This window comes from Aristolochia californica, unplaced genomic scaffold (genome assembly GCF_029961685.1).
Source record: "Aristolochia californica isolate CCGP_79_NKW_82.1479 unplaced genomic scaffold, dmAriCali1.0.hap1 SCAF_2, whole genome shotgun sequence".
In the NCBI taxonomy this organism is placed as follows: domain Eukaryota; kingdom Viridiplantae; phylum Streptophyta; class Magnoliopsida; order Piperales; family Aristolochiaceae; genus Aristolochia; species Aristolochia californica.
Window position 1 is genome coordinate 2,835,609 of NW_027181881.1, and position 116,808 is coordinate 2,952,416.

At 38.3% G+C, this 116,808-nt stretch overlaps 12 protein-coding genes across 15 annotated transcripts; 4 read left to right on the top strand and 8 right to left on the bottom strand.

The window, feature by feature from the left end:
• The first annotated feature begins 2,137 nt into the window (after nt 1-2,137).
• LOC137955844 (AMSH-like ubiquitin thioesterase 3) lies at nt 2,138-15,649 on the top strand. Its single transcript, XM_068803013.1, has 14 exons — nt 2,138-2,466; nt 3,661-3,725; nt 3,889-3,964; nt 4,076-4,261; nt 4,550-4,638; nt 9,628-9,733; nt 9,812-9,858; nt 10,618-10,939; nt 11,056-11,145; nt 11,224-11,286; nt 12,612-12,686; nt 13,071-13,133; nt 15,024-15,076; nt 15,330-15,649. Exons 1-14 carry the CDS (start codon nt 2,344-2,346, stop codon nt 15,502-15,504), a joined length of 1,533 nt encoding a protein of 510 aa, XP_068659114.1. The 5' UTR covers nt 2,138-2,343; the 3' UTR covers nt 15,505-15,649.
• A 27,596-nt stretch (nt 15,650-43,245) lies between these two features.
• LOC137956258 (protein disulfide-isomerase like 2-1-like) lies at nt 43,246-52,704 on the top strand. Its single transcript, XM_068803665.1, has 11 exons — nt 43,246-43,447; nt 44,128-44,212; nt 44,414-44,511; nt 44,635-44,690; nt 45,772-45,889; nt 46,043-46,070; nt 46,179-46,270; nt 51,647-51,803; nt 51,886-52,010; nt 52,168-52,267; nt 52,347-52,704. Exons 1-11 carry the CDS (start codon nt 43,296-43,298, stop codon nt 52,419-52,421), a joined length of 1,086 nt encoding a protein of 361 aa, XP_068659766.1. The 5' UTR covers nt 43,246-43,295; the 3' UTR covers nt 52,422-52,704.
• A 791-nt stretch (nt 52,705-53,495) lies between these two features.
• Nucleotides 53,496-56,564, bottom strand: LOC137956259 (uncharacterized). Of its 2 annotated transcripts, none has more exons than XM_068803666.1 (3): nt 56,279-56,564; nt 55,823-55,920; nt 53,496-54,192 (listed from the first exon to the last, which is right to left on the bottom strand). In XM_068803666.1, exons 1-3 carry the CDS (start codon nt 56,390-56,392, stop codon nt 53,562-53,564), a joined length of 843 nt encoding a protein of 280 aa, XP_068659767.1. In that variant the 5' UTR covers nt 56,393-56,564; the 3' UTR covers nt 53,496-53,561. The 2 variants fall into 2 exon arrangements, with proteins under 2 accessions (XP_068659767.1, XP_068659768.1); XM_068803667.1 differs by having other exon boundaries at nt 56,292-56,563.
• An 8,457-nt stretch (nt 56,565-65,021) lies between these two features.
• LOC137956378 (uncharacterized) lies at nt 65,022-66,392 on the bottom strand. The gene has a single exon (XM_068803854.1). The coding sequence runs from the start codon at nt 66,384-66,386 to the stop codon at nt 65,211-65,213; it is 1,176 nt and encodes a 391-aa protein (XP_068659955.1). The 5' UTR covers nt 66,387-66,392; the 3' UTR covers nt 65,022-65,210.
• Nucleotides 66,393-67,661: 1,269 nt separating this feature from the next.
• LOC137956614 (uncharacterized) lies at nt 67,662-73,644 on the bottom strand. The gene is made up of 6 exons (XM_068804172.1): nt 73,389-73,644; nt 72,615-72,824; nt 72,448-72,506; nt 70,549-72,336; nt 68,617-68,764; nt 67,662-68,502 (listed from the first exon to the last, which is right to left on the bottom strand). Exons 2-6 carry the CDS (start codon nt 72,721-72,723, stop codon nt 67,829-67,831), a joined length of 2,778 nt encoding a protein of 925 aa, XP_068660273.1. The 5' UTR covers nt 72,724-72,824; nt 73,389-73,644; the 3' UTR covers nt 67,662-67,828.
• Nucleotides 73,645-75,723: 2,079 nt separating this feature from the next.
• On the bottom strand, nt 75,724-77,602 carry LOC137956726 (uncharacterized). The gene is made up of 2 exons (XM_068804320.1): nt 77,325-77,602; nt 75,724-76,571 (listed from the first exon to the last, which is right to left on the bottom strand). Exons 1-2 carry the CDS (start codon nt 77,519-77,521, stop codon nt 75,845-75,847), a joined length of 924 nt encoding a protein of 307 aa, XP_068660421.1. The 5' UTR covers nt 77,522-77,602; the 3' UTR covers nt 75,724-75,844.
• Nucleotides 77,603-78,333: 731 nt separating this feature from the next.
• On the top strand, nt 78,334-85,706 carry LOC137955435 (uncharacterized). Of its 2 annotated transcripts, none has more exons than XM_068802371.1 (22): nt 78,334-78,940; nt 79,891-79,970; nt 80,054-80,140; nt 80,510-80,560; nt 80,666-80,783; nt 81,077-81,133; nt 81,231-81,295; nt 81,439-81,522; nt 82,418-82,468; nt 82,571-82,633; nt 82,737-82,783; nt 82,886-82,955; nt 83,076-83,138; nt 83,248-83,337; nt 83,428-83,466; nt 83,929-84,078; nt 84,262-84,339; nt 84,425-84,510; nt 84,884-84,932; nt 85,023-85,103; nt 85,192-85,285; nt 85,378-85,706. In XM_068802371.1, exons 1-22 carry the CDS (start codon nt 78,823-78,825, stop codon nt 85,461-85,463), a joined length of 1,707 nt encoding a protein of 568 aa, XP_068658472.1. In that variant the 5' UTR covers nt 78,334-78,822; the 3' UTR covers nt 85,464-85,706. The 2 variants fall into 2 exon arrangements, with proteins under 2 accessions (XP_068658472.1, XP_068658473.1); XM_068802372.1 differs by lacking the exon at nt 78,334-78,940 and adding an exon at nt 79,124-79,136.
• A 1,149-nt stretch (nt 85,707-86,855) lies between these two features.
• Nucleotides 86,856-87,514, bottom strand: LOC137956848 (uncharacterized). The gene is made up of 2 exons (XM_068804493.1): nt 87,041-87,514; nt 86,856-86,948 (listed from the first exon to the last, which is right to left on the bottom strand). Exons 1-2 carry the CDS (start codon nt 87,512-87,514, stop codon nt 86,856-86,858), a joined length of 567 nt encoding a protein of 188 aa, XP_068660594.1.
• Nucleotides 87,515-89,664: 2,150 nt separating this feature from the next.
• LOC137956855 (uncharacterized) lies at nt 89,665-90,240 on the top strand. Its single transcript, XM_068804505.1, has one exon. It carries the CDS (start codon nt 89,665-89,667, stop codon nt 90,238-90,240), a length of 576 nt encoding a protein of 191 aa, XP_068660606.1.
• Nucleotides 90,241-95,315: 5,075 nt separating this feature from the next.
• On the bottom strand, nt 95,316-95,657 carry LOC137956856 (uncharacterized). Its single transcript, XM_068804506.1, has one exon. The coding sequence runs from the start codon at nt 95,655-95,657 to the stop codon at nt 95,316-95,318; it is 342 nt and encodes a 113-aa protein (XP_068660607.1).
• Nucleotides 95,658-97,116: 1,459 nt separating this feature from the next.
• Nucleotides 97,117-104,118, bottom strand: LOC137956873 (uncharacterized). 2 transcript variants are annotated; one of them, XM_068804528.1, is made up of 11 exons: nt 103,881-104,118; nt 102,343-102,508; nt 101,577-102,264; nt 101,401-101,485; nt 100,731-100,818; nt 100,322-100,509; nt 98,737-98,869; nt 98,097-98,233; nt 97,878-97,952; nt 97,523-97,639; nt 97,117-97,441 (listed from the first exon to the last, which is right to left on the bottom strand). In XM_068804528.1, the coding sequence occupies exons 2-11, from the start codon at nt 102,482-102,484 to the stop codon at nt 97,373-97,375; spliced, it is 1,722 nt and encodes a 573-aa protein (XP_068660629.1). In that variant the 5' UTR covers nt 102,485-102,508; nt 103,881-104,118; the 3' UTR covers nt 97,117-97,372. The 2 variants fall into 2 exon arrangements, with proteins under 2 accessions (XP_068660629.1, XP_068660628.1); XM_068804527.1 differs by having other exon boundaries at nt 103,841-104,118.
• Nucleotides 104,119-105,926: 1,808 nt separating this feature from the next.
• On the bottom strand, nt 105,927-106,689 carry LOC137957279 (zinc finger protein GIS3-like). Its single transcript, XM_068805035.1, has one exon. The coding sequence runs from the start codon at nt 106,642-106,644 to the stop codon at nt 106,054-106,056; it is 591 nt and encodes a 196-aa protein (XP_068661136.1). The 5' UTR covers nt 106,645-106,689; the 3' UTR covers nt 105,927-106,053.
• Nucleotides 106,690-116,808: the final 10,119 nt, after the last annotated feature.

Sequence of the window (116,808 nt, forward strand, 5' to 3'; positions counted from 1 at the left end):
AAAACTCTAAAATAAAAATTTCAATTTAAAATTTTTATATCAATAATAAAAGTATTAAATAGGTAAGAATAAATTATTTTATTTAATTAATAGGAAATTTTATGCTTTGTTATTATAAAAAAAGGTTGAATATTTGTACCAAAAAATAAGAATTTTAAACTAAATATTGTATTAAATTAAATGATATCTTAAAGTAAAATAGCTTTATTAAGGTATTAAGTAAAATAAAGTATTAATTATATTAAAAATTTTTTTTGAAATAATTAACAATCAAATTTATATTTTTTATTATATTAAAGTAAAAGTAATGAAATGAAATGTCGAATAATTTTTAAAACCAGAAATTAATATTTCTTAAAATAATTACTAAATAACCTAAATCAATCATGAAAATAAAATGGGAAAAAAGGGTAAAAAAAATGGAGGGTTTATGTGGAATTCAATGATTTGGTGGATGTGGAGGATGATGTGGCTTCTCAATGACACAACGGTTTACGTGGCATGAGACTCTTAAGATACTGATGTGGCATGATGGGTATTTGTACAAATAAATTAAAAAAATAGTTATTTAGATTATTATGTTAAAAAATTGGGTAATATCCTCAAATCTCCGTGGTTCTTTGTTGGCAGAGGGAAAGGCCTCCGGACACTAACCAATCTTTATCTGTTGTTTTCGCTCCAAAACTCTCGATCGGTAGAGGTGAAAGGTGCAGGGTTCGTGGCGAGAGGCTTGACGTTTGAGAACAGCGCTGACCCGCAAAAGGGATTAGCGGCAGCAGTTGTTAACGAAGCCACGGACTCCGTGTTCTATAGATGCAAGTCCTGATCAAGTCGCCCACATCATGGTGATTAAGAGCATAAGCGGAGGCACTCAACAAGTAATCGGAGAAAGGCCAGCCGCAGAGAACCCCAAGGAGAACGAGAAGAAGTAAGCGGAGGCACACAACAGGAACGAAGCTCATTATTCCTATCGCATAATGTTTTAATTTTTTTGTCAATTAAAAGTATCTTTTATAATGAAATATTTTTTTTGCTAAAACCTTTTTTTAATTAAAAAATGGATATGAGAAAAATTGATCTTTTTGTAATGCACTTGCCACTTGTTCTAGGCTGTGTTTGGAACACAAAAAGTGGAGAGAATAAAATAAAATCATCGATATTTTAAATTTTTTATGTTTAAAATTTTTTCTCGAGTTTCCATTTTTTTTTTCTCCCCAAATTACATAATTTTGTGAAAGAAAGTGATTTTCTCTCTTATTTTTTTTTCTCTCAATGATTCTCTATTAACAAACAACATAAAATAACTTTATTTTTTTCTGTGGGCTCCAAGCACGCCCCTAGTGTCTTTGCAAGTTGACCCTCAGTGTGAGCTCATCTTTGGTCTATGCACACATACCCTTGGTCTCCTGGAGCTCCAGTTTTATTATATCAAGCCTTTATAAGCTTCAACTCGAGGGCATTGGTTAGATGATGATACAAATTAAAGTGGCTTAAGAAGGCATTCGATGCTTTAGTTGTGTCCATTTCTACTCATATTTCTTCCTATAAATCTTAAGGGATAATCAATATTTCCTAAGACACCATGTGTTACCTTTCGTGCCTCTTATTGTTTATGTGGTGTTATCTTTTTATTTGATCTTGGTTGTGGCCTCGCACAATCGGCTTCATCTTGATCTATGTAATCGATTTCAATTTTGACCGGATATTTGATTTTGATAATTGATCAACCATTTGATTAAATCTCTCTACTTTAACATTTGAGTAATGTAAGGATCAAGTTCTTTTAATCTTGACCATTAGTCGATGTCGACGATCTAGAACATTGATCGATGTATATATATACATATATCTTACTTTTCCGATGGATATTTAATAGGTAGATGTAGTCTTTCCATTATTTAGAGGTAATAGAATTATTTAAATAATATGTAAATCGATAACATTACTCTTTAGAATTTTCTATAAAATAATAGTTTATAAAAATGACAAATTATTTTCCTTTTTTTTTAATGTCTATTTTGTTATACAGATCAAAATTTACGGCCCTTACCAAACCTGCGGGGTTGAACGTATGTATTTGGAAGTCTAACTCTGCTTCGTTTGACGACCCCGCTGCGCCGTGGGCACCTTCCTGACTTTCTTACCGACGTCCCCGGCTGCCAAACAGCTCTTTTACGAAGAAGCAGTGAGGAACATTCTAAAACGATTTTGCCTTGCCATACTAGACGTTCTCAATCTGTGGGAAAGACGTGATCGATTACGAAAGTACAGATTTCGAATTGCTTAAAACGATCGAATTTGTCAGAAAATAAGTTCCTGGTACAGGGACTCGAGGTCGAGCAGATGGAGACGACGAGGCCGATGGGCCGGATGATCGATATCAACGCCTTTGCTCAGAAAATCGAGGTTGATAATCGAATTCCTCTTCATTTCTACTACAGAATTGCCGCGAATCTTCTTAAACAGGTGCGGTTCCCTCTTCATCAAATCCATTCTTTTCATTCTCTGCTTTTGTCTTCTTTGTAATTGACAGACCAGTTGTACAATAACTTCCGATAAAGGTTGTTGACTAAAGTTTTACTCACAAGCTAGGGGAAATTTCCTCAATTTTATGCTTTTTAAATTATCTGAATTCTGAGTTCATTTCCAATGAAATGCTGCATACTATCTTTCTCAAATGGATAACTAGTTCTAGGGGAAATTTCTCTCTCAACGAATACAAAGGATTTTAAAAAAAAATTGAGAAGAATTTCTTGTGTTTTCAGGTTGAATACTTATGTTGTTAAGTAAACTTGTTTTGATTAGTAAAACTAAGGCGGTAATGTGAGGAAAATTAAATTAACGCTAATACTGTGCTGCCTTAGTTTCTTTACGATGGCATTATGACATTCTATCACGGATACTGTCGGCAGAGAGTGGTGACTTCTGCCTGCAAGATATATTAAGTTGTTACAACAGTGTCCATACACATCCTACTATCATTTTTTCGGCCTTGAAAGGAAATTATAGAAGGCCTCTGGTTCATATTCTAAATTGGTTGCGTTAAGCAAGATGAATTGTCATATTTCACCTAAAATGTCGTGGGAGAATAAACTCCCCTGACTCTTATCTTTGCTTGTCTGCAATCTGGCTTTAGTTGCGGGGACAGATACTTTCTCTATTCCTTTAAAAGGGTTGACACCATTTTATGCATTTGCTTGAAGCAAACTGAACTAGTTCTGGTATTGAATCATGTTGCAAAAGAATGATAGTGTGCAGCTAATGGACTTATTAATGACTAATCTTCTTTTAATTTACTAACTATTATTGGAGTATACACTAGACATACAAAGTTGTTACACTATGCCACTGCTATGCATTGCCATTGCCGGTCAATGCTCTTTTTTGATTTAGGTATGGAGCATTGCATACAGGCTTTTGTCTATCCCTAGGTTTTAATAGTTCTTTGAATAAAAATCCCCTAGCAAATTCCATAACATGGGTCTATGAACTTAAGTTTTGGTAATCCTAGGTATCTTAGTGAAGCCATTTATTCACAGCTAATCTTGGATGTTGACTCTTTATTCTACTTGATAATGCCATTCTAATCAGCAACATACCTTATGGGTCTGTTCCTGGATTAATGTTTTCTAAGTGGTTTTGCTCATTTGCTATTTTCAGGCCAACATCTACAGAGAAGAGAAGAATCTCATAGATTTGTATATTATACTTCTAAGGTTTTCAAGGTGAGGGTAATGCCAGGATGCCCACTCTACCAGCCTTTTGTTTCATTATCTTCACCTTTATTGTGGCCAATTTTTCTTGTATTGTTTTTCAATAAAAAACTTGGAAATATTCGTGCTGAAATGAATAGTTTGGGTAATTTTTAATTTTTCTATATTCTCATAGTTTGGTGTCCGAGACCATACCATTCCATCGTGATTATCAGGTTTTGCTTCCAAAACAAAGAATCTCTCTCAAGAAAGTAAGTATAGAGTTGGAGTTTTTTTTTTAAAAAAATTCAATTAAATTTAGTTTTAGTACTCGTAATATCCATCGAGGGAGCATTATTTTGACATTCTGTATCTTACTGTAGAAACTCCTGGATGCTGTAAATGAGTTGGAACATTTGAAACCTGATGTTCAAAGGCAAGTAAATGATCTGAACAACAGAAACATGGTTGAGCTGGATAGGTGGGAAGGAATTTCCAGCAACTCTATCCATTCTTTAGAGTGGCCATCGGTTCAGAAACAAAGCTTCTCAGAACCTAATAAGAAACAGGTGCTACAATGTGGTCTAGAACATTATTTTGGAGTTATAGTGCACAAAATATACACAAATACACTTTCTTAAGTTCTTTTAACTTTTACAGCTAGGGTCTGGCTACTCGAATCATCATGTCTTCTTTTTAACAACTTGCGTCTTGATTTACTGATGATCTTTCTGTCTTTATGTTTAACTATTTATTACTTCTTCATCTGTGCGAAAACTTCTTTGATACTTTAATTTATGTTTCTTTTTGAGCTATTTTATTTATTTCTCTTCCAACTCCTTGGTCTGCCCCTCTAGTTATTGCCAGGTACCCGGGTAAGTGGGCCTCAAGATGCTAGAGCTTCAAGCTCAAGATCTCTACAAGTTGAGCAGCAGTTCCAGAAGCTGTAAGTGTGTCTTTTTTTTTTGGTTTCCATAAAGACTCTTTGAAACCCTGAACCTGATGAGCAATGCTACAGAGATGGGGTAATTGCTAAACTTAATTGGCCTAAAAATTGCTTGAGCAAACTGGTTTGGTTGTTCACTGAGAGTAAGATAAAAGTTTTAAAAAACATACCATAAATGAATTTTTTTTCCACATATGAGGGCTTCATGTTTCTGTTCAATCAGAAGAGGACTTAAGTATGGTCTACTTCTTCAAAATGCTAATGTTTCAAGTTCATTGAGGAATGGCATCCCTCAAAGCTGCCTTGAGTAAATTCTTAAAGAAAAAAAAAATATTACATGGAACATGGAATCATGAAGTTACCCCTTTTTTTTTAGATATTTTTTTTTTATAAAGATGTATTTATATTAACAAGAGAAATTACAAAAGTGGAGGGAGCAGATCCCTGGCAACAAGCGATTGTAGGGTAGCTCCCTGCGTGGCAAGCACATTTGTTACCGAATTTGCGGATCTCGGAATGTGAGACCAAATACAAGATAAAATTGAGGTTATTTCTAGAATCTCCCAAAAGATCTTTTCTTTTCTTTTTAGATATGGCAAAACTTCATTACCCTTATTTTAATTTCCGTTTTCAGAAAGGGCGCTTTTATTAAGCCAAGGCAAAACAGCAACAAACAACACTAGGGAGGTGGGACCCCTTATAGTGAGAGGTTTTGGGGCAACCCCATCTTTAGTGAGCAAGTTGTCCACACAATTGGCTGTTATCAAAACATGATTGCAAAGGTAAACACAATCAGAAGTTAGATCAGAATCTCAAAGAAAGTAAGACAAAGCCTCCACGAGGTATCTTTCTGCTCCTTGCACCAGCTAATGACGACCTTGAGTCACTTTTTACCACAAAAGGCTCCTGGAATTGGACTTCGCTTTTTTAAAGGAGAAGGCTATGCTTGAAAACTTGTAGATCAACAGCAGTAAAGTTGATGACCCCCAAAAGATTGATAAAAGAAGCATGAATCTTCCTGTTGCTGTTTCGGAGCACTCCTTTGAAGACGGTGATTGCCCTACAAGCACCCATCAAAACTGAGCTTGCTTCTATTGACATTGGGAGTCCATGTTCTTGGACTCTAAGCTGCTTAGGCCAAGAAAGACTGACCACCAACTTCTGTCTTTGATTGCCCACCCCTCAAATCTTGAATTTTTTTTGAAGTGATTACCCTTGTAGCAATCTTGCTTAGAGTGAGGATTGGAACATTTTGAAGTGATTACCCTTGTAGCAATCTTGCTTAGAGTGAGGATTGGAACATTCTCAGGGCGCCAAAACTTTCCATTGAAATGGTGATGATTCCTGTCCAGCCAGATGTTTCGAGGAATATAAGCACAGTAACCTTTGAGAAACACCATACCTAGTGTAGGAATAGGAGCAGCAGACCCCGAAAACGAAGTTGCTGAAAAAATCTGGGTACAGAGATGTGTTACGAACTTTCTTCAAAAGAAAGCCCAGATGCTCCAAGCAAATGGATAGTGGACAAGGATGTGATTGATTGACTCCTACTACCACAAAGAGTGCAGATGCTACCAGTAATGGTTATCTCTCCTTCTTAAGTTATCAAATGTGAGGATCCTACCATGTGGAGCACTCCAGATGAAAATATTCAGCTTTGGAGAGCTGGAGAAAGACCAAGCAGTTGAGGCATTATGTCTATTTGTGGTCTCTATGCTCATAAGCAGCTCACTGCAAGAGGCCACAGTGAAATCTTTTCCTGAGGAACATTCGTAGATGAATCAGTCCTACCGTCCTCTCTGGAGTTAGATATTTGCCAACTTTTCCAGCTTCAGTATCATCGAGGTTAAGGTGGAAGTTGAAGTTCCACCCAGAAAGCTTGCCACCATCAAAGATTATAGCATAAGAGACCTTCCCATTAGGATTCCTTGCCAAGAAGAACAGATTTGGAACTAGGATTTAAGCTGCCTTTTTGTAATTTTCAAAAAACCATGTTACCCATATTTTAGGATTTTACTTTTGAAATAACCAAAAAATCAATAGTTTTATATATATATACACACACAACTGATCCAATACAAAAAGTCATTTGGTGCGAAACAACGAAACGGCTATCTCAGTCGTCCGATCATGATAACAATGTGCTTTTATTCATTTAAACTGAGACCGTACGAGGCTACATTAGTAAATCACAACATAGAACGCAGATTTGCTCTTTATGAGCCAAAGAGGTAGAGGGTCCTGAAGGCAAGATTTTCCTCAGAAACTCTTGCTTTAGCAAGGCTATCTGATACAGGGTTTGCTGATCTAGGGCTCTGAATCATTAGTAAATTTTTAATCTTTGACGTTATCTGATGAGAACTTCCACTATAACTTGCAGTTATGTTTTATTTTAAAACTTCCATTATAAGTGTACTTATGCTTTTACTTTTTCAAAAAGAACAATTTTGCTTAGTTTAACAGACTTACCCTTTGCTTGGCTCTTAAACTTTGGCAGGATCTTGTATATGGTTAGAGTTTGTTTTCTTTTGAGAATGTCTTGGTTTGATCTTCTTTTGGATGTCATAAAAACTTGGAGATCTTATTGAAAAAACCACTGAATGAGAGTAGCAAATCTTTTGTTACTGTTAAAAAAAAATGTTATGACTTTCTCATTGTTTCCAAAGAATATGTTAACTTTTGAAATCTTTTGTATATGTCACAGCCCACATCCAATGTCTATCAGAATCTTGATTGGATTTGAGAAACAACAAGTGCTGTGTTTCTTGTTCCATTAGATCTTTTGAAGTCAATATCTTTACAAAATTCTGTCTTTAAAACAATGAGAAAAGAGATTTCATTAAAGAAGCTGCAAAAAAGGAGAAATTACATCAAAAGAGGAGGAAACTATCTGCAAAAACAAAAAAAAAACAAAAAACTGAAATACAATGGGGTGGGAAAGGTATTGCTAACAACGAGCTGTTGCCTAGAAGTACCCTCCCTCACCAAAGAGTCAGCCAGTCCATTAGAACTTCTTGGAGTGTGACACCAAGGTAATAGACATGGAACTAGATAAGTCAAACCATCATATTCTTACTTTTCTAATGTGTAACCATCATCTATATAGCTCGAAATTGCCTAAATCACCATTCTGAGGCGATGGGATCTTGATGGCGATCACCTGATCTCATAGGAAATTGCCTTTGTTATCTAAATTGCTACTCAGAGATAGTGCAGTTCTATTCTTTAATCCATGATAATGGAAAACGAAAAAAATGAAAGAGAATAATAGATTTCTTTTATTCATTTAATTATTAATAGGAAAAAAAGAGATGAGTCAAACAAATGTGATGAGAAGATATTATAAGGCCCCTATTCAATTTCTGTAGTCTTATCTAAGGAGAACAGCATATGCTTAATGTATTTGGTTTTTTGCTCTTTGGGTCATTGGCTATTTCTCCGGAGTTTTGGTTTTAATACCAATATTTAGCAACAAACCCAGTATATCTTTTCTAAAGAGGGTGGAAGTTGCTGATTTCAAGAATAGGATGGATGCAACCAGCTGCACTTTCTTCTTTGTGTACTAAATGGGAAAGAAAGGTGCACAAATTAAGAAGAAAGCAGATCTTTGTTGGTGGGCCAGGCTGCTAAAACTGGGTTGATATATATGCTAGATGCTTAACCTTTTTTAATGAAATTCTAGGTCTTGCTGATAATGTAATTTGTAAAAAAAATGGTGAGCTTTATTAAGCAAAAAGAACAAATTACAAACAATCAGGGATGGGATGCTGAAACAACAAGAGATTGAAGGAGAATCCCACTCCTAGCAAGAGCATCAGTCAAAGTATTGGCCCAACGCGGTACATTAGTTCATATACAAGAAAGACGAGAGGAGACATCCATGATGTCGCGAAAAGTAGTCAGGTGGCACCAAGGGGGCTTGCAGAATGAGGATGAGTACTAAGAAATCACTACCATAGAATCTCCTTCGATGTTAAGCGACCCTGACAGGTGATCACGAAAGAGAAAGTGTCCCTGGAGAAGGGCCATGAGCTCCACAGTAGTTGAGTCCGACATCCCAAGAGGTCCCAAAAAAGTGGGTAGGGTGGTACCATCTTAATTGCGGAAGGCACCAAAGTTGAGCTAGAGAGAGCCCGATGGCAGAGGGTTCCACTCGTGGACAGGTGGCCTGGGGAGGAGGCAAACATCTGTGCAATGAGACCCCAATTGGTGTGGATGGGAATGCTACCTAGATGACCAAACTCATGACCCTATACCAACAAATTTCATTATCTTTTCTAGGATAATTTAATGTTTTGCTCTCATGTTTTTGAGATTATCTAATGGTTTTGCTGATGCTTTTGCCACGAGGGGGTTTCCCTCCAGTCTTTCATTGTAAGGGATAAGTTGTTGTGCCTTCGGGCTCTTATTGAAAATTGCCCTCTTTTTTTTTTTTTAAAAAAAAGACTTTTACATTTGATTGTCAACTATAATAACCCAGGTGAGAAACCATATCTTGCTCAACTCTTACAACATCCGTATTTTTTAAACTTTTTTAACTATTTGGCTTCTGCAATTCTTAAGACATGATCATATGTCAATGACTTAGAAGAGTATTTTCATGTTCACAACTTTTTCTTTACCCTACAAACATGAAACTTTGTAGATAATGTCCTGCTACTAATAATTTCATCAATTTCATTGAAATGCTGTTATCTCAAAGTAGTTTTGGCATTTCTGACCTTTTTAAGTGGACATATAGGAAATGGGAATCTGTAGCTTAAGTCATCTTTTTGGGTTTTTTTAACTGTTACATATGTTTAAGTTCAGCAACTAAATTTTTATAATTTTTTTTTAAGTTCCTCATCTTATGGATCTTATGATACAAATGAAATATGTAGTTAGTGATTTTATGGATTTTCTTGAACTGTAATTTATCACTCTTGTATCTAGCATATCCGTGCTTTTGTCTAAAGACTCTAATCTTTATCCCTGGTAACATGTATGCAGATCACTTGGTCTTCCTCCCCCAAAGGATGAGACATTGTCGAGGCACTCAATTTTGGGCCCAAGTGGGCTTAGGGGTCAGTGGCTAGGACCCGTTTCTGGCACAAGGGTATGGATTGAAATTTCCTGACATTTTTATGCTGACAACTAGCCTGAAGTACATTCTCATTTCTATTGTGTAATGCAGGTAAATTACCCCAGTAATGTTGATGTATCTCCAACTGTAACTGCAAGGTTAGAAGCTTGAACACAACTTGCTACATGTTATTATTATAATGATAATTATATATAGTAACAATAACAGCAATAGTATTTATCACCATGATGGTAAAATAAGAAAATAATTTCACTTTGGTCCCCTACGTTTAACTATTTGTTGGTGACGCTTGGAAAAAGGGCCTCAGAATAATTTGGTCTTATCTGGGTCATTATTGGTGAATGGAGATGTAATATAGTTTCCTTCATCAAGTAGGTAGAATCTAATTCATCCATGAAAATGTATCATAACCCTATTAATATCACCAAATGGATAGATGATAAAACTTGAATTTGGCAGAAGTGACGCTGGGTAGAAGCTCACTCCTTTGCACCATTTTTCACTATCGTTGGTCCAAATCACACCTTGATATAGACCTTCCAGTATTGATGACTTCAACTGTAAAACAGAAAACACAATAACAATGCAAATAATTTTTCCCAAAAATTTATAGCAGATAATAATGCTTACATAGATCCATCAAAATAATGGATACTAAAGTTTGATTCAGCTCACTCGCATCATTTTTATAACAATTAGTGGCCTGAAGCGCACACAACTTAATATGAGGACCTTGTAGATAGCTAAATGAATAGAAAGTTGCCTATTGTTCTTCTTGTTCTTCTATTTGTGATGTTGTCATTCTTGTTGTTATTCATGTTATTAATGTTGCAATCCAATTTGTTTTAGAGTTGATCTTTGATATATTTGATGACATTTCTCCTGCTGGTAAATAGCCAGAATCAGGGAGAGCATTATGGTCCTTTGGCTGCAATAAATTGTGATTCAGGCGGTGACGGCTCTAGCATGGAGTCAGTTCTTTCTCTAGATGATGGCAGATGGTCCAGTCCAAGAAAAGATTCCAGTTCTTTCTCTCTGGATGTCACTAGAAATAATGCTCAGTTCAACATTGTGAGACAGCCTTCTCCTCCTCCTGTTCTTGCTCATGTACAGCAAGATGTTCTCCAAATACCACCATCAAGAGTTGCTGATCCCAGACCTGGACCTGCTCCCTCAGAGAATGGGCTTGACTCTAAAACATTTCAGCATTTACACATTGTAAGTCTCTCAAGGTTCACCAGATTAAGCATAGGAATTTCTTGTAGCAGTAGCTTAGTTTTTGTGCCAGAGTTATTATTGTTAACTGAATTATCATATGATTGTTTTGCTTTCAGACACCAAAGTTGATGGAGGATTTCTTGAGGTTGGCACAGACAAACACAGCAAAAAATCTAGAAACTTGTGGAGTTCTTGCTGGTGCACTTGTCAGTACCTCACCTTTTGACATTTAAATACACAGTTTGTGTGCTTAAACTTATCATCTTTGCCTGTTTCTGTTGCAGAAAAACAGGATTTTTTATGTAACCACATTAATAATTCCAAAGCAAGAATCTACTTCTGATTCGGTAAATAACTAATCTTTATCTTTTCTATAGTTAGCCCAGTCCATGTTTTGTAGGTCAGATTTTAAGGGAAAAAAAATTCATGGTTCATTTTTATTTCATAACCCACAATATGTTTGTTGGACTTGGTGAGACAATCTCATGTCTCAGCCAGTTGGCTCCTATTTAACCAATTTTGTGATGTGGCAGGGGTTCTAACTCTGATATGAAGCTACTCAGTTTAAAACTATATAGCTGTGAGATTTGTTGTGTTAAGTCCTGTTCCATCCTAAAATGGCAAGTCATTTAGGAGGCCTATTGCTCAACCTTATAGTCTATTGACTTTGCTTAGCGCTTTTCAATGTGGGACTTTTTCCCACTCAACAAGATTCATACTATTGGAGTTTTGTGCATTTTAGATTTTTTATTTCGCTTCATAAAATTTCTGTGATGCTATCATAACTTGTAATGCCTAAATAAACTAAAAATAAGTAAATTTTAAAAAATATAATATAAGTCAATTAGTACCATATATTCCATTCTGTTCGGCAAAAGTTAAAAAAAAAAGGTGATCAGAGGTGGTTGATCATTTAATTACAGCTGCAGTTAGATGGCAAGGTCTTGTTCCTTCTCTTGTTTTTGTTCTTTAGGCTGAATATCATGTAGGATTTCCAATACTCTGATATAGTTCATGAGACTGATTTGTGCAACCATGATCAATGAACTAAATTTTTTATAAATATTGTTAAGAAGAATCCACATAGATCTAGCATGAGAATGATCCTATGCGTATTACTGGGGAAAATCTTTCTTGTTTTGGTTAGTAACTCAAGATAGACTTGAACCCAATTTTAACATGGTACTGGAGTTGGTACTTCACGTACCATGCATAGGAGTCATAAAAAGGGCTCACAGGTGAGGATGAGTGTTAAAAATTGTTCTTCATTGATTTAGAATTAGAAAAATCTTGTGCTCATTAATTGGAAATTGGGATCCCAGCTTTAACTAGTCATTTTGGAATGAACTTGAATCAAATTTTATTTTAAAGAGCTATATTATTCCCTACGAAAGTGAAAAACGGTTCAACTATTGATTGGAGAAACTAAGATTGCGTTTACTCTGTGCTTGGATGAATTAGGAGTAATGAGCTTAATTGTCTCCTAAATTGAACATGAGAGAATATGGACTGGCTGAATTTTTAGTCCTGACCAGTAAAATCAAGCTTTGATTTCATTATGTCCCAAACTTAAACACAGAGAACTTCAGAGATCTACTTAAGTTTCAGAGTTCAGGTTCTTCTTGCGTATGGGTTGAACATTTTCATTTTGTGAAAACTATTGTTTGTGCAGTGTCAGACAACAAATGAAGAAGAAATATTTGATGTGCAAGATAAGCTTTCTCTTTTCCAAATTGGCTGGATACATGTAAGTGTTTTTTTTTTTTTTTTTAGACAATATTCAGTCGCAAGTAAATTTATGTTCCTTTCAGAATGATCTTATCTGTGCTGAAACATATTATATTAAGGAGAGCACTGCTCTTCTCTTATTTATATATTAAGTATAACAGCCGTTGATTATTACATTCATAAGAAACATTATTAAATTGCTTTTCTGTAACTACCAAAACAGACCTTTCCTTGGGACTTTATTTATCATACAGCTCTTCTGGGTGAAAATTTAGAAAACAATAACAACCTTCTCTTGAACTGTATCTGATATAAGCTAGACTGCTGCATAAGAGTATTATTGTTCAGTCCCTACCTTCCTTTTGGTTCCCTTTTAATTGTATTACACATTTTGGCTTGACAGACGCACCCAACACAGACTTGCTTCATGTCTTCAATTGACCTTCATACTCATTACTCATATCAGGTGAGAAATAATTTCCTATGTTTTACTTTGATGAAGGCAATGCTCCGGTTTCACATCTCCATATTGACTTTAAGCTTGTTAGAAAGTTTGCCCTTCTATTTGTCACTTGGTGACTTGTATTTCTACGTGCTTCTTGAAGTTCTAACAAGCGAGCCCAAGTATTTTTGCATTCTACCATGACCCTATAGATGATGTGAGACATTCAATATCATTGTTTCTGAAAGGTCAACATTGCAGAGAAGTTTGCTAAGAAATTGTAATGATCAATTGTTTTGGATTCTCCTGATAATCAAATTTTTAATATTGTTATTTACTCCACTAGGATGAATGACTCTGTTGTCATCAGTGTCGTTCTGGTTATCTTGGGAATCAATAGTCTAGCAGTTCAAAGCTTACATGTATGCTAGAATTCCCTCCCCGTCTCCGTTTATCACATTTGTTTTTCTTGTATATTTTAGCTGTAAACACATTTCTTTAAGAAAATGCTGATTTCAATCATTAGTCAACTAAATGAATGTACCTGCTATAGTATTAACCTGTTAATGTGCTAAAAAAGTATGAACCAGTAAATGCACCTGTAAAATATTGAAGAGAAGAGAGTTGAGAGTGAGAGGAGATGAGGAGAAGAAGAAGAGAGAATTTTGGAGAGGGTGAGCTCTGTATTAGGGGAAAAGCATGAGCCTCTAATCCCTCTTATTAACTTAAGTGAGTTAAGAGGAGAAGACCTCTCTACCCCTCATAAGTACACCTTATATCTCCATATATACATGTCCAAATATCATGAAAATTGAACCATAGACACTTATAGACTTCCTGAAACTATTAGTACTCTCCTTGATACAATCAAACTATGTGAAATATCCAATTTAACCTTTTTCAATATATTTAACAGGACCAGTTAAAGTAAAAAAAGAACATAGATATGAGCCAGTTAAAGTTTTCTATTTTGGGAACTGTGGTTTTCCTATAACAGCAGAAAAGAAAGGCAGCATAAGTTTGCTGTCTTACCCTTTTTTATACTGCCGGTAGAGTCAATGCCCTTCCTCTTAGGAGAAATTGTTTCTGCCTAAAATTGTCAAAACGAGCTGTTCATTGACATTGGTATAGTTTTATGATATCATGCATAAAAATAAAAACTCAGAAAAATGAAAATAACAAAATTAACCAACAAACCATGTGCCCAATGCCCCCTGCTGAACCCCTACTCCTGCACTGAGATGGAAGGGCCCTCTGCACTCTGAGGCACTGAAAACTAAGGGGTGAGCCTGTCAAGTTCATTGGTGTTTGTTTATCATAAAAGAAGAGTGGTTCTAGCTGAACCTTGATTAAACGGATCCAGTCTGGTTCTGACAAAACTGTTCTGTCTATTAGTAAGACACCACTACATCAGCAATAGCTGTTCAGTTGGCCGATGGTGCCAACATATTACCTGCAAGGGCTGCTTAGTTTTTCTCTTTCCTGCTAAAAGTGAGGCACTTGAAAAAGTAGATGGTCAAGAGCCATAAGCTCTAAAAACTTGGATGAAATTTTTGCCCATGGACCTAGGATTCTTTGGTTAGATCATAATTTAAAAACACCAAAGAAAATCCGCTAGTAGATTCTTTGCTAAAATTTCTTTTTCTTGAGAATGAATCTTATGGCTAGAAAGGAAAAGAAAGTCTGTCTTCAACACAGGGTACTGTTCTATTCTCTATTACTGCATCATCCTCATTGTATTCTCTCACTTTTTTTATTTTTTATTATTTACATATTTGTGTGGTCTGTAATCTTTTCTTAACACATCAACTGCTTACATGGTAGCAAATATGACCTCATGCGGCAAGACTTAGTTAAAGTAGATTTTCTGTGTTTTTTACATGGCTTCTGTGTGGTTGATGACTACTGTTTCAGGTTATGCTACCTGAAGCAATTGCCATTGTTATGGCTCCAACTGATACATCCAGGTATGTCTAACCTGAAGCATTACAAAGACTAAATTCTGTACATTACTTGATTTTTTTTTAGTGTAAACTCTGACATTGGAGCAAACATTGTGATGACTGATGATGATGATAGTTTCTAGAATGAGCGTATTTCGATTCTTAAGAACCAACCGTCAAATAGGCCCATTGATTGATCAATCTAGCAATTTTCTTTACTTCAGTAACCAGCCGTTTTCTTTCATTCACTAATGCTTTCTTATTAATTCTGTTATAGAACCCATGGCATATTCCACCTATCTGATCCTGGGGGCGTTTCTCTAATACGCAACTGTCAACAGCGTGGCTTCCACCCTCACGAAGAGCCTCTTGATGGTAGTCCAATCTATGAACACTGCTCTCACGTATTCATGAATACCAAATTGAAATTCGATGTTGTCGACCTTCGGTAGAATTGCACTCTTCTGGTTACAATTATGTAAATTGAATTTTTTTATAGTGGTTTATTTGACATAACTTGTCTGTAATTTTTTAGTAGTTCAAGAGACTCCTTGTTACCTATAATTCTGCCAACAGGTTCAAAATGAAGCAATGGGTTGATACGTAGAACAAATGTTGCATCGCTTCTGAATTCTGACGAAATGAAATCGCGAGCTCTTTACCTTGCACTGCATTGGCGATGGGAAGCTGACATTGCCTTCAGTCATCCATTAGAGGTTATCGAAAGAGAAGAAAGGAAGAAGAAAAAGGAGAAAGGAGCGTCGAAAGAGAACCCCAAGAGCTCTCATTAGGGTTCAGAATTTGACCCCGAATTCTTCTTATTCACTTAAGTGAGATTAATGGATAATTATATATTTCCCCCTCTTAATCTTAACTTCTTATAACTACCCATCTACAACTCAAACCAACATAAAAAATGGACCATAGGCACATATAAATATTCTGAATATGATAGTATTCACACTAAAATATAAAGACTATATAAAAGATCAAACTGTCCCTCATCTACTTTGACACTCACCCTCAAACTGGAACATAGATGTCTAGAATCCCCAACTTGTTATAAATTGTCCCAAATTCATGTTTACTTAGTGATTGAGTAAACATATCGCCAACTTGATGATTAGTCTAAACCTAGGTGGTAACAATTTTTCATATTACGGCATCTCGAATAAAGTGGTGGTCAACTTCTAAATGTTTGGTCCTTTCATAGAAAACTGGATTGCCATCAATGAAAATAGTTGTTTGCTTATCATAATACATGATTATAGGTTCAATGACCGACATGTTTAACTCTTGAAGAACTAACCTCACCTACATCAACTCATAGTATAAGCAACACATTTGTTGTCCTAAACCCTAAGCATACTTCCATTGAAATGACACGAGAGCATCTTGCATAAAAGAAGGAATGGTACAAGAAGACAAAGATAGAACAAATTGTTAGCATTGGGTAAACAGTGATTCAAATAACACATAATTGGACAACGAATGTCTAGTGGACATAGGTACACCCTTATGAATAGCAAGAGGAAGATGTACACCAATTACCTCAAGATTAGTAGGCGAAGAAGAATTTGGAATAGGCGAGAGAGGGAAATGTGGGTTGTTACTAAGTGGCATGCCTTTGTTGATATACCTATGTTGATTTATAGGGCCCTATTTACATAATAATAACAAGAGATTAAGAGAAGAGAGAAGAAGGAAAAGGAGAGGAGAGGAGAAGAGCTCTAGTTAGTGGAGAAACCAATAGAGAGAAAGAAGAAAGAAAAAGGAGAGAGAAGAGGGAGAACAAATTTGTGCTTAAGAGGATTAAGCTTAATTCTCAACCCTACTTTGAGGCTCTATTTATAGTTTTGATCGGTGTTTACAACGACGATAATTCCCTTAGGGTTGCATCCTTAAAAAACAAAGAGACATAAGAATATATACACCCAATTGTATTGTTACAACTCTATGTCATCTTTATTAAAGTTCTCCTTATTTACCATCAATACCACCACTCTCTATTTATTACAGTTTTTTAGTATGAAATTCATGACCGGGATGGTTTTTGTACTAGGAAAATAAATTAGAAGTTTTGGGATAATTAAAAGTTTTAACTATTTACATATTACAAATAGGGGTGTAACATTTTTACATGATTACCTACTCTACTATACATTATACACATCGGTTTAAAAAGCGGTGTGAAGCAAAAAAAATCACCATGTGAGAATTTACCTATTTACTTGAATAGTCCATTAAATGAATTATATGAGGTAAAATTTATTTCATATTCTATCACCTTGTTACTCAAATAAAGGGAAGGATAATTTTTGTAATTCACCCCTTCATAGTAAGTGTAAGAAAAAAGTACTCCTTTAATTTTTTTCATTACATGTATTATATATCTTTGCTATATTAGATTTTTTTTAGTAATTTTATTATATTTTATGCTTATTTTTTAATTTTTTTAATAACCTAATTTTATATAGTCATTTTCCCAGTTACACATGTAATTGGATAACTAAATAGATTATGCTTTTACCCATTCTGAATAAAGTAGATAATATAATAAAATTTGGGTAACTGTACCAGGTAAATGAAAAACACTTGCCCTGGTTTCTTACTCTGTTACTGCTCTAATTACATCTGCAAATATATTGCATGAAATTTACAAAATTAATTTGAGTTTCTTCATAATTCTAAGTCTAGCTAACTCGATTTTCAAGTAAAGAATGCCATTCAAGTAAATGAAGAAAAAGAAGTCTTGTACTAGGAAATTTAAACTGGCTAGGGCAATTTTTGCTCTATCATAATAACATAAGAAGTTTTGGGTTGATTAAAATTGTTAATTGTTCATTGCAACCTTATTGATCTCAAATTGGCCTTAATATATCAAACTCCAACTTCTTATGGAATGACAATATGTATTTAAAAAACATCAATACAAAAACACTCTCTTGGGAAGTAAATTGTGAACAGGTAAACCTTTGTTTTTTTCTTTCCCCAAGTAATGTACTTTCTTTGTTCGCTAACCCCCGAGAATTAAAATTATTACGATGATGACTTCTATCTAACTTAGTTTCATATGTACAAAATCTTTTAGAGTATAGAATTTAAAAGAGTTAATATGATTAATATTGGAATTACTTATCATAATTCAATAAATTAGAATTCTGTTGTTAGTGTAACAAATTGAAAGAATTGAAGAGTTTTTTAACTATTAATTTAGTAAAAATAATTTAATGTCACAATATTCATTTTGCTAATATCTTTATCATATGATATTTTTAAGAATACTAAATGAATTTTAAAAAAATTATAATTTATATGAATAATACTATGATAATCGATAAGTTAGGAATACGATGTTTTCTTTAAAAATAGTGATTTTAATATTTTCTAATCATCCATAGTAATTTAACTTAAAATAAATCAAAAACATTAGATTTAATATAAATGAGTACTAAATCTTGATTAAATTACATATAAAATATCAACCATTATAGAAAATCAACTATATATTAGTTTGTATCTATCCTAATAATGAGCATAAGAAATTATTAAATTAAATTAAATTATAATTATTTTACTCTTTGAAAGTAACCAATTAAACTTTCATTAGCATTAACCCCATTTTTCCATGTCTATTATGAGATAGCGGTTTGACTGAAACCAGTCTCATTCAATGACCGACCCAATAACAATATTTGTTTCATTTCCTTTTCTTTTTTCAATTAAGTGTTGGGTAGGTTCAAGAAAAGTAGCTCACCAAGAAAGGAGAAAAGGCAGAAGGTCCATTGGTATGTAAGGTGGGTGTGGAATGTAAGTCAAATAGTAGCCTTTACATTATTGGGTGGGTTAACAAATTATTGTCAAAGGTTTCACCAAATTTACTTCTAATGTCTCACTTGATCTCCATGATAAAAGACATGATTAGTTCTAATACCTTCTCAATAGCTCATGAATTCAATTTATTTGAAACTTAATTAAGTGAGGAACTATAGAAAAACACCATATTTTGGATTTTTATCCCCTCCCTCTTCTCCCCCAATTTTGTTTTATGTTACATATTGAACTGAACCACACCTTTACAATTGATTAAGGATGGTATTTATACAATTTAGAATAAAAAAGATAAGTTTTACATGAGAAGATAAATGCATCATGGGATAAAACTAATGGGATCTTATCTGATAACTGAATGGATTATACTTATACTTTATCATGCCCCCTCAAGATAGGTCACAATTTAGAGAGATCAATCTTGTCTCATAGCAATTGAAACTGTGAACTTGGCATTGTCTATATAAGGAGATTTATTTTGAGGGTTCTTGGAAGCAAAAGGACAAGAAGGGCAGCGGCATTGGTTGCAACTAGGAAAAGTAGCAGCACAGGTAGTGACTGGGGAGAGCAGTGGCATTGGTAGCGGCTGGGAAGAGCAGCGGCGGTAGTGGTTGTGGCAGACGGAATTGGAAAGAATGCATTGTCTGGCGAAAAGATGTGGAAGAGCAATGACATTGATAGCTGTTGGGAAGAGTAGTGGCAATGGTAGCGGTTGGTGCAGACGAAATCGGAGAGAACGTATCGTTTGGTGAAAAGATGTGGAAGAGCAACAACAATGGTAGTGGTTGGAAAGAGCAGCGACACTGGTCATGGCTGGGAAAGACCAGTGGTAGGGGCCAAGGAACAAAAGAGAGTGCATAGTTTGGATGGGGAGAAGAGAATCCGAAGTGAGGTTTTTTTTTTTTTTTTTTTGAGAGGTGAGAGTTGGTGGTTCAGCTTGAGTTGTGACAGGAGGCAAAGATTTCAAAAAAAAAAAAAAAATTGTAATAAGGTAGACGCAGTGAGTGAGTTATGGGTGCGATGGTAGATGAGAGTGAGGCGGACAGAATCGATAACGCATCGTTCGGGTGGTTAACTTGGGAGGGTGTGGCAGAGATGGAGTTACGGGTGGAGTGGCAGAGGAAGCGGGAAAAAATTTGGAGGATGGCAGATGCAGAAGATTGTTCTGCTCTGATATCATATTAGATATTGAATTGAAACACACCTTTACAATTGATTAATAGTGTATTTATACAATTTAGAATTAAAAAATAAGTTTTACATAGAGAAATAAATACAATATGGGATAAATCCAATGAGATCTTATCCAATAACTGAAGGGATTATGTTTATCCTTTATCACACTAAACGTTCTCTTGTTACTTTTGAGGGGAGAGGGGAGGGTGGTGAGGGAACTTTCTTCCTTGGATGAGATTAACCTTCTCCCCCCTTACAGTGAAGTCTATATCCCAACTTTTAAAAGTCATGCATCCAGTCTTTTTTTTTACTTGTTAATTAAGGGTGAGATACCTCAAGGCACGAAATGCTGAAGGACAGACGAAGAATGATCTTTGAAATGACAATGGCGGTTCCTCTCCCATGGTATATTCGGACACTACGTTATTCGTAAGGGATGGGTACCCAGCCATAAAATCGGCATGGTTGAGATCCCTCACAGTATGGTTGGACATACTGTAATGGGATCTGCTGGGTACCGAATCCTTTTACTCTGATAGCATGATGAGAAGAGATAGAAGTGGGGATTAAAGTAAATTAGGCAATACTGTAATGAGAAGGACTGTGATTGATTACATTCTGCAGGTATCACTGTCGTGCTTAATCGCCTCCACTTAGATAAGCTTTCTAATTTTTATATCCAATGCGTGTTAACACAATCTTCATATTCGAACAGATCTTTGACAACTCTTTTGCCAACATTTCTTAGACACTTGCGACCCACTTATCTTGCCTTATGTGTGCAAGAGGGAAGCTTTATGGGCTTCCCTTCATAGAATTTTTCTGACAAGGTTTTGTTGTCAATACCTTTGCCCTATAAAACTCTATTTACGAGAGCTTGAAGATGAAGCTCAAACTCTAATCAATGAAATATGCGGAAAAGTGATGGAAAACTAGATCCGATTACAGCTTTGTTTAGATATTGAATATTCTAACTTTACATCTTATAAAGAATTTCTATTTTATCGAAAGTAGATGCATGATAAGTGTTTGGAGAATATGCATGAATTGCCAGTCAGATGCCAAAGTTCTCGCCAGAACCCCATGAAAGACTTAATCTACTTTATCCAAAGGAGACACAGAAACTGGAACAAGTAAAGCTCCAAAGCATCTTGCTTGCTTAAATTAGGGAAAGCTAAAGAAGCAGACTCCAGCCTTTCCAGAAGAGAAAGAAACCAGAATCCAGGCCATTTATCTTTTGCTTGGACTCAGTTTACGTGCTTATCTAAAATCACGAAGAATATTAAGTTGATTGGCTAAGCATGATTGCCCAAGCTCATCGATTTCTTTTATCAGTTGATCATGAGCTTGCCAATTATTGCGTAGGCCTTTAGAAATCCAGCAATAATAAACTCGATTAGCTTCTTTTTGCATTAATAATCATCAAAAAGCTTCGTGCCACAATCATCTTCATTTTTATGCTAGCTTTGTTAGATTTCTTATGGCCTTTGAAATTACGATTTCAGGTGGTCCTGGCAATCGATCTTTGACGTAGCTGGCCTTGTTAAAAGCAGATTTTAAAGCTTTAGTGGTTGTTTATTATGGAAAACTTCACAACCAGTATGACTGTTGTATAGCTTTTAGCCAGGGTGGGCGGCATATTAGACTTTGGAAATCTAAATTTAAAAAAGAAATATATGTTTCCAGTTGAAAAAGAGATCGATAAAATAGAATACACTCTGCCGTATATCCTATCAACATCACCAAAGCAGAAATATGTGAAACGATACAGGAGACGCCTGAAGCAGAAATATGTGAACATCACCAAAGCTGCTTTCAGCAGACATAAAGCGAGTATAAGCAGAAGGGTACTAACCTTTAAGCCTTGTGAAAGTTCAGTAACATGTTGTTACTATAATTTAGATTGCCATCGATAGCGCTTTTCTCTTTATCTGCAGCATTCGAGTAATCACACTGAAACACATGCAAATACTTTTTCTCCTTCCTAAAAGCTTGTATGCACCTGTATGGAGGAAATTGCCTTTCGTAGTGTTCAAGGATCTTGACGGCAACTTGGTACAATAGTGAGGTCTTTGTTTGCTATGATTTATATGTTCCAGTCGAATCAAATCAGTGGGTCTATGTAATAATAAGTGAGGACGCTTTAGTAGTTGGCAAAAACATGGCTTGCTTGTTTCTGTTCGTTTCATTTATAACAACGCCTCTGAACACTTCTAATGACACTTACAGGGTTATTTTACCTGAATCAATGGGTCTTCTTTCATTTTCTTTTTACCTGTAATTTGGTAACGGAATGGACGACATGAAATGCATCTTACCTGATTGCCCGTGTCAATCCCTTTTCTCCGTTGTTGACATATCAAGTCCATGCTCGGCCGGAACCGTTCGTATATCAGTTGCCGCCTCACACTAAAAGCTTAACCTTTTAGCGTAATTAGTTTCAACATATTATCAGAGCAGGTTGGTTCCGGGTTCAAAGCCCCCGATGTTCATTCCGGGGTGTTCAATTAAATCGATTGTGCCTGATGTTCATTCCGGGCTCCGCACCTCCCGTAACGGGGAGTGTTGACATATAAAGATTTCAACATCCGTTCTACTTATTATTAGGGAGAAGAGGTTGTTTGGCCTTATACGAGCTCTCGTTCTACTTATTAATAGGGAGAAGAGGTTGTTTGGCCTTATATGAGCTCGGAGTTGAGGTCTTTATCCTCTCTCTAATAATTCTAGAATCGTGAATTAAATTTGATTAATCAAGTGAAAGGGATCCTAAACACGATGAAGCCTAGATACTCCCAACATGTGATTGGTTGGTTGCAGAGATGTCTTGTCGAGTAGTGCCAGCACCGAGCAAAGGACAGGCCATGTTCAGAGATTTCGTGGGCGTGGCCTGATACTCTGGCGGCATCGAGCAAGGCTTGTACACGCCCTCCTTTGTAAAGGGACCATCGACTGCCTTCTCGCTCGCACGTAGGGCCAGAATTCTCATTTCTGCGCTTGTTAGGCTGTTACTCTCGACAGAGCCACCACGCATCAAATTTTGTCCTCTATCCTCGGATACTTCTCTTTTCCAGGAATTTGGAGACGCACGCGGCACAGCAATAGACTTCACCCGAGCGCACTAAGGGCTTTGATGATTACGTTTGTGGGGCCACGGTTGGATGAACCAATGAACCAGAGTAGGGATAGCATCGCAGATTCCAGTAAGAAGGGACCAGTAATAATCAGTGACCGGCATGGACAGTGACGAGAACTTTCTTTCTTTTTGTTCTTGCGTCCTGTTTGTTTTCTTCTCATATAAAGGGGCATGTAGGTAAACCCTTTCAGAGCTTCAGTCCTTTTTTTCAGGCTTCAATCTTTACCAGGCATTCTACTCCAGGAGAAGTAACAAGCACCAATGGCTGGAGAGTGTTAAGTATTAGTCCAGTGTTTAAGGAGGTTAGATTGACGTGAAAGATCAGGAGTGCATACCGTACGCAATTGTAATGAACAGACTTGTCTTGCAGTCAGGTTTCTGTTAAAATTAATTAAAAATGGCGACTCGATGATCACACAAAGGATTTTCCTGTAAGATGCCCTTTCTGCGTCCTTGTGTTAATTTGTTTTTTACCTCGGGAGTTTTGATACCAGAAAGGTGTCCATGAGCAACCATGTCAGGCGGCCGGTATTCGCAGTATCGTCGGCATCACCAATTTGCACGCACAACTGCTCATTGTGCAATCACATTACCTCTGTCACCTGCATCCTGTTCTTCACCTCTTTCACAGAATTACCTTCACAGAATTACCCATATCCATCTTCTCTTTCTCTTTCCCTTGAGTCTGTGCCCCCTTCTAGAAACTGATCTCTCTCTCTCTCTCTCCCTCCCTGCCTCCGTACAGGGATCTGTCATAAATCCCAGGGACCCATCTAAAGAGTACTGCGACAGAGGCAACCTTCTAGAAGGACAAGGCCATTCTCTCTCACCCCTCTAGATTCTAGAATGGCGACGCCGTTTCTGCTGGTAACCCTTCTCTCTCCTCCTTCTAGAACGAAACTGCCCCTCCTCTCTCCTTCTCTGAGTGTGAAAGTAGACACGAAGAAACCAGATTGTCCACTGGCCTCTCTCCGTCAAAACAATAAGCGATTGCAGTGAATGTGATCGCCACCTCGTCCTTCTAGAACGACAATAACAAGGAGGCCTGTCAATTGCCTTTATCACCTCCATCTTTTCTCTCCCCAGACCACCATATTCGAAGGAAATCATTGTGGAGGTAGAGTGGCTTCACCTGCGGTCGAAACAACATTATCGAAGTAAGACCTTGTTACACAGCATCAAAACCATGAAGATCTCTGTCGAAGCTGGTTATTATGCATGAAAAATGAAAAATATGAGTGACCTGACAAAATACGTCAAATCCCCAAGTTGTGGAGTAGACCCCAGTTTGCATTTACCACTCAGATTTATCACGGGGATCCAGCTAAAGCTCTCCGCTTGAATTCATACAAAACGAATAAAATATAATATGCAGTTAATCGTTCCACTTCATGAGCTCGTGCAGAATTAGCCAATTATATAAAAAGGGGGTAAGAACTCATGAGATGGATCACTTTAGTATAACAGATGACGATCGGCAAAGATTCTTATTAGAGCTCCCAATAGGACTACGTCGTATTAAAATCAAACCCAGTTATCCCCAAAGAGGAGCAAAAAGATAAACTATAAATGGCTGCTGCTGCTGCTCCTCTCTTTCTCCCCACTTTTTCTCTTTTTTCTCAAGTTAACTACTGACAGAATCAGTGTATGTGTAAGCGTTTCACAATTACTTTTCTGATAATGTAACTTGTTTGATGTGGTGGGCAGCTAAAAATACTACACTCGGTTCCTACCTTACACAGCAAACCCATGTGCTACAAATATGTTGTACCACGTTGTCCGAAATTACATCAATTTGTTGAATCCTGCAACCACCCAAGCGCCTACAATATTATAGTATGAAAGGATATATTACTGGACTATGACACTGTAAGGTGGGCCGGCCTTTCTCTTCGCCATTATATAGCCCTTCTCCTATCTCATGAAATAACAGAAACTGCCTCTCTCCCCTCCACTTCTCCTTCTCTCTCTCTCTCTCTCACTCTCTCCTTGTCTTACTCATTCAGACGCACGGAAGAAGATGGGGAGGGCGCCCTGTTGCGAGAAAGTCGGGCTCAAGAAAGGACGATGGACAGCAGAAGAAGACGAGATTCTGACCAAGTATATTCAAACTAATGGAGAAGGGTCGTGGAGGTCTTTACCTACGAAAGCAGGTAGAGAGAAGGGGTTCGTTTTTGTCTTTCGTATCTGTGCACTCGAAACCAAAAAAAGGCTTTGGACCAAATTGTATTCACCTCACTTGCTTAAACTTTGTTTTTTTTCTTGTTTTCAAGGATTGCTGAGGTGCGGCAAGAGTTGCAGACTCAGGTGGATTAACTACCTTAGAGGTGACCTAAAGAGAGGAAACATTGTTCCTGACGAGGAGGAAGTAATCATAAAGTTGCACAGCTCGTATGGGAATAGGTGAGTCTGGGCTAGTAGCCAAAATAAGTACATCTTAATCACCTTTCATGTATTCATTCTTGGCCTCGCTGCCCTGCAGCTTTTTCCTTTCCTTTAATGCAGGCTATGTTGAGTAATTAGGGCAGCTTCGTTGTCTCATGATTATGGATTTAGATGTTAGAAGTACTACTCCTTTCTTATCTTAAATTGCAGCAAAGAAATGAAGAAAACATCTTCTTGCAATCCATGCTATTTCCTCTTTCTTTATAGGCGTTTCTGCTAGCTTGTCAGCATGCTGTAACCCTTGTTCTGTTTTGGAAACTGATACAGAAAAGAGTTAATGTTTTCACGGGTGTCTTTTGCATTTTATAGGTGGTCTTTGATAGCCGGCCATCTGCCAGGAAGAACTGACAATGAAATAAAGAACTATTGGAACTCGCATTTGAGTAGAAGAATTCACACCATCAGAAGGCTAAATCAAGACGGCGTGCCCGTGGTTTTGGACATTGGAAAGTTCGTAGGAGGGCCAAAGCAAAGAAGAGGAAGAACGAGAAGATCGACCTTGAAGAGTAACATCAACAACTTGCGGAGAGAAAAAATTCAAGAAGCTGCGAGTACCAAGCTGAACCCAGATCAGCAGAGGCAGAAAATCGGTTCAATTCCTAATCAGGATAATAATGTCATAGTTCTGAGTGACAAGAAAGATAGTGGCTTGTCAGGTTTAAGCCATGAAGACCTGGATGACGAGTTCTTCTGTTCTGATGTGATGGATGCTAGTGCATTTTGGGGTTCAAACGAACCGACAGACACTCACAATTTATCTCCTCCTCAAGGTCACAACCTAGTCCGGCGTGAAGAAAGACAAGCCGGTGCATCAAATTTAAGCTGCGATGTCTTTGACAATGGCGTCTTCAGTGCAAATGAGGTGTCCGACAGTAGATTCTTGAGTTCTTCCAATAAAGAGAGAGAAGATGACATTTTCACGTTCTGTCATGGCAATGACATGGTTCCGGGAGAGAAAGAAACTGGAATGTCGGGTTTCAGTTACGAAAACTTGAGCGATATCTTGTACCCTAACCAAGTGAACGAGAGTGGCTTCTGGGGTTCAGACGACGAAAATGGAAGCCACTTATTTACATCCCCACATAGCGACGGTGCGATACTGGACGAAGCCAGAGACAATAATATACCATCTTTGAGCTACGGTCTGTTAGAGAACGAGTTCTTTCGTCTTAATGAAGTCGCTGACAGTGTTTTTTGGAGCTCACATGAAGGTACAGAAGGTGATCTTAACACGGGTTTAGAATCTGGATTCTTGAGTTCAAGTGATGTAATGGGAAGCGGGACGATGCCTCCTGAAAATGAGCAAGAACCCTGTGAAGAAGTCGAAAATGGCAGGAGCAGTTTCACGCATCCAAACCAAGGGAAACAGAGCATGACCAGTATGTTGAAGAATGCAGATGATAAGAGAAATAACGAATGGTGCTCTTCTGGGTTGATGACGGGCGGCTTGGATTGGATCTGGGAAGGCTTTGAAGACGATCTTAGAGAGATGGAAGGTGGAGAAATGTGGTCATGGATCCAGGAAAATGACAATGGCGAAGGAGGATTAGGGTTTGATGATGAACTCAGCACGTCGTCTGCTGCCTGGCTCTTTTGCTGAAACAAATGTTAACCAGTAAAAAAAAATGTCGAAGAATAATCACAAAAGAGATCGGCAAAGTGCTCTCAGTAGTTTTGGGTCAATCCCCACTCATTTATCCAATAAAAGTGTATTTTTGTGCTCATTTCTTCCTTTGTGATTACTGGAATATTTCTCAAAAGAAGATCACATCAGCCTGATGATGTTCTTCTCCAGTTTGTTTCATGGTCGTTAGAGCTGAATCTCACTAAACTCCAGTATTTATCATATATATTCATGTTTTCAATGGCTGATTCACGTATCCTCTCATTACATATATATCGCAAGTATAAAATAAGATGAACGGCAAATTGTCAAGTGGCAGAAACCAACCAGTCTTGCAGGCTGATCAAGCTGATTTTTAGAAAGATCGGAATCTTTCGAAGAAGTAATTAATACTCTACATTTCTAAATATCTCATTCATCGTCTTCCCAGATTAATCCCTTCACTCATTCATTTTTCAATCTGCTCTTATTGCCATAAACACAAAATCTCTTCTTCCAAGCAGTTAATACTGGCTGCATATTCTTACTCGGAACAAATGGCAAATCAAGTACTCTTCAATTCTTCAAACAGATCATCAACTCCATTTGTACATTCTTTACATTGAATGCGTCATTGTCTGCGATTTCTTCATAAATATTAGCACCAGCTGCATCTTATTAAACTCTGCACGGTAGACTGAGGAGATAATTCTGAAGAGCATCGGTAGGAGTGAGAGGCCCCAGCAGATTCCACGGAACAGAAGTTGTTTATATTGCAGGAATAAAAAAGTAAATTCAATTTTCAGGCAAAAACTCTTAATATCTCCTACAGTGAATGTACTATGTACCCAAGTATTTATGAAGCTATTCAGATATAAATGCTTCTGGCGCACACATGGAGGTTCTAGAGGACAAATAACTTGGACGTATCCTTTCACAAATGCATGCCTGTTTCTAGAAACCGAGAGGATGAGAATCTCATTTGTAGGGTAGGGCACCCCTATTATTATGCTTTCTCGTCTGTATTCCGGGCAGCACCCCCAAAGGATACGAAGCTGAAGAATCTCATTCTGTAAATACAAAGGAAAACTAAAACCCAGTTGGCTCCCCGCCATCTTAAGTGCCTTTTCTTCTTAAATGTGCAGAAAAAATACGATCCTAAAGCATTTAACTTTATGCTTTTACAGTCCACTTGCCTTATTGAAGCTTTAGTGCACCCGCGCCAAGGGTATTCGAGAAGTAGCAGCTGTTGAGATTGCCAACATATGGAGGAAATTCGAACCCACTAAATTCCTGAAAATAATCTAGTTACTCTTTTAGCTTTCCTGGCAAACTCGAACCCTAAACCCTATTTCTCATCCTTATTCTGCTCTACAGTGGGCGAAGGAGCAAGTAAAAGTGAGAAATGAAACCAACTGCATTTATCTGTTATCAATATCTATATATGATTACTATCTGACACTAAAGCTTATTTTCCTTTAATCTAGCATTCTTCCTTCCATCATATACATTAATATTAGGTCATGATGATGAAGGAGAAGTGCAGAAAAAGATGAGAACTGTGGCCTACTCTGGAGCAAGCTTGATGACAGGCTAAGTAACCCAAGGAACTCTTGATATTGATTAAACTTTTCATGAAGAAATCCATAGCTTATGCCTTGTTTGTTGACAGCTCTGGTAGACTCTTCATGAAGAAATTAAAAAAGCAATTGAATTCACTTCCTAAATATGAAATCCATAGCTTATGCCTTGTTGACCTATAGGCATGGTGTTCTTGGACATCTACAGGACTAGCTCAAGAATGAATAATTTTAGTCCCTTGACCAAATTAGGTCATTGTAGAATTCTATTTCAACTTCATTTTGAGCCATATTTTCTCTATCCACTAAGCCTACCTTGGTGGAGAGTCATTCTTTTTTTTTAAAACTATTGTCTTCCGTCCGTCGGTAGCTAATTTGAAATTTGTAATATTGGTTCTCAAACTGTTAGGTATCCTATAGTTGAAATTTAGGTCAAGCTTTGCATTAGCAAAGGTTTTAGAAACATCATGTCCTTAACATTTTTCTCTATAGAGATTAGTATATAATATCATGTCAATGGACAAAAAAATGCAGATCTAAAAACAAGAACTAATTTTTCTTCAAACAATAAAAAGAAAGGATCACTAATCAATATCTTATACACGAATAAGACTAATTTACTTACATATTTATGTGGACTACATTGAACCAACATTTGATGCAGACTGCAATGAAAGTCTTCTTCTAGTCGGTGTCCCCATCCTTGAACATTTCATCCCGATGGCATGTGGTTCTTATTTTTGTTGTCCACTATCAACAAATACCACCATTCAAGTTGTGTTCGCCATTTTTCGCTCCTAAAAAAGATCTAGATTGACCGACCATATCAATTGGAACAAGATTAGGTTTGTCTGAATAAATTTGATTCGATTACAAGTAATCATAAGGTCTCTCAGGATAACTTGGAGGCAACATACTCATCCTTATGTTTAGCATTATAAGACCTCAACTATATATACATAATGCAATTAAGTTGTCCGAAAATATACCTTCTTGTGTGTAAAACCTTGAAAGTTTAGCCTGATCTTTCTGAAAACATTTAATCTTCAGCTGATAGCTATCCCCAAGTTAGGGTTGCATATTTCTTTCATAAGTTGTGGACCAAGAGAAAGGATTCTTGTTTAATTAAAATTAAAAACCTAAAGTGTAGCTTGCACAATAAGCATTTAGATTACCACTTTGCATTGACATGAAAAAAAGCAAGAGAATAAATGAAGATCTTAAAATAGTTCATTACATTATAACTATTCCAATAACACAATAGATTCATTATGTGTATGTCTTACATTGATAGTTTCTCTTCGCAATTCAAAACTAAAATGAGATTCAAATTGTATGGAGTAAGATGCATGTAGAGTGACGAATGCTAAGTGTGGACAAAAATGATGAAGCTCCCTTCTCACATAACCACAACTCCCACCTAATCCTGCCAAATCCAAAGATGTAGACACATATATTGTTAAGGCTTCTTGAGAGGCAGATAAGACGTATCTATGTGCTTCTAGAAACTCTCTCTCTCTCTCTCTCTCTCTCTCTCTCTTCCCTTAAACAGAAATTTCCTACTCCAATTCCCTATCTCCCTGTGACATGAACCTCCTCAGTAGAAGAAACCCATAATCTCTTTCTAGAATCTCACCCTGTAGTTGCATTTATACATACAGGGAAGGTAAACGGAGCCGACATGTCCCTTTTCCCTTTATCATGAAACCCAAGACGGCTGATGCCGTACTTTGCTAGTAGGAAGAATTTTTTTTTTATATGGAAGCCTCAAGCTTGTATAATACCGTACTGGGAGAGCCCTTTCTGAATCATACCAAACCTCATCGTGGTCGTCAGGGATCCTCGTGGCGTGAGGGGTCCAATAAGTGGAAAGAAATGTCCCTGAACACGTGATATGTCTATCAAGCGGATCCATCATGTCTCTCAGAACTTTTGACAAACACTTTATGGATAGCTCCTGCTCGAGTCTTTTGTATCCGTAAAGAATGAGAATATTCATCAAATCTTGGGAATTAACCTGAACATGGCATTCGATGGAGGGAGGTGATGGGAGAATTAGTTACAGAAAACGAGACGAAGTTGCGGTAGAATCCAATAATGTGGGACTAATAAGGTCTAATCTATGCAGTCAAGTCGTGAAGACACGATGCAAAATCGTCTCTGATAAAGGCGCTGAAAAGCAAATCTTTAAACTATTGCTCTAGATGTGAAGGCTGCGGTGAGGCTCGACGAGATAGGAATCCGATGAGAAAAGTAAACGCAAAAGTTCCATGGTGCAGTAAAAATTAGCTTACATAGGCTGGCTGACAGTTCCCTGAACTTTGCAGTTTCACCATCGTACAGAACTGCATTAGATAAGCACGACAACCACCCTTTGCCTGCAATCTTCAATATGGAAACAGCGAGGGAGAGAGAGACAGAGAGAGAGCAGTAAGCATCCCCCGATGCGACAAAACAAAACAATAATAAATGAGATTGCGAAAAGCAAAACCAAAATGGTCCACAGGAGGCGTCGCAATAAATTGGATATTGTAATACAATGGCAATGTATGCCCTGATGCATATAGAAACGGCAGGTTCAGCATGGGAAGGTAGAGAAAGAGGAAGAAGAGAAAAACGAAAATAACCCTTTGGATGACAACACAAAGTTGCGATTCAGCCTTCTTTTAGCTACTTTAATGCGCCGACAAGGTCGAGTAAAGTTGGGAAAAATAACCAGAGCGATGCCCATTCTCATCGCAGCACTGTTCACGAGGCCATGGACAGTAAAAGTAGAGTTCAATAATTTAGCAATGAGCAGCTAGCTAACACCAGCTAAAAGTCAAGTTCCCGACAGTTAAATCGTCATGACATCATATTGATGAGCATTGGAACGACACAATATTCCTCGAGGTGATTAGAAAATCGTGTGAGCATCACTCCGATTTACGAGGGGATCAACGCCACGGCTGTTGGTACCGAGAAAGCAGCAGCAAATACAGAAGTTCCAGGAAAGTTCCTCTCTCTCACCGAGTTGGTAAGGTGAAGTTTCTGTTGATGATTGGCTGAAACGAAGTAAAAAAACCCGTCTCCAACGAAAATAAACCAGAGCGCGACAACACTCCATCTCTGGTGTTAAAATTCAAGGTGCTTGCAGTTGATATGTTCATTACAAGACTGCAAAGTTTCTGCAAAGTTGTTAAGTACTCATTGCAGTTACTTGTGGCGGCAGAGGTTGTTGCAGCAGGGCAGATTGCAGAAGGCCATCATCTCGTCGTGATGCAGTCGTCGTGCATGGGATCTATTTTTCTTTTCTGGGTTTTGCTCTCTGCGATGAGATAATTTTCAATTCGTAAAGTCGCTTGGCTGTGCGTGCATGCTTTTGCTACCTACCCCCGCCCACACGTGGACAAGTAAAGTCTGAAGCATCTGGTTTTTGGGCGCATGGCAGCCTTATATGTGCTACCGGCCCTTTAGGGAACATTGCCGGCTACTTTTTGTACATTCTCATGCCTTATCAGCAGTAAGAAGACTTCTACACCTCACCAAGCAGCTCCTCCAGAAGAATCCAGAAGGTATCAACAAATCATGTATTCTTAGAAGAGTCTAAAATACTGTATTCTCTGTCATGTATTCCAGAAAGGTCTAAAATACACTCTATAATATATAAATACTTCATCAAAATATCCACAATTGATTTTGGTATTCTATCATTCTTCGTTCCTTCTATCATGGTATCAAAGCCGTGTAAGGACTCACATCCGTCTTCACCCATGGCTGAATCCCCAAACCTCCCCACATTCTCCCTCCCATTTCCTCACTGTCAAACTCAATCACGAAAACTATCTGCTCTAGAAGGCTCAACTCCTGCCTTACCTCCACAGTCAGAATATTTTCGGTTACATTGACGATTCCATCGTTGCCCCCAAACCTCTCGACGACACCCCCACAGATCAACCTTCCCCCTATTCCATCTGGAAACAACACGATCAAGCCCTCATGTCTGTCCTCATTTCTTCCCTCACCGAGCCCCTCATCGCCCATGTCGTTAAAGCCTCGACCTCCAGAGAAATCTAGCTCATCCTTGAAAACCTCTTCGCTTCCAAATCCCAAGGTAGCGTGATGCAGCTGCAATACCAACTCACGACCTTAAAAAAAGGGTCGGATTCCATCACCAACTATTATCAAAAAGCTAAAATCCTTCGCGATACACTCGTGGCGGTAGGCAAGGTCCTCTCCTCCTCGGATTTCATCACCTACCTGCTCGCAGGTCTCGGAACCGATTTCGATTCTGTCGTGACCTCCCTCACCACCTGTATAGATCCTCTTTCGCCCTCCCAGGTCTACAACCACCTCCTCAGCCATGAATCCCGACTCCTCCATCACCAAACCCTCCTCCCGGCCTCCCCCAAATTTTTGGCGAACGCCACTGCCTCTCTCCCTTCGAACCCCAACACCAGAGGTAGGGGTTTCGACAGGCAAGGGTATCGTGGCAGAGGGGGCTCCCGAAGACATGGGCGTGGTTGCTTCGGCGGTTGAGGCCCTTCTTCCCCTTTTTCCCCAAATTGCCCTCCTTGTCAAATTTGTCACCGTCCCGGCCATATGGCCCTTCAATGCTACCACCGGTTTGATCATTCCTATCAGGCAGCCCCACCTCCTTCCTTAGCCGCCCATCTCACTTCTGCCTCTTTTTCTCATGCTCCTCCCTCCCCTGCTCCTAGTCCTCCTGTTGACCATAACTGGTATCTTGACTCAGCCGTGACTCATCACTTATAATTTTTCCAACTTATCCATCAATCCTACTGAGTATAAAGGCGATGATCAAGTTCGTGTTGGTGATGATAATTCTCTCCCTATTCACTACGTTGGCAGCTCTGTTCTTCCTTCCACTTCTGGCAATCTTCTCCTCCCTCAACTTTATCATATTCTGTCTATTTCTAAGAATTTAATTTTTGCTAGAAAATTTTGTGAAGATAAATTTGTATTTTTTGAATTTCATTTATCTTGTTTCTTTGTGAAGGATTGTCGTACCAAGAAAACACTTCTGCACGGTCCTACTAGTCAAGGCCTGTATGTCTTCCCTCCCGCCGCCTCTTCCTATCAAGCTTATACTGGATCCAGAGTCTCTCCATTCCAATGGCACGCTCGTTTGGGTCATCCCTCCATGCAATTAGTCCACCGCATCATCTCCAAGCTCTCTCCACCACTCAAGTGCTCTCCACAACCTGGGTTATGCTCTTCCTTTTGTCAGGCTAAACTTCATCAACTACCGTATTCATCCTCTCCGTCTTAGACCACTGCCCCTCTCCAACTTTTTTTTGTTGATGTAAGGGGTCCTGTCCCCACTGTGTCCAGGGGTGGTTTTCGATACTACCTCTCTTTTGTTGATGATTACAGTCGGTTTACGTGAATTTTTCCATTACAGTGTAAATTCGATGTTGTTAATGTATTTTTATCCTTCAAGTCTCAAGTCAAAAATTTACTTCATACCAAAATACGTGCCCTCCAATCTGATAGGGTGGCGAATTTTGTTCCCTTCATACTGTACTACAGTCTCTTGGAATTTCTCATCGCTTGCTTGTCCTTATGCCCACTCTCAAAATGGTTCTGTTGAGAGGAAACATCGACACATTGTCGAAACCGGTCTTGCTCTTCTTGCCCATTCCTTCGCCCCTCAAAAATATTGGTCTAATGCCTTCCTTACTGCTGCCTACCTAATTAATCGCTTATCCACTTTGGTGTTAGATCACAAATCTCCCTTTGAAAAATTGTGGAACCGTCAGCCCAATTACAATTTCTTGAAAACTTTTGGCTGTTTCTGTTAGCCTAATCTTCGTCCTTATAATCAGCATAAAATGGATTATCGGTCTCTTCCTTGTGTCTTTCTTGGTTACAGCCCTAATCATCATGGCTACTTATGCTATCATATCTCTACCTCTCGTATGTATGTCTCCCGTGATGTTCTGTTTGATGAAACTGTTTTTCCCTTTCAATCCTCCCCATCCCTCCCCTCTCCTTCATTAACTACTCCTTTGCCTTCCTCGTCTCTCCCTCTACAACCCTCTACCACTACCATCCCCAATCCCATTACTCCTTCCTCCCCTGGTTCCACTGCACCTTCCCCTCCGCCTCTGACCCCACCCACTAGACCCCCTTCCCCACTATTACCACTGCCCTCATCTCCCCCCCGTGAGCCTGTACTTCCCGAGTCTTCCGTCATCTCCCCTTCCACCATTTCCCGTCCTCATCCCATGCAAACCCGATCCAAATCCAACCTCCATTTTCCCAAAATATGGACTGACGGTACCGTTGCCTGACCACCCCCTCAAACCCTCCTCACATCCCGTGTCACTCCCGATGAACCCTCCTCTGTCACTGAAGCCTCAAAATACCCGGAATGGCGTCGTGTGATGCAACTCGAATTCGAAGTCCTTTTCTCCAACAATACCTGGACCTTAGTTCCTCCCACCCCTCTCAGCATGTTGTGGGCTGCTGCTGGATCTTCAAAACCAAATACCTCTCAAATGGCTTGGTCGAGCGGCGAAAAGCGCGACTTGTTTCCAAGGGCTACAGTCAGCTCGAGGGCTTGGACTATTCCGAGACTTTCAGTCCAGTTGTCAAACTGACAACTATCAGGTTAGTTCTTTCCATTGCCCTCTCTAACATTTGGCCGGTTCATCAATTAGATATTCAAAATGCTTTTCTTCATGGCACGTTGGATGAAACGGTATTTATGTCTCAGTCAAGTGGCTTTGTTCACCCTCAATTTTCCACTTATGTCTGCAAGCTCAATCGTACTCTCTACGACCTTAAACAGGCCCCCGTGCGTGGTATGCTCGTCTGAGCAGCAAACTCCTTGAATTTGGCTTTGTCATCTCCAAATCTGACACTTCTTTATTCATCTACCGCCATCAGTCTATTGACTTGTATCTTTTAGTTTATGTTGATGTCATTCTCCTTACGGACTTCAATAGCTTTACCATTACTCAACTTGTTCAATTGCTCAGTGTTGATTTTCCCGTCAAAGATCTTGGTGATCTTCATTATTTCCTGGGTATTGAGTGTCACAGAACTCCGAATGGGATTTTTCTGTCCCAACGAAAATATATCCTTGATTTACTGCACAAGACCAATATGACTAATTGTAATCCTGTTGGCACTCTTACATCTCCCTCCACTAAACTTTCTGCTTTTGATTCTACATCTATGGAAGATCCTTCTCTGTACAAGAGTGTGGTGGGAAGCCTCCAATATGTTCTCTTCACTCAACCTGATTTAGCCTTCTCAGTCAATCGTGTCTGTCAATTTATGCATGCTCCTTGTCTTTCTCATTGGCAATCTATAAAATGGATCTTACGGTATTTGAAACAGATTCTAGATTATAGTCTGACTCACTTCTTCTCCGGCCCCTGTTCTGGCTGCCTTCTCTGATGCTGATTGAGCAGGCTGCCAGGACGACCGAAAATCTACCAGTGGCTATTGTTTATTCTATGGCACAAATCTCATCTACTGGAGTTCAAAAAAACAAACTACTATCGCTCAGTCCAGCACGGAGGCTGAATACAAGGCCTTGGCTTATGCTACGTGTGAGCTAGTTTGGGTCCAATCTTTATTGTCTGAATTGGGAATCTACTTATCTCAGCCACCATTCTCTATTGTAATAATCTGGGGGCCACTTACTTATCTGTGAATCCTGTGATACATTCTTGAACCAAGCATGTCGACATTGATTATCATTTTGTTTGTGATCGTGTCCATAAAAAGACTCTTCAAGTTTCCTTCCTTTCCAGTAAAGATCAGATCGCATATGTCTTCACCAAGCACCTGTCCATCAGCAGATTTTGCACACTCAGATCGAGCCTCACAGTCCTGCTAGGCTCGCCGGGGGGTATCAGTAGTAAGAAGACTTCCACACCTCAGCAATTCCTCCAGAAGAATCCAAAAGGTGTCAACAAGTTATGTATTCCTAGAAGAGTCTAGAATACTGTATTCTCTACCATATATTTCAGAAGGGTCTAGAATACACTCTGTAATGTATAAATACCTCATCATGTAAACAGATTCAATCAGAGAGAAAATTATCCACAATTGATTTTGGTATTCTATCATTCTTCGTTCCTTTTATCATGCCTCACAGCCTCAGTAACAACTGGAATGACTACAGTAAATTCTTTGAGAGTCACCCATGGGACATCCCTATCCCATACCATCAAAGAAATATATCTAATGGAATTTTCCTAAATTATTATTTTTTAACAAAATTTAACAAAAATAACCCACTTCAAAACTTAATAAAAAAAATACTCGACCAACACTACACGTCATCTATGACTGCATGCGTGTTGACAAATCAGCATGCCACATCACAGTCGAAGGAATTAATGAGTCAACATACCTTTTTTTTCCATTTTCTTATTGATTTAATTTCTTTTGTAATTTCAAAAATATATTGAAATAATTTCTTTTTTGGTTTTAAAAATCTTACACATTTCATTACATACTATTAATTATAATAAAAGTTAATAAAATTTTAATAATAATTTAAAAAATTCTAATGTAATTAATACCTTACAATATTGACTTAAGATATTTTTTAATACAATATTTAAAAAAAACACTAGTTTTTACAAACCTTATTTGTTGGTACATGTTTCAATACATTCTTTTCAAAAAATATATATTAATGAATTAAAACTCATATTCATACCTATTTAACACCTTTCATTATATATTCAAGATATTTTTTAATTTTAAAAATATTTTTATATTATCTTAGTTTTTAAAAATGTTATTTATCGTTACACATTTTATTAAAAAGATTAGAATTAAAAATATCTTAAATCGATAATGAAAGGTGTAAAATTAGAAGATTTTTTTAATAATTAATAAATAAATTTAACATTTTACTATAATAAATATAAGGTAATAAAACGTGTACTAACAAGTAATTTTTTAAATACTAAAATAACATGTTTCAAAATCTTTTTACGTTTTGAAAATGTGTTAATCAGATTTGAAGATGCTTTTATAATAATTAATATAAAAATTTTATATTTTTTTTCAATAAATAGAAGGTAATGAAACATGTACCAACAAATCAAATTTTTTAAAAATATTTTTTACAAATTATTTTTTAAATTAGAAAATTTCTTAAATTGATAATGAACTCGAAGCAGATTTTTTAATTAATTAATATACTAAATTTATATTTTATCATTATAAATAGAAGGTAATAAAACGTGTACCGATAAATAATATTTTTGAAAATAAACTAATGTTTTATAATATTTTTTTTCACTTAGAAAATATCGTAAATCGATAATGAAATGTGTTAATTACATTAGAAAAATATTTTTTAAATAATTAATATACAAATTTAATTTTTTTATTACAATGAATAAAATGAAATGAAACATGTACTGATAAAAAATAATTTTAAACACTAAAATAATTTTTTAATTAGAAAATATCTTCTATCGATAATGAAAGGTGTTAATCAAATTAAAAGTAAACTTTTTACTAATATATATATATATATATATATATAAATAAAAAGAAAGTAATGAAATGTGTGCTGACAAATAAGATTTTTAAAAAATAAATTATTTTTTCAAAACTATTTTTATAATTTGAAAACATCTTCAAAAGATAATGAAAGGTGTTAATCAAATTAAATTTAAATTCACTAGTTAATATACTAATTTTATATTTTGTAACAATAAATTGAAGAAAATAAAACGCGACAAGTCTTTTAAAAGTAAAATATATATATATTTTAAATTTTTTAAAATATATTAAATTGATAGTGAAAGCGGTTAAATAGATTAGAGTATGACTTTTAAATATTTAATTTATCATTTTATTTTTTGAAACAAATTGATAGTAATAAAACACGTACGAACAAAAAAAAATTTCTTAAAATTTTCCTTAATTTTAAAATTTAAATATCTTAAATCACTAATAAATTTTGTTAAATATATTAGAATATGATTTTTATTAGTTAATATATAAATTTTATATTTTATTAAAATAAATAGAAGGTAATAAAACATGTACCGAAAACCAATATTTATAAATTAAAAAGTATTTTTAAAATTTTTTAAAATTTGAAAATATCTTAAATTTGTAAAGATGTTTTTTTAATAATTAATATATAAAATTTATATTTTTTTAATAAATAAATTGTAATGAAACATGTTCCTTAAAATAAGATTTTTGAAAACATAAAATTTTAATAATAATTTTTTAAATTATAAAATATCTTAAATAGATAATTAAATGTGTTAAATAGATTAAAAGGATATTTTTATTAATTAATATCCTTATTTTATATTATATTATTTAAAATATAAGGTAATAAACATGTACTGATAAATAATATTTTTAAACACTGAAATATTTTTTAAATTAAAATTTTAAATCAATAATTAAATAAGTTAAATAGCTAAGAATATAATTTTTAATTAAATAATCTATGAATTTAATATTTTTTATAAAAAAGAAGGTAATAAAATATGTAACTTCAAATAAGATTTTTATCAGTAATTATTTTTAAAAAAATATCGTACAACTAAATAATATCTTAAAGAGTTAATGAAAGGTATTACATTATAATTTTATTTTTAAATAATTAATAATTAATTCATATATTATATTATTATATTAATGTGAATGTAAATGAAATGAAATATGTAAGATTTTTAAAAAGCAGAAATTATTTTTTAAAAATATTTTTTTAATTAAAAAATAACTTAAATCAATAATGAAATTAAAATGAGAAAAAAAGGTAAACCAACATAGAGTGATGACATGGTGTGTATCAATAATTAAAACACTTTGGGTGCTGATGTAGAATGATGACATGGAACCACACAAGCTCTCAAAGGTGATGTATCATCGTGGACTGTACACATGTGCAGTTGATGGTGAAAGTTAGGTATTTTTTTATTAAGTTTTTGAATTTGGTTATTCTGGCTAATATTCGTACAAAAATTAGGTAATATAGTAAAATTCCCTTTATAATACTCTCTGATATCTTTTTAGTTTACATATTCATATACAGTAATACAAAAATCATATATTTAGTTTTTGTAACGTGTTGCTTACAAACATGTCTGAAATAATGGAGTTAATAAGAATTAATGTGGGAGGCATCTTTTGGGTGTGAAATACTACAAGAAATTAAACTTCTACCAATGAAATCAATACTTCTAATTTTACTAGTAAAATATTTGTTTTCATTTCATGTTTATAGGTTCAACAATTGAGCCCACAAAATCACTAATATGGGGGCAAAAGATTTAGTTCTGCTCATGAATATTTGAATTCCACACTAATTAGGGGATTGCCTCTCTCCCTGTACATGCAATAGTAGATAGTAGAATTTAGGCATCTCAAGATGCACAAATAGTAGAGTTTGTAACTAATGAGTATATTCAGATGATGTGAGAGAAGACTTCCTCATGGAGCCATTCTCAATATGGAGAGAAGCTCCTTAAGTGTCTAACTATGCTTGAGGATATATTAATTATTTTATTTAAATTTAGATAACTATTTCATTACTATCATATATATTTTGATTATTTAAATAGCATTATAATATCTATTTACTTTTGGTGATTAATTAGTAACTTAATAATTTAATTTTTATAAATGCCCTATGTTATATGTTAATTATTAAAATATTATCATTATTATTACTTAATTACATCATAGATTAAATAATTGTTTGTTCACTAATGTAATTTAAGTAAATTATAGTATACTTATTTTAATTAAAATTTATCTATTATTATTAAACTAGATAATGTATTACTTAATAATTAATGTAGTCAAATTAATTTAAGTTATAGTTTAATTCTTGTTCTTTCATAGTTATACATAAAACATAAAAAAACTCAGGGTTGGAGTTCCAATCTAATGAATCGTCATCTTGTACCGTCTTTGAATACTTGTTTGAGTGAGCTTCTAAGGGAGGAACAATGTCTTGTCACTCAAGCCGGCATGGAACATCAGGCTAATACTGAGACCCCTATTCTTGTGGCATATGCTGCACAAGGGAGAAATCAGGGTAGGGACATGAAGTCTGTCTAATGCTTCAACTGTAAAGAATTTGGTCATTTTGCTTCGGATTGCACTAAGAAGTTTTGTCAGTACTACAAGCAAACGGGTCATCTCCATGCCGCTTGTCCTATTCACCCAACAAGGAAGAAGGACACTGTTTATCATGCCTCCACAGCTGCTTCTAGTTCTACTGTATTGCCTCCTGCCATGACAGTTACTTCGAATACTAATTCTACAGTCTCCACAAGTTCGAATACACTCACTCCTGAAATGGTACAACAAATATCATTTCTGTCTTTTCTACTTTTGGGCTATCAGGTAAGAATAAAGTTTCTACTCGGCCATGGTATGTTGACTCTGGATCTTCTAACCATATGACCAACTCTACTATTTCTCTTTGTGATGTCAGAAAGTATGATAGAAATCTGAAAATTAACACTACTGATGATAGCTCTCTACCTATCAGTGTTGTTGGTGATCTTTCTTCTACCTTAATTAATGCTTTTGTGTCCCCTGATCTCTCCACAAATCTTATTCCTGTTGGTCAGTTGGTTGATGATAATTTTAATATTCTGTTCTCTCGATCTAGTTGTATTGTGCAGGATCAAGCATCAGGGAAGATGATCGTGAATGGGCCTAAAGTGGGATGACTCTTTCCCATTCAAGTTTTTCTCTCTACCAGTATTCTTCGTGCTCCTTTACTTTTTTTTGCATGTAATGTTGTTAGTTCTGGAACTAAGATGTGGCATAGACATCTCGGTCATCTAAACTTTGATCTACTTCGTACCATGTTTAAATTTGGTTTATTAACAAATACAATATGTTCTTCTCTTGATCTTTCATTTGATTGTTCATCATGTAAACTTGGAAAAAGTAAAATTTTCAGTTTTCCTCGTCATGGATCTCATGCTACACAATGTTTTGATATTATTCATAGTGATGCTCCTGTTCAACCCGTATCGACCAGCACGAGTATTAAAAAAAAAAAAAAAAACTCAGGGTTGGAGCTCTACTACCATGTCAAACAAGTTGCTGGAAAGAGCAACAACAATCACCAAAGAAGGTTGATAGAATAGCCATGAACGAGAGTCTTAAAAACGGGAGAACATCCCTCTTCTTTTCTTTCTTTTTTCTATTTAAACATAAGATTAGGTTTAGGTTAAACAAGACAGCCCATGGGTTTAATTATAATCTAATTCATATAACTTATGAACCTATATACATGTAAATATCCAAACACCTAACATTAATATAAATTCCAAAATATGGTAACATAATTATTTTAATTATTTATTTATTTATTTGCATTAACATAATTAATTAATTCTAATTATTTTTTTATAAGTTATTATGTATTTAATGTCGCTATGTTACATTATAGGTCAGTTACTATATTATTATAATTATTATTAATTGTCTACTTCACGCTTTAACTAAATTGTGGTTTATTCATTTACTCTCTATTAATTATATTATCATTGATTCAATTGAAATTTATTTAGTATTTAAAGTACATAATAGATTAATTAACTATTAAAAGGGTTTAAATAACTAAATTATACCAAATTTATTCTATTTTATATTTACATATTACATAAAAATTATCATAATTAATTAATTAATTATCATAATTAGTAGTTACTAATCAACCAGTAATCATTTATTAGTAGTAATTAATTTTAAATTAATTTAAAACATGTGATCTCTTTTAAAAATCTTAATTAACTAAAAAACCCTTTTTTTAATTAAACGTTTTAGTAGCTTTGATCTCTAATCAGATTTATGATAAGGAACCCTCAATTTTTAAAAAATCAAAGAAAATAAATAAAGAGTAAGAAAAAAGGTGACACACATGTGGACTCATGCATTTGGATGTCCATATTTAGATGTTGGGACATCTAATCTTGTATTTGTATTTTTCTTAAATCTTGTGCATAATTTTATTTTTTTACTTTTATTTTGCAAATATTTATACATTATCTATTTAATATTAGCCTAATATAAACCAGGATAATAAATATTTATTATTTATTAAAAAAGCGTTATAAATATATGAATAAAACCCACTACGGTTATCGAGGGACTCGAATGCTTGATCTCTGGAATAGACGTGACATTTGGTCTTTGATGAAGCCACATTGTGGTTAACTGTCGAGATGAGAATGCCCACGTGTCAAGATGTCAAGATCTTTGTAACCGAACACGTCATACGGTCCGAGAAGACCAACTCACCCAAGTAGCTCCTAGTGGTAGGCTCTTTCGAAATTTCGCTAATGACCGAAATGCCCCTTTTTAACGAGAAATCCAGAGAAAGGTCATCGATCGATGCTTATGAGCAGTATAATATGACATTAAAACTGTCATCGCGCCTGCATTTTCCAACTTCTTTTGTTCGGCGCCTATTGACTGTGCCAACGAAAGGCAGAACGAGAAATGGCGAAATCTCAGATCTGGTTCGCTTTCGGGACCCTAGCTCTCCTCTTCCTCTCTGCCTTTGCTGACGATGCTGTAGTTCTGACTGAAGAGAATTTCGAGAAGGAAGTCGGTCAAGATCGAGGAGCTCTCGTTGAGTTTTACGCACCCTGGTAATACTTATTCATCAATTTGTCTACTTTTTTTTTTTTTTTTTAATTTCTTGCCATTGGTATGTTAGTTTTATGGTCCTGTCTTTGTTTTTTTATTTTGATGTTGTTCGTCGGGACTGTGATCGTTTATTTTGGTTGATCGACTCTTTTAGCTGTTTTCTAGTGATATAGGCCTACTGGTTCACGATCTCACATGGTTTAGCGACTGTTGTATCCTTCTTCATAGGAAGACATACCTTTTAGTTGGTGTTTCTATTTTACCCATTTGAATGCTATAGCTTTCAATCGGCGGAGACTTTGGAGCTTAGACTAAATATACTGTTCCCAATAAACAAAAGAGAGAGACAGGAAATTCCATGTCGTCATTTGGAGAATATGGTTTAATGGTAGCTCTAAAGGCTCCGAGTTGAACTTTATCTTTTTTTTTTTTTTTTTTTGGCCGATCTCTTGGCTGTTGCGTATATTCATTAAGTTTCTGCCCCTAAATGAGCACTTGTAAGTGTACGAGATATGATTTCCTCTGTCGTATACTCGCCTTGTATTTAAACGTGTGTTCTTCAGCCTCCAATTTGACTTTATATGATTAAGCTTGAAACAGCATGTATTTGTAGCTCACAATTGATTTTCTTTTTATTTTGTTTCTGATTTGACTCCATGATCTTTAATTCCATTCTTGCTAGGTGTGGTCATTGTAAAAAGCTTGCTCCAGAATATGAGAAAGTTGCTATGGGCTTTAAGAAGTCCAAATCTGTCCTGATTGGAAAGGTCAGTGGCTGGTTATTTTAAAAGATCTATTACTTCAATTGTTCTTTTCATAGTTTTCGTAATATTGAGAAGCATATATATCTTGAGTTATACAATGCAATCATGATATCTTCTAAAGATTCTCTGCTAGTACTGGCGAGTCATTTTTTTCTTAGCATATTGCTGAGTGATCTTCAAATTATCAGCTCATTTTTGGTGTAGGTGGATTGTGATGATCAAAAGAATCTATGTAGCAAGAATGGGGTTACTGGTTACCCTACAATCAAGTGGTTTACCGCAAAGTCCTTGGAACCAAAGAAGTGAGTTTTTGATTGCTTTTCTTGGTGCTTTTCATGCCATTCAATTAGAGGCTGGACTACAGGTTTTCTTTAACATGCGTTCTCATCCCTTCAGCTCTTCTTGATATTTTATTGTTGTTGTAGGTATGAAGGTGCACGGACTGCAGAAGCCCTTGTTGAGTTTGTAAATACTGAAGGAGGTACTTTTTAGGACCCTATAATTTAGTTCTTGCCTATGAGTACACTTTCTACTTTGTTACTTCTAGAGTTTTCTAGCTTGTTCATCATAGTTTGTTATGAGGTTGAACTCCATTGGGTATAGAGAAAGGAACTTTTCATGAGTTGCATGATTTTAGAAACAGCTTGCTGGAAAAAAAATCATACCATTATACAAGGTTTTATCATCTCTGTTATGGTTAATTTGAGCAGGCACTATTCCCTAGGTTTAAGTACTCAAACATGGGAGTTGGGCAATATTCTTGCCTTATTCTTCGACCTGTCAAATTGTTCACCCATTATTGTTTCTAGTCTGGACTTTCAACTTGTCTAAATCAAGCCACTGGAGCAGAAACAATGTCAGTACAGCTAAATGCAATAGATATTTGCTTAGATAGTACCTTAACATTCTTGATATAATCCTTCTATTTTAACTCCCTTTAAATAGGAGTTTATTTTGTTTAACTTCCTCTGTGAGAGGAATTTTTTTTAACTTAATGTCTCTTTGTGAAAGGTTATCATATTTTATCTACAACTCTTTGAAGTTCATGTTAACTTAGCCAAAACTATTTGTACTGATGAAATTCCTATGTTGGCGGTGTCCATGTTACCTGTCTGCTGATAATTATCTTTCTCAAAATTTACCGTCAAGTCCATTTGGTTGTTGATTTTGTGTTTTTTCAAAAATATTGAGTCATTTCAATGAGTAAGCAAGTACCAAATTATTCAGAATATTCAATCACTTATACAAGCACTCAGTGATGATTGCCTTGTTCTGTATCATACCAAGTCGATTAGATCTTCCCTTTGGGTGGTTGTAAATTGTGGTGCATGTACATCTGAGTGGACTATTGTTGCCTATTCTAGTTGGACTGTTTTTTAAGTGCTTGTTGTATCTATCTATGCGCACAATGATGCATTTTTTGTCAATAGCAGTGCTTTCACTTTAACATCCATAGGCAAAACTTTATTTGATGAGGTTAATTTTCCAATTCAGGATCTTTATCATTTGGTAATTCGGAAGCTATGCCTTTTCTAACATTCAGTGAACTTTTGTGGTTACAGGTACTAATGTAAAGCTGGTGACCATCCCTTCCAGTGTTGTTGTGCTAACAGGTGAGAATTTCGATGAGGTTGTCCTAGATGAATCCAAGGATGTGCTGGTTGAATTTTATGCACCATGGTGAGTGGGTTTTGTGAAAAAAAATGCTTTAATAAGATTCCATTCTTATTTTTAATATGCCTTTTACTTTTATTAATATTATCAGCAGTAGTAGAATGTTTAACTTGTTTATCATTGTTAATTGCTTAATCTTGTGCCCTTTCCCTCGTGTAGGTGCGGTCACTGCAAGAACCTTGCTCCTGTAAGGACACCATGACCTTTCTCTTAGCAAATATATGACTTTGCAAAGAATGATTCTTTTCATTTGCTCAAGTGAATTGAGACAATATTTATACTGCTTGCTTTGTAGACTTACGAAAAAGTTGCTTCTGTCTTCAAAAATGACAAAGATGTTGTGATTGCCAACCTTGATGCGGACAAATTCAAAGATTTTGCAGAAAAGTAAGTCCATCAATTTCCCAATTTCTTCTTGCATTAGAAAAAACTAAATTGCTTGAATGCTGTTAATTTGGGTCCAAGGCCTATCCCAAAATGACTAGCCAACTTAGGAAACCTCTTTTCCAATTAATAAACTCAAGATCTTTGTACTCACTAATCCATGTGGGACTATTCCTTAACACTCCCCCTCTGTAGGCCCTCTTTTGTGGCTCTACAAGTGGATAGTTTTAGGTTTAGGCCCTCTTTTGTGGCTCTACAAGTAGATAGTTTAGGTGTAAGCCCTCTTTTGTGGCCCTACAACTGGATAACTTAGGTGTAAGCCCTTTTTTGTGGCTCTACAAGTAGATAGTTTAGGTGTAGGCCCTTTTTTGTGGCTCTACAAGTGGATAGTTTAGGTGTAGGCCCACATATGATTATCTGCTCTGATACCATGAAAAATAGGTGATTTAGAGAGAAAATAGAAGAGAAAATGGATTCCAAGGCAGCAAAGTTGCCTCTCTTCCAGAAATCCATTTTCTCCCCAAATCATCTATTTTTCAAATGTAATTTCTTTGCCCATCATTAACATGTTGATTATATGATGTTTATTGCTTCTCAATAAGTTTTGATAATTGTTATGCACTATTGTTAAACAAAGTGACTACTCTTTGGTACGTTTTTGCTTTCATTGTGTAGCATAAGATTTTTATCATCAAAGTTAGAAACTTGATAGATGGTCTGAATAATTGCATTGATCAACATAAGGAACTTGATCATCAGTTGACCAATCGTCAAAGTCAAAGTTCTCAAAACATAGAGATTTATCAAACGGTCAATTAATTGTCACAATCAGTTTTGTTCAAAATCTAAATTGATTGTTGAGATTAAAGCCTAATCAGCGGTTAAGATGAATTTGATTGTATTGGGCCACCATCAATACAAATTAGAAGAGAAAGACACTTAAGTGCTACTTAAACAAATGAGATGGCACATCAATGACACGTGCATTGTAAGAAGCTCGACCTAAAGAAAAGAGGTAGCACATCAATGACATGTGACATTGTAGGAAAATTCTAGCTAAAGGAAAATGTGGCACTATTTCAAAATGGATGAGATGATGTATCATGCTCTCATGCTCTCATGGTTAGCACATTGGGTCAAGCAAGGTACTTCACCCACATCACCCACACCCATAGTCTCGCCATGCTTAGCTTACATGCACGAAATTGTTCATGACACCATCTAGACCACCATGGTGATGCTTGCTGCCACATCCATGATCACCTTCTTCATGTAACTCAACATTCTCTCCAATCTCCTTTCCATCTCCACCCTCTTTATCTTCATGCTTGTGGCTGCCTTTGCCTTGCTGGTCCGCCGCTATTATATGAGTGGAACCACTTTGGCAACAGATTGGAACAAAATGATCATCTACATCGTTCCCATCCTTGCCTCTCATTCATCACCATCGCCACCTATTGGCGCATCAACTACGGCTATGTAATCACCATCCTCATCTGGTTCGGTGTGATGTTGGGACTGAAACTGTTTGTACTCCACAAGAGGAACCCAAGGCTGCAGTGAGTACCGCTGGTGCCATGGCTCCCCTCGACTTCAATTGCCATCTTCTTGCTCGGATCCATCAACAACAAGTCTTTCATGAGGTTAGTTGCTTTTACACAAACAGAACCACTTCAACCGCAAATAATAAAAAAAATGATCCCTTGCCTCGTCCATCGCTACAGCCACCTATTGTACCATCTATGACAGCTAGATCAGCTATGTGATCACTGTCCCCATCTACAACTTAGGGATTGAAATTGCATGGACAGTGCTGTGACTCGTCTACTACTTTTTTTATGGGCCTCCATTCTTCTTACTATAGCCAAGAGTGACAGGGAGAAGACTGCCAATCTGAGGAAACAAGAGGCAGAGCGAGAACAATGTTCTAAGTTCAGGGTGGTTTTATGCTAGTGATGCATCAGTACGTGAGGTTTCTCTTGCTGAAGTGCTTCATTCTGAAGCATATATACTGTTTTATGAAAAGGTGTAGAAGCCAAATGTTTTTAACTATCCTCTATTTGTTGGTGGGCGGCTTTATAATCCCATTATTCAATTTGTGGCTGACACAGTAATATTTGGAGATGGGTCTTTGGATTATGTACTGGATATTAAGGCCCTTGTGCACATTTAGAACTCATGTCTGCTCATAAGACTAATTGGAGAAATCTTCTCTTTTTGGATTCAACATGGATCAAAATGATCTAATTACATTGGCTATTAGAATAGGTTGTTGTGCTTCCTCCTTACCTAACTCGTATTTGGTATTCCCTTTATTTTCTGGCAGAATGGATAAAAGTTTATAGAATCCTGTTATTGAGAAGCTCCAATTGCACCTTTCTTCATGGCAAGGAAGACTTATCTCAAAAGCTGGTTGATTGGTTTTCTTCAATCTTGTCTTTCAAATATTGCTGCTTATTTTTTTTCTTTTCCTGCACTGTCCCAGAATCTTGAACTTGCCCTTGATACAGCAGACCCACAAAACAACAGCAACAAGGCTAAACAACAATCCCAAGCAACTAAGTTTATGGAGAGATCCAGTTGGCAACTAATCAAATTGGATTCTCCACAACAAACCCTGTCCTAGTTGGATAGGGATAAGGAGTAATGAATCCTCATTGGCAGGAACTCTCCTTGTCACCTTAGTTACCCAAGAATTAGAGTCTAGTTGGGAATAGAATGCATGACTTGATGAGTGAAAGACTTTAGAGTATTTTCAACCTCCCAGACATGTTTGATACGTCAGATTGTTTCTGTGAAATCAGACTGGATATGCCCTGCATTTAATTCAAATTTCCATCGCTGAATATTCTCAATTGAGAAGTTTTATGGTACTAAGAAGATTCAAAAGCCAAAAGACTATTCTCACGAGCCCATTTGCATTGTGCTTCAAAATTGAACCAGATAATGGGATCCTCTGGTTCATCCTTGATTGGCTTTCAAGGTCTTAAGTAGGAGATACGAATTGCAAAGGCCGGTGCATGACTCTTACAAGTCCTCGTTTTGTGCTCTTACCGAGTTAGATGCATCCAATCATGTAGGTCCTCTTGTTTTGGTTTAGATAAATTTTTTACACATAGGCTCGATTAACAAAGCATATACTTATTTTGATAGACAATGAGGTATGAATAACATCGAGTTAAGACATCAACAAAAGGAAATGTTAGGAGATCAACTAGCATCAAGGCTTTCCAAACTCGAGATGGCCCTATTCAAGGAATCTTCATGGTACCTTTGCAAGCCTAAGGTTGAAGAGTGAAAAATAAAAAGAGGTGCTTGAACAAAGTCTCGAAGGGGAGCATCTGTAGACATATGAATTTGATTACCAAAGTTAGAACTCCAATCAATGGTGTAGATAGTAGATGTTGATCAACCACCCAGATTGAAGGAACTTGATCACCAGTTGATCATTGTCAAAGTCAAGTTTCTTGATGGTCAGAGCATGGAGGCTTTGTCAAACAGTTAGTCAATTGTCAAAATCAAAGTTTTGGTGCAAATTTGGATTAATTGTTAAAATAAAATCTTAATAATAGTTAAGATGAAGTTGATTATATAGGGCTGAACCGTCAAAATCGAACTAAAAGAGAATGACACCTAAGTACTGCTTAAGCATGTGAGGTGGCACATCAATGACACGTGGCACCATATGAAAGTTCCTCTTAGAGGAAAGAGGTGACACATCAATGACATGTGGCATAGTAAGAACGCTTCATCTACAGGAAAGAGGTGGCACATAAATCACAAGTAGCATCTAGGAAAGCTCCACCTATAGGAAAGAGGTGGCACTATTTCAAAATGGATGAGATGAGGTGTTATGTTCTCATAAGAAGAAGAAAAAGTCTCGTTGAGTGTTCTTCTCCCCTTGCATGTGTAGCTAGTCAATAGGAGAGGGAGAAAAAAGGGGAGAAAAAAATAGGATGGTCGAACCACTCCCAAATAGGGACCTGATCCTAGACTATTAAAATCCTCACACTGTAAGAAGCAGAATTTTTTTGCAACTTTGTCAAATTCCTGTGAAGTTGTGATAGTGCCTGCAACAAATAGAAATCTTGTTGCAACTCTATCAAAATTCCCTTGAAGCTATCACTGAATTTGCACCAAGCAGACACTACCACAACTTCGCCATCCCTCCTAATGCCTTAAACTTCACTACCAGATTTCTATAGTAAAAGTAGTGTGAGACTACTTCTTCTTGGCTACTACTTTGCTACTATCTTTGGATCATCGTTACAATATTGGATTTAATCTTCTCGTCAAGCACCAAGTCGAGGCTAGTTGTAAAATTGAAGCTAGTCAACCAAGTTAGTACATCCGTCAAATTAAGCAAGGCTCAAATCACTTTTGTACACAGAGATCAAGTTAAAAGACCAAATTGGAGTTTGAAATTTTTTGCTAATAACAAGAATAATTATTTTTTAGTTATAAACCAATTACTACTAATGAATTCAAAAACTTTGAAAAATTGCTAATAACAAGAATAGTAGTCCTTTTTTTTTTTCGTTATAAACCACTAACTACTGATTTATCTCTCCATCACTGGTTACTTCATCATAAAATGAAAAAGACTCTCTGATTTGTTTTCTATTTGACTTCTTAGGCATGTAACATACTCTTGTGCATATAGAGGCAATTGAACCAGAAGCTTCGTACATGGATTTTGATAAACCGTGTTTCTGTACATCTTGGCTAATGTACAACATCTAACTTATGCTGATTTTGGGGATTGACTTTCTTTTGTTTTTACTGATTTGGTTGATTTTTACGCAAATTTAAGTGATAACAGTGTAATCAGTCTGTACGGTTTAGATAGCGCACAAATCTTAATTGTATCGTTTTTAAGTACAGACCACATAATTGGGGTTGTGTGGCTGAAACTTCTTTGGTATTGGAACTCATTCCAGTAATGCTGATATTTAATAAGTTGTTGAAATACTTTCTAGAAGGCTCATATTTGGAAAACAGATTTCAATTCCTGATAGATGAGGAAAATAGGGCAGGTTAAAAAGAGAGGGAGGGTGTGAAATCCTGATAGAGGAAAAAGAGGAAGGTGAAATAGAGAGTGGGGGTGGAAAGGAGGGCAATTAGACTGTGGTTCCAGTAGAGAATTAGCATATATTTCAAAATTTAACAATTGCTCTCAACCCTGGTTTTTAATAAATGCCAATTATCATGCTTTTATGTCTTTTTACTGATGTTTCTGAAAGAGAGTATTTGTTATATAATATGTTAACAAAAAACATTTGTTATATTATAATTTTATAGCTTATGAAAATCTCTCGTGACTAATTTCATGTAAGCAAATGTTTTTAAAGCACCAGAAGATATCTATTTTTCCCACAGGTACGGTGTTAGTGGTTATCCCACAATTAAATTCTTCTCGAAGAGCAACAAGGCTGGTGAGGACTATGATGGTGGACATGACTTGGAGGACTTCGTCAGTTTGATCAACGAACGTTGTGGAGTTAACCGTGATGTGAAGGGAGGACTTACTTCCAAAGTTTGTTTCAGACATCCTTTTCAAATACTTGGTACTTAATTTATTATTTTTAGATATTCTTAAAATTTCCATTTCTTCTCAGGCTGGGCTCTTGGACAGTTTAGATGTTTTGGTGAAGGAATTTGTAAGTGGTAGCAAAGATGACAAGAAGGCTGTTTTGTCTAAGCTGGAAGGAGAGGTTGAGAAGCTCAAGGGCGTTGCAGTGAAGTAATATATTTTCTCTAATAGCTAAGCCTAGTGTTGTTTCTTTGGCTACTGAGCTCTGGAGGGAAGAAACTCCTGAGCTGTTTTTTTTTTGCAGAATATAATACACGAATCTTAAAATATCACCCCGTCTTATGCTTAAATCCGTCCTTGCTTTCAGGTTTGGCCAGACTTATCTGAGAGTTGCTAAGAAATGCTTGGAAGGAGGATCTGAATATACTAAAAAAGAAATTGAGCGTCTTGAACGCATGTTAAACAAGGTATGTTTGTCATTTATATTGTCTTTCGTGTATCAGTTGGCAGAATGTGAAACTAATGGAGTAATGTGTCCTTTTACAGTCCATCAGCCCAGTGAAAGCAGATGAGTTCGTAATCAAGAAGAATATTCTGTCAACGTTCATAGAATCAGCATAATGGTGTGCAAGAGACATCCTTGGCACCGTGGAACCCTCATTACCAGTGCCTGTGGCGGGAAAGTTTTGACCTCGGCGTCATTTATTATTTTTGCTGTTTCTAGCGGCTAGTAGAGCGTTCACCTCGTGTTTCACTATGCTTCCTTGGACGTAGTTGGTAGAGTTGATCTGCAGAGGATGCTCATTCTCAAATCTCATACGACTTTAAAAAGTTCATTAGGATGTTAATTATACTGAGCCCACCTATCATTTTTCTTAGTGCAGTTGCTAATCAGGCTTTGCTTGCCGAGTTTGTCGCTACGGACTCTAGCTCAGTGCACCAGACTTGTCTTTGAATCGAACTGGTCATGTATCTGAGCCGGTACGAACCATTTAACGCGTGGAGCTCTCTTGATTCAGTAACGGAACCTATTTAAAAATAGAGTACGCTTTTAATGTCCTACTTACCTCTATTAGGCCGCTAGTGTCATGACACTTTATCCATCTTCATAAGACATTCAAAAAGACGGTAGACTTAGACTTTGTACATTATCACAGCCAAGTGTACATACAGGATGAGACTTGAAAAACTGTGTGAATTGAAGCAGGAATCTGCAACAATCACAGGCAGCACCTGTAACTGGTTCCACTCTCTCATTCTGTAAGGGGTATCCATTAGACTTAAAAGGCCGTCTATAGTATTAGAACAAACACAGGTTTCCATGAGAATTGAAGCCGCAATACGGATCAATCACAGGTTTCTGTGAGAATTGAAGCGGCAATATGGAACAATCGCAGGCAGCAACTGTTACTGGTTCCACGCCCTTGTTTGGGAAGGAACACGAGACCAATTACAGTGAGCATCTCAAATTGTAATAGTATCAGGAAGGCCAAATGAGAAGATATAACTAAGGCAATGTTGCATTAGGCTTTGGTGTAAATCCCGGACTCAGTATTCACTGACATTTCCGAGTCCAGTGCCTACACAAAGATTTAATATTTTTTATAGTTTTGTAGTGAATCCCTGCAGTTCTTATCCAACGTATTTTACAACGAACGGCAGGGCAAGCAAATTACAAGAACATTTCTTATGGTGTGCTGCATAAACAGTGATATGGAATAGAGCATGAAGTGGAAAACACAAATACCTACTCAGAATGTTTCAGTCGTTTGAAGCATTCCCACCCAACAAAGATCTTGTCCCTGAAAATAAACTTGCTCTTCCCAATCCACTTCCACCAAAAAATTCTTCTCGGTTCTCATCCCTTCTCATGCCCAAACCTGACAAGCCACAAAACTTTTCTTGGCTGTGCTCCTCTGAAATGCCCAAAGGATATTCTCTCTGATCCACTAAACTTTTCTCATCTACTGCCTCATCAGTATTGTGCATGCCTTCTTGCTCTTGCCCACTACAGAATGGCAACTCAAAAGCTGGTGGACTGTGTGGATGGCTTCTCATCTGCACGGACCGCAAAAGAGCGGCCCGTCTGAGGTCAGCAGAGTGACATATATCACTTGGAGATGATGGGAAGCGTCCTTCTGAGTCAGAACCACGCTGCCGGGAGTGGGAGCAAGTAATAGCACTAAGAGAACATCCTGGCAGAGAGTAAGATGCAGTAGCTCCTGTAGAATAGAACCCCATGATGGATCTTTGATGTCTGTGAGGAGAAACTGGACTAGTTTGGCCACCAAAGTTTTCGTTTTGTATAGAGCAAGTGTTTACAGGAATATCACTATATCGAGAATCATCCGAATCTTCTGACATTGGTGAATATGGAAATGAAACTTCATCCCTGTCAAAGAGAGCATAGCGATTGATGATTAAATGAAGACAAAGACCAGCAGGTGTCACTAGGTAAATCTTGATCACTCAACAAAAGATCAATTCTGAAGAACACAGACCATCATGGAACTACTCATGTTGAGTTCAAAGTCCCTGTAAAAAAAATCTTAAGTTCATAATATAGAAAGCAAGTAGCCTAAATGCTCGTCAATTGAATGGTTACAAGCATCAAAACTTTTACATGCATAATGGATACTAAAATGTTTTGAACTGATTTAAACCTTAAAAAAATTGTTAAGGAATAGTCCCACATAGATTAGTGAGTACAAAGATCTTGAGTTTGTTAGTTGAGAAGAGGCTTCCTAAGATGGCTAGTCTTTTTGGGATAAGGCCTTGGACCAACTTAACAAAAATCTAAGTACATAATATAGAAAGCAAGTAGCCTAAATGCTCGTCACTTGAATGGTTACAAGCATCAAAACTTTGACATGCATAATGTATAATAAAATGTTCCTAACTGATTTAAACCTTAAAAGAAAGTGTTTGCTTCTCAGTTCTAGAAGTTCTTTCAGGTTTTTTCTTTCAAAATACTCTCAGAGAAGATTAAGATAAGCAAAATATTTATCAGTGGGTGGCAATGAATCAATTTCATTTTATAAAGGTTGTTCAGCCTCATCATTTAAAAGACAGAAAAAGTGCTTAGACTATTAATGTTGGAGGATTAAATGAATAAAAAGATAAAGTTGTCTTTTTTCCTCCTCTAAATAACACCTCAAGAATTGGTTAATTACAAAAACGTTACATCATTATAAATATCACTATCTAAGCCTTTTCCCAACTATGTTAGAATAGGGCACACTCTATTCTTCTCAATCATTACACACAAATACTAACTATAAAAGTCTTAAATTTCGTGAGGCTTACACCCCTTAGGGTATTAAAATCTAACATTTGGCATAATGCTGCCACTTCCTCCTTGTGAACACCAAAAAGACATTCTTGAAGAGAATTCTATACATTCTGTAGGCAAAAAAAATCAAGAACCAACCTGCAAGGCCTGAAGCAAAGCTCCTTTAGCAATTTATGTAGGATTTTAAGTGAATATCATGCTGCTCAAATAGTAACTTAATGAATGAAAATTGATTTGTTTTCTTTCCTCACCAATGCTTTTATCTCTTGGAAATGGTTCATTCACTAAAGTACCTCCTTACAGAACAATTCTTTTGTGAATTGTGTCTATTAATATTGTGTGGCTCAAAAGTGAATTGTGTCAAAAGACTATTCAAGGCTATTATGTATAAGTTTACGGTTTATGGTTTAGAATTCTCTTCATAAACAATTTAACCAACCACAAAGTCTATTTCAAGGCTACAACAAGTCCTAAAACCCATATTATCCATCTCAATGCACCAGCTCTTGGCAGAAGAGAAGTCAAAAGACTAAAAAACAATAGCAACATCCAAAACTGCCCTGGTACTACACCTAGTCTTCCAAGGAACATTACTCTGCTTTTGAAATTTAAAAATTAACAGCAACATAACAATGGGAAATTTAATGTAATAAGAGAAGCTGGAATAGTATTCAGAAAAGCATCCAGAGAGAAACTTGGTAACCAAACCGAATTTGAATAAATTTATCACCTGGAGTAACACATTCCTTCTGATCGTGCAGGGGATTCCATTAGATTATCAGAGATAGTGTCCCCAACCGTTAATCCATTTAAACTAGATGCCATTATCTGCAGAATGAAACAAAAGTAGAGTCGCAAAACCACTCTTTGTCCCATAAAATGTCCCAAAATATCCAAATGAAAACCACTAGTTTGCAAAACCACTCAAAAATGGGAAACGCCGAAGGGCAAAAAGAAAAATGTTAGAAAATTGAGGTATAAAATTCGCCCCTTCAAGATACTCCACATGTAAATGATTAACAAAAAAACAAACAGGAACACCCTCACTTAATGCCAAAAACCCTCATCATTTACGGTGCGAATGCACTGGAATCAAGAGAAATTATATTTTTTAAAGAAATAAGATGTACGTTCTTTCCTGCTTCTCTTCCCTGACGAATAAATGACGAAAAAAACAAATCCTAACCTCACTTAGATACCGTTTGTGTGAATGCAAATTATCAAGATAAACTTCATCTTCCGGATCTCTGCTTCGCTTTCCCGGCGGGGAGGAGCTCGACTCCGGAGCCATTTCTTTCATCACGAAAGATACCGGACAAAAGAAAGAAAACTTATTTTCAATCAGGTATTAGAGAGCCCAAAAAGGAAACCCCTGAAATTTTCGTTGCTCTTGACTCTTGCAAGCCAAAAAGCTAAGAAAGCCGAGGAAATTGCAGAAATTGAAAGGGTAAAAGGTCCTCTGAGAGAAAAATATCGAAAGTAGAAAGTAGAAATCCACGGAATCGGGTACAGGTAGCATGCGTTGGGTAATGACTAATGGATGGGGGGCATGGAGTCAAGTCAGCCCACTGCCTGAGGCATGGAGCAACCTACGGTTTCCAAGAGGAGCTGAAACCAACTCAATCCAATTCACTCCTCCGAGACCTGAATTAAATTAAAAGTGATTTTAAAATTTGAGTCCATCTCCCCTCTCTCTATATAGTTTATACCGATCTGAAAAATAATAAGCAGGAAAAAAACACAAATAAAACTAATCATAATTTATCATGTTCAGTATCAACGTCAAGCCCAACAAATTTGTCGTAATGTAGAAATAATAAAAATTATAGGGTTATTCAGGTAATAACCTCTGCGTTTCATTTACAGTGACGGAGAAGAATCTCCTGCCATCCCAAAGTCGTTCAGAGAGCCAGATAAAGGCTCCCCCCTTCTCCTATCTCCCATTTCCATGTAAGTCAAATTTACAGAGGGTGAAGGGGAGGGGCGCCATTACCCCTGCTATTAGTAAAATGGTCGGATTTTATAAACCTAATTGTCTCCAGAATCCATAAAATCTTGATATTGTAACATGCAAATATTAACACTAATTTAAAGGCATAAATTTAACTTCTTAACAAGATATTCAAACACAATGTAAGAAACCGAGAAAAAAGGACTAAATATTAGGTAAAACCCAAACTAACCCGTTAACAAATCTATTCGATTTTTTTGTTACTTTATATTACATTAAATGCATAGAGTAAGCATTACGGTAGTTTTGTCATTTTATGTTATATTGCATTCTTGAAGTTAGGAGTGGCATCATCGAGCCAAGTTCCAACATTTGCTAAATCTGAATATTACCAACTCGAGCTCAAACACAACCTCGAGTCCAAAATTATTAATCAAGTTTGAATTCGAGCTCGAACGGGGTTCGAGTTCTAACCTAAATTTAAAACTAAAAAAAAGAAGTTATGGTGAACTTAGTATCACTAAACTGTAAACTACAAAGGGATCCAAGACTTCACAATGGAACAAACTAATATATAATAACCAGTTTAATAGATCTAAATGAAAGAGCAAATACCTCCATTAATAGCATATTTCAATTGGCAAACAACAATATTAGATGTTGAGGGACCGAAAAGGGTTAAACGATAGTCTTTGAAGTTTGAGATAAATAAGATAAATAAGATAAACTATCAACCAACTAAAGAGAGAATTAATAAGAGTAATTAGAGTAAAAAGTATTTTCGTAAAAACAATATATGCTAATGAGTCAGTTCACAAGCTAACAAACGAGTTTGGTTTGTCATACTTAACGAGCCAAGAGCTGAGTTAACCTCAAGTAAAAACTGAATTTGTAAAAACAGAGAACCGAAAATAATAACAGAGATTGAACGAATGGTTTTTAGATGAGTTTATTCTTCTTCGTTTAGGAGGTTATTTATAATACATTACAAGTGGATTTTAAGATCAATTTAGATCCTAAAATCAAGGAATAGAATCAAGAATATAATCACGGGATCGGAGGAAACAATCACGCTATACAGTTTCCTCCGATCACGCTATACAGCTATACATTTCAACACTCCCCCTCAAGTTGGTGCATAGATATCAGTCAAACCCAACTTGTCAATTATACCATGAAATGCTTTCCCTGATACTGCCTTCGTGAGCATATCACCCATCTGACTTGCAGATTGAATAAAGGGGAATTGTATAATCTTTGCATCAAGGTTCTCTTTGATGAAATGACGATCAACTTCAACATGTTTAGTGCGATCATGTTGAACTGGATTTTGTGCAATTGCGATAGCTGTCATACCTCGAAATTCAGCTTCAACACTCGATCTTGATACTACCTTCTGTTTTTTGCTTTTCCAAGTAACAAGATTCCCTTCCACAAAAGTAAAGTAACCCGACGTGGATCTTCTGGTTGTCTGATCACCTGCCCAATCAGAGTCTGTATACCCTACAATACTAGAGATACCATTTTTTGAGAATAACAAACCTTTTCCTGGAGCACTCTTTAAGTATCTCAAGATCCGATAGACTGCTTCCATATGTTCTTCACTTGGTGCATGCATGAACTGGCTCACAACGCTTACTGCATATGCTACATCGGGCCTTGTGTGGGATAGGTAGATTAATCTTCCAACTAATCGCTGATAACGCCCTTTGTCTGCTGGAATTTGATCTGGAAGAATTCCGAGTTTATGATGCATTTCCATCGACGTCTCTATTGGTTTACAGTCAAGCATTCCGGTTTCGACTAGAAGATCCAACACATATTTTCGCTGTGAAAGGAAGACTCCATGTTTCGATCTTACAACTTCAATCCCCAAAAAATATTTAAATTGTCCGAGATCCTTCATTTCGAAGTTAGTAGCTAAATACTCTTGTAAAGCTTGCATTTCACCTTGGTCATCTCCTGTCACGACCATATCATCAACATATACAATTAATGTTGTTACCTTTCTTTCTTTGTGTTTTATAAACAAAGTATGATCTAAGTTACTTTGTTTATAACCAAACTTCTTCATTATAGCCGAGAATCTCCCAAACCATGCTCTAGGTGACTGTTTCAGCCCATACAATGACTTCTTCAATTTACAAACTTTACCTTGAGACAAAGAACCACTTTTTTCACCTGGTGGTAGTTCCGTGTAGACTTCTTCTTCTAAGTCTCCATTGAGGAAGGCATTTTTAACGTCAAATTGTTGCAGAGGCCAGTCTCGATTTGCTGCTATAGATATAAGAATACGAATTGTATTGATCTTAGCTACTGGTGCAAAAGTATCCTGATAGTCTATCCCATACCTTTGCGTATATCCTTTTGCAACTAGCCGAGCTTTATATCTGTCAATGCTTCCATCTGGTTTGAGTTTCAATGTAAACACCCATCGACATCCAATTGTTTTTACTCCTTTAGGTTGGGGAACAAGTTCCCAAGTGGCTTTTTTTTGTAGAGCCTTCATCTCTTTATTCATCGTTTTTTTCCATTTTGGATCAACTAATGCATCCTGCACATTACTAGGAATAGAAACACTGGATAATTGATCAACAGTAAATGCATATGATTTAGTCAACCTATGGGAGGACACATAGTTATTAATTGAGTATTTGGTCTTTGCTTCAAGATCAGGTTCATATTGTTTTTTTGGAACTCTCCTATTCAATCTTTGTGGATATCTAGAGGTTATGTTTTCTGTAGGAAGACATGTTTCAATAGACTCATCAAACACAGGATTCGTATTTACCTGAGGAGGAACATTCTGGGTTGATTCTTCAGTTGTTGGTGCAGACGGCGGCAACTCTGGGGGTTCTTCAAGTGAAATTACTGAATCACAGTCTTGTTGCACATCATGACACTTAAAAAATTCATTCACCGCTTCTAACTCAATAAATTCGGCACCTCTTTCAACATCTCCGTTAGTTTCATGTGGAACATTCTCTTCATTTGAACTCTCCCCCTGAAGAGATGTCCAAGAAACTCCCCCTGAATAATAAGGGACTGATTCATGGAAGGAGACATTTAAAGTCACATGGAGCTTGTTGGTGTGTGGATCATAACACCGATATCCTTTTTGAAGATCAGAGTAGCCAACAAATACACATCGCTTGGCACATGGATCAAGTTTATTTCGCAAGATCTTTGGGATATGAACATAAGCGGTACACCCAAAAATTCGGGGTTCAAGATTCGGAAGATGGGGAATTAAAATCAGGGATTGCAACTTATGTAGAAGAGTGTGAAAATCTAATACGCTAGAAGGTGTTCGATTGATGAGGTAGGCAGCAGATGTGATAGCTTCACCTCAATAAAATCGAGGCATGTTCATGCCAAAGAGAGAGACACGTACTACTTCCAAAAGTTGTCTATTCTTTCTTTCTGCCAATCCATTCTGTTGGGGAGTATAGGTGCAAGAAGTCTAGTGACGAATTCCATGAGTGGTCAGAAAAGTTTCGAGAGAAGCATTAACAAACTCAATACCATTATCAGATTGCAAAACACGAATCTACTTTTGGTATTGAGTATGTATCATTGTATGGAATTTCTGAAAGGCTAGACACACATCACTTTTGTGGATAATCAGAGATACCCAAGTCATTCTAGTGCATTCATCAATAAATGTCACAAAGTAACGAGCTCTAGAAATAGAGGGAATCTTGGCTGGACCCCAAACATCAGAATGAATAACCGCAAAAGGATCGAAACTTTTATTCAAACTCGGGAAATAAGCAATACGGTGGTTTTTAGCCAATTCACATGTATCACAATGAAAATGCACATCAGTCAAACCTGAAAAAAGTTGAGGTCGCAATTTCTTAAGATAACCAAAGGAAAGGTGACCTAATCGTCGGTGCCATAACCATACAGTTGTTTGAGCATTATCTTTACTGCTAGCTTGATTTGTCTGACTGATTTTCGATCCCCCGTTCTCTGTCAACTCCAAATAGTAGAGTTTGCCCCTTCTAACACCATAACCAAGAATCTTTCGGGTTAGAATGTCCTGAAAGACACAAAATGAGGGCCAAAAAGTTACAGTACAAGCAAGAGTGGAAGTAATTTGGCTAACATACAAAAGGTTATATTCAAGAGAGGGAACCACAAGGACAGTATCTAATGTCAGATTATTGGATAAGATAACAGATCCTTCCCCAGTAATAGGAGGGGTACTACCATTGGCTGTTGAAATAACAGATTGTGGAGAAGGTAGATTGTAACTGACTGGGATCCCTTGTCATGTGATCAGATGCACCTGTATCAATAATCCAAGGTCTATTTTTAGAATGTACAGAAAATACTAATGCATTATCGAGAATACCTGGATGGGTAACATTTGCAGTAGGTAGCTCCTGATTCTCTTCCATAGATGTCACCATAGCTTTCCCAGCAGTCTTGTTACGGGGATTTTTCGAGAAATCCCACCACTCCGGATAGCCAATAATCTCATAACACCGGTGTTGTGAATGTCCTTTTTTTTCGCAGTGAATACATACACGATTGTTACCATTGCCAGAGGATTGAGGGTTCCGACTACTTGATGATCCTTGTCGGTTTTGGTTGACCAACATCGTCGAGTTCTTGGAGACTGGGCGATAGCTCCCCATTGTCTGTCTCTGTTGATATTCGCGTCTGACATAGGCATATGTACTTTCCAAATCAAGTTTGGGATCTTTTCGCAAAATTTCTCCACGAATTTGATCAAATTCGGAGTCAAGCCCACTGAGAAAAATATGAACCCGAAGCCTAGCCATTGTAGAGTGCAACTGGATTAGCCCTTCGACTGTTCCTTCCTGAGATATAGTTCGATAATCAATCTCTTGGAAAATAGCAACCAGTTCATTATAGTATGTGGATAACGGTCTACCATTTTGTTTGGTAGAAAAAGATCTCTGGTTCAGCTCAAATATACAAGTTTCATCGAAGCCATCATAGAATGTTTTTGATATTGCTTCCCATATCTCCTTGGCAGTGGAGAGGCGAATAAATCACTGCATGAGCAATGGACTCATGGAGTCAATAAGCCAACATTTGACTCTTTGATTTTCAGTAATCCATGCTCCAAGATTAGCATCACCAGATGCTAGTTTTTTTGTTTCGCCGGTGAGGTATCCAGCTTTGTTGCGTGCGCCAATTCGCATCTCCATGAGTTGGGACCATAAAGAATAATTGGTCTCATCGAGGAGAATTCCAGTTGGAAACGCAGAATTATCTTGGTGGACTATAATCTGTGGTGATGGGATAAGGTCGGTGGATGCGCCTGTAGTGGTGGCCATCGATCTGATTTTTTTTTTTTAATCCGGTCCAGTTCGGTTCAGTCCAGTCCGGTTCGATCTAGTCCGGTTCGGTATGATCTGGGCGGATTCAATTCTGGTCCACTCCAGTGCTGGTCAGATCTGGTTCGGCTTTAGACCGATTCGGTTCGATTCGGTCGACCCGTCGGTCTGGGTCGACAGAAAAATAAATGAACAGTGCCTTAAGTTAAAACATAAATATCGTCGTCTTCGGCAACGGCAGCGAAGCGTCGGCTTTAGTCGGAACAGGGTGGTGGTGCCTTCGTCGGCGCTCGTCGGCGACGTGATTCTGACTACGTAAAACGCTTCGTCTTCGGCAACGACAGCCTTCGTCTTCGGCAACGGCAATCTTCATCGTCGGCAATGTCAGCCTTCCTCTTCGGAAACGGCAGCGGAGCGTCGGCTTCAGTCGGAACAGGGTGGTGGTGCCGTCGTCGGCGTCGACGACGTTCTTTTAGTGTCGGGACAGCCGGAATATGGAGTTGCAGAAAAAAAAACAGAGTTCTGCAACTCCGACGGATTTTTTTTCCTTCCTCCGGCTTCCTCCTTCGGCGATTACAGGAGCACTTAGCTCCGAATTTCTGCAACGGAAAAGAGAGGATAATTCTCCTGCTCTAATACCATGTAAAAACAGAGAACCAAAAATAATAACAGAGATTGAACGAATAGTTTTCCGATGAGTTTATTCTTCTCCGTTTAGGAGGTTATTTATAATACATTACAAGTTGATTTTAAGATCAATTTAGATCCTAAAATCAAGGAATAGAATCAAGAATATAATTACGGGATTGGAGGAAACAATCACGCTATACAGTTTCCTCCGATCACGCTATACATTTCAACAGAATTGAACCGAGTTCAAATGATTTGAGAACTTGTTCGGCTTGATGCTACCCTACTTGAAGTGTTTAGGAGAGTAAGAATTCTCATTGAGCAGTGATTATGCTTACTAATTTGCAGACTTATGTTTGAATAGGAATTAGATGCGGATGAATTGCAAATTGAGGTTTAAACCTCAATAGTTCGTTCAAATCTACAAAATAGTTTACTCACAAGAAAGCCAAATATAATTTAATTTAAAAAATTTAGTAGAATCGAAGTCTGTAACTTACACAGAAACTTCCTCTCTCCAAATCCAGCCTTCTCCTGACCGCCTAAATCCAAGCTTTAAGATTATCAAACGAACAAAGTGAGGCGCATCGCCGCATCTGCATCCCATTACCGCACGTCTACGTTTTTTTTTCTTTTGTGATCAAAGATCGTATAAAAAATTCCGCATAGACCGCCTATCGATCTCCTCGTATGCTATATATAAATTCTTCCTGATTCCTGTGGCCGATCTCCGACCTCCGATCTCCTCGATATGGTTTTTCTTTTCTTGGTCGGCGTGGGCGGGATTATTGAAGATTTAAGTGCGTGAACTGGATGTCTTACAACTCTCAACTCACTTATCTTTCTGTCACCGCTTTCTTACACTTTTCCAAAATTATTAATTCTAAAATGATAAAATATGCTTTCATTGAGATTCGAACGCAAAACCTCCAGGGTTTACTGAAAAGGGTGGTGGTATAAGATTAGTGAATACGAAGACACAGAGCTATAATCCTACGTGGATTAATGAGTAAAAAATATTAAATTTATTAGTTAGCCAAGACGAACCTTGGTCGGTCCCTCCCAGCCTGGGACGATGACATCTTTCCTATCGGAAACGATGGAAAACGCAGAAGCCTCCCAGGCCTTCGAATCAGAAACTTATAAAACCAAAACAGCGGCTTTAATTCAACAAAAATCGGGAGGCAACGATGTTTGGCCTAGTTTAGTTGCTCTGAACAATTCGCGTTCGGATCGAGATTATGCACATGCTTCCCTGCCAAATCGCATGCAAATCGCTCTTCAAACACCATAAATGTCTCAAATATGAACAAATGAAACAAATTACTAGCGCGAGTTTCTCAACATCATTGCTATTGATAGGCGCTTATCGACAGACATCAATGTGGACGTTTAGGTCGCACATCAAATCGGTCAATCTTTTGAATGCAAAATCCAGGTGCATTCGTTAGCATGAGCTAAATATTGTCGCTATGGAAGACAAAATGCATTCAGCAAACAGATAATTCTTTAGAAAATTATCATCCGAAACAGTAGATTACTTTTGACTACACTGAAATTCTGAGGTCATCCAGCTATCACAATTCAGACACAGAACAATAAATGTAAGGACAACGTAAAATGGAGCCCACACTGGTTTTCATCCCCAACCTCTAGCAATAAAGGCAGATTTGAAGATGAAATGGTAAACAATCCTAGAGTATCACCAGGTCCAGGGCGCAATATACCTTGCCTACATTGCTAGAGGCACGTCACTTCAGTCCCTTTCTGTTGGAGTTTTGCGGGACATTTTCTCCAAGACGGATAGAAAAATAATGCTTAAAAATGGAGCTGTTCACTTATTCGTATCAATATCCAGTAACTGTAACTGATGGAACTCCTAGACGTGTTCTTTTAATAATAATCAGGCCTCAAAAGGGGATATGAAACAGGCGAATTGAGTAATGTTTTCTGGATGAATTTTATCAATCTACCATTCCAACTTTTGATAACAGAGAGAAAAGCGACGAAGACGATGATGAGCCCATGACAAATTACAGAGCAACTGGTTCCATTAAGGAAATAAGCATTTCACTGAAAGGCGCATAACACTAGACATAATCATATTCGTTGGGAATCAAAAAACATACCCAAATGCCAGATACTGAGATACAAGCAGATAGTCGAGCAAGAAAAAACAAAATCTATACAATAACAATCGTATGATAGTGAGCGTTCAACCTCTATCTTGAAGAAACTGGGTTTAGGGTTCTCGCTAACCCGTTCATAGCGCCGTAACTCTTAGAACTGTATCCTAAACACCCTAGTAAACCTTGACGGTACGGCAAGAATGTCTTCTTCTTCATCTCCTCTGCTTGCGCTCGGTTCGCAGTGTAAAGTAGTTCATGCGGGGAGGGCGGGATTCGTCTTTTTCCGACAGCGTTCACTGGCTTCGCACCAGAGCCGGCAGGTTTTTTGGCCGGAGGCGGGGCATTCACCGCTCGTTTCGGCTTCCGAGACGGAGATGACGGTCTGGAGACGGACACTGTTTTCTTCTCTTTCAGCGAAGCAGAGAAGGATATTGAAGACCAAAACTTTTCTTTGTTGCTGCCCCTCCCCTCGCTTTTGCTTCTGTGAAGGAAGTCCATCAAGAAGATCCAACGCTTTGAGCTTCGGTTGGAAGTCGAAGAAGACCTAGAAGACGAAGCGGAGACGGACGGAGTCGTGGAGTCTGATGGAGGCTCGGTTTCCTTCGGACCAGAGTCTTCGAAGTCGAGAGAAGTGACATTCCTTTCGTGCTCTCCTTCTTCATCTCGCCTGTTCCGTAAAGGCGACATAGATCTCGTGCGACGATGAAGAGATCTGTTACGCAATCTCAGATCTCTTCCTCTAACAATAGCTGCCTCCATCTTTTCCTGTTTCTGGCCACCCCCCACGGTTTCTTCGTCGTCTTCGTCTTCGTCTTCGCCTTCGCCTTCAAGATCAAGCAGCGGCGAGAGGATTTGTGGACGTTGTAAATGGGAAGACAGCTTCATGGGACGGATCTGACCGTTATAAAACAGCTCGTCCGCGGAGATCATCGACCCGACCGCAGTCGAAGAGTTATGGTTGAAGCGAGCGGAGAATTCAAAGTCGACGGGGATATCCGAAGACGAGGATATGAACTCAGACGAAGCGGCAGCAGATGAGAGAACGTAGTGCATTGGACTCGCCGGAGCGCTGAAAAAGAAGCCCGTCGAAAGGCCACGACCCGGGCTGGACGGCGCGCTGACGTACGGAGTCGAGCAAGAACTGTCGATTTCGTCGACGAAACGAGGAATCGAAGAACTCCGAGGTTCTCCATCACCAGCACCTCGCAGGTCTGGTTTCGATATCTCGACTTTTGTGACTTCGCCGTTGTTAAGGTTTTCGACCTCCATTGGAGAGACAACTCGCAATAATGGAGGGAGCAAGAGGTTGAGGAAGTAGGGGAAAAATAGAGGGAAACCGTTAAACGAAAAGGACCCCCTTCTTTCACTAAAATTTCGGAAACGCCATTGTCGTTGTCCTTAAGCCCAAGCTTTAAAGTACTGAAATACCCCTATTGTCTGCCAACAAGTAATCCATCCAGATCCTCGGGGCAATTAAGTAACTTCACTCGCAAGTTACAGCAACGAAGTGACGCCTGAAGACTGTAGCCTGTGGGCGTCGAGGGAGACACTGAACCCTAGTGAGAACCAAGAATGTCTATAATAGCCCGATCAACAGCAAAAGAACGGGGACAAAAAAGGAAGAAAAGACGAAAAGCGGAGGGTAGAGAGAAGAATGGCAGGATCGGCGGTAGTGATGTCAGAGGACGTGCTGGCACGTGCCGAGGGTTCGTCTTCCCATGCCTGCATATGATGCTGACTTTTATGCTCCTTTCCCGATGCATAGAAAGAATAACACCTATTACACCCCTCGCCCCTGCCCCACCTCTGTGTACGGATAAAAGCAGTTCTCCTACTCTTTCATCTCGACCCTACACGTGGCTTCCTCGCTGCGAAGCTAATAATATTAGCTGGATCAAGAAAGCCACGAGAACTACTCAACGAAGTGTCCCGCGGCTCCTGCTGTCACTTCGAGTCTGCTTCACTGACGGGGAGATCAGACCCAGAGTGGTCTCCTTCCTGCACTCGGAGTTAAAAAGACCGATTCTAGTTTTATCGCAGAAGAAGTAGCATAGATATACTGCTTCATCGAGCAAGCCAGAGATGATTTGCAGGGGAAGATAATTGAGATCCAAAGGGAAAGAGCCAGAATGGCATCTTAGCCAGGCAGGACCACTGTACCGTGGTAATCATGATGGTTGATGAGACCTTTCATTTCTTCTGAATATGTCTCTCTTCTGCAATGGCGAAGGAGAATTGATAGATCCGAAGAGATACGTTGTCGTCCACCGCCTGAACAATACTGGATGTGCAAGTGTGCTGGAGCCATGGGGTAGCAGACGATAGCATAACGACATGAGCAGAAGAGTAATTGATCATAATGGAGCTTCTCTTCTCCCAGTAGATAATAAAACGAGTGGTGCTAGATCCACGCCAAAAAAATTAAACAATGATTTGTTTGACAAATAGTCTGTCAACATCGAGAGAATTTTCAAATTAATTATGTTTTAATTTTTTCATTAAGTTAACTGTAAATCTGGAGCAAACGTTATTGATTTGCAGGTTACCAGGTTTTTAGGCGTCCAGGGAAGCCGCCATCCATGGCGATGTTGAGAAGCAAGAACCTTATATGGAAGCTTCAAACTTATCTGAAGAAACACAGAAACAAATTACACAAGTCCAGCTGCAAATGCCAAGAGAAATTAACTTACACCAAGTATCCCAAAGAACCTCTACGACCTCAAACCAGCGACCACTTCATCGATCAAAGAAGAGAAAATCCGTTTTTCGATTTCTATTCCGATTTCAAAACCTTCAGCTTCATAATGTGTCCACCTCCCCAAACCAGTACTCATATCCTTGTCGACAAGCTCATCCACCATCCATTCCGCCATACTTCTCCACCCCAATATCTCTTTGAAAACATCTTCGGCCAACTTTTTACTTCTTACCATTACCATCCACTGTACCCATTGTCTGTAGCCACCTTTCATGTACTGATCATATTTCATGTTCAGGCATTCACTCACGCAGTCAAACAAGGATTTTCTCCTAAGTTTGGCTTCCTTAACCTCCTCGGAGGTGCTTCTCGTCCCAAATTTCTCATTTTCTAATTTTTCAAATAGAGGGGAATCTACAATCTCACGAGTATGACTCGAGCTTGAATCATTAAGCATTATCTCAGCATGAGATATAATAATCCTCACATACTCCATTTCCTGCTTCCCTGTCGCAATGTGGCTTACATCTAGGCTGGCACCCGTTAGCTGCTCTCTGTCAGTGCTCTCACTACATGCAGAAGAAGCCGAATCAGATAACTCCGCCTCAGCTTCCATTACTGCGATTTTCTCTGGGCAACGCAAATCGCCATTACACTGGACTAGCATAGATGAATCCTGCTTGCAACCTGAAAAGAAAAGAAAGAGACCTGACCTGAGCATCAATTGAACTAAAAACTGTTTTACAGTGCAAGTGGAAAACACTAAATCAAAGGTTGTTTGTTTTGATATTTATATTTTACCAATGATGCTCTCGCAACTTTCTGAGGAATTGCAACTTTCACTTGAGAATGAGGCTTCAAGAATTGAAACCGGACTTGGATGTTGATAGTCAAACTCCTTATGAATGTCACTGCTGCTGCTGCTACATTCTGTCATCTTCCCAACACCCTGAAAAGAAACCAAACCAAACCAATTAATTTTGACATTAGTTGTTTCTTTTTCTATATCCTTTCAACTAGGCAATGTGTGTGATCAAAAGTTGTTTCATTGGATACGGCAGCAACTGATAAAGATCTTGTGCAACATCTGACTACCAAGACCATAAACTCTTAGATAACAACCAACCCCTACAAAACTTTTATGACAACCATCTCACAGGCAGAGCAGATCACCATAAAACAAACTTCACAACAAGTCATCACCAAATCTATAGGTAATAGCAGCTTCACATTACTTTCCTCATGCCCAATGTGCAAAGTAGAATTGGTTAAAACTACCTAATAAGATACACTCAAATATTTGTAATTTGACTACAAGTCAAAAATTGGAATAGAAAATTATACTGCAAAACTACATAAGAGCTAGAATGATTTATTGTGAAAAACTAGAAACACTCACAGTCAGACACTCACTCACAGTCAGGCAACAAGCATCAACCCCCACAGCATGAAGTTACAGTTTTATGCATTTTACTACAGTAATATACAACAAAATAACGAAATGCTCAGTACCCTCAGACGGCAGATTGGCTGAATTCAACTGAACCCAGATGAGCCATAAAAACTTGGATCAGAAGCCCAAGTCACAATTTATCTAGAGATAAGCAATATCACAGAATCTGATTTTGCATCATCTACAGCACAAGTTTGCAACAAAAGATGCTAAGTACATCTGAATCTTCTGTAGGATTGTTGTTAGGTTGGGGGAGGTGGGATGCTGCAAGTGGCGGGAAGGTTGAGAAGAAAGAGTATTCACGAAATCACAATCAAAAGAAAATATCAAATAAACTTCTTTTGGAAACATGTTCAAGTGGAAAAGGGAAAAAGAAAAATTTGAGAGAGTGAGAGCTAACAAGACTTGGCTAGGCGTGGCAATCAGGATAGGGTAAAAGGGGTCAGAAGAGAATAATCAAAACTACAGTGGGCAGGTAGGGTTTCGTGAACCTATCCCACCACAAACCTTCCCAAATGACATTTATCCATAACTAAACCAATAAAACATATCTTTATTTTCGAACATTCAATAACTTTATCCATGGGAAGACCATTATGCTTGTATATAACTTAATTATTTACACATCTAACTTAATTCTTTAAAAGTAAATTTATCTTTTACGCAAAATCAAGAATGAGATTCACAAAGCAGACTCTACTTCTGAAGAAACTTAAAAATTAGTGTCCTTCAAGAATTTTTTAGAATACATTGATGCATTTCAAACAAACATTTGCCATAGTTAATAATATAGGTGTAACTTAAACATTATTGCTGTCCAGAAAATTAAAAGCAAGGTCCAGAAGAAGTTCTTTCCACCCTCAAAAGAACTCAAAGGAACTGCATGCAAATTTAACAGTATCACACCCTGCCATCCCACAAGCCCCTAAGTAAAGCAGTATTAACCCCAACCATACTCAACAGATGGCACTTTCCAAATTTCAAAGCAATTCACTCCAAGGTTGAACAGTTTTCTGCAGGAATGACACCGTTCATTATGTCTCTACTTGATCATTTCAGGTGGAAGAGTGTCATTAGCAATTGTGATGCTTTTAATAGACATTTGATTTGATGCATATAATAGACATTTGATTTGATGCATAACCGACAACGAGAAATGTTTTACTAAGTTAAACTCTCAAAAATAAAGATCATATAAAAAAGTTAACAACAGTAACATAAAGCATTTCATAGATAAATAAATGGAACTTGAGATGATAGCAAAGATTAATCTCACAAACCTGCAACTTAAGGTTTGGCATGATTGCCAGACTATCAGTAGAAAAACAACTGGAGTTGGAAGCCCTAATTAACTGTTCATTCTGAGGTAGTAAATTCTTCTTTTCAGAATGCCCTGGAATAGTAGTCACGGTATTAAGAGCAGATATCAGATCCTGCAACATTGATGCAGAAGTTATGGCATTCCCAGTTTTCGTGGTGTCATTGCGGGAAGATTCCAGTCCGGATGTTAGTTCCCGCAGCTTTTGTTCCAAAAGAACACTCAAAGCATCTCCACCTATGACATTCAAACTCAAAGATGATTGTGTCTTGTTTCTTGCGTTATTTTCACCCTTGTCACCTTGAGAGCCCACATAACATAAATTTTCTCTTTTCTCAACCATTTGACCAGAAGACTGAGATCCAGACATCGGTTTCACCATAGGCGATGTGAATGTGAAAGAGACAACATCCATTCCTTTTCTTCCAGAATCTTCAGCACAACTTGTGTGTTCATTTATAGTCACACGGGACTGGCCAGTTTTCTGATCTCTATCCACCAGATTAGTACCAACAAACCCACTTTTTTCACCATGAAAATCTACCTCCACAGCCTGTTTCTTTCGAGGGAGATTCTTTGTCCTGGATGAAGGAAGTTCCTTTTCAGACTCAGGTATCTTCAAGGCTTCCTTCCTGAACCCACCACCTCTGGCATTAACAGGAACCTTATTTAAGGTCTTGCTTCTTCCAGCAGAAGAGTCCCCAGAAAGGACCTTCCTTCCCTTCTGGGTAGAACTTGACGGTTTGTAGGGCGCCTTCTCTCTATTTGTTGCACAATTCTGTTTTAAGTTATTTTGCCTAAGCACAACAGAACCAGAAGACTTATTCTGCTTATTCTTTAAAGTATTTTGTATGTTCTTGGTAGGCTGTTTTGACCTGAAGTCATCCTCTTCCTTCCTACATGATGATGATGAAGATGACCCCTTTGTACCTGAGCTCAAGCCTTCCCTCCTCTGCACATTAACTTTTGCTTGAACAGCAAGAGAAACAGATTTTCCCTTACTCTTGGAACAAGTGGAATGGGTATCTTCCATGTCTGAAGCCCTAAAAACCGGGGTCTCTTCTGACCCATTCCAACTCTTGTTTAAAGACTGACCTTTGAGCATTTTAACAGCATTCGTTTCATCAAGTCTTTTAGATGCTTCTGGAAGTCTCAGTTGCTGCTGGGATGTACATGCATTCTCTTTCAAATCTCTAACTTTAATTGGTACTGAAGAGGACCCCACTACAGGTAGTTTTCCTTTGGAACCTGCTCGAAGTCCTGGCTCTAAAATCTTTGCAGCAGCTTCCATTATATGAGCTGCGCTCTTGGGTGAAATGAACCCCGGGCTCTTAATTGGAGACAAAAGCTTGTGATGGGTAAGTGGCACAGATTTAGCAGATTTTGGGGGTAATGGTTCTGATTGGAACCTCTCAATCAGCCTACTCTGTATCTTCTGTGGCTTGGGCTCCACATTTTCCCGAGAAAAGCCTTCAATTTTACAGGACTGATTAGTAATACAAGTCATTCGATAATCATTGAGAAACTCGTGAGTTTTTCTCTGGTGTTCGGAATCACGAAGAGCTCGGGATTCATAAAGAAGGTTTGAGTGGGGTTCACTGACACTTGATGTAGGCAATGAGTCCAAACCCATGAGCCTAGCAACAACACTAGGAGCTTTAATTCCGGTTACATCATCTGTAACAGAAGAAGCACAACTGTAATCACTGCTTCCCTTGGCAGTTGATACTCCATTTTCGTCATCCTCGAACTGAAACAAACAATTGAACCAAATGAGACAATGCAATATGAAGAGTAATAACCAGAAGTCTGTTATTTTTATTTGTAATAAATGCAAAAGAAGAAGCATGCAAGTAATCACCAGATGAAACCGTGTTATGGGCAAATTTTCATCACGTTTCTTTCCCTGCTTCAACCCATCTGCATGAAATGATAGAAGTAAAGCCAAAAAACACCTAACTCAAAGTTGTAACATGAGAATGCTAAACAAGAAATACAAATAAATAACTGGATAAAATGAAAAATCACCTGGTAAATCTGACTTATTGGCAAATAGCTTCTTCCTTGACTTCCCATTCCAATCAAAAAGTTGAAAGAAGCCTCCGACACCCTTTGAACCTTGCTTTTCTACCCCCATTTTCTCAAAGCCACATCAAGACCGTTTCAATACGGTTGATAAAATCAGTTCCGCTTACTTATATCAGCTCCAGTAACTCATCAAAAATTTCGACCCACATTCTGACAACCAGAAGAAATTTGCATTCATCTACCAAGAACAATGTTTGCTAAAGGTATTGCAGAGACTAATAGCAAAGTTTCAACTAATGGAGGAATAGGACAGCTACAGTCAGATGGAAAGTGCTGATAAAACAAGATACGGGAAATAATGAAGATCATCGAAACTAAACGGAGACGTAACCCATTCAACTGCACAGAAACATCAAAGATCACTATTTCTAACAACAGAAGATAGGTCAAACGACACAGAAAACGGGTAATCTCCAACTTCCGAAGTCAGTGACTTCAATAAACCGAAACCAAAATGCAGCTTTAATCGACTTTTATCGCAACCAAAATCACCATCGGATTCGTTAAAAAGACCGAGAGTCAACTCTATCAGGAATTCAGACCAACTTCTAAACTCGGAAAAGCCCTAGTTTCAAAAGTGAAACGTTCAAAACTACACAAAATTCACATAAATATGCAACAGCAGGAGAAGGTTCTCCAAATCACCCATCAAAACCATCCAATCTCTAACTAACGAAAAGGCACAGAACCGAGATCTCAAGCACCAAACATTACCTCGATTTCTCACTTTGCAATCCATGCTCGGGCAAAAACCGTCCAGCAACGCAAAGTCTAGGTCTACAGGAGAGGAAAAAAGATGTTTCATGAGGAATGCCAGAGGGCCATAAAGGGGTTTTGTGAGCTTGAAAGCTGAGGAGTAGAAGGTGAGCAATAAATGGAGACAGGAAGTGAGACAGTTCTCGCCATTAAAATTTCAAAGCGATTAAAGTAACGAAACAAAATGATGCAAAAGTGGGGAAAAACAGACAAGTTAACGTCTCTCTGAGTCTTGGAGAGGGAGCGATTTCAAATTTCCATATTACAAAGCCCAAAGTCAAACTCCAAAGAGGGGAGCGTATTGCTCCCTACGTGTCCTCGTTTCACTGTTCCAACTAGCGTATACGTTCTCCGAACTCTTGCAGTTAATAAAATCCGGACTGTAAGAGCTTCCAGTGAGAAGCTTAGGAGAAGCGGACCCACGCCGCCCTTTGATGTCAAGTAGATCTACACCACTCATCAATCTTCATGGAATGTTTGACGTGGGGTCAAGTTGAGAGTCGCATGGGCTGCTGACATGCTGTCGGTCGAGGGAATGGGATGGGCCTACATGAAGTTGCCGCATTTGGGCAATACCTGGTCACTCACATCATGCGAAGGGACCACGAGCATGTGACCGCAAACGTGGCAGCCCGTGCGGAGAGACGATGGAATGCAAAGAAACGCGACTCTACCTCGTGATGCTTGCATGTGAATTCCACCGTCAATCATGGGTATCCTAACACATCATTATTCCTTAAACTAGGGGTGGCACTAACCCAATTGGGTTTGAACATCGTTCGATTTCACCTCGAAAAAATTTTGGTTTAGTTTAGTTTTTACCTTAGTTTTGTCAGAGTTGGGTGGTTCCGTCCACTACTGATGGGTTAGGTACTTACTTTTCCGTACTTAATTGATCGATCTTTTGGGTTGGTTAGGCGTTTGACATGGTATTAGAACACATTATGTGTCAGAGCTGGGTGGTTTTATCCACCACTGATAAGTTAAGTAATTAGCTTTCCGTACTTAACAGACCAATCTCTTAGGTTGTATTGAGTAGGCGTTTGACAAGTTTACCTCCGGGTCAAACTTAAAATAAGGTTTTTTAAGTATATCAAACCAAACTTTAATTTGGTCGATAGTTGCTCTTATTTATCTTAAACCTCAAAGATGACCGATCATTCTATCCTTTTGGATTCCTTAACATCTAATGTTGTTGTTTATCAATGGAATAAACATTATTAATGAGGTGTTTGCTCTTTCTTTCATGCCTAATAAACTAGTTATTTTATATTGATATGTTCTATCTCCTCTGTGATACCTTGCAGTTCAATGGTTCCAAGGTTATCACAATATTCTCTTTATTTAATTTTTAAAATTTTATTTTATTTTTTAAGTTTTAAATGTAAGTTAAAGCTTGAAACTCGAGCTCGGATTCAAACTCGATTTCAATTTTTAACTCGAGCTTGAGTGATCAAGCCAAGCGTTCAACTCAACTCAATGCCACCCCTACCTTAAACCCCATTAGTTAATTTTGCTTAACGTCATTAACAAACAAATTAAACTACCAATGTTGAAAATAAATTTTGCAAGGGATTCAATTAAATAGGATGAAAACATAAGAAAATTTACTCATATTTTGGAGTATCTTTGAAATGGTAACCATCGGTATTTGGATTAGCAGTCGCATAATTTTTTTAATAAATTAAAGATCTGTTAAGATCAGAATTAGATCAGTAATCGCATTGCGTCGCACATGGATCGGACCACCAGTGATTGCGGTTGAAAACGAGAAAGAAAGGAATCCCACAGGGGAGGCTTGAAGACATTAAATAAACTTCTAAGAACTTTAAAATTCATGAAAATGGGCTGATGCTCTTGAAGGTCAAATGATTCATCCAGCTTGCTTGTCGGATCTTTCTCAGTAAAAGTTTCACCAAGGATTGAAAGAGTTCCGATCTTGACAGAATCCTGGAAAGGCCGCCTTCTGAGCAGTAATGAGATTTTGATGAAGTCTGCTTTTGAAAAGTCAACTAGAATCCGTTCCTCTCACTGGTACATGATCGCTAGATAATACTCTCAGATACGAATTACCTTTGATTTAATTAAAAAATCATTCGTTTCGATCGGAAATAAGGTCTTTCATTTGCTAAAAGAATCTGCCGAGTTGGGCAGAAGAAGAATATATCTATCATTCGACATCTTTCAAAGAGAAAGGTGTGTAAACAAATCTCTGCAACACCAGATTTTGATGGGTAAATTCTTGAACACTGAAATGTAATAGAGATCGGCTTTCAAGGGGAGGCTGGAATACTGAAATCTAAAATCCTTGATCACATAACGCTGTTTTTCTTACAGCAGAGGTTCCAATAAACTACAGATAAAATAGGAAGGAAAGTGTTGACGAAGAAAATCTCTTTAGTGTGATCCTGTGTTTACCTTCTTTGACGATTATAATTACCGGCTTCAGGGGTTGGAACCCTCCTTCTCTTCCCGTAATCCTCCTCAGAAAACATGTCCTCTCTTATTGCGCCATGAAAAACTCTTTCCCCAAATGAAGTCTTAAGATTCGTGAAGTTTCCCTCTGGGAAGTTTCTCTCAGGCCCCTGTCTTCCTTGTCTCCGATCGTTCACACCTCTCTTCCTGTAGCTCCTCTCCACCTCTCTGTCCTGTTCAAATTCATTACCTGCTATCGACCGTCTCCTTTGAGGTGTCGTCCTCATGGGCTTCATGCTGTCAAGAAATGGTCTAGTTATGTTTTCAATGCTTGAATTGAGACCAGTTGCTACAGTTGAATTACTATCAGCAAAATTCCCCTTCACCATGTCCAGCTCCATGTTAAGCTCATTCAGTTGCCTCCTGGACTGATAACAATTTGACCTCTTCATATTTCTACTATCAGGCTGACGAGAGTTTTGCATCTCTGCCATCAAGGCCATGATGTTTCTTGGTGGATACATCAATGGGGGCACAAGCGCGCTCAGATCTTGTTCTATCGGTTTGCGAGAAACAGAAGTTTGCCCCCGGTGTTCAGGCACATATCTCCCGTTCTTCGTCGGCGGGGGGATCTGTCTTAGGCACCTAAATTTCGGCGGTGAACTCTCTTTTTTTTCGGTCAGGACAATCGCTGCAGGGATATTTTCTTTCAGTTCCTTCTCATCCCTGACCATAGAAATTTAAAATTCTTCAGCTGAAATATGCAGTAAAGAACGGAAACTTTAACAGTAAACTAGAAGTACCCATTACAATCCTCCCTATTACGGAACTTTCAGGAGGTATGACTTGCAAACAGGGATCAAAACAAAGGAGATACGTCTTATGAAGAGGCTCAAAACATAATAGTAATATAAGAAATCGATAGAGACAAGCAGAGGAAGTTGATAATCCTTCATTCTGTCACGACGCTTCAACAGAAAAAGCTGGATAACCCTAAATCATCAATGACGCATAGGAGGGAGGGGCGCATAGGAGGGGCTATGGCGACTTTCAAAAGAGTAATGTCTTAAAAAACAAGGAGTCGATTTCCGCTGTAGATGTAAAAGAACCCCAATTGCTGATCAGCAACTTCCAATGCAATCACGAAAGATCAGTTTTTTTGTCTTTGGATGAGCTCTGTAAATTACCAGGACTCTTTTTCCTTCAAAGATATAGATTATAGCTCCTCTATCAATATAAGAAACAACTCTAACGGCTTAAAAATGAAAAACCACAGGCAGACAATTCATCAACAACGAAGACCCAAGGACTGAGCTCAAGACAATAAAATCTGTTCCAGGTTCAGTTAAAATCCAAACAAGAAACCTATTTCGGAAAGCTAATAGGATCGTTGGTAGTTGGAGGCGAAGAGAAAGAAACCTGGCAACGGCGAATGGAAACAGAAACCCATTTCTTATAGTGCAAGAGGGAAGATTGTACCTGGAAGAGTGGTTCAGTTGTTCGTCGAGTTTACGCCAATCGATACCTTTTTCTTCCAGTACCTTTTCTCTTGGCCTTGCGGATCCGAACGGGTTGGGTCTTTTGCTTGATTTTTCCTTTTCTTCTTCAAGATTCCTTTCTTCCTCCTCAACGTCGTCCGCCCATGAAAACCCAGAGGAGAGCCTGTTCAATGCCATCTCTCTGCGCTCGATGTTCGATACCAACGGCTATTTCCAGGCGTTTGAAATTCGTAAGTCTCAGATTGGGAGAAGGCGGGCGACGAGGTTCTGCTCCTGATAGTGGGGGGACAGTAAGGACCACTGAACTTGTCCCCAGATGTAGGACTCACGTTAAATGGTGGTCGCGCGTCGAAAGAACTTCTGGTCCACCTCTCGTAACTGGATCCAATTTTCTTGGGCTGGATCACTCGTGCTTTGCATTGCCAGAGCCCAAGGCAACGAGACGAGGAATTGGGCCCTTTGCACTTGAAGTTCATACAAAATTACAAGTCAACCTCAATGAAAGTTAATATTATTATATTAACTCAAGAAGAAATGGAACTTAATTGAACCCAATTCAATGTACAAATATTTCCTCCAATATAAATGAGGAAGGAGGGTTTGCATCTTCTCTCTTCCATAGCTAACAACAAGAAAAACCATAACAGGGGTTGAAATATGTTGAAAGAGCATATCGACACAGTGTTCTTACAATATATCAGTGATAGCCACATAAGAAAAATGTATTTGGGGATTACATGGGCTATTGGGTGAGCAAATTTGCAGAAGAAAAAAAATGGTGTTACTGAAAACGAACAATTTATTTATTCATCTGTGCCCTTTTGTTGTTTTTGCGGAAGGAAAGAAAGGGTCTCTCCAACTTTGGTTTTTTTGGCGCGTTGAATTAACTGGATTTAACTTGTTGACCATTTGCAAATTTTGGTAGAGTTTAGAGTCAGGTGGAGAAATCGGGTATGATTGAACTCTTGATCTTATCCAGGTAAGTTATGTTTTCTGCCGAGAGTTCCAAATCAATTTAGAAGGAGCCGTATGGTAGACGGACTTGAAGGATAGCAGCTCCTTTCGCCGGAGATCCGTCCGCTGGGCACTGAGTTAGTAATAAAGTATAGAGGACAACATCCGTACCCGCTACACGGTGTCTCACTCTGGTTTGACTCTGAACTTGGACGTTGCCAAAACTTTGCCATATTAAATGGAAGTTTTATCGTCTCTTGCAAGAAAACCTCGACAACTCTTTTACACGGCTGTGGCCAAAAATTTCATTTCATCGTAATTATGGGCCCGCCGACTCTTTTGAGCCCTGTCCGGCTGTTCCCCATCGAGTTTCTCCTCTGCAACCGCATGCTTGAACGTGACCAGCAACCCATTATCACAAACCTTGTCTACCTTCACACTCTTGGTCGCACTGTTGTTGTCCTTCTCTCTTCCGCTTAAACATATCCACAAACGTTTGGAAGGCACTTCGGGGAGAGAGAGAAATGAAGTACGTCTTGGTGACCGGAGGAGTTGTCAGCGGCCTAGGCAAAGGCGTCACGGCGAGTAGCATCGGGGTCGTGCTAGAAGCTTGCGGCCTGCGAGTTACCTCTATCAAAATTGGTTCTGTTCTCTCTTATTTGCTCCACTTTCGTGTGCTGCGTTCGGTTCTTGCTTGTTATCTGTCTCCGATGGTTGTCTCTTTATGGTGTTCCTATGCGGTATTGCTAGGTGTTTTTTAAATTGCTGATATTCAAGTGTGAGTCTGTTGTATAATTGTATTAAGGAGAGCAGCGGTGCTGGCAGTGTCTTGTGCAAGGTGATGATGCTGTTGTGGTTCTTTTATTTCCAATAAATTAGTGCTTTTTCGAAGTTTCCACTTTAGAAGTACTCAGAGGTTGTTTCCTTGGTTTCATGTGCCGTGCCTGTTTATGCCTCAATTTATTTTGCCTTTATTTGCTTTGGCTTGTACAAGGTCTTCTGAAGACACTTGGAATGTTTTTGCACGCCTGTGTCATTTGAGTTTCGGTTTAGTTTGTATGGTGATATCACTGTCATGTTGTCTCTGCGATCATGCTCTCATGTTTCACAGCTTGTATGCTTTTGACTTTGATCAGTTCCTATTTGTTAGTTTCTTCTCTGGCAGTTCCTCCATTTCTGAGAAAATGTGTGTTCTTTGTTTTGTCTGTTCAAGCATTATTTTGTTCCAATGGGAGACTTTTAATTTCTTCTGTTCTCATACTCTGCAGTTTTGGCTCTCTACTTTTCCTTCCATTAAGTAGTTTTACATTCACTTGTTTTCTTACATTTCCATCTATTTGTTCTGAATCGATGTCTGTTCTGTATGACCTGTAATACCTAGATGCTGGTTCTTTGGTTCGCTATTTCAGCTTTTTTGCTTTGTTTCTTTTCTATTCATCCACCGAATTATAATCTTTAATTAGTGTAAGTTCACATTTTCTTGATCTGAAGATCATATCGGTTTTTGTACTTTCTTTTTTCTCTTTTTATTGAACCAAAATTCCACTTTCTTGTTTGTTTCTGAAACTTATCCAACTTTTGTACTAGTGCAGACCCATACTTGAATATTGATGCTGGTACCATGTCTCCCTTCGAGCATGGGGAGGTTTTTGTCCTTGACGATGGTGGCGAGGTTTACTCTGCTTTCTTTTCACATTTACATGTTTATGCATGTCTCACTCAAGTCTTACTTTGTTGTTTTTTACTGTCAAAAAGGTTGATTTGGATCTTGGAAATTATGAGCGTTTCTTGGATGTGACCCTCACCAGAGACAACAACATTACTACGGGAAAGATCTATCAGGTAGGTGAAACTCTTTTGCCCAAATCGGTGAAGAATTTTTGTTCATGTGCTGCCATGGGGATCTGGAATGATTGTCAGATTCACACGCACACACACACACTATTTTACATAAATGGTTTTTCACATGGGGAACCTAATGGTCCAGTTTGTCCCATGCAAAATAAATGGTCTAAACATGTACAGTCAATGGCTACAAATTGGATGACCATCATCATCATTCTCAAAGACTAATCTGAACTTGTTTTGGGTCAGGGTTTCTATTTTTCATTTACTTAATGGGCTATCGAGGTCTTTAGTACTAGGTGGACCTTAATGTTTTTTTAATGGTTACTCAGCTTGTGATAATATATTCTGTTTTGTCTGCTTTAGTCTGTCCTTGAGAAGGAAAGGAAGGGCGACTATCTGGGAAAAACTGTTCAGGTGATGATAATTATGCACCTTAAGCAGACCAGATGGACTGTTCTTTCTTCTGTTTGGTTATTTTCAAGTACAACCTTTTAGTAGTCACATTTAGGTCTCTTGCAGGTTGTTCCACATATAACCGATGCCATTAAGAATTGGATTGAATCAGTATCCAGTATACCTGTTGATGGAAAAGATGGGCCTGCTGATGTCTGTGTGATTGAACTGGGCGGAACTGTAGGTAACCTGTTGCTATCTTTACACAACAAATGGTTTACTGACTGTCGTCTCAGGCATCTTATTGCAGATTGATAAAAAACTTATTGGCCTAAGGGTAACAACATTTTGACATGTGTATAACTGAAATCTGAATATGTTTTGTGTATAGATTGTTTTAATCTTTTTTTACTTGTAATGCCTGGATCCCAAGAGCCCAAGATACGCAAGGAATACAAGTTGCATGTTCTCTGTTCTCTTTTTTAGCTCTTGTTCATGTTTCTATTAATTCTTCTTGTTCTTGTCTTTCTTTGCCAGGTGATATTGAATCTATGCCTTTCATAGAGGCTTTGCGTCAATTGTCGTTTTCTCTTGGTAAGGCTGTCTACAAAAGGTAACCCATAGTTTTCCTTAAAGTGTTTTTTGTCTTATTGGTGACTATTCTCCTTTTCTCTGCTTCTGTTTTTCTCAGGACAAGATAACTTCTGCCTCATACATGTCAGCCTCATACCCGTGTTGGGGGTAGTGGGTGAGCAAGTAACCTTTCTTGGCTTTGTCTTTACTTCAAAGTCTCTAATTTTAAGTACTTTGGATGTAAGATTGAAAAATATAATCTCATGTGCTCTTGGTCTAATTTCTTAATGGAAAATAAGACTTTTTTTGTCCCTTATTTGGTGTAGAAAACGAAGCCAACACAACATAGTGTGCGGGAATTGAGGGCATTAGGCTTGACACCACATCTCTTAGCTTGCCGCTCAGCTCAGGTTTTTATTTTTCTCCCTATTGTATATTTGTCAGATAATAACTTGGTTGTGAAAGGCTTCAGGGGAAAGGCAAACAAATGTCTTAAGAAGGGAAAACGTTTTTGCTCTTAATATGGAGACAATCTTGGCTTATTTCTTTATCAGTTTTAAAATAGACAACCCTACTAAGAGGTAGAAAGGGGTGAAGTTATTCTGTTCTAATTGTGCTCATGAACAAGTATCCTGTTCCCCTGATTGTTTGAAAAGAGCAGATAAATGAGTCAAATTGTTGGAGCTTTTTAAAATTTCCTTCCTTTTGAGGTCAAACTCTTATTCATTCATATTTCATGGGATAGTATCTGTTGTTTCTCATTTCCATTTGTGAATACACTGATTCCAATATCAAACAGACCTAATATACCATTTATAAGGTGGCTTCCAGTTGATAGTTATTTAGTTCAATTTGTTAGACATTACTTGGTTCTGTTATGATAACTATATTAGTGCAGTTTCAACTACTCTTCGTGATGTCTTGGAAGTTACAAGTGTATGACATGTAATCGATTTAATTAAATTTTAAATTTATTTTATATAAAAAATTTCCTTCCTTTTTTTCTTCTCATTCTTTTAGTTTTCTTTCATTCCTTTTAGTATAGATATTCGTCTACAACTCTAAAATCCTGTTACAGTCTATGATACTTCTCAATGAGCAATTAATTTATTTCAGTTATTTTAAATGTTACTTTGAATTTTTTTTTCTATTTTTAGCATTTTATTTAATTAAAAATTGTTATCAAATCCCAATATTTGTTATTAACTTGGTTTTGCTTGAGCTTTTGTTGTTTTATTCCAGTTCCTAATTCTAGTAATTGCTTGATTTTCACATTGTCATTGGAGTTTTTTGGTTAATTTTCAGCCTTTACAGGAGAGAACAAAGGAGAAACTTTCACAGTTCTGTCATGTCCCTGTCAGTGATTCATGCTGATGTTTGATTTATATATTTTTTTACCTTGTACTCATTTCTATTAATTTGATTCTGTTCTTACACCTTGGTATTCTCATTTGATAGCTTGGGAATATTCTAAATATCCATGATGTTCCAAACATTTGGCACGTTCCCCTCTTGCTTAGGGTAAGTTCTGGGGCATACAGATCCCAATATATGTTGACAAAATTCGAATTTCTGTGTCAATTTGCTTTAATTTTTTCTTAAAGCTTGACTGAATGCTTTTCAGAACCAAAATGCTCATGTTGCCATCCTGAACCAACTTAACTGCCTTGAGTAAGATATATGTAATTTCAAATAATTTATTGTGCTTTGTTCTTTATTTGGAGAAAAAATTCACTTCATGTTGTCCTAGTAATCATCAAAGATCTGTTTCAGCATTGCTGCAACCCCTGATCTGCTAGAGTGGACAAAACGAGCAGAGACTTATGATAATCTCACCAATTCTGTATGTTAAAACCCATAGTTCTTCCTCTTCAAGATTTTTTTTTTTTTTTTGACGAAGATTCCTTTTCAAGAGTTTTAATTCCTTGTAACAGATTTTTCAAGTTTATCTCATGTGTTGTAGGTGAAAATCGCTATGGTGGGAAAATATGTTGGCCTAACTGATTCTTATTTGTCTGTAGTGAAGGTGAAACATCACAATCTTTACTCTGAATATGCTCTTGCAATATTGAATTACTTAATATTGCAACTCAGTTCCTTGTTGAACAATTAAAGTTTACTGTGGTCCATTATAGGCACTTCTGCATGCTTGTATTGCATGCTCTTTGAAGCCGTCAGTACAATGGATTGCTGCATCAGACCTTGAGGATGAAAGTGCAACAGTGGTACTTAATCAATGATTTATTCACTTCAGTAGTGTTTACTGCAAGACTTTATTACTGCATGTCTTATACCTTTTTTATTTTGTTATCCAGACACCGGAGGCACATGTGGCTGCATGGGAAAACCTACGGGTAAAAAAATTTCTGATGGACTTTAGAACAGAAATGCTCCTCATTCCAGTTTTTATTATCACTAAGATAATTATTATTTTATTTATTTTCTGTACCTAATGATTTATAACACCAGAAGAACAAATTTCATTTTGTAAATTTTAATCCTTTAGCTTCTGATCATTTGATAAACTTTCCTATAGATCTTAAACTAGTTATTCAATAAGTGGGATGTTCTCACATTAGATTGACATTATTCTTTTAAATCTGTCACAGACATAGTTCTGAAACCGGTTTGACTAGAGTAGTATATAAAAAAAATTGACTGGACTGAACCTAGCAATCGATTACATATTTCATTCATCTTTCTTGATTCAGACTTGATTGAGTCAACTTAGAGGGGCTTAATAATATTTTATCTAGTTTGTTGCACTTGATCCTCAGTTTTCGGGAAATTGTTATTGACACGATTTACATTTCCAGAGTGCTGCTTGTGTTTTAGTGCCTGGTGGTTTTGGCGATCGAGGAGTTAAAGGAATGATATTGGCTGCAAAATATGCTCGGGAGAATCATGTTCCATACCTTGGCATTTGCCTCGGAATGCAGATCTCAGTGATCGAGTTTGCTAGATCTGTATGCGGCTCTCTCTCATTTTTCCCTCTGAAGCTTCTCTATTATCGTTATTATTTGTTGTGAACATTTTTTGAATAACTATTTTTTATTGATATTATGATCATTATCTTTTAAGGTAATATTTCAAAAAAATCTTCAATGCGTGCAGTATTCTGCTTTGTTTAATTTTTTAATTTATGCCAGGTCTTGGGTTTGGAGAAAGCAAACAGTAACGAGTTTGATAATGAAACACCTGATCCTGTTGTGATCTTCATGCCTGAGGTAGTAGTTTCAATGTTAACAGTTTCACAGAATCAAGCATGCTGTTAGTCTATCCTAAGCCGCCACTGTTAATTGACTTGTGCAGGGTTCCAAAACACACAAGGGAGGTACCATGAGACTTGGATCTCGAAGAACATTCTTCTCGACTCCTGAGTGCATTACATCAAAACTGTAACTACTTTTATTTGTTTATATTCAGTTAGTTTCTGTATAAGCAGCAATTTCGTTTAACCAAATGAGCATCCATAGTTTTGATAACTAGTAGTATATAGTTGGAGCATTGGCGATGAACAACAACTTAGTATGTACAGTTATTTAAGTAAATTATACTACTCATGTTCTCTGCTTCAACTACCGGTTCACTCAAAGTTCTTGGAATCCAATTTGGGATTATTCTCTCAATTGTTTCCGGACCCCTTGGACCCACCATTTGGAAGGTCATACCATTGATGAGACTGGAGAATCTAACAATTATTCTGGACAAGTTTGCTTTGTTTTCTTGATCTGCTTCTCATGTTACTGACGAGTTTCTATGCTTTTTCAGATACCAAAGGCCAGTCTATGTGGATGAACGGCATCGTCATAGATACGAGGTAGTCCCTGATTGTAACGTTGTCAAAAACTAGTTCTTTTATTATTTATATCTGTCGATATAACGAAAAGCTAATAAGCTTATGCTGCAGGTGAATCCGGAAATGATAGAAAAATTCGAAGAGGCAGGTCTAAAGTTTGTTGGTAGGGATGAGACTGGAAACAGGATGGAGGTAATCACTAGGACCACACTGCATATTTCAAATTTGCACTTCTATGCATTGTAAAACTTTTAGTGATTGTTATTTGATTCACAAGCAGATTCTAGAGTTATCTGGTCATCAATACTATGTGGGAGTGCAGTTTCATCCGGAGTTCAAATCTAGACCAGGGAAGCCTTCTGCTCCATTTTTAGGTATTGTTGATCAATTATTGAGATTTGATCTGATTATGAGTGGCTTTAGTTTATTAATTTCACTCAAAAATGTTTTTCCTGTGCAATTGTAGGGCTTATATTGGCTGCAACGAGGCAGTTGCAGGCACATTTGAGGGAAAGAAACAGTGTGAGCACATCTTCAGGCTCTTTCGCATAGAATAATTACTTTAAAAAAGTTGATGAACAATTGTTGCAATTCTTGTCTGTCTCGCAAGACGAAGTTGGTGAAGCTGTCAATCGATGTTGTAGCTACTGTGGGTCTGGGACAGCTAACATGCGTGTCTAAAGAAAACTAAAATTTTGACAGGGCAAGTTCCTCTGTACTGGAGCTGTCCCCGGCTATTTAAAGTGGCAAAATTCCATTTCAGTAAATTCACTACGGTATGCCTATTTGGCTTTAGCTAGCTTGTGTCTAAGGATGAAGTTCAACATGGCTCCATAATCAGAGCTTTTCTTGGACTTGCTGATTGCTGAACGACAAGATCCATCAGCTGGAATTGTCGAGCTTTGGAATGGAAATGCGAAAAAATTGGGTAGTCTGGATTCAGGATATGGGAAAATGAACAAAGGGGAGTAGTTAACATTGAAGTTGAAGTTGAAGGTAGATTTCAAATTCAAGGCAATGATATGATTCAACTTCAACTCTTTTACTTCTGGGTGTTAGAGTTTAAGTGGACGGTAAACAGATTCCAATATATGATATAAACAAGAGAATGGGTAATTTGTTATTAATATATTAATATATTAAATAATAAAATATTGTATTATATTAATTAATAATTATAGTTTATAATAATTACGTGTGACTAGAATATGTTATAAAAAAAAACAAAAAATAATATAAGCGATTATGATAAATAAATAAATTATTTTTTAATAACATAAGATATATTTTAATATTAAAAAATATTATTTTAATTATAGTAATAAAAAAGAAATATAATGAAGTTATAATACTGGTTTAATGTTAGGAAAAATTAAATCACAGTGTCATCTTCCTCACAGTGTTGGTGGGAGATGATAGTAGGTCACCAGGCAATGGAGACAGATGTGGTACTCCTACTCCTGTGTTTTGCGATGGAGGCTTGACGATGGTGGTTCTGTGACGGAGACCGAGAGGGAGAATATAAAAGGAAAAAAATTCGGGGAAGGAGGGCTTAGAAGGGAGAAGAAGCCGAAAGGGAGAAGAGAGCAAGAGAGGGAGACGAGAGTGGGAAAAGGGAGTCGAAGCCGAGAGGGAGAAGAGATCGGGAGAAAAAAATTTGGGAGAGGAACGTAGAGAGGGAGAACAAAGCACAAATGAGGGAAAAGATTTCGGGTAGGGGAGGCAAAAACGCGTCCCGCGCAAGGCTTCAAACGAAAGATTTGAAAAATCCGGCTGAAACCAAATTCCACCATTTTAGCCTGAATAGATGACATGCTGTTTTCAAACGAGTGCTAGCATCATTCACCACTAATGGCCTAATAGAATGAATTAAATAATGAACATCAATTTCATTTCAAGTTTATTGACTAACCCCCCAAAAATGGCAGCAAAAAACCTCAGCTCTTATTCGAAATACAGCAATACTCGATCAAAAGCTTCCTCAAGAAAGCTTTTAGTATTTACAGGAAAGCCGCAGCCAAAAAGAATCCTGACATACTAATAAAGGAATAAATATAGCAACAAATTTCTGAAGCTGTTCTTCAGTTCGCTCCTCTAGAGATCATCTCATGGTACTGCAAATAAGAAACCTGCCGTTGCAGCTTCATCTGCTCGTAGAACTTCGCGATGAATTCCTCCGCCTTATTGTCAATCCCTTCGTCTCCGCCTGCCGCCTCGTTGCTTATCTCCTCGCTATCAGCTTCCTCGGGATATCTTTCTTCGTCCTCTTCATTCCTAAAGAAGCCGATTTCCCTGTTGTAAAAATCCTCGTCTTCATTAAAGTCCACAGGTGGGTTTATGCAGGGAATGCGAGGGAAGTACTTGAGTCTCGTCGACCCAGTCTTGTGCAATTTGAAATGGAAGATGGGTGTTTCATCGAAAGAGAACTGTCGCTCTTGATATCGAATAGACTCATGGGTGGCTGCGCGGAGGCTCTTGACATAGTTTGGGATGAGATCCACCATGAAGTTGCGCTTGAATATACCGCCTTTACGAGCCCAGAACAAGGCTAGACGGATCAGATTCCACGCTCGATCAGCCAATGCTGATTTCCTCTTCCCCATTTTGATACTCGAACTAGACCCTTCTTCTAAAAACAGTAGAGTTTGGACTGAACCGAGCTGTGGTGGTAGCTTCAGTATACAAGATTGCTCGACGTCGATGATCGTCGCTGAGAGAATTTGATGATGAAGAGAAGAAGGCGATGGCCTTTATATACACTCCTTCGGTCCTTCCCACGCGGTCTCCAGAAGAGAGAGAGTGACAGGTTAGGTTTGGTGAGCGAGAGAAAAGCTAAAAACAAAAGCGACTCGTAGCGGCGCAGACTCTCGTACGCGGATAATCATTTACGGTTTACAAAAGCGCCCAGCAGATCTGAATTTAAAATAAAAAAACGATCCCCTGATTGGCTCAGATGAGATGTTTGTTGGATGTTTCTGTTTATCACCTTTGTATACTAAAAAAGGAAGAAGACTTTGTTGGCTTTAGGCCATTAAAATGGATCTTACTCTTGCGTTACCATTAAAAAAGTCACGATCAGAGCTAAGAATCCAAAGCTCGGATTCAGTGAAGTTTCCGCGAAACAAATCCTTGATTCTGAGACCTCAAACCGTGTCCAGTCCTTCCGTTTTTTCTACGGAAACCCTGTCGTAGTTTAGTTTCATCATCTTCCATTTAGCTGTAAAAGACTAATCATCAAGAAAAAGCATCAAACACGAAATGGGTCCTATCTCCACGCCGGGTGGATCCATTCAAACCAGTACAGAGGCTCCATGAACGGCACATGTGAGTATTAAATAAACCAAAAAGAATTGAAGACAGAAACAAGTTCAAAAGTATTGAACAGAAATTCTGTGGAGCGACAACTGGACAGACCAGACCGTTTTCTTAACAAAAAATTAAAAATCAGGGTGTCGCGCCCCACGTCTCCCATGCTCTGATTGTTACGGAGAACTGAGACACGGAGAAAGAGGAGAAAGGGAGATGAAACTTCAAAGTTGGAAAAGGCCGAATTTTCCGATTCTGCTACTCACGCAACACATCTGAAAGGCTTTAGCTTGCGCCCTCGCTCTCGCTTCTTCTTCCATGGTAGTAGAATGTGGAAGACGTTTTCCTACTTTTCCCACGGTTTGCAATACTTAGCGGATAAGCAAAGGAGCAACTGCAGCTCATTTTCTTCCAGATGATCTGCTCTCACGTTATCGGATTATTTTAAAAGTTTGCAGGGAATTCGTTGCAAACTCAGAAATTTTCAATCAAAATGAAATCAAGGACAGAGACTCTTAACGATATCAAGCTGTGCAAGCTCTTGCTTGCGGCGCTATACATGGAGCTTGTGTCGGAAGCCTTTTGGAAACCAGAATAAATTCTACTACAGAAGAAGAAGGTTAGTTTGTAATTTTAAAAGATGGTTGGCTAATATATATTTACCATTTATTTATATTATAAAATTTTAATAATTATATTTCATATATAAAAATTAGTATATTAAATAAATAATATAAAATCATCTAAAATTTTAAGAATTTTTTTATTTTTAAGTATATATTTTAATTTTTTATTTACCCTTAACGTGCGTCCTTGTTCTTCGCTCTTCTCGTCGTGGATTGTGGACGGGCAGGCCCACCCAGAGGAAGGCAACCCGGCAAAGAGGAGCGGTTTCTCGGCACAGACCAGAGTCGCCTCCACGCTCGAAATCCGCGGAGCAAACGGTTTCGCCCACCAGAACCGCCGCGACTCTTGCTTTCTCCGACCATCTGCCCCAGCCAACCCACACCAGACGCATCTAAACCTATATTTGGACACTCTCCACCAACTTCGCTCTTCTTCGTCAGACAAATTGCCGACACGGAAGAGGCGCCTCTGAGAAATCAAATGACCTTTATAACCTCCTATAATTTCTCTATGACATCCTGACAGACCATAAATGGAAAACATAACTGTATTTGGCCTGGGTAATGTTGTCATTACGTCTCAAAGGCAGAATATTCCGAGCTCGATGGCGGTTACGTCATGGACTCGCTATGCATGCCCGTACTCTGCTATATAATCTCCTGAGCCTGAAGATGGTTTCTCAACGACAGTCCTCGCTCACGTCCTGCTTTAACGCAGGGCCTTGGGCGGTAAATAGCCACGCACAGAAACCATTTGTGTTTCTGAGAGCGTTCTTTGGCTTCTTCTGCACTAGCGGGATTTACCTTCCTTTCCACCTGAAATGGAGAATCTACCAGTGGAGGAGAAGTCCGTCGATGGCAACGACAAGAAAGTCCTCAAGAGCTCCCCGAAAAAAAGTGGCGCCAGGAACATACTGCGAGTGGCGCTTTACATGCTCCGCCGAAGGTCCAACCGGAAAGCCGGAGGCTTACCGATCCAAGTCGCCAGTCGGAAGGGGTTCTGGAAGAACTTAATGGCCGCGGTTCGTCCCTTGGGCCTTGAAGACCAGCCCCCGCTGCCGTTGATCGGAGGCGAGAGCCCCGTTCCCCCAACGATCGAGGCTTTCCATGACCTGCAGGTTCCGCCTTCACCTAAAACCTCATTGCATCTCGGGTGCTCCTCCGACGACAACGATGCCATGAGCCGTTACGCCTCAGCCCAGGACCTGAAGCAGCTTGACAACAGCGGGGATGAAGAGCAGGAGGTTCATGGGGAAGGAGATGAAGCCATTGACAACCTCGCTGAGGAGTTCATCGCCAAGTTCTACGAGCAAATCAGGCTCCAGAGGATGGAATCGATAAATAACCGACTCGATGAATCGAAGGAGGAGGAGATGAGTGCAACGACTGCAAATTAATTAAAGCTAATTTTTACGAACGAATGGGTGGCGTCCGTGTACGTCCAAGTATGGATTAATTTACACTTGTCTGTGATTCTCTTCCCTTCTCGTCGTCTTCTTCTTCTTCCTCCTTTTCCTTTTGGTTTTCCCATATAATTATCGCTTACCTAGCGGCCATTGTTGATAGAGAGAAGCTAGCGGAGAGGAGCCCAGTTAATTGGTTCGACACGATAATTCCAGAAATAAATAACTATGTCTATGTCTAATCTGTATCTGTGATTCTTTGGCAGCCTTTTGTTAGGTCTTGGCTTTTGAATATTTGAGAGGATGTAATTGGGAGATATATTCAAGATCAATTAGAATTTTAATTTTCCTGTTCAATTTAAGAGAATAATTTGCTTAGAAAATAAAAAGATGGGTTTTTTATATTTTTTTATACTTTGTGGACTTCAAAAAAAAAAAAAAAAGAAGGAATTTAGTCTGGTTCTATCATTTTTTAAAACCCAGGTTAGGTTCGACCCGAGTCCGGACCTATCCAAAATAGAAAGGACCCAATTTTTTTTAATTATAACCTCTCTTTGTTGTCATATTTTATTAAACACAATTCAATCATCTTTAAATAATATTTAAGTATTTCATATTTTAAGTTTATAAATAATTTTAATAAATTTAAAATTTTAAAAATTAAAGCTTTAAACTACTATTTTATTTACCACTCTATCCATTTTTAATCAGTAGATAGCCGTATCGCATGTTTCGACTTTTTGTATTGTATCAATTGTGATACATCACATTGTCTTTTTTCTTCATTTTAGACATATGAAAGCTAGTATTATTACTGAATTTTATTAAACATAATTTTAATAAAGTGTACCATAAGTACCAATTTTTGTATTTCAACTTATTATGATTGAGGTTTCTTTAAAATGGACTAAAACCAACATGGATATTGAGCTTTTAAAGGGGCTTGTATTAGGGGTGGCATCGAGCCGAGCCGAACCCGAACCTGCTTATGTTCGAGTCGAGCTTGATTTAAATATTTCGAGCCGAGCTTTGACCCGAGCCTCGTCTCGAGCCTAAAATTATTATCGAGCTCGAGCCCAACGAGTTCGAGCCGAGCTCGAGCCTCAACATACATTTAAAATTTTTCAAAAAATATATATCGAATAAAATGTATATAAAATTATGCATACATTTTACATAAATTTGGGCATGATCTCTACATAAAATTGGGCATAACTTATATATATAATATGTGTATAAGATTGGGCATAACCACTACTTAAAATTGAGCATTATCTATATATATAATACTTGTATAAAATTCGGCATGACCTCTACTTAAAATTGGGCATAATTAATATACATAATACCTGTATAAACACTCCATAAAATTGTCTATACATTCCATAAACACTTCATGAAATTGTTTATACACTCCATAAAATAATCTAAACACTCCATACACTGCATAACAGTATAAATAAACTTCATACAATAATCAAACACAACAAAATTAAATAAAATATCACTATCAATTTACAATCACCCAAATAAAAACTATAAATCCTTTAAATAAAATCTTATTACTATTACTAACTTACTAGAAAATTACAAGAAATATTTTAAATTTTTCTTAGGAAAGTTAAATGGACCTCTTATTGCCTTTTCTAAGGAAATAAATAAAAATTAATAATTAATCTAATATATTATTATACTTATCGATAAATTTTTAATCACATAAAATGTCAAACACAAAATTGCTATGAAAATTGCATCATGCTCAAAGTATTATATCATCAACTGTCAAATACTTATTCAAAACTTTTCTATATGGTTTTCTAACCCATCTTGGCAAGAAAATCTTACGTGGAAAATTATATGATTTTTTAAAAAGAATTTATAATTAGAAAAATATTTTGAAAAAATATGAGGCACTAATGGTCCCTATATTTCTATTAAAAATGTCTTTTCAACATTTATTGAAAAAACCACTAATAGTCTCTAGAAACTTATTTCTACTAAAATATCTTTTCAATTTATTTAAGAGCCATGAGGAAGGGACAAAGAGTTTTTTTTTCCTTGTTTATGATCTCACACGTAGGGGCGGCTTTGAATAAATTATATATAAAATTATGCATACATTTTAAAAAAATATAATGATAGGGGAGGTTCAGGATTGAATTTCAATAATGGATTAAAATGCACCAATATTAATATTTTTTACTCCAATTGTTGTCGAGTTTGTTTTGTAATTTTTGAATCTGGCCATAATTTATTATGGCTTCCTTAGTGCCCCTAGATAAAAATTTATATTCTAGGAAAAACTAAAAATATTTTTCCTATGTTACATATTCCCAAAAAACCTTTAAATAAAATCTTATTACTATTAGTGACTTATTAGAAAATTACAGGAAATATTTTAAAATTTTCTTAAGAAAGTTAAATGGACCTTTTATTGTCTATTCTAGGGAAATAAATAAAAATTAATAATCAATCTAATATATTATTATACTTATCGATAAAATTTTAATTAAATAAAATATCAAACACAAAATTGCAATGAAAATTGATTCATGCTAAAAGTATTACAGCATCAACTGTTAAATACTTATTCAAAAATTTTCTATACAGTTTTCTACCCCATATTGGTACGAAAAATCTTAGAAAATTATATGATTTTTAATAAAAAAATTCAATTAAAAAAATATTTAAAAAAACATGAGACACTAATAGTTTATAGAAAATTATTTCTATAAAATTTATTTTTAATTTTTTCCAGAGGAAACTTTTTTTTTTTATTTTGTGATCTCGCACGTGCGAAATTGCAAGTGTGAGATCATCTTCTCGCGAGGAAGGGGGAGATTATTTCTCCCTTGTTCTAGTTTTTCGCCGAGACGACGCGGAGGGAAGGGGGTTACGACACCGGGGAGGACATATCGTCGGGGATGATGGCCACGTTGGAGTCGGCGGCGACGGAAGCGGCGGTGACGGAAGCGGCGACGACGGAAACAGAGGCGACGGTGAGGAGAGGAAGAAATCGAACGGACGACCACAAAGACGGCCGGCGAACAGCTACGACGGCGTTAGAGGCGGCAACAACAACCGATGGGAGGGGACGACGGTGACGAGGGGGGAGGAAAAAATTTTCCCCCCCCTCGCTCTCACTCCCGCTCCTCCGCTCGCTCGCTATCCATACCGATTCATACCGATCCGACTCATTTCGAGCCGGTTCGCGAGCCGACGAACCGAACCTAGCTTCAATCGAGCTCGGCTCGTTAAGGTAAATGAGCCGATTTCGGTGCTCGAGCTCAATAAATGACGAGTCGAACAGAGCCGATACCGAGCCGAACCGAGCCGGCTCTGTTCGAAGCCACCCCTAGGCTTGTTTAGATATTGACCAACCCACCAGTTTATCATGTTCCTTCTATTGGGCCAAGTATCCTGAAAGCCCAATTGCACAGTCATTTTCTCAAAAAAAAGGAAAGATTATAATAAAATCATCAAACTTAGATAAAACTTTAGAATTTACCATAACTTTAAGATTTTAAAATAATTCTAGAACCACATTAAATCTAGATTTCTGAATTTAATAAATAATAATATTCAAAAATATATTCATGTTGGAAGATACCTCCGGAGGTGGCAAATAAAGTAATTAAAAGGTTTTCTCATAAAAATGTACAGAGAGTGTGATTAAAGAAGATGATGTATGTTTAAGTTTGTAGCCATAAGGGCATTGTAATCATTATAAACCTTCTTCCACGACTATAAATAGAGGCGCAAAACAATAGTTGTATAATTAAGTTTCTCCTATGTAACCCTGATCGATCAAATCAAAATTTTCTTGCAAAATTGTAACTCAGGTTTGATTTAAAGCATAAAATTTCAGTTTGGATTTGAAACTTTAAAAGAGTAACCTATTAGGTTACTTTTTGGTTGGAACTCGACACTATTGATGATTCAATTACCCATCTAAAACTTAAATAGTGCTTCAATTACCAAAGAAACTGGAAAGAATTTTGTACTGAGGATCTTTTACCAACATTCCAAGGCTTCCTTGTGACATCTTTCCTAGTAAAATTGTTTTGGAGGAGTAGAATTAGGGTAAAAGTAAATGAGTTTTCTTCTCCTTAAAGACGCCGTCAATTGTGTAAAATTATAGTTAAAATCCATACGGAATTGTATCATTATACACGCTTTATCATATTTGTCAGCCAACCGTGACCTGCCAACCGATGTCCAGGATTTAGAATTTCAAAACAATCGATGCTGTCTTCATGTTAAGGTTTAGAAAAGAAGAGATTTTCATCGCTTTTCCTTTTGTGGGCAAGCAAAAAGTTGATTGGAAAGCTGACAGCCATGGACATTCATTGAGTTCTCAAGCTGGCAAACGTTTACAGAACGGACATGATTACGAGTTCTTTCAAAAAAGATTATTACTGCGCCATATCGATAATCTATCAATCAAAATTGTCTCCAATTTTTGAATTTCTGAGACTCTGACCAGAGAATGGCTAATCCAAGTAAACAGCGATTTCATTCGCTTTATTCCTAACTGCAGTTTATTCGAGATTGATAGCCAAGCGTATTGATTGCTTTCCTCGAAAAAACCAAAAGACGAGACAAAGGATAATGAAAGAACTAAATTTCAGACTCTGGATCCGAACATGGGAGGAAAAACACAATGAAAATGAAAAAAAAGAACCTGAATGCTGCTGGTAAGTGGTAAGCCTGAATTACAAGGTAAAAAAGTTTTTTAAATGATTGAAGCATAGTACATTTAATAGTAAGAGAAATGAAGGGCACATGTGAATCAGAGGAAAATATGAAGCCCTATCATTCGTCTGAAATCGATCAGACAATTCCATCAGCCTCTATATTCTTATCCTAATGGAAGAACCAGATATTCAGTAAGAACAGATACATCTCTTTCTTCATCTTAAACCCGTTTTTTTCAGGCCCTCGAGAACGAACAACAACAGAAAAGACAAAAAAGCCTCAGAATAGAGAGAGATAGAGAGAGAGAAGGAAATGACAACAAGATAGATAAATAAACCTCTGAACGGTAGACATTTCACCTCTCCTCTCTCTCACCATCCATGAACAAGATCAGAACACTTATCTTTAATCCAGCGAATCCCTTTCCGAAACGAGGCCTTCACCTTCCCTTCCATGGAGTAAACTTTATAAGTCGCGACTCGCTTCCTTCTCTTCAACTCCGGATCTTTGAAGCCCCAACCTTTGGAGGACGTCTTAGATTTGACACGGCGAGGCGCCGGGTCCGGCGAACGCGTGGAGGAGACTTGCGCTTGGTTGGAGGCTAAGCTCCTGCCGATGACGATCTGGTTGGTGGAGAAAGTCTTTCCGGAAACGACCTCGAACTTCCGATCCGCAGTCTGGGCCCCGAAGGCCGACCGGCGGACATCGGCCATGGGCAGGAGCGAGAGGAGCCAAGGAGGACGAAAGAGGGGCAATAGGAGGGAGATTTTGGTTGTTTTTCTTTGGTTACATGTTCTCCCAGTTTTTTTTTTTTTTTTTCAATTTTAGAGGGAAGAGAAGGCGACAGTGAACGGCGAGGCGATGGAGTATGCGCTATTTTTGAATGGATGGAAGGCACTTTCCACTTTCCAACCCGTTTTTTTGTTTGCGATTTGTGTCCTCTTCTCTCTCTAAAATAGAGAGAGAAAAAGCTGTGGACCGCCTCGATTTTCTCTTCTACCGTCTTCGCCGTGGCGGACTTTTTGAAAATTACGATGAAGCCACCATAAATTTGACGGACGGGATTAACCTCTGCGTAATCTATGTGGGACCTCGAAAGGCGACATGCGGTGCTCAAAGTGTCGAACGTCAAAGAGCGTCTTTTGGCGTCCGACAGTTGGACATGTAAGAGGGGCATTATTGTAAAAAAAGCGGAATACTTTCGGACTCTGAACTGGAAAGACGGGTCCGGATTTGAGGGAGAAACGATGTGCTGGAAGCCTGCACCAAACTGAAGCAGGCGGGCCTGGATTTCCGGCACGCGCACTGCTATAACGAGTCAGGTTTATCAAAAACTAAACCCCAATCCGAAATCCCTTAAAAACAAATTATCAAATTCGACCCTAAACCCGATCGAAATTTGGGAAAACCTATTCCGACCCGTGACCCAATGGATTTTTTCCCACACCGTCTCTGATCCATTGGGGTAAAACTAGAAACCCGAATTCGAGTTTTTATGGTTTTGAGCCCGGTAAACTCCCCTTATCTTCGGAAAAGAACAAAAAACCGATTGGCTTCAGCATTTAGTTGCCGCCGTGCTGGTCGGTTGATGATCGGAGAATCCACCGTTTAGAAGTCATCGGACTTGTGTCATCTGAAGAAGAACATCTCTACTTGAGATTCCTGTAGAGCATGGCTTACGGAAACTAATGGAATTTCTGTTGATTAGATTACTCTTCTCTTTTCAAGAGTTGATAACTTGATACGCCAATCGACAACAGATTCTCTGATGGAATTTAGGGTTCATTGTTCGATAGGAAAGATTTAAAGAGCCGAGCAACAACGAACACGAGATGGTCGGAGAACAGGACTTCAGCAGTCCTGCACCCAGGCAGATATGGTGCTTTGGCTGGTCCTATCATAAAATACAGTTATGGGCCCACATTATGATGATCCAAATCTTATGCACAATGGATGCGGACCTTTTATCCGCTTAGCAGGACAATACATGTGAGGTTTTTTTCTTTCTCATAGGTGTTGTATTTTCACTTCTCAGGCATGCGTGGCCCGCGCCTGCACGTGTACATAGTGATGGCCCTCCCTCTTCATATGCAATCACATGCGGCTGCCGTGCTCATGGCAAACCAAGGACGCCAGTACCCCCAAAAGTTTGATAGATAGGTAGCCCTCGCATTACAAATCGGACATCTCGATATAGAAGAGTAGAAGCATAAGCTAATACATGAGTTACTCTGTAGATCGTTTGAGCTCAACGTGCACTTCGTTTCATATATTTACAAGCAACTATTCACATGGGGGGTTCCTAGACTGTTACCTCGTACTGTAGATATGGTTACGAAATGGAAGCCACATACAAGTCTCTTTTGGAGGTCACAGAAAATAGCTTGTCACTGGACCAGAATTGGTGGCAAAATGTTGGCGACTTTACTTACTGCTCTACCAAAGGGAAGGCTCGAGGTGAAGGCTGTGGCACTTTTGTCTTACCCATATGAGAAACCTGAATAAAACAAACAATTGACTAGCATGAGTGAATTAAAAATAGCAAAAAACAACTGGGAGGATTGAACCAATTACTTACAATATGTGATGTCCACTCAATTTTTGCCCCAGTTTTCACATCTGTGGATTGAGGCTGGCTGCGAACCTGTTGAAATATATGAACCAAAACGGCGGCATCAAGGGCTGCATACTCTATCTGCATATCATCTTTCACGTTAGGAGGCATATCCTCTCCAGACACTCTGGAGGTATGAGAACAAACACCAGCTATTTTAAATAATGAACAACCCCGGTGAGATACATATCTAAATGCCAATCAGGATAAACATAACTAAATGCCAAACTCCTATGACTGGAGTAAGTCAAGTTAAAATTATCATGTGTTCATAAGAATGATGTGTAACAAGCATATAGTAAAGTTTTCAGTAAAATACTTGGTTCTGACTCAAAGGTCGTTCCTCCCAATTGCTGTTTCGTCTGGTCTTGTTCAATCCAGCTCCCAATATTTTCTAGGAATCAGAAATACAGTTCAATCAATGAGTATCTGCCAATCAGCTTCATAATGAAGATTTACTAGAAAATGCTACTTAGAAAAGAGAAAGCAAAAAAGGAAGAAATAGACAGTTGAGGGTACAGAAGCCCTTTGAAGCAACCTTAGCAAGACCAGAAAGACCACCTCTTTGGTCTATGAACAATTTCTGGATGTCCAGTAACATCTCGTAGTACTTAAAGCACTCTAATCTACTGTAAGACTGGGATAACTGCTGAAGATCACCCCGTAAGTTATAGCCTACATTTTGGAGCAAAAAGAGAAACCATTATTTACTTATACCGTAGATCATAAAAGTGATGATTGTCAGAACAGAAATTTTGTATAGACCAGCATAAAGAAGAGGAAAAAGGACATAATCAAATTAAATCTTCCTGTCCTCAGCTCATCCATGAAAGGTTCACATTTCCAACACACGGTAAGTTCTCTTAAAAGATGTTCAAGCAGCCAAACAGGTCTTTTAAACAAACAGCTCCAAATTTGCTTCAAACATATAAAGAAGAGCCATGGTCCAGAGTCGGTCATAGGTTCCCCATCAAATAGACCTATATTCGGCCCAATAAATAAGGTAGCTTTGACATGGAAGCAATTTTAGTATTTCTGACCATGGACACCATCTGAGGACTGTGGTCCTCCAACTTAAACCTTCCAATGTTTAGACTGCTCAAGGAGAAATCCTAAATCCAAGTATCTCTATCATGGATCTGAACTTGCAAACAGATGCTTGAGGATAACTTGCATACCAAGCTTCAGAATCCTTGAAGAACCAAACACCCGTTTAAGGCAGTTGTTCAGGATGTCAGGCTCATCCGCATATAGTTTGATCAAGTCAAATATAAAGACCCGCTTCTCTGAAGCAATCTGCATGATAGAAACCTGTAATATGGACATACCAATGTTTGTTACTATTAAAAAAGTGGTTAGTACTTCAAACGAAATAGATATATCCTTATTATGCATGATGATCAGATCATCAATATAACATATGTTTCCACTAAGTATCATGCCCATATCCAAGTGCCCTTGGGAAATGGACTTAAGCTCAAATTCATAGACAGCTCCACATGCACTCCTAGGCCCAAGGGTGGAATTGGTGTCATCAGGAATTCTTAGGGCACCATCAGCCTTGTTTCTTCTGCTTCTTTGATCATCACGAATTCACCAATGTGAGGTTAAGAGCCCTTCTTCAGGGATCCCGATTGTTTCAATAAATTCATCAACCCACTCATGGTAGAGGAGGGCTCAAGCATAGTCATTAGTGGAGCTTTTGAAAAGCAATCCCTTCTGGGATGCTCCTTGGAATTTTACATGAGACAGAAGGCAATTGTAGACATTGGATGTTACTTGGATCCATACTCAGAAGAGAATTGCTAATGTAATAGCTGATTTCCTTGCTGAATGTGGGACTTCCCAAATATACCTTGTTGCAGGAATCATGTTCCTACCAGAATAAGTTTTGGTATTTGCACAGTTACAAATGGTTCTCCTGCAGGAAACCCTCTCAATATAATCTGTTTCCCATCATGCTCACAAAAAGAAAGGTATCAAATCCACATTCTATAAGAAAGAAAGTCCATTCTTTAGCATAAGGTAAAACATCATTGAGGCTAACGAGGAGGGACATGCCCCTCCTCCTAGAGGTGGGTCTGGGTCAGGTTCAGGGCAACCCGAGCCAAAAACCTATCCCTGTCAAAACTTGTGATAGCCATTTCCATCCCCGGATTCCCAACCCACCCTTGTTTCAGCTATGGCCTATTCAATCTTTTATAAACCTTCATAAAAAATAAAAATAAAATTAAACCACAAAGGTTGGGTTTTCCCACACCATCTAAAACCAGTGTGAGATTTTTCCCCTCACTGGATGAGGAAGAGACCCCATCCCTGGATTTTGGGTCAAGTCAGACCAGGCTCCCCATTTAACCTGATCCAATGCCAACCCCTACGTCCTCCCAATGATTAAAATTTTCTTAAAATTTATGTATATACCTTTCTGAAAGGGTATTAAAAATTCTTTAAAAATTATATATATACCTTTTCGAAAAGGTGGCCATGACGGGCTTTGTATAGTTAGGGTTGTGTGTGTGTGTGTGCAAACCGAAAAAATGAAGTGGTTTCGTGTATTTATCAAAAACTTTGCATAATAACAGTTGAAACATAACTGGCAGAGATCATTGGCTAAAAACAGTATAATTCTGTCTAAGAGAAAGTATGTTTCTCTCAGTCTGAGTGCACACACATAACATGCTTGCTGACCCAATTACACTCATTAAGGGTAGCATATCCATTACAAGCTTCTCATTTAAATTGTCTAGCAGTATAAATCATTACCTTGTTTGGCCTGACACCTTTAACAAAGTTAGGCTTCCACTCACAATCCACACCCACAACTTTGCACCCCTCGAAATAGGAAATAGCACTGAGTAACCCATTGAGTTCGTCAACCCATACGATATCTTCTATATCTAGTTCAGCACAATGTAGATATTGAGCTTCAGGGTGACTCCCTTCAGCTGCAGCTGTATATTAAATGGTGATTAGCTCATAACTGACATATAAGGAGGGGAAAAAAAAAGAATGGCCGATCTTGAAAGACCAAAAAACAGACAATAGCTCAGATAAAATGTATATGACATTGCACCACAAACTAATTCTCCAATTAAAGATGGGAATGAAGTCTGTTTAAGGGTACAGTTAGAGCTTGAAACATTTGTACTGGAAGCAGTATGTCTCCGCAGACCTTTGAGTATTCCAAGACCATTTAAGGAGTATCGTTCACATAATTCATCAACCTTCTCTGTGTAGCCAGCTTCCATGGCCAAAAATACCTTCATCACCACGACAAAAGGCACAAACTAGTCAATAAAATGAAACATGAAGACCTCAGAAATCAGAAACCTGTCAGATACAATAACTCCTTAACAGCGGAATCACAAAAGGCAAAGGTTGTTGATGAGCTCCATCCTGACTTGAAAATATATATGCACTCGACTGAGAGCATGTCTTTGACATTCTGTCACAAATTTTTGGTATAGAATGACAGGCCAAAACACATGGCAGGTGCTTCACATACAACAAATCATTTTAGACAATGCAGATGCATTTATCCCTTTTTTCAGGAGGCATCACAAGAATCAGATATGCAAAAAAGTTAAACAACATCCACCACTTAAACTCTACTATCTACATAATGATGCAAGAATCATGCGAAGGTTCAAGGTTCGGTACTGTGTTATGTATACGGTGGAAATAAAAAGAAAGCCATTTCGCTTATATCCTGATCTGTTGTATATTCCTCCATGTAGCAGGAGACATTCAGATAACCAACACATAAAGAGCACTGGAGACAAGAGAGAAGACTGATAGTTAAAAAATGTGGAAAGAGTTGCTAGTGATAGTCCTGTTCTTACAAGATACTCAATAAGCTGTCTATTACTGTTAGCCCTCATCTCTGCAACATCCCAGCAACCTTTTTCTGCTAGCGTTTTCAGTGAACTACAGCTCAATCAAGTTCTTATTAGGATGAAATGATATGAAACAAACCTTCACAAATAAAGTCTAATAAAACATACATAATGCAACTCACCTTTCTTTGCATGAATGATATGCGTCTGGAAACTTCTGTTTGAGATTATTTTTCTTAATAATCATATATGCCTGTTTCTGAAATTTCATATCAAGACACTTTTGTACAAGTAATGATATCATAGGCTTCCCCATGAACATGGCCCACTTCTCTGCTACTTTAAACTGGCGGTCCTCTACCATAGCATGGAGAAAGGACTCCTCTGAGTGGCGGATGGAGAAAAACTCCAAGAGGCTCACCGCTGTTGTGTAAGAATGAGATTCTATGAGCCGAAAAATATATTGTTTGACAAAATCCTTTGCCTTCTCCATGTCTAAGCCGTCCTCTTCCACCTCCATACCATACATGATATTGGCAATATCTTTCAACCCTATATCAAAAACTTCAACTATCTTTACAAGAATTCTCTCGTCATGGGCAACAGTGCCAGCAAGTACATCAAGGAACAACTGTGTAGCTAACTTTTTTTCTTTTTCAGAATCATACAGTATGTTTTGTGTAGTTTGAATACGTCGTAGTGAAGACATTAACAAGTGGCTAAAGCCTTCAGTATATGGAGGTCCAAATAAGGGCAGCAAATTAAGGCATTGAACTACAAAAACAGCTTGACCTCGTTCCACCATATTACTCAGGGCGCATGAAGCTTGTTGCTGAAGAACTTTAAACTTATAAGTAGCCTTAAGGGTGCCTATGAATGCAGAAAATAGGTAAGTGGCAGCAAAACTAACAATAAGAAATCAAGCACATGAGTATAAAGTACAAGTACCCTGAAGATAACATTCTTTCAGAAGGTATACAAATATTGCTGGTGAAGTGGGGAACGATCCAGAGAAAAAAGGCAAACTGATGGTTCCAGTCTGATGACAGTTCTCCTCAATTGCATTAACTTTCAGAGTTTGTTCCTCCATGTTTACCCATAAAATAGCAATAAACTGCAAATGGATCAGGCAAACGGCAACTGAATACTTTAAGAAGCTAACAACCAGATTAAAAGATGTAAAGAAAAGAATAAAATGAAAACTGAAATATCATATGAGATTTTTCAGAAATAGTACGTTTCCAACCACCTTATTCACACACGCAAGAAATATAACTAACAAAAAACCCTCCGACAGGAAGCCACTATAGGAGAGAGCAAGCCTTGATGTTCACAAATCAATGACAGAAATGCAGGATTTATGGATGTCAGTTATCACAGGAAAGGGGTACATTTTCAGTAGGATATTCTTTGAACCTAACAAAATGAAAGAGCTTCAGACAAAACGGACAAACAGATCCCATGCATTCGAAACAACTTCAAGCTCCAGCATCCAGAACGCTGCAAAGAAAAAGATTTTACTCTTTAACTACTGATTTTTTTATTCATTTAGCATATAACTGCTAGGATACCAAATTAAAGCATATACTCCTAGCAGCTTCCACGAGTAGCTTACCACAGAAACATTTAACAACTGCCATGAGAAACTTCTCTGCATCTGTTCATCAATACTGAACCTGTCTTTTAAACTTCTAAAGAAAAGCTAAAATGTATAAATAGGCAGAACAAGACTACCAGAACTGTTCGATGTTCATTACTACACAAGACAACTTGTAAAACATATGGATGGGTTCGTTGGTCACTGACTATTCAATCCATTGCGAACTTTTTAGAGTATAGCCCATCTCCACTAGCAGCAGTCATGATACGCGGCTGATATCATAAATGAGCTTCACCACTACTGCGGACCGACCGAGCCAGGTTCCAAGTTATCCCGCAAGAAAAAATAAACAGCAGGCAATTGATACATGGACGCCGTCTAACCTCCACTTGATCCAGGATGCAGCTAATTATGACCAATGTAGTAAAAAACACAAGTTTCAATATACCGAGCAAAATCATCATCGCCCAAAATTAATAACACTTTAAACATTAATCTCCTAAATAAATAATTAGTTTGAGAATAGCGACTAGTGAGGAAATAGCGTCACATTGATATCACGAACGCAACGAAGGGAGAGAGCTTCCCAATACCGACTGAAACTTCAAAAAAACAAAAAACTCATACGTAAAAACTGTAAAACCATTAATGGTGAAAGCATATTTATACAAAAATTTAAGCAACAAGAAGGCACCAACGAAGACAATACAAGGATTACAATAAAACACAAATGACAAAAGCAACGGCAATGCGCGTATTGCATGTTCACTTGCTGCAATCAACTAGGGTTTCGGCACAGAGAAGGAAGAGCAGGACATGCTAGATTCTAATTACTTTCAAGCTTACCCAAAAGAAAAACACCAATATGCTTCCGGACCTCTCTTACCAAGCTAACATTAGAAACCGAGAGAGACCGCGTCACTGCTCAAGCTAGAACAAAGAAGGTGATCTGGGCTCATTGATCGAGGAAAAGGAACGATGGAAGCTCTTCCGGTGTTACTGTAAGTCTAGAGACGTATTAACGGCAGATTACATTGACGTTTTCCCCCATTTATCATTACCCCAAAACTCCGCCAACGGCGTCCGAAACTTCAGGCTATAGAGCCTGGAAAAGCTTTCGACAATTCGATCCCACGCGACGACTTTCAGGGAGATTTGTGTTAGATTTAATCAAAAGGAATTTATTAATAAAAAACTACAAAATAATTAAGAAAAACGTATTTATGTAGTTATTGGTCACTGTTAAATAATTTTTAAAAAATTTGACAACATAAATATATTTTTGTTAATTTTTTTATTAAATAATATAAAATTTTTAATTTTTAATTAATTTATTGATTTGTTATTTCATGTTACTATTTGTTTACGTAATTACTGTAAATCATAGATTCCACGTTAAAGAAGTGAGAAACCTTTTGATAAAGTAAAGGAAGCTCGAGACGAAAGATAAAGTAGATTAGGGTTCAATTCCCTTCTACTTTCCTTCGTATCATATATATCACTTGATCCAAGAAAAAATATATTCTTCTTCCATTTTCTTCTTGTTTTCCAAGTCTTCCCAACAAGAGAAAAGGAGTTTTCTTTTTCTATTCTATTCCTTTTATTTTCTCTCTACTTTTTGTGGTCTAAATACAACCTTTGTAGAATGGATTCCTCTACAATTATTTGCTATTAGAGTAGTAAAAAATTCATTTTTCAACCTAGAAAAATTTTGATTGCCAAAAAGATATAAATCCCAAAGTTTGGTGTCAAGGAAGATAAAATGGACTTATAAAGGTGGGTCCTTTTAATATTTATTTAGAGTTTCCCTAGACAAGTTTTTTGTATCAAAGTGGTTCCGTCTACTCTTGTAGGCGATAGCTTTTCGTACCTAACAAATCGGTTTTTTGTGTGTATTGGCTAGCCGATGTCATGGTATCAGAGCTGGGCACGCCACATCCCGCATTCGAATCCCATAAGAGGCGGTCAAGAATGGGCGGGGTGGGTATCAGAGTGGTTCCGTCCACTCTTGTAAGCGGTAGCTTTTCGCACTTAATAAATCAGTCTTTTGGGTGTATTAACTAGCCACTGTCATTTTGTTGATTGTATGTCTAATAATTTATTAACAAGTATCAAGGATAAATTTAAAAATAGTCTTAAATAAGTTGGGGCCTTAAAAAAGAATATGCAACATAATATTAAATTTAAAAACCTCGCTTGAAATTTATGTTATTTAATTATTAATTTAATGGAATATGAATTCCTAGTGATTGTAATTCTAAGCACATAATTTTCAAGTGGAAAGCTCCAACAACGTCTCTATTTCTACCAATCATAGAACTATGGGAGTGTGTCTTTCGAAAAGCTCTATTTGAGCAAATTTAAGTAACAATAACTTATATCTTTAACCAATCACAAGTAAACACGTGTCATTAAATCAATAAAAAAAAGCAAAAAAACGCAAGAGGATATATATCGCTTGGTGATTGGTATAAGAAAAGTTTGCTTGCTCATACACACAAGTGACAAGTTACGGTCAGTTGTCAAGTCCTGTTGATTTGTTTTTCTAATCTTCGTTTTCTTTACATCTTTTATCCCTTGTTTAGTTTAATATAGCAAACAGATAGAGTGCGTCAGTCTGATCCCAGTAGAAGATGAACTCATGTGTGATTTCTTCTTTTAATCGCAATTACGAGTAGTTGTATCTCATGATTATCACTAGTTATGAGTATTTATATCGATCATTCCCTTGGAAGTTTGGATGTTCAGGCAGTTGTAGGATAATCACAAGGATCGAAAAGAAAAAGAGAAAAAAAAAGTGGCAGATATCGCTAACTCACCAGTATAAAGGGGAAAAAATCGATGAAAATGACTGATAAAATTTACAGAATATGTAATGATAGAGGAGAAGAAGCAGAAGAAGATGACGCAGAAGAACGAGGTGACATGAAAGTTTCTCTTATCCGAAAAAATCAGGGAATTTCTCTAGTGATCAGGAAACCTTAGTTTTGTTCGCGCACGACTCAGGCCGAGTTCAAACTTCAAACCAGAAGCAACTCGGCCTGAATCTTCTCGGAAGCTCACGGACTAGAGGAAGGCGCAAGGCTCAAATGAAGATCAAGTGCAACGTCCACCTCCGGAGCTCTGCCCGCGAAGTCTGATACAGGAGTACCCACAAGCGGCCTTCCGATGGGTAGAACAGTCGGACCCGGTCTGGGGACGTGAAACCACGGCGTAAAGGGAGCTTGCTGCTGTGAGTAAAACTGCTGCGAGGGAGACCTAAACCGCGCGGCGGCTATACCCGGTCCGCAAGGGTAGCAAAACTGCACCGGCCGACCGGCGTGTGGGCTCAGAAGCGGAACCACCCCAGATGGGGCGAACCGCCGCGCCGTGTTGAACTGCGCACGTTTCGCTCTCTGGCGTTCTTTCTTGTGAGCATTCTGATGCCCCCCGAGCGCCTGCGAGTTGGCGAATTCCCGTCGACAGTACTGACACTCGAACTTCCGGCCACTTTCGGTCGGCGACGTATCGTGACCGTCGTCAGCTGCTCCGGTAACCGGAATACCAAACAGCTTCACCACAGTGGCGGGTCTCCTCTCACGGCCGTCATCAGAGCACGCGTTATCTTCCGACGATTTCTCTGACGATTTAGACGATGCGGCGGTGGCCATTTCGGAGCAAGCGACGGCCGGAATTTAGGAAAACATGACGACGTACTTCTCTCCTCGGGGAATTCGACATTCGAGATTCCTTGCGCCTCCGTTTTATAGGAAAAACACTCAAAGACAGCCATGCCCTCAAAAACATTAGAATTACCTATGAAGCCCTCGATTAAAGAGCATACGACGGAGAGGAAATTCGACGCCCACACGTGGGAGTTGCACGGTTTTCTTTTCGTGATCTCATCGTCGTTCGAAGCGGACTTCTGAAATGCTCCAGTGTCGGGTGTACGCTAAGTGACTGCGAAATGTGTCGGCAAATGCGGGCGGCAGCGATGCTCGAATTCGATCGATCAACAACGACCCGGAGAACAATTATTGATGGGGCTAGTTGGCCCATGGATTTGATCAAAGAGTCACAGGGACCCACTTTTTATAGGTAATCTGAGGTGCTACATTATTTTAGCCATTGTAACAATATTTTTTACTTAGACGATAACCAAAACTATGGTCCAGCCCCATAACATCCAACAAGTGTGTCGAATGGCTAACTGGGGTTGCTGAAATCTGACTCGTATCGAAAGGTAAAGGGTCCAACATCAACGATGCCAATTATCTTAACTCGAATATATCACCAAATCTGAGCACCGAAAGAAAGGCCAAAATTGAGTGCAAGAAAGAGCTGACAGAACAGCTTAAGATTCAAATTCGGAGCTAAACGAAGCCTGCTCTTTGCCAGTATCTACTCCTGTAGATTACATAAATTCATTCCAGTTCTGGGATGGTAACTAGTACAGAAGCTGAAACGGAGAATGATGGATAAGTGAGAACCAGCACTGGTATGCTCTCGAAAGGGATCATTAAGACAAGTGCGATGATCTCGTGGCTGGCCAGCGGTCGGCCACCAAGTCCATGACATAGCCATCGTCGGTTTCTCACCATTCTTCCCCTTTGGATGATGACCGTGTCGCCCACGATGCATGCGTGATTGACGTCGTCTCCCTATCACTGCCATCGGTCTTGAAGGAGAGAAACCATTGCAGAAGATCTCGACTGGGAAAAAGCGCGGAGACCTGCTTATCACCGTGTCCCCTGGCAACTCTTCTCCCCTCTAAAGCTTCACATGCACTTTTAAGGATTCTGAACTCCCTCGTGTTTTCCCCCACCACTCTCGGTAATGGTTTGTCACGACGATTAAGCTTGTCCGACGTGGATGCGGTCAAGGGTCCCAGAGATGGGGTGATTTGAAATTTGGAATCTCTGCGGTGACATATTTCAGACAAGGTGAAGTACAATTTGGGTGGGTGAGGAGCATCGGGGAGGATGATGAGTAGAAAGGGCTTTTGGAGCTGAGCGCACTCAGGTGGGAGCTTACGGTGGTCGTCACTGCGGGGGTGCCTTTTCTTTTACAGGTCACTGCGCTTTGGACATCTGATGGCCCAGTTATGCTCGGTTTTCTTCCTTTCATGGAGACCACTTTGTTTCGACTCTTTTGCGCTTTTTTCGTGGAAGCATGATGAGCAGGGGGGGCCGTTTCCTTGCTGTAATATGCCGAAACATGAAAAGCGGATGATGCCAAGTTGCCATTGAAATGGATCGTCGATACTTAGGACAGACGCAGGCATCTGCAGGGCCCTCGGGTGGCAGCCGTACGCAACCACTCAAGATAACCTACCGGAAAACTACAAATTGTACACATTCCGTCTTGTTTCTGGTAGAGACTAAACGTCAATGAAAAAACGAAAGGATCCCCCTTTTAATTCCGCCTCAATCATTCTGTTTTTGACTTTAGTTACAGAAACAAACGTCGAGTGAAGAACTCATCTTCCTCCGCCCGCTCTCCGCAATTCTTTCTTGACAAGCATATCCTCTGTTCGACGTAATGCCAATGTGAAGTTGATTACGGTAGATAAAGTAGCAATAACCGAGATCTTCTGTATCTCCTATCTGGCCCACGAGTCCCCCCCTCCAAAGCTGGATCAGAACCCCGGAAGTGGACTAAAGTCTACTCTAAGCCCCTCCTCCCCCTATTATGCGCCTACGTGATGTAACACTAACCCAAAGTGCATGGCAAAGGAGCTGCTTTCGGATCTCGGATGATAGAGTCAACAATTACCCCAGCATGCCCGGATTTCATAAATCTTCCTTTCACTCGCTACCCCCATCAAATTAAACGTTTTAATATAAAACAAGCCAATCCCCTTTCAAATTTCCAGTCGGAATTTTCAACACTGTAGAGATAAGGATGGAGTCGTTTAAAATCATGAGAAGCTGTTAATTCCCAAGCGCAATGATCGAGCATAATAAAGCAGGGCGAGATGCGGACATGCACAAGGGGGTCGTTAGTGGGTTGATGATCCGCAAATCTACGAACCTTGATAGGGGGCGGAGATCGTGTCCCTGTCTTCATGTAACCTGCAGGGACCGAGTGTTTCTTTCAGCTCTCTCGTTCCTTGGACCACATGATCATCATGGCTCGCATGTTCTGTTGCGTGTACGAATCAGGACCCACTGCCGTGACAGGTAGGAGACTTCATTGGTTGAGATGAGATGAAGATTCTGGCAGTTGGGTTAACAGGGCCCGGGTGGACAGAGGTACTTTGGCTGCTGACGTGGCAGAAATTTGTCAAAAGGACAAAGCAAAAGGGTGGATGGTGCTGCCACGTAAGGGGCCAATAGGGGAGTTGTATCGCGGCATTTGTCAGCCGGATGATCCGAGTAAGAGAGGGCTATAATGGGATTTATCGAGGTTTCGTGCCCTTGTTGGAGATTTTGATGAGAGCGGGGAGCCACGCTTTTGATTTTGGACTTGCTAGTCTTTTTCTCCTAGCCATCTCTGCTTTTCGCCCTTTTCCCCTTTTTTTTGAACTTTCCGTGCCATCGACTTTTGCTTTGGTAAAAGGAAATAAGGCGATATCCTCAGATCTCGGGACTTGGATTCTGAAGTAATTTCGAATTCGAATTCGAGTCGGATCCTTTATAGCCGTACTCTGAAGTTGTTGTTATCACTGCGGCAAAGTGGATTGCTGTTGCTGTTGCAGGGTTTTAGGATCAGAATTGGCGACCGAAACGCCACCGCCACTGAAGAAGGGAGAACTATCTGTTGATGAAAGCAATGTGTGAGAATTGTCTTGTGACGGTGAAGGAAATTAGAAAAAGTTAACAGAGATTATCCAAAGTGAGAGAGACTAGGAGGCCTCCTCTGTCTTGTTAACCAATGGCTTCTCTTTTCTTTTCAGATCTACAACTGATGATGTTAAGCTAACACGCTAAGCATGTTAACACATTATCATTATGGTCAAAGCGTCAGGTGAACTCAATTTAACTCAAATCATTTTAGACGGAACGATTTCACACTAATCTCTGTTTCGTTACTTGGAAAGTTTATTAGTATTAACTTTTGCAGATGACGATTTGATTGTTGAAGAAAAGGCAATTATCAGTCTATGAATTTCCTTGAATTTGTGGGTGGGCATCTACAGCACATCCGAAGCAGGGTTAGAACCGAGCTGTGAAGTTCTGCTTGCAAGATGTTTCCCCATATGTGGTGCAAATTCAACAGTGACCTGTAGCTTATCTAAGTACACAGGTATTGATGTTTCAATTTCCAATCCACCGGCCTGCTTAGTGTTCCCGATTAACAGTGACTAAAAATAGTTTTTTCAAAAATGTAAAAAATGAAAAAGCCTGGCCTTTGTTATAGAACTTGGACAGATCTAAGATCGTATCGGGTTCAAATAGATACAGCACCCTCCTTTCCTCTCTTTTGGCACCGATAGACCCTCACCTTCCCTATTGTTAACAAGCAGGAGGGATGGGGCACCATAAAAGTGAAGGAGGAGGAGAATCACCACCCCTCACAGGGATCCTCTCGTATGTCATTTTAAAACATAGTGGGGAAGGGGTGAAGCACTGCCACTTCCTAATCTCTTCCAATGATGGGGAAGAGCTTCCACCTTCCTATCCACTGAACAAAGCAGGGTAGGTGGAGAGGAGGGTAGGGGATCTTCCCCTGCTAAGGGGCTAAAAGCTCTCCCTTGAGTAGACTCAAATTTTGTAATAGTCCTGATTAAATGAGAACAACTGCATATTTACATGGCAAACAAAACAAAATAAAACCCACTCCTTTTGAGACTGTTCAGAATGTCCTTCTACAAGGCTTTGCCTTTCAAATTTCAAAAAAACAATTGAAGTGGGTCTGGTAAGAAACGTCTTCAATTTCAAGCGCTTGCTTCAAATGGAGACTGCAACTTTTGCTTGATTCTGTTGCCTCTTGAGAGCAAAACATTGACTCCTTATGAACCCATCACCCAATGCACCTACCACACAAAAGTTGACCTGCTTAAACCACTACAGAATTTGGAAAAACTACTGAGAAGAGAATTTATAGGGAGTTCAAGGATAATTTATAATCAACCAAGAGATGATAAAACAAGAAAGGATAATTTAGAATTGGATGTCAACTATTCCATTGGTTTTTTTAAACCAACTTTTCAATTAATGATTAGTACAAATTTCAAGTGTACAAATACATATGAAGAAAAGAATAAGAAGGATCATTTGTCATTGGATGAGAAGCCAAGATTCATGATTATTGGTAACCTCCTATAATTTTATTGACATGAAACAAGATTAATGAATGCCATCAACAAACCTCGTATAATTTTATTGACATAAAACAAGATTCATGATTATTCCTAACCTTCTGTGAGTATTCTTGAACACCATTAACCAAATTAACGACAATTGTACAAAAAGATGAAGTATATTCCTTATCAACATCTATGTTGTAATATTATATGAAAACAATCATATTTTTTATAAAAAAAGTCATTTGGATTTTAAAATATTTACCTTGTACATAATTTCTTATCCAATCCTATGCATAAATAATAGCCTCTGCAATGCTTGGTCTCATAGAACACCGATAGTCATCCAAAACTGGACCTTCGGTGCTAAATCCAAAATCTGATGCAACTGTAGATACCAGAATTGCTAATATACCACGTGCCATTTTTGCCATGATAAGATATTTTAGTATGTTTTCTCTCCACCAACTTAATAGATCTCTCTCTTTTGTACCTCTATATCAGCAATAAGAAGTCTTCTACCTCAGCAACACAGAGTAGGTCATCATCTCCAGGACAACTCAACAATACTCAGCCTTCCACCTCAGCAGTTCAAAGACAAGGCAACTCCTCCAGAAGAGTCCAGAAGGTGTCAACGGGTTATGTATTCCAGAAGAGTCTAGAATACTATATTTTGTCCTCTGTATTATATAAATACCCCTTCTTGTAAACAAATTTAAAAGTGAGGAGAAAATATCACAGATTGATTTTGCCATCTTTATCATTCTTCATTTTTTCTATCATGGTATCAGAGCCGTGTAAGGACTCACGTCCGTCTTCACCCATAGTTGAATTCCCAAACCTCCCCACATTCTCCCTTCCCTCTCCCTTCCATTTCCTCGCTGTCAAATTAAATCACGATAACTATCTGATGTGGAAGGCTCAACTCATGTTTTACCTCCATAGTTAGAATGCTTTCGGCTACATTAACGATTCCATCGCTGCCCCCAAACCTCTCGACGACACTCCCACAGACCTCCCTTCACCCTATTCCATTTGGAAACAGCACGATCAAGCCCTCAAGTTCGTCCTCATTTTTTCCCTCACCGAACCCCTCATTGCCCATGTCGTCGAAGCCTCGACCTGCAAAGCAATTTGGCTCATTCTTGAAAACCACTTCGCTTCCAAATCCCAAGCTCGTGTGATGCAGCTACAATACCAACTCACGACCCTAAAATAAGGGTCGGATTCCGTCACCGAATACTATCAATGGGCAAAAATCCTTCACGATACCCTCACGGCAGCATGCAAAAGTCCTCTCTTCCTCGAATTTCATCACCTACCTGTTGGCTGGTCTGGGAACCGACTTCGATTCGGTCGTGACCTCCCTCACAACCTGTCTGGACCCTCTTTCGCCCTCCCAAGTCTACAACCACTTCCTCAGCCATGAATCCCGACACCTCCATCACCAAACCCTCCTCCCAACTTCCCCCGAATTTTCGGAGGACACCACCGCCTTCCTTCCGTCGAATCCCAGTACCAGAGGCAGGGGTTTCGATTGGCAAGGGTTTCGCGGCAGAGGGGGCTCCCAAAGTCGTGGGTGTGATCACTTCGTCAGTCGAGCCCCTTCTTCTCCCTTTTCCTCTAATCGCCCTCCATGTCAAATTTGTCATTGTCCTAGCCATACGGCCCCACCTCCTTCCTTAGCCGCCCATCTTACTTTTGCCCCTTTTTTTCACACTCCTTCCTCCCATGCTCCTGCTCCTACTGTTGACCATAACTGGTATCCTGACTCAGTCGCAACTCATCACTTCACTCATAATTTTTCCAGCTTATCTATCAATCCTACTGAGTATAAAGGCGATGATCAAGTTCGCGTTGGTGATGGTAACTCTCTCCCTATTCACCACGTTGGCAGCTCTGTTCTTCCATCCAATTCTGGCAATCTTCTCCTCCCTCAACTTTATCATGTTCCGTCTATTTCCAAGAATTTAATTTCTGTTAGAAAATTTTGTGAAGATAATTCTGTAGTTTTTGAATTTCATTCATCTTGTTTCTTTGTGAAGGATTGTCGTACCAAGAAAACACTTCTGCGCAATCCTATTAGTCAAGGCATGTATGTCTTCCCTCCCGACGCCTCTTCCTTTCAAGCTCATATTGGGTCAAGAGTCTCTCCATTCCAATAGCACGCTCGATTGGGTCATCCCTCTATGCAATTAGTCCACTACATCATCTCCAAGCTATCTCTCTCAGTCAAACGCTCTCCACAACCTAGGTTATACTCTTCCTGCTGTCAGGCCAAACTCCATCAACTATTGTATTCATCCTCTCCGTCTTGGACCACTGCTCCTTCCAACTTTTGTTTTTTGATGTATGGGGTCTTGCCCCCACTGTGTCTAGGGGTGGCTTTCAATATTACCTCTTTTTTGTTGACGACTACAGTCGATTTATGTGAATTTTTCCATTAAAGTGTAAATCCGATGTCGTTACTGTATTTTTATCCTTCAAGTTTCAAGTCAAAAATTTACTTCATACCAAAATACGTGCCCTACAATCTGATTGGGGTGGCGAATTTTGTTCCCTTCATACAATCCTACAGTCTTTTGGAATTTTTCATTGCTTGGCTTGTCCTTATGCCCACTCTCAAAATGGTTCCGTTGAGAGGAAACATAGACACATTGTCGAAATCGGTCTTGCTCTTCTTGCCCATTCCTTCGCCCCTCAAAAATATTGGTCCGATGTTTTCATTACTATTACCTACTTAATTAATTGCTTACGCACTTTGGTGTTAAACCATAAATCTCCCATTGAAAAATTGTGGAACCTCCAGCCCAATTACAATTTCTTGAAAACTTTTGGCTGTCTCTGTTGGCCCAATCTTCGTCCTTATAATCGACACAAAATGGATTATCAGTCTCTTCCTTGTGTCTTTCTTGGTTACAACCCTAATGATCATGGCTACTTATGCTATCACCTCCCTACCTCTCGTATGTATGTCTCTCATGATGTTCTGTTTGATGAAACTGTTTTTCCCTTTCAATCATCTTCATCCATCTCCTCTTCTATATTACTTACTCATCCTTCCTCCTCTGGTCCTATCCTTCCATCCATTGCCCCTTCCCTTCTTTCTCCTACCCCACCCGCTAGACCTACTTCCCCACTCTTACCACTACCCTCATCTCCCCCTCATGAGCCTGTACCTCCCGAGTCTTCCGTCATCTTCCCTTCCCCCATTTCCCGTCCTCATCCTATGCAAACTTGATCCAAATCCAACCTCCATTTTCCCAAAATCTGAACCGACGGTACTGTTGCTTGGCCACCCCATCAAGCCCTCCTCACATCCCGTGTCACTCCCGATGAACCCTCCTATGTCATTGAAACTTCAAAATACCCGAAATGGCATCGTGCGATGCAACTCGAATTTGAAGCCCTTTTCTCCAACAATACCTGGACCCTAGTCCCTCCCTCCTCCTCTTAGCATGTTGTGGGCTGCCACTGGATCTTCAAAACAAAATACCTCTCAAATGGCTCGATCGAGAGGCGAAAAGCGCACCTTGTTGCCAAGGGCTACAGTCAGATCAAGTGTTTGGACTATTCCGAGACTTTCAGTCCAGTTGTTAAACCAACAACCATCAGGTTAGTTCTTTCCATTGCCCTCTCTAAAAATTGTTCGGTTTATCAATTAGATATTCAAAATGTTTTTCTTCATGACACGTTGGATGAAACGGTATTTATGTCTCAACCAAGTGGTTTTGTTCATCCTCAATTTTCCACTTATGCCTGCAAGCTCAATTGTGCTCTCTACGGCCTTAAACAGGCCCCCCGTGCGTGGTATGCTTGTTTGAGCAGCAAACTCCTTGAATTTAGCTTTGTCATTTCCAAATCTAACACTTCTTTATTCATCTACCGTCATCAGTCTATTATCTTGTATCTTTTAGTTTCTGTTGATGACATTCTCTTTACTGGCTCCGATAACTCTGCCGTTGCTCAACTTGTTAAATTGTTCAGTGTCGATTTTTCCATCAAAGATCTTGGTGATCTTCATTACTTCCTGGGTATTGAGTGTCACATAACTTTGAATAGGGATTTTCTGTTCCAGCGGAAATATATCATTGATTTACAACACAAGACCAATATGGCTAATTGTAATCCTGTTAGCACTCTTATGTCTCCCTCCACAAAAATCTTTTCTTTTGATTCTACATCTATGGAAAATCCTTCTCTGTACAGGAGTGTGGAGGGAAGTGTCCAATATCTTCTCTTCACTCGACCTGATTTAGCCTTCTCAGTCAATCGGGTATGTCAATTTATGCATGCTCCTTGTCTTTCTCATTGGCAATCCGTGAAACGGATCTTATGGTATTTGAAACAGACTCTGGATTATGGTTTGACTCTCACTCCTTCGTCCCCTATTTTGGTTGCCTTCTCTGATTCTGACTGGGCAGGCTGCCCCGACGATCGAAAATCTACCAGTGGCTACTGTTTATTTTATGACACAAATCTCATCTGCTAGAGTTAAAAAAAACAAACTACTATCGCTCGGTCCCGCACGGAGGCTGAATACAAGTCTTTGGCTCATACTATGTGTGAACTAGTTTGGGTCCAATCCTTATTGTCTGAATTGGGAGTCTACTTATCTCAGCCACCCGTTCTCTATTGTGATAATCTGGGGGCCACTTACTTATCTGTGAATCCTGTGAGGCATTCTCGAACCAAGCATGTCGACATTGATTATCATTTTGTTCGTGATCATGTCCATAACAAGACTCTTCAAGTTTCCTTCCTTTCCAGTAAAGATCAGATTGCAAATGTCTTTACCAAGCCCCTGTCCATTACTAGATTTTGCACACTCAGATCGAGCCTCACAGTCCTGCTTGGCTCACCGGGGGTATCAACAATAAGAATTCTTCCACCTCAGCAACACAGAGTAAGTCATCATCTTTAGGCCAACTCAGCAACACTCAACCTTCCGCCTCAACAGCTCAAGACAAGGCAACTCCTCCAGAAGAATCCAGAAAGTGTCAACGGGTCATGTATTCCAGAAGAGTCTAGAATACTGTATTCTATGTCATGTATTTTAGAAGAGTCTAAAATACTATATTCTATCCTCTGTATTGTATAAATACCCCTTCTTGTAAACAGATTTAAAAGTGAGGAAAAAATATCACAGATTGATTTTGTCATCTTTATCATTCTTCATTTTTTCTATCACTCTATAATGGCGACAAGTAATTTCTTCTATGTAGAGATCAAAATCTGATTTTGGTTTTGGTTAACTGATTCTTCCTCAAGAAAAATTCAAAATCCTTCCTTAGCCTTCCAGTTACTAAGTAAAGATCTATGCATTGAATTAGATCCACTAGAACTTCTAAATCCTCTGCTTCATCTCTATAAATCTTATCAAAGAAATAGGTCACCAGCTTAAGTTTGTGTTGAGGATTCAAAACAAAAATTATGGCCAATACCATGTTAACAATATTCCTATATTTTAAAACTTCTCTCATAATCATAGTAGCCATCGAGACGATGATTGTCCAAAAACTAATGAAGCAGAGATTTGCAGTAGGGATTTTTCTTCTCATGGAATGGAGAACAATAGGTGAGGTGG

What these genes read in the sequence shown, in the direction of transcription:
- LOC137955844 (XM_068803013.1), top strand. Translation starts at nt 2,344, where the DNA reads ATGGAGACGACGAGGCCGATGGGCCGGATGATCGATATCAACGCCTTT. An exon ending in ATACTTCTAAGGTTTTCAAG is followed by an intron (nt 3,726 to 3,888) that starts GTGAGGGTAATG and finishes ATATTCTCATAG; the next exon opens with TTTGGTGTCCGAGACCATAC. An exon ending in CATTTCAGCATTTACACATT is followed by an intron (nt 10,940 to 11,055) that starts GTAAGTCTCTCA and finishes TTTTGCTTTCAG; the next exon opens with ACACCAAAGTTGATGGAGGA.
- LOC137956258 (XM_068803665.1), top strand. Translation starts at nt 43,296, where the DNA reads ATGGCGAAATCTCAGATCTGGTTCGCTTTCGGGACCCTAGCTCTCCTC. An exon ending in ACTGCAAGAACCTTGCTCCT is followed by an intron (nt 46,071 to 46,178) that starts GTAAGGACACCA and finishes CTTGCTTTGTAG; the next exon opens with ACTTACGAAAAAGTTGCTTC. An exon ending in TTCAAAGATTTTGCAGAAAA is followed by an intron (nt 46,271 to 51,646) that starts GTAAGTCCATCA and finishes TTTTTCCCACAG; the next exon opens with GTACGGTGTTAGTGGTTATC.
- LOC137956259 (XM_068803666.1), bottom strand. Translation starts at nt 56,392, where the DNA reads ATGAAAGAAATGGCTCCGGAGTCGAGCTCCTCCCCGCCGGGAAAGCGA. An exon ending in ACAAACGGTATCTAAGTGAG is followed by an intron (nt 55,921 to 56,278) that starts GTTAGGATTTGT and finishes TTCATTCTGCAG; the next exon opens with ATAATGGCATCTAGTTTAAA. An exon ending in GAAGGAATGTGTTACTCCAG is followed by an intron (nt 54,193 to 55,822) that starts GTGATAAATTTA and finishes TCTCTTTGACAG; the next exon opens with GGATGAAGTTTCATTTCCAT.
- LOC137956378 (XM_068803854.1), bottom strand. Translation starts at nt 66,386, where the DNA reads ATGGAGGTCGAAAACCTTAACAACGGCGAAGTCACAAAAGTCGAGATA.
- LOC137956614 (XM_068804172.1), bottom strand. Translation starts at nt 72,723, where the DNA reads ATGGGGGTAGAAAAGCAAGGTTCAAAGGGTGTCGGAGGCTTCTTTCAA. An exon ending in CAATAAGTCAGATTTACCAG is followed by an intron (nt 72,507 to 72,614) that starts GTGATTTTTCAT and finishes CATTTCATGCAG; the next exon opens with ATGGGTTGAAGCAGGGAAAG. An exon ending in TGCCAAACCTTAAGTTGCAG is followed by an intron (nt 68,765 to 70,548) that starts GTTTGTGAGATT and finishes GTTTCTTTTCAG; the next exon opens with GGTGTTGGGAAGATGACAGA.
- LOC137956726 (XM_068804320.1), bottom strand. Translation starts at nt 77,521, where the DNA reads ATGGCATTGAACAGGCTCTCCTCTGGGTTTTCATGGGCGGACGACGTT. An exon ending in CAACTGAACCACTCTTCCAG is followed by an intron (nt 76,572 to 77,324) that starts GTACAATCTTCC and finishes TTCTATGGTCAG; the next exon opens with GGATGAGAAGGAACTGAAAG.
- LOC137955435 (XM_068802371.1), top strand. Translation starts at nt 78,823, where the DNA reads ATGAAGTACGTCTTGGTGACCGGAGGAGTTGTCAGCGGCCTAGGCAAA. An exon ending in TGGGGGTAGTGGGTGAGCAA is followed by an intron (nt 81,296 to 81,438) that starts GTAACCTTTCTT and finishes TATTTGGTGTAG; the next exon opens with AAAACGAAGCCAACACAACA. An exon ending in ATGATAATCTCACCAATTCT is followed by an intron (nt 82,956 to 83,075) that starts GTATGTTAAAAC and finishes CATGTGTTGTAG; the next exon opens with GTGAAAATCGCTATGGTGGG.
- LOC137956848 (XM_068804493.1), bottom strand. Translation starts at nt 87,514, where the DNA reads ATGGGGAAGAGGAAATCAGCATTGGCTGATCGAGCGTGGAATCTGATC. An exon ending in AGATGAAGCTGCAACGGCAG is followed by an intron (nt 86,949 to 87,040) that starts GTTTCTTATTTG and finishes TTCCTTTATTAG; the next exon opens with TATGTCAGGATTCTTTTTGG.
- LOC137956855 (XM_068804505.1), top strand. Translation starts at nt 89,665, where the DNA reads ATGGAGAATCTACCAGTGGAGGAGAAGTCCGTCGATGGCAACGACAAG.
- LOC137956856 (XM_068804506.1), bottom strand. Translation starts at nt 95,657, where the DNA reads ATGGCCGATGTCCGCCGGTCGGCCTTCGGGGCCCAGACTGCGGATCGG.
- LOC137956873 (XM_068804528.1), bottom strand. Translation starts at nt 102,484, where the DNA reads ATGGAGGAACAAACTCTGAAAGTTAATGCAATTGAGGAGAACTGTCAT. An exon ending in GAAAGAATGTTATCTTCAGG is followed by an intron (nt 102,265 to 102,342) that starts GTACTTGTACTT and finishes CTGCATTCATAG; the next exon opens with GCACCCTTAAGGCTACTTAT. An exon ending in AAGGTGTCAGGCCAAACAAG is followed by an intron (nt 98,870 to 100,321) that starts GTAATGATTTAT and finishes TCCATATTACAG; the next exon opens with GTTTCTATCATGCAGATTGC.
- LOC137957279 (XM_068805035.1), bottom strand. Translation starts at nt 106,644, where the DNA reads ATGGCCACCGCCGCATCGTCTAAATCGTCAGAGAAATCGTCGGAAGAT.